Genomic DNA, 144,179 nt, shown 5'->3' on the forward strand with positions numbered 1-144,179 from the left:
AAGGAGCTTTGAAGATGAGATGAGACTTTCTCGAAAGGTTTCTGGGTTTTCACTGCCAAGAAGGGAGAGATAAATGTTCAAAGAATTCCTGTGCAGAGAGGCTCTTCATGGGCTGGGCAGGGCAGAAGGGCTGTTTGGAGGTTGGCTACAGCCGTGCCATGTCCTGTGGGATCTCAGTGCTAGCAGCGGGAGTAATTCTCCTCTGCTTCCTCATAAATCCAGGCAAGAAGGACATTTTGAGCTATAGGATTGAACCATAACTACGTTATCTGACAGGAGCTGAGCATGAGCACCATGAAGAGCTCATGTCACCACCCTGGGGACCTGTGAAGACAAGGAGGGGCAGAGAAAGCAAAATGAAGCAGAGAGGCACTGTTGTTAAAGTAACAACTTTCATTGGCATCAAAATTTGTCTACATCAAATCCTAAATGGGTCTGTAACTCATCTAACCTGGGCCTTTTTCCAGGTCTCTCTGTTCTTCCGCCTGCTCCTTTGGCCTTGTTGTTCCACAGATCTTGCTATTCCATAGTCTAGAATCCTTGGACCATGTGCACAGCCTTGTGCAGTGTCTCATTTCTGATCTCCTGGGCCATGTCCAGCAGATCTGTGGCATCGGCTGTTGGCTCCTGCTTCTGCCTCTCTCCTGTGGTGCAGTTTGAGGGCATGGTTCAGCCAACCCTCATGAGGTGGGGTGTTGATGACAGTAGAGGCAAAAAGTCTGTAGGCACATCCTGCAGGTCTTGCAATCACTTCATCTGGGCTTTGTTTCCAGTCCTGCTGCTCCTTCACCTCTTGGAAAGGTCTCTGGACCAAATGATGGGCCTTCTTTACAATTTCAGCTCTGAAGTACTTGGCCATGTCCAACACTCGTGGGTTATTGACTGTGGGACTGTGTGGGGCATGTGCTGGACTCTCTGCCTCCTCTGTTCTGGCTGTTGCTGTCATCACCTTATTCCTGCTTCCTTCCCTCTCCCACTTTTCTTCTGGCTGCTGGACAGGTTCCTGGATCATAAGCCAGGCCCTCTTAACAATGTCAGTCCTGATGTAGTCAGCCATGTCCAGCAGAGGGGTATCGACTGTGGGGCTGTGTGGGGTATGTGCTAGGCTCTCTGGCCCCTCTGTTTTGGCTGTTGCTGTTGTTGCCTCATCCATGCTTCCTTTCTGCTCCCACTCTTCTTCTAGCTCCTGGACAGGTTCCTGGATCATAAGCCAGGCCCTCTTAACAATCTCAGTTCTGGTGTAATCAGCTGAGTCCAGCAGTAGCGGAGCATCGGTTGTGGGGCTCTGCAGGCCAGCTTCCAGATTCTCTGCCCCTTCTGCTGTGGCTTTGTGTCCTGTCACCTTGTTCTCGCTTTGTTCCTGGCCCCACATTTCTCTTTGTGGCTCGTCAAGTTCTTGGACTACAAGGACGCTCTTGTCCAGGCCCTCAGCCTCCATGGACTCGGCTTTGTCCAGCTGAGCGGGGCCATCAGCTGTGGGCCCATGTGGAGCAGGTGCCTCATTCTCTGTCCCTGCTGCTCTTGCAGCCTCCATGGGGGCAGAAGAAGCTGGTGGCTCTGCCTTCTCATGTTTGAGAGGTGTACAGTGTCCCACGGAAGCTACAAGTGGGGCAAAATCAGCCAGCTGCACATCTGCTGGATGCACTGGGGCAGGAGACGCTCTCAGCAGTTTGTCAGCTGCTTCTCCTGCAGCCTCTCTATCCACACTGATAGAGAAGCTGGGACCCTCCCTGGGATCAGTGTTGTCCTCCAGACCCAAGGAACTGACCCAGTGTTGGACAGGAGGTGACCCAACAGCATCTGTTCCTTGGGACAGCTCTGTGTCTGTTGCATCTTGCCATTCCTCCTCCTCTGACATCTCAATGTCAACGGCATTTTCCCATTCCTCTTCCTCTGAGAGCTCTGTGTCCATGGCATCTGCCCATTCCTCTTCCTCAGACAGCTCTGCATCAGTGGCAGTTTCACGCTCCTGTTCCCTGATCAAGGCCACTGCCCTGATGATTGGAGCTTGGGCTCCCAGCTGCTCCTGCATCACCTGCTTATTCAAGATACCCTCATGAACTCCCCTGTCACCTGTGGTGAGGGGCAGCCAGCCACCCAGGAGAGGCTTTGCCCCTGTCCTGTCCTGTCTCAGGCCATCCCATTCTGTCCTTGGCACTCACCTGCCCAGGTGTGTCATCCAGTCCCCCCGAGCATCTCAGAGACAAACCCTGTCCTTGGCTTTCTGGCTGTTGTACCTCCCTGTCCTCCAGGCCATCCTGCTGCTGTGGCTGGGTGGCTTTCCAGAGGGAGGCCTGTCTGCTTGTGCTTCTGGCTGGGCAGCTCCCGTCCACGTCCTCGGGAGGGCTCCTCTTAAAGGACACGATGACCTCCCTCACAAAAGGCCCCTGCTTCTTGTGCCCCCACAGCCATGTAGTGCTTTGGTAGCACTCAATGTACACCGACAGCCCTGGTGGCTCCTGCTGTGCTGCTTGTTGCTGGTGGTCTCTCCCTGCATCCCTGCTCAGGGAAGCTGACACAGCGAAGCCACATGCCTGTGCCGGCCATGCTCCCAGCTGCTCCTCCTTCTCCATGGTTGTCTTTGGCATCCTCTGCTGCAGAATTGTCAGTGTTCCCCTGGGCAGCTGCTACTTCCTGAGGGAGGTGCTCTTCTAGGGCACTGCATCACAAACAGCCACTGTCACACCAGACCACTGTCACAAAGGGCCATGACCCAGCACCACCTTTGAGGGCAGGGCAGATCACTGTGATGCTGGCTGAGTCTTGTGTGAACTGGCAGAGAGAACGGCCACTGCTTGGGCCATGGCACAAGGGACAGCAAAAGCAGGAAGCCAGGTGGTTGCTTTCCCTGCCTGAGAGCCCAAGCTGGCTTGTATCCCCCAGAGAGCCGGGGAAGATCAAGCTCCAGATCTTTGCCATTGGGCACTGTTGGCAGGTCTGGGCAGGGCAGGGCATCTGAGATGGAAAAGTTAGTTCAGAGATCATAGCTTTTAGTATTTAAAATCTTGTATGATGATTAGAGAAAGAGATGAAGTTGAGAACTGAGCCTTTGAGGAGTCCTAGCATGACCTGGTTGGGCTGGATATTGCATTGGGCTGAACCAGCCAGTCTGCAATGCTGACCAGAGAAGTGCAGTATCCTAAAAAGCAGGTTTTTTGTAGGCCTCCCTGGCTCTGGCTGGCTGCAAGTTTTCCATTCCTTTTGAAATGGTTCAATTTACCAATATTTACATGAGTTCACGGAGATTTTATCTCCTGCCATCATAAACATAGCCAGTCTTACATTTCTTATAGACACAAAGTTCTGTGCTGTCATGGAACAGGAAATACAGGTGGAAGTTTCTCCTTGTTAGCAAATCTCTAACCAGAGGCAGTGCAGGTGATTGCATGAGATCACACAAAGCAACAATCTTGATGACAACCAGAGTACCAAGTGTAGTGACTGCCTCATACAGGATGACTTGATTGGATGCTCCTAAAATGCCACATGCAGTTGGTGAGATTTGCAAGCCAAAAGTGTCTGCTGTGGAAAAAATACAGAGATGTGCACAACTGCATGGCTTCCTGAGAATGTGTTTTGCCCATCTCCTACTTTCTCCTTGTCATGGCTTGAGGACTACAAACACTCTCAGATGCTGCCTTTTCATCCTGAGGAATCCTGGTTACATACTACAGTCATCTGATGCAGCCTTTTGGAGTTGTGCCTTGCATGCCAAAATGCTGGATGGCTTCATTTCACTCCAGGTTCACAGAACCAAAACGTGTCTTCAGGCCATCCTTGCCAGTTCTGTTATCACTTGCATTTTTCATGGAGGCTCCTCCTGCCATTTGGACAGTCCAGGAGACAGAAGTGGCAGCTGTGGTACCATTCCTCTTATATTCCCTTCAATCATTGCATATTGGCAGTAAGACTTACAACTTTAAATCAGGAAGGTTCAGAAAATACTCAGATGCATCATAAAAATCCCAGGATCTATGAAGTATGTTTTTAAAGCTTTTCTTTACTTTGTGGCACTCCCAAATCTCTATTTACAAAACTCTGGCCCAACTTTCACTACACACTCCTGTGTGTGTTAATGTAATCACACAAGTGCCTAAGAAGTCAGAAGTTGACCCTTCAAGTTTTCTGATCCTAATCTCAGCCTGAAGCAGAAATGGCAATGCAATTTTAACCACTGAGTTCTCATTTTTAAAGGCTTCTTTCTACTTTTCAGAGTAGGAAGATGATGGTCACCTCACCAAGAGGGACATAGACCAGGCAGGTGTGTTTATTGCAGTCTTTCCATCTTACCCATGGATAATGGCCTGAGATGGTCTCAGCACCCTGAGCTGCAGGACCATGACTGCGAGAATGATCAATTCCCCTTTGACTCTGAACACGTGAGGGATCTGCTGCTCCATCTGGATCTCTACAAATCTGTTGAGGGATTCATCAGAGAATGCCCAGAGAGCTGGCTGGTGTCATAACAAAGCCTCTCTGGATGACTTTTTGAGCGGTCTTGGGAATCTGCAGTGTCCTGATTTTCAAGATGGGTGAGAAAGAGGATCCTGGAAATCACAAGCTTGTCAAACTCACTTCTAGTGCTTGGTAAAATCAGAGAAAAGATTCTTCTGGGAGGTACTGAAAAACACCTGGAGGACAATGCAATCATTGATCATAGCCAGCATGGCTTCATGGGGGAAAGTCCTGTTTGTCAAACCTAATTTCCTTTCATGACAAGGTAGCCCACACAGTTGATCATCCGAAGCCACTGCATGTTATTTTTCCCTTTTTGCATTTCAGCAAAGCTTTTGATACTGTCTCTCACAGACAGATACTGTCTTTCTGGACAAAATGTGCAGTTCACAGCTGGATAAACATAGCCTGTGATGGCTGAGCACCTGGCTCATAGGTGAGGCACAAAGGGTTACAGTGAATGGTGACCTGTCACCAGCAGGGTTCCACAAGGCTCCATCCTTGGCCCTGTGTTCCTCAACATCTTCATAAATCACTTGTACTTAGGACTGGAAAGAATGCTAAGTAAATTCACAAACAGTACAAAACTGGGAGGAGCTGGTGAATCCCTCATAGGAGAGAGGTACTGGAAAGACACCTTGACAATTAGAGAGATGGGAAATTATCAACTGTATGAAATTCAACAAAGATAGGTGCTGGCTTCTGCACCTAGGATGGGGCAACCCTTGTTGTGTGTATAGACTGGGAAAGGAGATGCTGGAGACCAGTGCCACGGAAATGGCCCTGGGGTTCCTGGCTGATGGCAAGCTGAACGTGAGTCAGCAGTGCCCTGGCAAACAGGAGGGCCAACCCTGTCCTGGGGGCATCAGGCACAGCATCAACAGCCGGTGTGGTTGTTTAGCCTGGAGAAGGGGGGACCTTGATACTCTCTACAACTCCCTGACAGGAGGGTCAGGTGGGGGTCGGTCTCTTTTCCCAGGCAACCAGCAACACAATGACTGAACATTAAGCTGTGCCTGGGGAGGTTCAGGTTGGACATTAGGAAGAATTTCTTCACTGAAAAGGTGATTAGGCATTGGAATGGGTTGCCCAAGGAAGAGTTGCTGTCCCTGGAAATACAGAAAGGCTGGATGTGTTACTCAGTGCCATGGTTTGGTTGACATGATGGTGTTCTGTAACAGGTTGGACTCAATGATCTCAGAGGTCATTTCCAATCTGATTGATTCTGTGATTCTGTGATTTTTTTTTGTGGTGACCAGTGACAGAACCCAACGGAAGTACCTGAAGTTGTGTTAGGTTGGATTTTAGGAAAGGGTTCTTCAGCCAGAGGGTGGCTGGGCACTGGAACAGCTCCCCAAGAAAGCGGTCACAGCACCAGCCTGACAGAGTTCCAGAAGTGTTTGGACAATGCTCTCAGGGACATGGTGTGATTCTTAGGGTGGTCCTGTGCACAGCCAGGAGTTACACTTGAGGGTCCTTGTGAGTTCCTTCCAACTCAGCAAATTCAATGATTGTGTGACTTCTCTCTTCTTGGATGGATTTTGTTTACTTACTCGTGTAAAAAAATGTCTGCTGTTCTCAAATGAGTCCCAGTAAAAAATCCGCTGATAAAAGTTGTGAGTGCTCCAATGAATGAAAGCCAGAATGTTTTCAAAATCTTGATCAGATTCTCTAGAATTTTGAAAAGGCTGAAATTCCACATATGCTACAGTTTGCCTCTTGTAATAGCAGCCAGCAGAACTTTGATGAAGCATTTTTGTCCAGTAGAGTGTCCTGTTAATATAATTATGGAAAGAAAATTTTTTTTAGCAAAAGGACTGAAGTAATGAGATTTTGAGGAAAATGAAAAAAAAAACTAATAAAAAAAAATTTTTTTTCCAGTAGCATTATAGAAATATCTTGATTAGAAATATTTAAAATCATCATCAGTGAAAGTAAAAAGTTAAACTTTATAAATCACTTAGACATAAAGTTTGGACCAGCCTGCAATCCAGTCTTGTCTTTCCGCTACCAACCCCAAATTGTTAATTTTGTTTTGAAGCAATCAATCTGAAATGTTTGCATGATTCATTGTGAAACTGATCTTGTGTTAAAATTTCAAATTAAATTTTAAAATGTTCTCTGTTTGTTTTTCTAGTCAGCCTTCAGATGGTGGTAGTCCAAGCTAAATGTTTGTAAATTTTTTACATATTTACCTCTTATTTTACCTTCCTTTTTTATAGCTTACAGTAGTCTTCCATTGCAACTAAATCAGCAACTACAGAGCTAAGAGGGAGGTGAGTGTTGTGCCAGCCCCAGGCAGTATCAATTGCCCACATATGCTAGTCTGATCTAGACCCCCTAGAGCTCTTGCTCTAAGGCAGAGCATTGCAAGGTTTCTCAGAGCTGTGAGCTGATGATAGATTTTTTTGCATAAAGCCATAGCCAGCTTTTCCTGTGCTGAAATTTAAGGAGAATAGGTTCTGCATTTACATTTCATGTATTTGAGGGCAAATGCCATGTTTTGGCTGGTCTTCCTTTCCTCTGGATAAGCAACATTTTCCCCTTCTTTGCGTGCTCAGTTACCCTTATCTATTGAAATTCCTTAGGGCCATCCCTCTTCCCAGCCAGCAGCTATTTAATAATAGTAACATTTCATATCCTGCTGACTAAATCATTCATGGAAATACCAAATTGGTCCCCATTTAGGGCAAATTGACCAGGATTCCTGTTTGATTTTCCCTTGCAGTGAAAAACTGAAATGTACCTTGTCTGGTATCTACTTGTTTAGCATCCATTTAATTGTCGATCCATCTAGAAAATGTTTCTTTGATTAACTTCTGAGAAAGTCTAGTAAGGGTTTGTGTAAATCAATATAAATGACATTTCCAGCTTCTCTTCACCCAATGACTGGTTTGATCACAAAGAATACTGGAGTGGTTTTATGTCATTTGTTTTCAACAAACCCATGTGTCATTTAATTTACTGCCTCCCTATCCTGGGGAGAGTTTCCTGTTTGACCTTACATTTTTTAGTAACTGGAATGAAGCTGACCAGGTTAATTTTTTTCCTTCTCCTTTTCCCATTTTCCTCTCTGCTAAAATACTGCATTTCTGCTCTTTGCAGCTTTTGGGAGTACCTTTCTGTCCATCAGACATTTTCTTCATGCCAGAACTGTTAGCGGCTCTGCAGCTGAACCACATCGCCACCTCATGTGAATTTCACTACACCAGTGCATTTAAAAATCCTGTATTTGATCCTTAACCTAACCAAAAACTTAACTCTAAATCCAATAATCTAATGCACTAATAAGAAGTTGGGTCAGTGGGTCACAGAGAACAGTGATGCTGTTCTGAGAGCTCTGCTTTGACCTCTGCCTGTAGGGTTGATGCCTTGCTGACTTGTATGGCACTCCATCCTTTCCCATTAGAAGGTTTACTGTCATCCTGTCTTTCTTAAAGACCTCTAGCTTTGATGGAAAGAGCATTGTAAGCGATGATTATTTCTGTGCATTATAAGCTCAAACAGACTGGGGATTTTTTTTCCCCAAATGCAATGAAGATCCAAAGAAAATTCCAGAAACACCGTATTTTCCGTTTAACTAATGCATATAAAGTACTTCAAAGTGTTGTAGCCATAGCTGTCATATGTACGTAAACACGGTCAAAATTAGAATTGGGTTGCATCTTCAGCAAAGCTCTAAGACTACCTGCTGCTTGAGTTGTGTCTGGTGAAATTCTTGGTGCTGAAATGAAGTTCTGACTGATGTGAAGTATATCCTCAAGCTCTTGCTCTAAGGCAGAGCATTGCAAGCCTTCTCAGAGTTCTGAGCTGATGATAGATTTTTTTTGCATAAATATTATTTTTCTAGGCCATTTCTGCAGGGTCTCTGCAGCATTTGCTGGCTGGAATGATGAAAGGCTATGCTGAGAGAAAGAAAGATAAACAAACTTAGCAAGTGCAGGGAGAGGAAGCTGTACTTCCTCCAAACCATTCTCAGCACTGTTTCTAAGCTGTTTACTTCCTATTTTGATACCTAGAGCAACAAGAGACAAGGTTTCCAAGCAGAATTCAATTGGCCTTAGGCACTGTTTAGCCTCACTTCCTTTCAGGAAGCAATTGTGATAAGGTCTGAGGCTTTGTTCTGGGAGGTTTTTTCATCTATAATGTTGGGAACACACAACCCTTGTTGCGGTTTGATTTAGTTCTTTATTTGTTTAATTCATTATTGTACTATGTTGGAAAATGGTTTGTTCCATGTACCCCATCTCAGTTCTCAGAATGGTTTTTCCTAAGTTGTGTACACCCCTCTCTCCGTCAATCTCCTTTGCACATACCCCTATTTCTAGACCTTTCACTGCCAATCCTCTAAACCCTGCCCCTGCAGCATATCTATCACTGTTTGCCACTCTCTCCTATCCAGAAACTTCTGTGTGAGTTATGATATCCCACCTCTCCCATTGGTTTATTATGTATGCACTCCTCCCTTCTCCTCCATTATTGGTTGTCTTGTAATGTTAGTCCCTCCTCATGCTCCTCCCTTGAGAGTTAGCCCATTGGTTGTTAGGCTGTCTCCTCCCCAGTGCCAGCCCCCCTTTATAAGTTGCTGCAGAGTCATTGGGGCTCTTTCATGCATGATTCCTCTAGGCTGCTTGATTTATTTCTTCTCCCCTCAGAGAAGGAATAAACAGCTTAGAAGTCACAGCCAGAGAGCCCTTCTCTTTCTCATTCTCTGCCACATCGTGATGTGAAACCTCTCTGAGTGTCTGCTCAGCCCAGGCCAGCTAAAGGAGTGGGCCAAACTGCTACTCTTGTCCCTGAGTTGTGGCTAAAGCTGGGGAGCAGCCCCTCAGTGGTGTCATGCTGAGGTCCAGGAGTGGGGGGTGAGCCAGCCCCAGTGCCCTTCCTGGCACCCATGATCGGCAACTGGTGGCGTTAGCTTGGTGCCCAGCGTGAGGCATCTGGGCATTTTCTAGTGGAAATTTCATTCCTGGACATTGCTTCAGCAAGATTTCACGGAAAGACTGCTGCGGAATGTGTGGGCACTTTTGTCTGCTCAGTCTCGGCACATCAAGCGCCCCCAATGAGCCTGTGTGCATTCTAGCTGTGCGGCTCCTGGGGGATTGGAAGGCCAACCCACTTTGTCAGTCCTTGTCTGAAACGTGAGGAACAACCTTCCTTGTTGGAGCAGACCCTTGGGGAGTTTTTTTTTTTTTTTTTTTTGAGTCTGTTGGTCCTGTGAGTATTCCCAGGGAGTGAACCTGATTGGGAGGGAGTTAAGGTGCTGCCACAGGTAGTACCCTGGAGTGTAACTCCCGTTAAGGAGGGGAGGTGCGGGGCCTTGTGTAGAAACACTCTGACCACCAGTGGGCTTGGGAACCTTGTTGCTTAATTTTGCATTTCCTTCCACAAATGGGTTGAGCACTGGGTTGTTAGCCTCTTGAATGTATTTATGGGTGTGAAGCTTTCAAATCAGGAAAGAGAGGCTGTGGTGGGAGGGGGGATGAAATGTAAAAAAAAGTTTAGTTAAGAGGTTTGTGAAGTGGATTTTTTTCAATTTCCCAAACAGCACCTTGGAGGATGTAAAGTCTGTACAGTTCTGGATGGCAGTGGGCACTAAGCTCACCAAACATTGAAAGGTGAAAAACCAGGTGACGAGTTTTTCCATCTGTTCATTAAGATGAGATCATTAGTGGCAAGTTCAGATGAAAAGAGGAAAGTTGAAGAAAATCCTCCACAATCTCCCCAGGTTTCCCTGAAACCCGCACATCCTGATCCCTCTGTACCTGATTCCCTGTGTCCCAAACCGAGTGAATCTGGGAGAGCAGACCATCCTGAGATGGTGCAGGGCAGCCCTAACTTAGCTAGATGTCTCCCTGGCTCCCCACAATCCCCTCAGTACCCTGTTTGTCCTGGTGGGACTGGTGACTCTGTCAAGACTTCTTTCCTAGACCTTAATACCTTTATCCCAAGTCCTGTAGTTAAACCTTTAGGTGAGTTTCAAGATACTTGCTCTTTTTCCGCTCAAGGTTCACTAGATGGCGAAGGACATGTGGCGTGGCCCTCATGTTATGGACCTCCTCCACCTTCTACTTCCCAAAATCCTTTTCTTTTTGCACCCCTTCCCCCACTCCAGCCCCTTCTTGGATTCTGGCTTCTTGTCTTCCTTTTCCCCACCTAATTTGGATCTGCCTTTTACTCCCCTTCCGGTCGTCCCTGCAAATGTCATCATTGTGTTCCCTCTCCTTCAAGTATTCTCTCCACTTCTGGCTCCACCCCTCAGCATTCGGGACAGCTCCTCCCACCTCCAGTTTCCCACACACCTCCTTCCCACAGTACCGAGGGAATGGAAAGTGACAGGGTGGAAGAACGGAAGTCAGATGAGGAAGGCCCGCTCGTATTTTCTGCTCCTGTTTCCTATGACGGTAGGAGGAAGCATCCCAAGTGGATACTTTTCCCTTATCAAAACATCAAAGTGTTGTACAAGAGTCAGAAAGATACCAGCAAGTCCAGTGAATATTTTAAAGGCTTTCTGAGGACCACCCTTTTGGCCAATGTCTTAGTCCACGGAGACCTCAAAGAGATATTCTCCAGTCTATGTAGTCCATCTGGGGGTGGCCACTCTTGTGCCATGGGAAGTGTGCTAGCCAGCGACTTTCTACCCTGCGGCCACAGTGCAAATCACAGTTGGTGCACCAATGTCGGACATCTTCTGGTGCTTTTACCATTTCCACCACCACAAGAGATGCTGCCTTCACCACACGTCACCGCAGTGAGAGAAGCCTGACAAACTGACTGGTTTTGTGGTTAATCGGCCCTTGGATTTACAGTCTGTGCCAATGTCCCTGCATGAGCATGCTGAGTTTTATTTGGTGGTGCTCCTGCAGGACAAAGATGCAGCCTTCCCTCTGATGCCTGGGAAGGTGTTTTCAGAACCGAGGAACCCCTTTCCAGCCTTGTTTCCAGGAGTCGATGGTTGGGTGAGTTCCCTGGTGGCTGTGGTGGACCCAGCCAGGGACTCAGGTGTTGGGTGGCTGTGTCTTGAGGGAGGGGATGTGCTATGTGTGGTGCTAGCAGTCTGACCCAGTTGGTTTCCTGGGCCCTACTTTTCCTGCAGAGAGTGGGTGGAAATCGGGCCGAGTACGCAGGATGGGCGTTAGGCTGTCTACTCCGCAAAGGGAGATGTATCTCCAAGTCGTGGGAGCCCTGAGGGAGGGGGTGCCAGTTATTCTAAGGGAATGTTAAAGAAATCTATTCAGCATTTTTTTTAGTTTTCCCAGTATCACCCCACAAGATAGTCAGAGAGAGGATTTTGGAAGAAAGTAGGTGTTGTGTTAACGAATGCCACCAAGAGGAATAACCCTTCAGTTAAGGATGGATTTATTAAATTGTTTTTGCTGGTTTGGGATGTCATCAAAGAGAAGGAAAAAGAATCTTAAAAAACCCCCACAAGTTTGTCCCCAGTTCTCTGAAGAGGCCCTTGTTCCCCCTTTTCTTCTCCAGTTCCCACTTCCCCTACACTGGGTGGACAAGGGGCAACAGCCCATCAAGAAAAGACACAGGGATGCCACCATCTCCCTCGCTCCCCCTGGTTCCCTTGGTACCATCACCCTGACAGTGATGGCCACACTCAGGGATCCTGCCCTAGTCCCTCATTCCAACCCCTTTGTCCCTGTTGAAAATCCCAGTGGTGTGTCCCAAGGTAGTTTTATTCCAAGGTAGTTTTTATTTATACCAAGATGGTTTCCTCTTCTATCCCAGAGAAGCACCACAAAATGGCCGATGCCTTGTGGCGGGTGTTTCTCCTTCCCATAATCCTTTCCTTCCCCTTCCTGCACAAGCCCTGGGCTTCTCCCTTCCTTCCCCTAATGTGGTGGCCTACAGCTGGCCTGTAGGCCTCAAAGTAGAAATAATTATAATATTGTAATGAAAATGTGTGATCAGGTACATAATTACCTTACTTACATAATTCAACCAGTAAGAGCAGGCCCAGGCCATTGGAGACTAGGCTTCTCTTGGCTGGCTGAGCAGGAAGTAACAGGCTCAGCCAATGAGGATTAACGTCATGGGCTCCTAAGTTATATAAGGGAGCAAGATCTGAATAAAGTGAACTGTTGCTGCATGACCTCAGTGTGTCTTGTCACTGGTCTGTCTCCGAAACTGTGACAATTGGTGACCCCGACGTGATCGCAACAGCTGCTGCCAGCAGAATGGGGAGACAGACAGGGCAACCAGGAAGAGCTGCCCGCAGCCTTCGAGCTCTGAAGAACCGCATACAGAGCTGTGATGGGTCTGGACCCCCTTTTATTTTTTCTTTCAATTTTTCTTTTTTGTAAGTGGAGGACACCACCAGCATGGGAGCATGGACTTCAACACCAGAAGATCCTCTTCTGAAGGTGTAAAGTCCCATTTTAAAGAAAAGATTTCAGAAATATGGGAACAGGCTTTATTAGCCCTCATAATGTGGTGTGAGAGCCATGAACTGGATGTATCAGAAGGGGCCGCCCTAGATTTAAAAACTTGGGAATGGGCCAGCCAACATATCCTAACAGCTGCCTCCACAGGAGATGATTCTGCCATTTATGTTATCAAACCATGAACGTGATAAAAATGTTGCAGAGCGAGCGGGTGGTGAGAACGACAGAGGAATTACAACTGGCACTGCTGGCTGAGGTGAATGGTGAAAGCAGGGCACCAAGGTGGTAGGGCAGGCAGATGCTGTGCCAGGTGGGAGAAGGAAAAGGATGGGTACAGAAAGTACAACACGCTGGGAGGTTTATGGGGTCTCCCCAGGTGAGGGTGACCTACCCGGGGAGTGCCCTGATACCCTCCAGGACCAGGATCTGTTGGTGGATTGCCCCATCCCTGGGGCTGTCAGCAAAACTGCCCCAAGCAGCCGTGCTGTGCTAAATGGTCACTCTGCAGCCCATCTGTTTCCTGCCGTGGCTGTTGAGGCCTCTGAAACAACTGGTCACTTTCCCGCTCTGCTGCCCCTTGTTCTGCCATGCTGGCAGAAACCTCCATAACCACCCAAGACCAGCGCGCGTTGCCAGCAGCGTGCGCTGCCGCTGCTGCAGAGGGCGGAGAAACCCTGAGCACCCCAGAACTGCTTCCTCCCGAGGCCAACTGGAGCAGCTCCAAGACCACACCCTCAAGCCCCCTTCCGTGGGGTGTGCCTGAGTTTTCTATCCAGCCTCCAGGGGGTGAGGATGTACCTGCCCACCCCCATGACATGAGAGTGGGTCTGAGAAATGCGTCACCAGGAGTTCCCAGAGACCTCATACACAGAAGTGGTGCTGCTGTCCCAGTTGCTCCAATGCTGCTGGACCGAGAGTTTTCCCTAGATTACACACCAGCTAAGAACACAATATACGCCAGAGAGGACACTGTTGCTGAGCCACGACAGCAGAGAACTTTCCCTTTCAACCCTGGTGGGTCTTCCCCAGCCTAAAATTGTGTTTCTCAGTTATCCAGAATTGTGCAGACATATTATTTAAGAATAAAAGTTGCTAGACAAATTTATAACTAACCAGCCAAAGGTACAAATAAAGTTCTAAAGCTTATAGGATTATTAAGAAAACACCAAAAGTTAAGCCACTCAATATGCTTGTAAAAGAAAGCCTTGCATTCTTTAAAGTACACTTTTGAAACAGAAAAGGGGGAGTGCCTAGTGCTGCGTATACCCTAAAAACAAGTGAGACAATTAAAAGGATTTTATATACTCAAAGAAATGAAGAATAAGGATTTTATTTATTTAAGATTATAGATAACAGGCCTGAACTAATATTGTTTTTCTTGTTGTTTTCCCCACAGCTCTGAGAATTTAAATTTAGTTTTTAGATTAAGCTGTTTATTTTAGAGCTAAGTTGTAAATTTCTAATTGTTGAGCTGTTTCCTGTTGTTAAGAGTTAAGTTGTAAGTTCATAACTGTTAAGATATAAGCCTGCACTATGCCATATTGATAAGCTGTATCGCTAGTGGTCCCACCTGACAGCTCCCTAGAGTGAATATTACAAATTAAAGAATATATAGGATACATCACCAACTAAAAAGAGAACTGAGCCTCTTAAATTGAGTTGAAGGCCTCATTCCAAACCTAGGTCAAAGTTTTTACACAAAGCCGTGTCTGTCATCCTGCCTGCAAGGGCCCTGCAGGGGATGACAGGCACTGCTTTTGTATTCAAAAACAAGAAGGAGGAGCTGTGGTGGCCTACAGCTGGCCTGTAGGCCTCAAAGTAGAAATAAGTGTAAAATTATAATGAAAATACGTGATCAGTTACATAATTACCTTACTTATATAATTCAACCAGTAAGAGCAGGAGACTCAGGCTTTTCTTGGCTGACTGACCAGGAAGTAACAGGCTCAGCTAATGAGGATTAACATCATGGGCTCCTGAGGCATATAAGGGAGCAAGATCTGAATAAAGTGAGCTGTTGCTGCATGAGCTCAATGTGTCTTGTCACTGGTCTGTCTCCAAAACTGTGGCAATACCTCCCTGTTTTGCTTTGCCTTCTCTGTTCCTCCTTGTCTTCACAGCTCCCCAGGGTGCTGACATGAGGTCTTAATGCTGTTTTTGTTTAGCTTTTGGCTGATTAAGTTCATGAAGGGCACCATGAATTAGCAGCTGATACTGGAGCAGGTGGGAGCCCAAGGCCCAACCAGTTAGCCAGTGCCATAGACCAAGGAGGAGCAGGAGTATGGAGATGCCATTGACAGAGAGCTATCTGAGGAAAAGGAATGAGAAGACACCCTTGGTGCTAAACTGTCAGAGAAAGAGGAATGGGAACACAGAACAAACACAGAGCTGTCTCAAGGGACAGATGCCATTGGATCACCTCCTGTCCAACACTGGGTCAGTTCTTTGGACCTGGAGAACAACAAAGGCTCTCACAATGGTCCCAGGGAGCATTCCAGCTGCCCCAGCAGTGTGGGCAGAGAGGCTGCAGGAGAGGAAGCTGACAAACTGCTGAGAGCATCTCGTGCTGTAGTGCATCCAGCAGATGCACAACTGGCTGATTTTGTCCTGCTTGTAGCTCCCAAGGAAGAGGAGCACCATACACCTCTCAAACATGAGAAGGCAGAACCACCAGCTTCTTCTGCCCCCGTGGAGGCTGCAAGAGCAGCAGGGGCAGAGAACCAGGCACCTGCTCCACATGGCCCCACAGCCGATGGCCCAGCTCAGGCTGACACTTCTGAATACCTGAAGTGTGAGGTTGTGGGTAAGGCTGTAACAAGTGATCCAGGCATCGAAGAAGCAGGCAGAAGGGGTGGGGAACAAGACTCAGGTTAGGTGACAAGAGCAACAGACTTATCCAGGATTTGATACAGATCAGTTTGTGGATTACAGAAGTCTATTTTCCAACAGCAGCAGTTCCTCTCAGCTTCATTTTGCTTTCTCTTTTTGCAGTTAAGCTCCTTTGACCCTGGGGCCAGACCAGCCAGGAGTGGTGTGGTAAATAAAATGGATGGGCATGATTGGGTTACCTAAAAAGTAAAACAGCTTTAATGGCAGAACAACAAACAGCAGTAAGTAAACAAACAGTATAGGGTCTATAATGAAATCCCAGAATGGGTAGGTTCAACAGTGGTACATCTGGGGGTTGATCTGAGGGCAGGGATCCATTCACAAACCAGGATTAGGAATATGCAAAACAATGCAGCAAATGACAACCAATCAGGGGAGAGACTTGGGAACATCCTAGAAGCACAACTTTATATGGGTAAGCCTGCTACCATATTCACTCCCATGGGTCCTCGCTTTTCTAACTTAGCTCACCCTAACTTCAACATCAGTCTCTCTGTCTACTGGCCCAGTTCCATGGCCCCAAGTTGATGTTTTCTGTGTATGAAGTGGGACTGTCGCACTGTCCACCTTGGTCAGTTCCATTCCCACATTCTCTGCCTCTTGTTTTAACAGGTGCTTAGCGTGCTGACAGGAGTCTTTAATTCTGCTTGTGTTCAGCTCCTGTCAGGTGAAGTGGTTGTATTTCAATCCTCATACTGACAGCTAACAGCAGCTACACTGATGGTGCTTAGAGGATGCTTCCAGAGATGGAGATTATTGAGGGACAGCTTTTGAGGTGTTTTAAGAGCATGGAACCATCATCTCTCTAAGGACATAGTCGTTTGTTGGAGCAGAAGAGAGCCAGCTGTTACTGGTGTCAAAGACCGGCCTGGAACCTCAGGAACTGTCTGCAACACCAGAGAGAGAGAAGAGATAGAGGACTGAATTCTGCTGCTGCTGAGCCCAGCAGAACTTGTGGGCAAGTAAACTGTGTTTCCCTGCCTCTGCAGAGCCTCAGGGTCCTCTGGAACACATTTCCCCCAACAACACTGTGGAGTCTTCTGTTTGTTATCTTCCCTCTCGCTCTCCCCGTGGTGAGCACACACTTTTCCATCCCTTGCAGCACCCCACGGCTTTCACAAAGGCACCTTCACTGCGCTGCCCCGCTCCTCGGCCCGTGTCCCTGCCCAGACAATGGCTGAGAGTGGCTCTGCTGAGATGGGAGCGCTGCCATCTCTGCCCCCAGCCAAGGCCTCAGGGGACTGTCCCCACTGTGCTTTGGGTGGGAGCTGTGTCCCTGTCCCCCGTTTTCAATCAGCGAGGGGGATTTGGCTGAGATGGGATCTTTCTCCCTCTCCCTCACCGATCACTGCCACCCCTCCCTTGCTCCATTGGCCCCTTGTGCCTCTTTATGTTCCCCCAACTTTTCTGTACTGGTTCATACTCAAAACAAAGGCTCCATCTCCCTGCATAGCATTTGTGGAATGCTTAATGGTGATCATCAGTGTTGTCCTGCAATGGACGTGTGGACACTGGACACAGGGCTTTGTGCCATGGAGAGCCTCCCACTGCTTGGACACCACTGTGTGCTGCCTTGTTAGATTTGCTTTTTAACAGTACATCATGGTGCCTTTGAAACAACTAAGTGGAGACAAAGCCTTTAAAGCAAATTTTTTTTTTTTTTTTCTTTTTTTTTTTTGTAACGAACCAGCTGGGTCAGATATCCATCTCCCACAAAAGGCGAACACACAGAACACTTTAACAAAATGGCAACTTTCTCTTCCCTTTCCTCCAGCTGGGATGATCCCTGTCTCCTTTTCCATTGGCTGCGTACTCAGGAACTTGCAGTCTCTCCTGATTGTCACCCAGAAAACCAACCAGAACATATCCAAACCACAAACAACACACAAAATAAACAATTTTCATTCTTTAACTTAATAACCTTTTGGCTTCAGCAAAATATCACCTCATCTCTCACAGCTGGGTACTCAGAAATACACACTCTCCAGACTGCCTGCTCTTCTGTCCCCTCATAGGGTCTGTGGATCACTGTTACCTCACACCTGATGTGTTCTGCTATGTCCAGGACAGACTGGTCATCAGCTGTGGGTGTGTGTAGGGCACACTGCCGGGCTCTGTGACCCTGCTGCTCTGCTGTTGCTGCTGTCACCTCATTCATGCTGCCTTTTCATGCTGGGGAAGCTGGATGTGTATTGCAGCCATCTGATGCAGCTTTTTAAAGACATGCCTTGCATGCCAAAATGTTGGCTGGCTTAATTTAAACTCATTTGGTTTATAGAACCAAAATGTGTCATCAGGCCATTCTTGCCAGTTCTGTTGTTGCCTGCGTTTTTCATGGAGACTGCTCCTGACATTTGGATAGTCCAGGAGAAAGAAGTGGCAGCTGTGGTGCCATTGCTCTTACAGTCCCTTCAGTCATTGCCTTGTAAATCTAAGCCACTGGCCTGTACTTTGTACCAAGCAGCTGTCCTGGTTGCAGCCAGGGGAGCATTAATTTTTGCAGTAGCCAGGAGGAGCTTGGCTAACCAGAGGTTAGTCTGTACCACCCAAGTGATTGCGTGGGAGAAGGGGAAGTTACCTTTTCCAAGGGTGAGGGGTTCCTTCCCATTGTGTAAGCATGGTCAGGGGACTGATGGGCTCGACCTGGTTGTGAGCTGGAGGGAGTGGTTGTGTTTCTGCCTGTTTTGAGCTGGAGGGGGCAGCTGGGTATTGTGTCTTGTCAGGGATTTTCAAGGTGAGCAGTAATGTTCCTTTTCTTGTACCCTCTGTCTTTAGTATTGTTACTGGTAGTTTTCATCTTTCACTGCTGTTTCCAGTAAATTTTTCTTACCTCAACCCTTGATCCTCACCTTTTGTGTCTCAGTTTTCCTCTCCACCCCACTGGTGGGGGGAGGGAGAAGGGAACTGGGATGAGCAGGCAAGTGGCAGCATGATTTGGGGTTTCTGTGGGAGCACTAAACTGGGGAGTACCATTCCTAAACCATGGCAGCAGCTCTCATGATAAGAGTAAAATGTTTGCCTTTTCCTGATGGATTTATCTCATTATCCCATCAATATCACAAACTGTTCAAAAGAAACACATGAATAGATATTTACTTATTTGTCATTATGAATGCAAAAAGGAGCATTTTTAGTTCAGACTTCAAATGTGAATGTTTGACTTCTTTACTTGCTTGAAATAGTGTTCTGGAGATGGAAGTCAAGAAGAGCTTTATAAAATTCTGTGTTGTAATTTATGAGTTTGACAAAAAAAAAGATACTGAGTTTGCAACATCTATAGAATTTCTATTTCTTCTGTTGATTCAGAACATTTTGCTACTATGTCCTTACTAGAGACCAATGCATGATGTGTGAGCGAACACATTTTTTGGTCAGAAAGGCAAGTGAGCTGGAGTTTGACAAGCTTACCTTTCTTTGAGGACCTCTTTTTGCTCCCATGCCTTTCAAAAGAGAAAAACTCCCACATATTTAAGTTATGTAGGACCAACTGTTGAGGTAGGAGAGCAGTAAAGTCTTTTGCAAAACAATGGAAGTATGATGAAGAGAAGTATCAGGACACTCAGCCAGTCTCCTAGCAAATGAAGCAAGAACAACAAATGAAATCTTGATCTTTCAGGAAAAAGTCTGTTTGGAAAAGGCTGCATTCGGCCAAAGATATCACACTTACCGGGAGAAAGCTGTGCACTTAGGGAAGAAAAACTGTCTGCTGAGAATTAGCAGGACACCAATATCCAGGAAGCTGAACTTTGGCAATGAGTGTACAATTCTCTGAGCACTTCCTAAGAGATACGGCGCAGTGGACAGGGGTCTGAATGCATGCATCCTTCAGCAGGGAGTCCTCTGTGGCTTTGGGAGTATCTCAGGCAGTGCCTTGGGAAAAAAAAAAACAGTAAGAAACTTAAGGAATACACTGAATTTTTTTTCTTTCATAACCTGTAAGAGAAAGGTTTGAGGTTTTCTTGCTCTGGTTGTTTTGAAGGTCTGTTGAGGCGTGTTTGTTTTCAAAGAATTTCCTTTGTCTTGCATCTTAATCTAAAACAAAGACTTCTTACTGTTTTCAGGAACCTCCAGTGCAAAGTGATGCCTTTTCTACGTCTACCTGGAAGAGAGGCCAGACAGAGTAAAAAGTTGGGTATATTTATTGAAGGGCCTGCAGGTACATTTCTGACAGACAAACCACCCCAAAATAGACAATGGGTCATGAGTTCTCTCACTTTTATAAGTTTGGTCCATTTGCATATTGGGTATTAATCTTCCAATACAGACATGCAATGAAGTCATTTTACCCCAAGTTTTCTCCCCCTTCAACTCACTTTTGTTTCCAGTTGGGGCCTGGGACAATAAGGTGCCCTTGATTCCCAGGCCTAGAGAGGAACTAGGATCAAAATGTGAAGACAATAGCTAGCACTGTGTATAGAGTTTAGAGTTATGCACTAAAGAATTACAGGATTACAAATATATGAAAAACACACAAACTAAAATCCTAAGGCATCAAAAGGAGTTGTGGGAGTCCAGTTTCTGCAGACTTCCTAAGTAGTTTAAAACAACTCAAAACATCATGATTCTGGATATGCCTTGCCTTCTACATTTTAGAAGGGGGGAAGGTGTTATTACTGCAGAAAATTTAAAATCATAACAAAATATGGGCTCCACTTTAATGTGAGAACGGAAAGCGAATGGTATTATAAAGCTTAATGTTTATAGGAAGGAATGTTTTTCCTTTATAGCCTTTTCCTAAGTTTGAAATGCGTAGAGGAAGTCCAAACAGCATGTACACACTAGTTCCTACTTGGTTACTTTCCCTGTGTGAGGTCAGTAGATTTCAGTGGGTTAATTTGGGGTCCTGAACAGCTGAAAAATTTTGAAGTCACCTTCCTGGGGTTTTGAAGTATGCTATAATAGTTCGTAAAGAAAAAGATCAGATGGAGCAGGCCTCCTGCTTTCCCTGTTTCCTAGAAAGTGAGAGTAGAGTGGTTAGAAATGGGAGATGGGGGCGATCAAAATAATTTACAGCATCTTCTGGAACTCATCCATTATAGAAGTGATTTAAAACTTGGTGGGCTTTTTAATAATCAGCAGTCTTGAGACACTACCTCCTTGCACACTGCTGATTATAGCTGACACCTTTTGGGAGAGGATGATTTATTGTGTCAGGGGTATTTTCAATATATCTTTAAAAAAAAACCCCATTTTAGGGGAGCCTTAATTTCTTTTGCAAAGAAAATCAGACGGAAATATATACTTTTAAAATCCCACAGCTGGACTGACAGTGTTATTTAAAACTGTTTTGTAAATAAAAATGTAAGTTTTTCAGTTCTACACAATATTTGCTTTCAAAAGCAGCAGTCATTGATCACAAAGCAACTTCCTCACAAAGACTGGATCAGGTTATGAGATTGGAAAAAATCATCATTTGCATTCAAATGTGGATTTCTCACCTTCAGAAGTGAAATTTAAGTAAGGGGTCCTGAAAGATGAGTGGTTGGCAGTGAAACAGCAGTTTGTTGCAGAAATACACTTTATACACATGGTTATCATATTCTCAAGGGAAACTTTGAGTTACTACATGAAATTCTTAATTTCAAAATAATTCAGCTGAAAGTTTTTGAAGATGCTGAGACTGGCAGTAGTTCTGTCAATCAGGCTTATCCTGCTGTTGCAATTTTTTCTGAAGTCACCTGCAGAGGAAAAGATGGGCTTTGAAAGGTGCAATTTGGGTTCAAACTAGCTTTGAGTGCTGAGCAGTGTTTGGTTCTGCTCCAGGAAAAACGGGTCCTGAGTAGTCTCAGTTATGAGTAGTTGTTTAGGGGCTCTGTGTTTTTTACATTGCTTTCTTTTAAGGCCTGCAAATCCCAGTCTCTTTTGGAGTTTTCTCCTGCATGTTATTCTGTTTCTTCTGAGTAATTTTTTGAGATACCTGACAGCAATTGTACTGGCATACAGCGCTATATACTGAGTCTTTGTGGAAAGAAATTTATGTTGAAATTAATAAAACTATGATTTTATAATTATTATCTGTTAATACACAGACAAAGGAAATAAAATATTAAAATTCTTGTTAACCTTCCGTTTCAACCCTGCAACTCTCCTAAAGATATACCTAATTCAAGACCAGTGAGTTTACCCAAGACCTTTAAACTTGTAGTTGAGCACATTTCTGGTGTACTTCATTCAGCAGGGAAAATCACATCTTATTCCTTGACTACATTGTATAAAATGCAAATTTCTGCCTTTTTTAAATTTAAATTAAATTAATTAAAAAAAAATAATTGTGGAGAGAAATTACAGTAATTTTCAGGAGTTTATGTCTTTTGGAAAAGGCTTAGTTCTTACTAAAATCTTTCAACCTGTTATGTTGAATACTAAAGTTCAACCTAATGGGATTTTCCTATAGTTTTTGAAATGAAGTAAGTTTGTGTAGAATCCAATTTTGGAAAGAGTGAAGTTTAGGGAAAATATACGCTGTTTTCCTCAAAGGGAAACTATACACTATTTTATACACTTTTTCTGCAAAAAACTCACTGCAGGTAACGATATTTTGTTTTCTTTTGGATTTTGAAAGTGCATTAAAGTATTAGCTGCTTGTACTTGCAGTGTCATTTTATTATTTCCAATCTTTGCACAACTTGTAAATCTTGAGAAGCACTTTTGTAGTAGTTGTTTATTATTATATTGTTATTTATATTTTTATTTCTATTGACTATTGCTATATTGTGGTTGTTTATATTCTTATTTATATTTTTATTGTTTTAGCTCCTGCATAGCAATTTCTAATTGCTCTATCTATGTGTGATTTATTACATAGCAGGCCATAATGTATAGGGTTTTTCTGCAATTACTTATCACAGCAGCTTGTTTTGTTCTTTGGACACAGTGTTTGCAGTTCTTTCTTTATGAATTTTTCTCAGTTTCTGCAGGTTTTTTTGCAACTTTTTCTCACAGCTCTTGCTCTGCAGTCTTTATTCAAGCATACTGTTCATGTCATTTAACTCATTCTGCTCTGCAACAGTTTTAGTTTATTTAGACGTTGTACACAACCACTCACTTAAAACATTTGAATCCAATTGACATGATCTATTCTTTCCACAGACAGACCACTTGCATCTGAAAATTCATAACCTCTTCACACTGGAGATAAATATTCTATATTGTTTCTTCATAAGGTTTATTTTTTCAAATATTTAGCTACTGCCTACAGTAATAACATAACCATCAATCACTTATGACTAATATTAATGAAAAATCTGATTCTGTACTAAGCTGTATTTTGTCAGTGACTTGGTAGATGTTAAATTTTGTTTTCTTAACTGTAGCCAGGAAAATGAATGTCCATTGAAAAATTAATCCGGAAATGTTTTACCTTTTAAATTATTTTTTTCCCCTCGGATTTCAGACAATGCAGTTAGTTACTGATCCACCACTGCTGTGATATTTGTATAGGCATTTAATATTTAATAAAAGCTAGAAAAGTACAATTTATTTTAATTGCAGAGTAGCTTGACGTTTCCCTGAACCTGAGACGACAGTCCTCTAATGTACAGGCAGTCTCCCAGTAGTGGTCTTAATAGTCATTTGTTTTGGTTCTTCATATTGTCAAGGGTGGATATGAACTAGGTGCAACATACGCTCCAGGACGTGTGTCCAGCTAATAATTTTACAGCTTTTGAGAAGACCTTAGGAAGTTTTCCTCTTATATGAAATTCCTATGCACAAAGTGAGGCTCCCAAAGTCAGTGGAAAATTTCCTTGTACAGAACTAGGGACTGATACCTGCTTTTTTTATGCTTGACTGGAAATAGAAAATTAACAAAATTTGGGAGCTGTATAATGGAAGTGTTAAAATTTGGGAAAAGTGACATTTATTAATTAGAAACAGATTCAGAAGCTTACATGTATGCCACTGTCCTCTGGAGCCCTGGCTAGCTCCGTGATGCTCCAGGGGCAATGGTGAGAGTGGGGAACTGGCTAGATGGGGGTTTTGCCTGAGCCAGAACCTCTAAGCCAGTCACCCAGCAGTAGAGAAAAAGCAATGAGGACTGAGTGAAGGAGGCAGAGGAAGCTCTTCTGTGGTGTAAGTGTAAAGCAATTTTATTAGGAGAGGCAGGGAGAGGGTACATAGAAGACAGTTGCTGAAAGGGAGCACAAGCAAAAAGAGCCCCTGCCCCACTCATGCCGGGGTTTTTAAAATCTCTCAAAACGGGGTGGAGACCATATAGTAACCAATAAGGGACTCTCAGGTTGTGGTTTTGAGGCTACAGAAAGTCAGGACAAGGGGAGGAGAGAGGGTCAGGATAGGGATTGGATCTTAGGGTGAGGGACAGGGAACTTTTTGGAATAAAGGGTAGGGTTTGGGCTCATGGACAGGGCAAAGGGGATGGGTTGTCTTGACAGACAGGGAAAAATCTGGTAGGGAGGGAAGGAATTCCTTGAGGGACAGTTGGGAGGGCATAACACAGGGGAGAAACTACGTCTAATAACTCAGGGAATGCTTGAATACAACACAAGATAACAGAACATTTGATTCAATAAACTAACACACCACAACACTTATATTATTTTCTATTATTGCTAGACTTAATGGAGTGACCTCTGTCCTTAAAAATCTAAAATGCACAAAGCTCTTAACTTTCTGTTAACAGTTCTCCATACAGGTAATTTTGTTTCAGGTGATTAATTATTATGGACAGGAACTTACAGAATCTTAGACTCATAGAATGGTGAGGGGTTGAAATGGGCCATAGAGATCATGTATTTGGAACCTCCCCTGCCATGGACAGGGGCACCTCTTACTCGACCAGGTTGTTTAAGGCCTTATCCAGAGGGTTGATCATCCATAACCTCCCTGGAGCACCCATTCCAGTGTCTCACCACCCTCACAGGGAAGAATTTCTTCCTAACATCCAGCTTAAGTTTCCCCTCCTTAAATTTGCACTCATTGCTCCCTGTCCTGTCACTACAGTTCCTGAAATAATGTCTCTTTCCAGCTTCCTTGTGGCTGCCTTTCAGATACTGGGAGGTTCCTATGAGGTCTCCACACAACCTTCTTTTCACCAGGTTGAACAGCCCCAACTTTCTCAGCCCACCTTTGTCAGGGAGCTGCTCCAGTCCTCTTACCAACCTTGTGGCCTTCTCTGGACTTGCTCCAAAAATTCCATATCCTTTTTATGCTGGGGACGGCAGCACTGGACTCCAGGTGGGGTCTCACTAGAGCAGATTAGAGGGTGAGAATAACCTCCCTCCACCTGCTGACCTCGCTTCTTTGGCTATAGCCCAGGGTACATTTGGCTTTCTGGCCTGTGAGCACTCATTTCTGGCTCATGGTGAGGTTTTCATCAACCATGACCCCCCAAGGCCTTCTCCCCAGGGCTGCTTTCAGTCGTTTCTCCTCCCAGCCTGTATTTGTGCCTGGGATTGCCATGATCCAGGTGCAGTACCTTGCACTTGGCCTTACTGCACTTCATGAGGTTTGCATAGACTCATCTCTTAAGCCTGTCTAGGTTACTCTGAATGGCATCCTTTCCCTTCAGTATATTGACCACACCACAGAGCTTGGTAGCATCAGTGGGTTTGTGAAGGTTGCCCTTGATCCCGCTGTCCATGTCACCAGCAAAGATGCTAAACTAACCTTATCCCTAATTTCCCTGTATTCCTCACAGGCTATGTGCCTTCATTTCCAACCCCTGAAAGCCGCTTCTTTTCATTTGAGTTTGCTCAGCAGTTCATTATGCATCCATGGAGGCCTCCTGGCATTCTTGCCCAATTTGGTCCTTGCGTTTCTTCCAAGCTTGGAGGAAGCGTTTCTTGAAATTCAGCCAGCATTCTTGGGCCCCTGTGCCCTCTATGGCTCTATGACATGGGACTCTACTGCAAAGATCCTTGGGGAGGCCAAAATCTGGCACTCCTCTTGTTGAGGGCAGTGAGTTGTCAGTGTGCTGTTCTCACTGCCCTGAGGAACTTCAACTCCAGTGTCTCAGTGTCACTGTGGCCAAGGCTGCCTTGGAGCGCTGCATCCCCCACTGCTCCTCACTGTTGGTGAGCACAGGGTCCAGCATGGCACCTCTCCTTGTTGGCACCTCTCCTTGTTGGCTCCTCAGTAACTTGTGCAAGAAAGTTGTGGTTGGCACATTCAGGGAATGCATTGCCATGTTATATCTCCAACAGGTATCAGGGTGGTTGAAGTTCCCCATGAGGATCAGGGCTTATGAGTGAGAAGACACTCTTACTGTCTGCAGAGCACTTCATCCGCACCATCCTCCCTCCCAACTGAGTGGCTTGTAGCAGATCCCCACTCTAACAACTCCTGTCCCTCCCCTCAGACTTCACTCACAAGCTCTGGGCTTGTGCCTGCTCCCCAGGCATAGCTCCAGCAGATCATTTACACAAAGGACTACACACCATCCTCATCTCTCTAGTCTGTCTTTCCTAAAAAGCCTGAAATCTCGCATTCCAATGCTTCAGAGTTAGGAACCATCCCATCATATCTCTGTGGTGCCATTGATATCATCCATGCACATCTCTGGTTCCTCCTGTTTGCTCTCCACACTCTGTGCATTTGTGGATAGGCATCTGGGCCAGGCCCTGGATAAAGCTGGCTCACTGACTGGAGTATCTGGAGTGCCTTCACACTGTTCTGGGCATCCATTACAGGTATTGGCAGGATTGGGATGGATAGGTGCCCTCCCCCAGCAAACATTGATCTGCATTACATCTATTTGCTGCTGTGCAACCAACGTGCCATAGTTTAATAGATCTGTCTTAATTAACAAAATCAAACACACGAGTTCCCTTAAAGTCAGTGAAAATACTGTCTTCTTGTAAACTTGGAGACATGCTTCATTACTTCTTAAAATAATCACTTTTCTAAATTAATTACTTTAAAAGTTCAGTGTATCAGGCATACAAAGAACACTGACAGTACTCTTTACATGGATCATGTAGCACCACTATGTGGAAAAGACAGGGGAAACAGCCAGGCTGAAAATGCAGCCAAAGACAAAACATTCCTCTGGTGATGTGTGGTGCTAGCTGAAGGTATTCAGCCCCTCACTAGATCAGACCTTGTATGATTAAATTGCTGTACAAACCCATGGTAATGGATCCTTAAATAATAAAGTGAAAGGGCAGATAGGAAAGTTGGGTGGGAATAAAACTATCTCAGTGCATTAGAAAGGTTATTGTTTGAGTTCCAGTATTTAACAGTTGGGTTTGCAGTGCGGCGACTGAACCCAGCAGCAGTGTTGTTCTGGCCAGTGATTCAGTGGGAATGTCAACCTGAGCAGCAACACTGTGGTATGTACAACTCAGGTCAGACACGTCTCTGATTTCTGACCACTTTTTTCTCTTGGGTGGTGTTTATTTTCTTCCCAGAAAATATGGTAATGTTTGGATTTATTCAATCTTGTGGTAGTCATGTACTGCATATTCTAATGCTCTTGGTTGAATATGACTCACACCCTACCCCTTCATGTAAATAACTCACTTAGACCTAAGCCCTAAACCCTCTGCTTAAGGCTGAGTGAGCTGGACTGAAGGAACTTTGTATGTTCTGACATCAAGTGGAGCACAGAACAAATGTTCTGTGATTTGGAAGCAGTGCTTGCGATAGTGCATAGCATTGTCTCAGTTTGGAGGGTGCACACACAACTTGTCTCCTGTTTCATCCTTTCTGGGCTTCCACGAGAGGAGCAGAGGGTCCTTGGGGTGTGTGTGGAATGGGGTCTTCTCTCCTGTTCTGTGACACCATGTCTTACATCTCAGCAGTGGTACCATTCACCTGTTTGCAGTGTGTTTCTAATGTGTGGGCTCGTGAGATGGCAGAGAGTGTTTGTGACTCTTCATTTAATCCCTTTAGATTGCTGCTCACCTCTCTGTCTGATAGGTCTGGGGGTTAAAACTGTTAGCATAGTCCTTACCCATGGACAGCCATGGGCAAACTCCATCTGGGAGTTCAGTGAAAAATTAGGACAAGGGATTTGGTTGAAACGATCTGCAGGAAATTTATTTGTCTCCTGTCAGAAGCACAAGAGGGGATGGATGGTGGGTCCTGCAGTTTGGGTTCTTAAAGTGAGGGATAATTTTTTTTCCCCACAGAAATGTAGGAGCAACCTTCCTCACAGGTGAGATTTTTTAATAGTAGATAAAGAAAAAATGCATTATAACAATTTTGCAAGTAAACTTTAACCCCTGTTATAAACTATAACTCTTATTAGGCCATAAGTATTTTGCTGACAGAGAACTGAAGGCAGTGATATTATTCGTATTTCTATGGTGATGCCTGGAATTGCCAGACATAATTTCAGGTCTTTTGGTCTGGGCACAATGAATGTACACAACAGAAAGATGATTTCTCTCTCTAAATAATTACTTCTCACCAACTTTATAGCGATAGCATTCCATCAGAAGGCAAACAGATTTGTATGCTTGTTGTGCCTCTGCATGTTAAATGGTGGTGACTTGCTGAAAAACCATGATGAATGCAATTCAGCTAACACAAAGTTATTACATTCATGCTATTCAGATATTTTAGGAATCAGTATTATTAATTCTCAGTTTATTGTGAGTCATCTATTTCTTGTGGGTTTTACCCTAAAACTGAAATTATTCTTCCAATTCTTTATGAAAAGCTGATAAATGCATAACTTTATAGTTCATAGTGATCCTTTTGAAAGCATGCTTAAACAGTTTTAAATAATAAAACAATCTGAATGATTTAATAAGAAAGAATGAGGTAAGTAAAAATGTCTGTTGTTATATTAGATGCCAAAAGGCAGCTTAGCCTAAAGATTTTGGGCAAATAGCATGAGAATTGGTAGTATTGACAAGAAATGTAAACATTAAAATGTATGCTTATGCAAATTGTGGTCAGATTTTAGCAAGATCTGATACATGAATGTCTTTTACTATTGGCAGTAAATAAGAGATAGGGAAAGTCAGACATGAAACAGGTGCCACCATTTTGGTTTTTGTACTCAGAACTAAGATTACAGACTCTGGTGTAACCTGTCATTTGCCTACTGACTTCAGATGACAACTCATAACGAATGGCAGTGGCCTTGTTGGTTGGCTTTAATGTTGACTATAGGTGAATGAGCTTCTGAATATTACCTGTTTCATAAGAAAACCAATTTGGTATGACTAATCTCAGCCATTCATTCAATGGCCAGTCATATTTTCAATTTCCTGTAATAGATATAAAGGTACACCTTGAATATATTAGTCCATATGCTTGGAACCAGGTCTCTGGTGGAAAAAACCCTAAATATAAAAACCCCACATAAATAAATTTTGTGTACTGTATTAGATTTCTTAAAGATTTAAACCACATTGGTGTGGCAGCAGTGTTCTCTCTGAGTCCCTTTTCTCATAACAATTTTCTAATTCAGTTTGACAAAATAATGTATGCTATAATGGTGTATTTGTAGTCACACAGCTCTTTAAAAAAAGTGAAAACTTCAATTAACAAGTCAGGTTCTTTATACTTGCAACCTGAATTTGGACATGCTATTTGGAAGCACTGGAATTTGCCTCCTGTATAAACAGATGAAAAGCCTGATTCCTGACATTTACTGTTTCATGCTTCTAAACATTTAAAACACATGGTCAGATGGCAAATTGAGGGGCGTGGGAGGGAAACTAAGAAATTTTTTGCTATTTTTTCCTATTATTTTCTGTTTAAATGACTTTGTTCCTTAAGGGAATGGCATCTGGTTTCACTTGCAAAGGAAAGGTAAGTCACAACTAAATGTGCCAAGGTCACAATTGCTGAGTGGATTTGCAAAGACAGCAGCAGTGCTTGGATTTTACAATCTCAACCCATCTTGCAGCTTCCAATAATCTTTGGTTTTCATTCCTTCTCTAAGTTTTCTCATTTCTGTCATGGTGGGCCAGCCCCTACTTTCCCTGTGGTGAAACAGCCTGCTGCCTCACTGCCTGCATTCAGGGGGAAACCTGCATCCTCTGCAGAGTTCAGCACAGGACCTGCCTCTGAAAGAATCATGCCTGGCTCATTTTCTCACTAGCTGCAGGTGCTGATTTACCTCCCCCTGAGACAAGATTCCAGGGGTGAAGTGCCCAGAAGTGCCAGCACTTCTATAAAAGGCGCCAAGCCTGGAGCTCGTGGGGTAACCCTGAGCTGTCTAAACTGATGTGAGAAGAATCCCTGTACAACCCATGAAACCAGGACCTTCATCCTCATTTTGAAATTAAATATGGATCTGCTTCAGTAATTTGACCCAAAAATGAAAAATCAGCTTCAAGTTTAAGATATGGAAAAATAGTTGGTTAAAACCTGTTTTCCCCAAACTTTAGCAGTGTTTTTTTTTACAGCTGTCCAATGGATGGAGAAGAAAACACCTCCTAGTTGCACTGATGTACCTTTATAAAAGGCAATAAATGATGACAGGGATAGAAGGGGAAGAGTCTGGAACTATTAAGAGGGTCTTGGCTGTCTTCTTTCTACCTGTGTAAATTAGATTTTGCCAAGCACAGAGTACTGTCCTGCTGAGCCCAGTATGATTTGGATGCATGAATCAGTTATTTAAAGCTGGCTGGAGTATTTCTACACTGTGCTGGAGCCTGGAGTACCACCCTGAACATGCAGCTGGGCAGGGTGGAAAGGAGTCACACTACGGTGTATGGTTAAGTCTCTGTTATTTTTGCAGGCTTAATTTATGCATGAAATGTTAAAAGCCCTTAGTGACACCAGCCTGAACCCCTGAGGCTACAGCTTGATTAGCTAACTTGCAGGTTTTCTTTACAGACAAATGTATTTTCCATTTTCATAACTGTGGGTTTAGAAGTTGTTTTAAAGTTAACTTGCACAGATGCATCTTTTAATATGTTTTCTTTTCCAGCATGACAGTTCAGTGGAGGTGGAGAGTTATAAGACATGACAAATGCCTACTATTTGCAAATTCCAGAAAGAGCAAAAGGCACTTTTTGACTTGAAGAGACTTGGCAAGTACCTGGTAGTAAATATCAGGAATGTGCTCACAAGTATATATGTTGAACATTTAAAGAAAAAAAAAATTGTTTTGTTGGCTTTTTTTCTTTTCAATTTTTTTTTTTCCCCAAACGAAAGGTGTGTTTTAACTTTAGAGAAAGAAAGATCACAGTGTAGTTTGCAGAAGGGGCGTTCTGGGTAGGGCAAGTGAAACAGAGCAAAGTCTATGAAGTTTATCAGCTAGCACAACTGTTTAAAAACAATTTCCTGAAAGATTTTGTTTAAACAGTTTATGCCATTTGACAAACCCAGCATTACATTTTTTTCCCGTTTTATCTAAAGTCTGTTAAAACTGAAGAAAGAAAGATCTTCAGGACAGAATTACTGCACAGGGTTCTGAAAAAAAGCATCTTAAACAAGTAATTTTTCGAAATCTCAAAATAGAGATTTTTTTTTAGCTCTGGTGTGGTGTTCATTGAAAGAATTTGTGCTTCTCTATCTCTATCTCTATCTATGCAATTTCTCAAGAAGAAAAAAATTAGGAGCATATACAAAAGTTATTTATTTCCGAAGGAACAGTTCTACCTTGAAATTGCATATCTTTTTTGAGAAAATTTGTTACTTTGAAGCAATGAAAAGGATAATTTTCTCAGAAATAATAGGAATCTAAATATCTTTAAAAAGTACTTAATTAGATTTGGTAGAAAAGTATTTATGTCATTCAGAGTAAGATAGAAAAAAATCTACACCTTTTGTATGCTCAGTTCAACTAGACCAGAAGCAAGAGAAAAGGATACATCCCACTGAGCTTCAGCTTTCTGGGTTGGTGTTCCATGTTGTGACAGGCTTATTTAGTTTTAGGGGGCATCTCTCTAGGATCTCTTTATGATGTCCCACCTCAGAATTTTTGAAGTGTTCCTGATTATGTAAAAGAACACGGGGGTTTTTTTAGCACATGAACACAACTTATTTTCCAATCTTTTTTTAAAATGCAGCTGAATGCTGATGTTTTCTTAGATACCAGGTTATTAATCCCTGCAAAGAAGGTGTTTTGTGTGAGCTCTAATGAATACATTTTCAAAAGCACTGGGAATGGTTATTTAGTTGTTTGGGTCTTGGAGGCTGGGGAACTCTTGATAAAAGTTAGAAAGAGGTTTAGCCATAACATTCATTGTCTCTTTGGACGTCCACCTATATTAAATTGCCATACTTCTTTTAATTGCTAAAATAATGGTAAACAGGAGAAGGATGGAGGACTCTTCTAAAAAAAAGAAATATAGGATAAATACAATGGTAGCAATCTGTTGTCATATTAAGTTGCTTCTCTGTTTCTTCTCCATTTCACTAAAAATTAATTTAAAGGGAATGGCTCCAAACTATATGGCTAAGTTTTAAGAACTTTCCATGTCGCTTACCTCATGCAAAAAATAATTCTACCTGTTTGTTCTGTCTGGTTGTTTTATGAGTGCTCTGCTCTCTGAACTTTCTTGGTTTTTAATAGCTTCTGAGAGTTATTTAGTGACTGATTTTTTTGTGTTCCTGACTCACACAAAATTGTAGAAACAACAAACTAGTTTTAACAGAGACTGTAAGAATTTTGCTAATATGAAGAAGAAGGACTATTCTGTTAAGTTGATTGCGAAACCCATTGGAGGAGTTCTTCTTCTGTTTTAGTTGGCCTGAGAAAATAGCAAGCTATACACTACCAATCGTCTAAAGATTGTGATTAATCTCTATTTACCTGATTGGAAAACACATTTGTTTCTCTTTACATCTTGTGTATTGTAAAAAAAAGTATCCTTCCTTTGCAATAGCTGTCCTCACAAAGGACATTGCTCTGTTTCCCAGCAATAGATGGTATTGGACCAAGGCCTAGATCTACAAAAGGCCTTAGATGCTGGTGTGGGATTTGGGTGACTAAACCCAACAGTTAGATTCTCAAAATCTTTATTGTTGTTGCCTAACCCTGAAGGTGCCTAAATCTGTAGGAGCCAGAGGTATTAATGCTAAAAGTACCAGTAGTCACATTTCAGTTTACTTGGAATTGCACCAGAAGGTGTCTATCTCTTTCTTGGTCACTTAACTGTTCTCAGAGCATTTCAACTCCACAAATTGCAACAGCTTCTTTCTGCTGAAGTGGTAAAGTTCTCTTTAGGCAGTAATTCAAAGGTTACATTCTGGGGAGGACAGTGGTAGAGGACTAGGTTCAGTTCATCTTCTCCTTGATATGTTTCAGCTTCATATCCCCTTCTCCCAAGACTTACAAAATTTAGATCTGAAGTCTTAGCTATTACTTTCTTCATGGATTCGCAAAGGTACTTTTCATCATTGGCATTTGATAAATGGCCGTTGTCTAATTGTGAAACCAAAAAAGTTGGGTGGGAGAAAAAGCAGGAAATAGACACAATTGAATTAGAAACTCTTTCATTGTTTCACAGCAGATTCTGAATGGAGGAATTACGCTATTGCACAATATTGTTCTGCTCACCAGTAAAAATGTCTGTGAATGTGAAATGCAGTCAAGCTGAAAAACTGATTAAACTTGGGTTGTCTTAAAAACTAGAACTTCATAAGAGGAAAATTGAAGTTCCCTCTTTATTCTCTTGCCATTATGCTCATTTCCAGTCACATAGCTGGTTTACACAGATATTTCCAGTAAAATACATCAGTAAAGTTGTGAAGTCAGACACTGGGATTAGAAAAGTCTATGAAACCTGAGGGTGGTACTCTTGAGATAATTGTGTGGCATTCTCTACATATGTGATCAGGTACCATTTTTTTTTTTCATTTGGAGTTTTTCCTCCCCTCTTCTTGACTCCACCTCATCTAGTGTATAGAGGTCAATCTAAGCAGCAACTAATTTATTAATTACCTTGCTTTATCCTCCTTTTGTGTCTTCTGTAACACTATTCCCTGAAGGTGTAACTGCTGGTTTCCTCACATGTTGTTCTTCCAGTCAGGCACAGTGGGAGGCATCACCAGGAGCATCTGTAAGAGATTTAAAAAATAAAGTCCTGTTGACTTCCTCCTCCTGATCAGATGGCTGATACTGAACACCCACAGCAGTGTCGTCCGTTTTAGCCTGACCCTCAATCCTTATCCATAAGTTCTCAACTCATTTGTCTGTCCCTGGGTAGAGCTTGAGGCATTCTAGTTATGCTCTCACATAAAGAACAGAGAGCCTCGCCTCTCTGACCTGTCCATTCTAAAAAGTTCACAGCCATCCATGACAATATTCTGGTCATGTGAGTGATTCCACTGTCCCAGTAATTCCGATGAGATCATTGCTCCGTGACCACACAGAATTGCTAGTCCTTTTATATTCCCCGTGCTGTGTTTGTATGCAGACACCTCAGAGAGGCAATAAAGCATCCAGATTCCCTAGAGGGATGTAAGAGGAATCACCATAACCATGGATTCAGCAGGGGGCAATCATGCTTGACCAATCTGGGTCAAGCGTGGCAGAATGGGTTGATGAGCAGGGAGCAGTGGATGTTGTCTATCTCAACGTAACCTCCTCACAGGTAAGCTCAGGAAATGTGGGTTGGATGAATGGACCCTGAGGTGCATCAAGAGCTGGCTGAATGGCAGAGCTCAGAGGATTGTCATCAGTGAAGAAGAATCCACTTAGAGGCCTGTAGTCCATGGTGTTCCCTAGGGATTAATACTGAGTCCAGCCTTATTAAACCTGTTTATCAACAGCCTGGATGAAGGGATAGAATGCACTATCAGAAAGTTTGCTGCTGCTATGGAACTGTGGGGAGTGGCTGATCCACCTGAAGGTTGTGCTGCCATTCAGTGGGACATTGATAGGGGGGAGAGTTAGTCAGGGAGAAACTTAATGGGGTTCAAAAAGAGCATGTGTAGGGTCCTGCTGGGGAGGAATAACCCCAAGCTCAGTTTGGGGTCTGACCTACTGGACAGCAGCTCTGCTGAGAAGGACCTGGGAGTTTTGGTGGGTGTCAGGTTGCCCATGACTCAGGAATGCTCTCTGGCAGCCAGGAGGGCCAGTGGGCTCCTGGCGTCCATCGGAAGGAGTTTGGCCAGCAAGGTCAAGGGAGGTTTCATTTAAACATGGGGAAGAACTTTGCCTTGAGGGTGGCAAAGCACTGAGCAGCTGCCCAGGGAGGTGGTGGTCTCCCTCTCTGGAGACATTCAAACCCCACTGAGATGCATTCCTGTGTCACCTTCTCCAGTTGACTGTGCCTTGGCCAGGAGCTGGGACTGAATGATCTCCTTCCAACCCTAACAATTCTGTTATTCTTGGGCTAACATTATTAGCATATTTATTTTCAGATTGCTGTAGGTTAGGATGGTTCTTGTACTCTGCAGATGGGATGTTCCAGAGCTGTCCTACACAGAAATATATTCACAGCCACTTTCAGAACATATTCACTGTTCTGAAAGTGGCTGTTCACTGTTCATCCATAGCTGTTGTATAAATGCCACCTGGTTTAACCCTCAAAGAGTAGTGATTTGTATTGACAAAACACCAGGCTCCTCTGTCCCACTCCTTACAGTGTACATGTGCTGGGTGAAGTCCCTGGCAAGGCCTTTATAAAAGTATAGCATTTCAGGAAGGTGAAAGGCAAGGTCTAATTGTGCTTTTGGGAATACTGATGCTAATGGTAAGCCAATGTGCTGAGGCTGTCAGCTGTTCAGGACTGTTCTTGTCTTACAGCAGAATGGAATTCTGGTATTAGCAGCTACTTACATCATGCATGCAATGCAATTGGTAAGATTGTAGTGGTATGAAAACAGGATCAGATTAACGTTTCAGGTAAGAAACATTAAAATTCCACCAGCATACAGAAGGAATTCCTACAGAATGTAGGAAGACTCTCCTCTAGGTCTGTTAGAAATTTTGCTTGTGTTTGCAGGCTTTCTGTGTGCATGTGTATGTTTTGGTTTTATGTCAATACATTTGTCCCTCTGGCTTCTTTGTGAAAGGTAATGTGAAGTTCTTAAGACATGAATAGACTGTTAAATTTATTTCACTGAGCATTTTCAAACTTTGAGTCCAGAGTGAAAAAATTGCAAAATATGATACCTGAAAATGCTGAAAGCTCTGAAAAGCACTCATACCTACCTTAATGGTGGGCATTGATTAGGAAATGCTGTTACTCTGACGAAGAGAATTAAGGTGCTCTTTAGCACTTTGCTTTAGGCTGTTTTAGCCTAAACCTCACCTACTCACCTTTCTGGGGTTAATTCAAGGAATTTGGTATAAAACAAAATATTGGTAAGCACCAGACTTCCTTTTAATTGGATATGAAACCAGAGAACCTGGTTTCTGCTACCAAAACAACGTGTGTGCTTTGGGGGAAAAACCACTTGCTTACCAGTCCTATTGAGGTAACCGGTAAATAAATCTCTGTGTTTGGTTTGGTGTTAGGATTGTTTTGAACACTTCATTTTGATTATCCAAGTTTTTTATTAGATTCTGTGAACTCTTGGCCTGAGACATTTGCAGTGCTAATAAAGCTCACTGTAAAGCAAGTTCATGCATAAATTGCAGTTTTTAAACTGCAAAATACCATTGGTGACAGAAATGTGATGAGGTTATTTTTCTACTATTGTTTGGCTTTTATGCCCCATGCTGTCTTGAGCTGTGATTTGGAGAAACAGTCCTGATAGCCTGGAAAATTATCTTATTAAGCGTCTTGTTTCTGGCAGGTAGTCCCAGTCAAGGTGAAAGAATACAATTAACCATAATGTCTTTAGAGAAGTTACCTCCTACTTAATTGTCAGTGTCTGTCTAACCCAGATGTAGACAAAGTTCAGATTTTAGCTTCTAACCTGTGCCTATTTTTTAATTGAGATGAAATATTATAATGGATACATGACTTTGTTTAATCTCTATGTGAAGGTGCCTTTAAGTGACAATGTGTTTGTGATGTGGTATTTGTTAGTCTAGGTGTTGAATGCTATTTTAGTTATGTATTTTTCCCTTTTTAGTAGCATTAAGTATTTCCATTGCATTATTTAAACTGTTGTATTTTTTCTATCTATTTTTGCCAAGTTACTTTGTTCCTTTTAAAAGATTTCTCCTTCAATGTAAACTGTGAGTTAAACTCTTTTAATTATAATTATTTGCAACTAAATATAGTTTATTTTTAACTCTTTCAATTATGAATTAAGGTATCTCTTTAGTACCCTCTTTTCCCCTCTCTCATCTCTGCTGTCAGCCATCTCCTGGCCTTCCAGAAAACACTTCTAAAGTGCAACCAAAATGCTCATGCCAGTTTAGAAAATATTAGGGGAATCTAACCAGTTTACAACCTCCAATGACTATAATTAGGTTTGGTTTCCACTTCTATGAAATAAAACAAAAGTCTTGACATGGCAAAATGAAGTACTGAAGTTGTTGGTGTGTAGGTGTGGTGTAGCAGACTGCTCTGTCCTTACCCTGTGAGATAACACCAGAGGACATTGGTTCCTCCTGTATTATGAGCACTTCAGCCAAAGCACTGAAAAATAAGCTGTGATGTCTTTTATATGCCTTTAGGGTGTTGTAGTCATGGATTCTTTTCCTTTTAAAAGTATCAGCTAGCTATATTAAATCAGATCTCTCCTGTTTTCCATAAAAGGCTCTTTGGAAGTCCCGTAGGTGTTTTATGAGTTTCTCAGTCCTCCACTGAAATGCAAAGGGATCAGATATTTCTTCCAGGTGTTTCTCAGTGTTTGAGCTAAGTAGGTGTTAATAAAAATAACTCAAAGCATTAAACAGTCCAAAAAATAAACCACTTCCCCTCTCTATTACTTTGGTTTTACTTATATACTACTGGGGTGATAATCCCACCTGTTCTTCAGCTATTCATAGTCTTCCAGGAAAAATTCAGTAGATTTCCTCATGTAAATAATAGACAGAAATCCCTCTTCCTTTTTTTACCCCTCTTAAATAGCATTTGTTTTTATGAATTTTCTACTTTATTGGTTGTCTGTAGAGCTGATCTTGAATGCTGATTCCAGAGGTAACTATACCAATATGTCTAATTTTTTGTTATAACGTGGGCGACTTAACCTTCCCTTTCTTTGCCATCAGTGAAATGCCAGTGGGTGATTTTTCACACAGCCCTGGCCTAATAATGGCTAGTACCACTTCCTTGTCACAGAGTGTTTTGAGCCCTCTTTGGTGTGTGGTGAATTCTGTTCTGCAAGCCGTGCCTCACACCCTGTGAAAGCAAAAGGTATTTTGTGCTAAGTTTCCAAGAAGCTGGAGGCACAGAGTTTTTTCATAGAAAACTCTTTTCCCCGCAGTTTGTTTTATCCAGAATAACATCAAAGCCAAGACTGTTTTTATTTGGAACATTTTGTAGAGTATCTTCATCCCGTCATCTCCTGTGGGTTCATAATCACGGGAATTGAATCTACTGGCCATCACTATAACCCATCTTTGTCCTTTGAATCACTGGTGCCAGCACAGAATATTCCTTCATTGTTCAGGTTTCCCAAGTGAAGCCCTGTAATGCTCTATGATATTGCAGTTTGTAGAATTTACTGTAAAACAATAGCACGGACACCAAGGCAAAGCATAACATTCACTTGTTATTGAAAAGCATCTTTTTAATGCAGAAATAATAAAACTGAATTTTGTAGCATTGCCATTATTTAAAATTAAATAAATCTTCCAGTTTTGTCCTCCCTCTTGTGATTACAAAATCACCCAAAAGGTCAGTTTGTATCATATAGCTGACTATGCTGTAAAGGTCTGTTTTACTTGGTATGTGAATGTATTGTTCCGATGAGTTTGTTAAATTGGCTTGTATATCCATATTTCACAGGATCACTTCAACTACTCACTCTGCTTTAGGGTCTACACTTGGAAGTTTTTCTCATTTAGTAGACTGCACATCTTTGTTCAGTAGTGACTGAGTTACCTATCTTCCCTCACACTTCAGAGTTAATGATTTTGCATCATGTATTTTCTCTGAGTATGATACTCAGGGCAACGAAAGCACATAGCCTCACTAACGTGAGTAGCATTTCCTTTGCTTGGTTAAACCAGGCAAAAGCAGTGACAAGTCTCCTTATTTTGTGCAGTTTGGGGAAAGCTGTGGAAGAAGTTGAGCTTTATGACTTTGTCAGTGCAAGTCTTTTCTCGTACACTTCTTGGTCGTGCCATAGTGCATTGTCTGATGGGGTATGAATAGAACCTGTATGATCAATGGCAAGGTGCCAAACCACCTGGAGTTCTCCTGTACTGCCCAGTATTGCAAAAGAAAGGCTATTAGTTTCTTCTTACCTCTGTGTAAGGTGAATTCATGAGACAGTGACTTAACTCTGTCCATTTTTCTAGGTTGAGGTGCCTGTTGTTTTAACAGAGCAACAGTGCTGGTGGGAGCTGCAGAAAATAAGGCATCAGGGAATTCATAGCACCTTCTCCAGAGTTACCTATCCTAGACATGACTTCCCTGTCACTAATTGGTGTAGAAATTTTCCAAGTACTTTGAAATCCTTCACGCTACCTTGAGAGCTGGGGTTTGAAGGAATGGTGTTGATGAGGCGTGTTGGTGTTTCTGCATTTCCTGCATGCTTTGATTGGATCTCTAGGGGAAGTGTCTGGAGAGGAAGAATTTTTCCCTCTCCTCAAAGCTGAGAACCAGTAGTGGATTTACTGGTAGCTAAGTTAATTTTTCTTATGTGCAAAAGCATCAGGTTGCAAATGTTCCCATTGGGAACTCTTCCTTCTCCTGGACTGATGCCCGCTTTTGAATCCTGTTTCTGCAAATTAATTCTACTTGGCTTGTCAGCCCCAACATAAGTGCCCTCAATTTTGTAAAATAAAGCCTACATTTGTGCTTCAGGGAACTAACAGATTCCACAGAGGTCAGAGCTTTTTCTTTTAACTACTACTACTACTACAAAAAAATTATATATAATTATCTAAGCAACATAAGGAAGGCTTTCAGGGAAAGGGGATAAGATTAATTTTTGTAATTGATTTTTACAGCTAAAGTCTATTTAATGTGGTTTACAGATCTGTGATATTCCAGAATGCTGTGAAAAAAATAATGTCATGCAGGACTATCTATTGAGACACTTGTGTGTATGTTTGAGTGTCCTTTCCAGTTAACTTCCCAGGAGTTGTGAAGCTCTGGTTCCTCATTGCTCTGCTGGACTGGTCATTCACCTTATGCCATGCAGAAACCATGCTAATTTATCTTATTTTGTCTCCTCCAACACCTAGGTTTTCTCAGAAATAGACTAAGATTCTGAGATACTGTAATGTATCAAGTTTCTCAACAAAGCTGTGTGCAGGAAAGTTCAAGCTGGTTTTAGACATAAATACAAGGAAGCAATAAAATCTGTGCAGGTAAAAAAACCTCAGAAACCCTGTCTTCTTGTCCATCTCTTCCTAAATGAAGTGTAGTCTGTAACTGATTTATTCTAATTTACTTACAGTCTTTATTAGCAAAACAGAACAAAAATCCAGGTGGTGCTATGTGAAAGAATGGAGTTACTAAGCTCTACAGCTCTTTGCAGACAGCACAACTCACAAAGGAATTTCAGAAGCAAAACAAATCTCCACAAAATAAACAGTAGTATGGGCATATGCGGAGATTTGGTCTCATTTGCTGTGTGAGGGCAACTAACTGTGATACTCTGAATTCCTGACCCTTAAAAAGAAGGTAGGAGTTCTTCCTGGAACAAATGCTCTGGCTTAATCACAAATTGAGGTCTTAGGCTATGAATTAGTAAGTGAAGTTTGTCTTGCACTACAGTATCTAATAATAATATTTTTCCTAAAGTTTAAAATATGCCACTAGAACACTGATCTAAATGATCAAGAGACATAATGTTGAAAACTTGATCTAAAGAAGGAGCACAAAAGCTGAACTAATTCTCAGGGTTTCATTTTTACCTTGATTCTGCTGTTGAAATTCAAGTCACAGTGGGACACATGCTCTGCATTACACAGCTCCAGCAGCAGGTGATTTGTGTTGTACCTGTGTCTATCAGTCATGGGTGAAATAGTAATTGACAAAATATATTCTCTGGGAAGAACTTTGTTATACAAGCATTGTACTACCAGGTACTGGCAGAATAGTGTTTCTGAAAATAAATCACAGAGAGGCAGGTACACCTTTCTGCTCAGATCAGTATTTTCACTGGTAGTTGGATATGAAACATTTGTCTTGAAAAGAAGACATGGGATTTAAATGGATCTTTTGGCTCGCCATTTTAATGGAGAGACTAGTGTGTAACTGAGATCAAGTTTGGTTGAAGAGTTTTGCATGAACTTACAGAATTGTGGTGTCTACTTTGGCATGTAAATAGCCTTTAGAGAAAATTTGTCATATGGCTGGCCTTCTTTGAAGAGTCTCCTAATCTCATCCTGTACTTTTTATTTGCCTTTGTATTTAGAGAGTCCTGCATGTAATTTCCTCCATATAGTTAACATATATGAAGAGGTGAGAATGCTCATTTTAGATTAATAAAATGAATATCTTTTGATGCTTCAAATACCAGAAATATTTGGTGAATTAAAATATGCAAAGAAATCTTTCCCAAGTTCCAACTTGTAACATCAAATCAATAACCTATCTGAAATTGTTAAATCTATTCTAAGGTTTTAAATGGGTGAATCATGGCTGTGTTGTGTAGGAGGACACTTTAGGAAGTGTAGCTCCCTTGCTGTGGTAGGGAAAGGCAGACAAAAGCAGATTAAAACCTGTCTGGAAATGAACTGCATTTTTTTTATATTATTAATCTGAAAGCCTTCTCCAAAAGCTCTTTTAAAGAGGAATGTTTAGATTAATCATTCACTACTGGTTCTTACCAACTAGTTCTTTTGATGTGTCATGGCATAAATATCAGAAAGGTTGTCTTTTAGTTTAAATATCTTTTCTCCACCACTGATGTATATCTGAGAGTTTGAAGAGAGCAATACTCTCTCCTTTCAGATGTAGCAAAACAAAACTTTTATTTCCCACCTCTCCTTTTGGAAGCTCTTCTGGCTTCAGTTCATCGATCAGACATGGGAGATGTGAATGGCACACAGTATTTCAGGTGAATTTTCTATTGTGTCTTGACATGAAACATATCTAACTGTGCTTCGAAGGCTCTCATATGAAATTGTCTGGGTTGCTGCCCTGTATCAAGGACGTATGTTGTTTGTTCTTTTTTCTTCCAGTCATTGCCACTCTCTGGGTGATGATAAAAAATTTCCTAATAATATGTAAGGTGTTATAAAGGCTGCTTCTATACTAAAAGATGTTTAAAACTAGGTGACACCAAAGGTGAAGATGGACGTTAAACTCAGCTCACAGCTCATTTTAACAAGGAGATGTAGAACCTAAGTTTGCTAGGATCACAGCAATTTCCACTTTATCACGCTCAGAATAATTTAAATTAATTTAGCTCAATAGAGGCATGGCACAGGACAGAACAGACCTACCATTTTTGAAGAACAAGAAAAAGAGAAAATAAGCCTAACAGTCAGCTATCAGTAAAACTGGATACATAGGATACTTGAAGCTGCCTCCTGTAATAATGCATATGAAGCTCAAAGCTTCTCTTCCTCCTCTAGTAATACATACAAATAAGTGTATATCAAGCTGTGCATTTTTTCAGTCTTCACAGCACAGGTAGATTCTGCAGACAAGTATTTCTCTCAGGGGCATTCCAGGCAACATGGAAAAAAGCACAGGGAGAGGTCAGTGGGTAAATTGCTGCCAAATTAGAAAGTGGCACTTACATAAGCTTATTATGAAACCCCCCCCACCCACTAGGATTCCTGCAGTATTTTTTTAAACTTCAGAATTTGAAACATTTTGTGCGCATTTAAGTAAAATATGATCCAGTGATAAAATACAATAGTGAATTCCTGTGTTTTTCAGCCTTCTTTTCATGTTTTCTTTACCTTTGCACATTACTGGCTACTGAGATTTAGAACCACACATTACCACCCACCTTCTAGGCTGGTATTGACTAAAATTTAAGAAAAGGATTATTGAATGAGCGACCAAATTATTTTCTTTACTGGCTTTTTCCCAGTGCCTGCAAAGCATTCCAATTAATTTTTAGGCATAGAGTCCATGTTTTGATATATATGTGACAATCTCTTTTTCCTGAGGATGGCATGAATACACATTATTGGATGAAAGGAACATTTTTCATGGTCATTCAGAATGCCACTGACTATCAGAAATATAATCTTTCAGGCATCTGAATAAAGTTCAATGTCTTTGTATATATCAAGCTTCAGTGAAAAAATAGATATTTTGTCTCATTTTTCTGGCTTATTCCTGAAATGCTAGTGAACTCAGTTCTGAATCTTGCCATCCCACTGACATCAAGAATCTCAGTAAATTCAATAAGAAATTGGACATTATGCATTTTTGTCTCTATTTGTTCTGGAATGTTTGATTGTTGCCAACTCTCACAGCTGGATTGTGGACTTGATATTTCACTTCTTTCAATGGCCAGCTGCAAAAGAAAATGGGTAATAATCTGTTCAGAGATTTATCAATCATTCCAAAGAGTTTTTGGGTTTTTCTGTCATTTTGTGGACTAAATGTACCAAATAATCTCCCTGGTAGTAAAGCAGGCTGAGGATGGAACTGGTTCTAAAGCAAGCAGCCTCCCCTCCCTTTCTCTTTATTCTGGTTGGCCCGCAACTGGAACGCTGCCACATGAGGATGAGAATCCTAATTCCCAACCTGACTGCCAATAAGGTGCAGAGGTGAGGTTCAAGGTCCATTTCTCTTTCCATCCATCATTGACTAATTGCCGAATGCAGTACCTGAAGGAGCAAGCATTTCTGTCAAGCCTCCTCCCAAACACCACTTCTGCTGTAGCTCAAGAGCAGTAAAAATAAAGAACACCCCCTGTACCAGAACAAGCGTGAGTTGGATGCAAATCACTGTGAGGATATGGCTGTTCAGCACTGTTCCACAGAGGGTCTTTTCAGTTTGGGCTGAGCACTGCCAATCCTGGAAATGCTGGTCTTGAAACATCACACAGAAACTACAGCTTCCTTGTAAAACTTTCTCTCTAAAATTGCCCAGAGCCCCGTGGGCAGCAGGGCAGGGAGGGGATTCTGCCCCTCTGCTCTGCTCTGCTGAGACCCACCTGGAGCACTGCATCCAGAGCCAGGCTCCAGCACAGCAGGGACAGGGACCTGCTGGAGCAGGTCTGTAGGAGTATCAAAAGGGTGATCAGGGGCTGGAGAACATATCTTGTGAGGAAAGGCTGAGAGAGTTGGAATTGTTCAGCTGGGAGAAGGAAAAACTCCAGGGAGAATTTATTGTAGCCTTTCAGTACTTAGAGGCAGTTTAGGAGAAAGATGGGGACAGACTTTTTAGCAGGGCCAGTAGCAACAGGACAGAGGATAATGATTTTAAACTAGAAGAGTGTAGATTGAGACTAGCAATACGGAAGAATTTTTTTTATTATGAGATAATGAAACACTGGCACATGCTACTCAGACAAGTTGTGGAAGTCACAACTGTGGAAGTGTTGAAGGCCAGGTTGCATAGGACTCTGAGCAATCTGATCAAATTGAAGAAGTCCCATCTGATTGCAGAGGGGTTGGACTTAATGACCTTTAAAAGTCCCATTCCAACCCAAACCATTTTAAGATTCTATGAAAACCTTGAAGACTTTGTGGACTTTTGGCTGCATGTCAGTCTCTACAGAAAGCAGCATGACTTACCAGGTAGTCATCAGAGTCAGCTGTTTCCTGCAATAAATACTGGGGTTTTTTGAGGAACGGTACTTCTGGCTAGCTCCTGTGAAACATTCTACCTTCTCATGTCTGTGTTGGATGGATGACCACAAGGGATCTTCCAGAAGTGACTATTAGTGCTTTTAGTGAATTTTCTTTGTTACGAGCTCTGAGGAACTCTGATGCTTTTGAGAGGCCCCTTCCAGCCTCAACAATTCTGTGATTGAGTGAAATACTTTTTTTGTAATACAATGAATCAGTCATTGCCCTCTGTCTTCTCAGTTTTTACTGTTCTTCTGGACAGCTTTATCTGTTAATGCAAGTTGGGTTCTTCCATTTGAGAACAAGCAGGCTACCTGGAAGTCTGAGTAGAGGAGTTGTTGGATACAGTGTTTTAGAAACTAAGTCTGAACAGTTTTTAGTCTTAGAACTTATGGAAAAGCTCATGACAGCAATACAATTATCCTTTTTCTTTTCCACTGTGACCTACCTCAGAGAGTTTGGAGAAAAAAGACCAGGAGTATTCTCTGTAAAAGCTAAATAAATTAATAAGGAAATCTTTATTTCAAGGCATTCCCATTTAAGCATGCTTTAGGCAGTTCTTTAAGGCAGCTGAATGGCACCCATATATTTTCTTTGTGTGTTTTCTCCCCATTTGAACAATCCTAAGACATTTGCTGGTATATATGCCCCTAGGACCTTCATCTCCAGCATGACTGTAGTAATAATACTGGTTTTAGAATTTACTTCTCCCTTCCTGGGTGATTCTTGGGTGGGTGATTTGATTTGGTTTTCTTGGTGGGGTGCAGTTAGTTTGTTTGTTTTAATTTAGTTGGGGCGGTGTCTTCTTTTTTTTAAAGTTTTTTTGGGTTTTGGTGGTAGTGGTGTTTTTTTTTAGTTTTGTTTATTGTTATGAGGGGTATGTGTAGAATAAAGTCCACAGTGAAGGCATGGGGAGATACAGAGGCTTCAGTGTTTTGGATTTGTGACAAACACAAATGCATAGTGATAGACTATGCCTGAGAACAAGTTCTGTCAGCTGTAAAGACAAGTTCATGGAATGGAATGCTGGAAATTACAACTGTGCAACAGGAAACTGATGATGCCATGGTAAAGCCTTGATTTCCTTGGGGATTCTGGTCTCCTAATGCATCCATGCTCAACCCATCCGTTCAGTGAGCATATTTGGTATTATTGTTTCTACTTGACTCTTGCTGTTTCATCCATAATTACTGAGAAAGACTGAGTCATTGACAGAGGTAGCTTTTACACCTGACTAGTTCACTTGTCACCAGAATTTTGTATTCTACTACTGAAAAGAAAATACAAACTTATGACAAATACAACCAAGGAATTTTCTCACAACTTTGCTTCTCAGTGAACAATTTCCTATCCACAACTGCAATGAAAATACTACTTAGGCTGATAGAGAACTAATTTGCAATTAATTTAAAATGTCTTTCAGCATTTTTCAGCATGTTCTCTGCTTTTATGAAGCTGGGGATGAAAAAAATAGGGACATACTGTGTTTTCCACACACAGAGTCTTGCTGAAGGCTGTGAATGTGTTTGCCTAAGTGACAGAGCATAACTCCTGGTTCCATTAGGAAAATGGTTGCCACAGTGATAAGATAGCCCAGTTTTGTCAACAATGGTAAGTATGAAAATAATCTTAACACACCCACTCTTATTTTTGCCTTCTGACTACCACAGGATTAGTGAATTAGTGTGCTGGGGTTAGGTAGCAGGACTGAGCTTGGTGAAGTACAGTAGGTCTTTCAGGAGTTGTTCAAACATATTATCAGTCTCAGAACTCCATAGGTTTTGAATAGTCTGAATGAACTTCAACTGCACATCTGCACATGCTGTACAATTCATACTGCCTTCCTTGCCTGTCCTGTGATAGGTGAACAGCAGTTATCTTTCATTATCTTTCCACATTTTTGCTCCTTCCTGGGTCCTTTATTTTGCAATGTAGATGTAATCCAGAGCCCAGCTAACACACATGCAAATATGCAAGAATTTGTGGTATTAAAAAACTTTTGTTAAACAAAACAAATTGCTTCTTGGTTCATTTAAAAATAATCATGGTGCTTGATTTACATCTACTTTGGAACATTCTCCAAATAGCTGTTCCAAATCTATAATTTCAGCTACTGCATCTGGCACAGTCAGATTTAATTGGGTTAAAAAATGTAATCCAAGAAGTATAAATTCTAAATCTTTGCACATTCCTAGGATTCCAAAAACATGCATAATTTTATAACTTAGCCTTTGCAGGATCAGTACCTTCCTTGCCTACTAATTGTGAAGAGTTGAGTGCCCTCACCATATTAACTGAACAGAGGAATTCAGAGGCACCCTGGAGAATCATTACAAGTTAATTCATTCATTTGCTTCACCTCTGGGAATAATAATTTTTTATTTTGGTTAGAGTTCTGTGACTTCCAACCACCATTTCACAATCATAGAATTACATGGAATGGCCACCTCTTAGTTCTATTGTGGTTAAGTTTGTAGAGAAAAGGGGGATGTAGTTACAAGTATTCTAAAACAGATATTTTAGTGTAAAACCAGGATGTAAGTTGCCCCCTGACCTGGCTGTACCCATGAAGCAGAAGGTTTAAAGAGCTGATTGTGCCCTACAATGCTCCCTGAACACTGTATTCCACAGTGCCCATTCAGTTTTGCCAAATTTCAGGGTATTCAATGCTAATGTCACTGGAGAAAGACAATTGAAGGATATATGAAGTTTAAGAATTTCAGTAAAATACCCAAACTAGTATTTGTGGTGCATTTTAAATTTTTCCTCTAAGTCAAAGTTTAAAAATGTTGCATGTCCTGCTTTATTTATAGACCATTCACTAATGGTGTATATGTGCAATGAACACATTGGGAATTTGATGAAATGTATCAAAGAGAACTAAGTCATGGCTTCTGGTGTGTTATTAATGCTGGCAAATAAGTACAGATACTGGAAAATAAAGCAGTTTCACTGAAAATGGTGTGGTGAAATACCACAAGAGGCTTCCTAGAGAGATGGTTTATATTCCCACTCTGTCAGTGTTCAGAGGCATTTAGACAATGCCTTGAATTGCAAGCTTTAACTTTTATCAGCCTGGTCAGGCAGTTGGACTGCAGATGGTCTCTGTAGGTCCCTTCTGACTGAGTCTCTGAGATTTTCAACTTGATATATAAATATAACTTCTGTATACACCTTTTGCACTTCTGTCTGACCCTTTCTTACCTGCTTACATGACTTTTTGTGGTTGTATTTGTTCTGGCTGTGTGAAATTGTTGCCTAACTCCTCAAAGTTTGCTGTCTGCAATGCCATTGATGCCATCACCTTTATACAGATCATTTGTAAAGCTGCCCCCAAGTCCAGGTCTTACCTGAAGTGCATCATCAAACTGATAAGAAGCTGAACACACAAAAAGTGGCATAGCAGGAGCTGTTCTAGAACAAATGAACAGCTACTTTTCTCAGATGAACAGTGGCCTGTCTTACCTTAATGTGATGCCTGACAGCATTGTCTCTTCTTGAAAAGTCATTATCTTAATAATAATGCTTAATGAGGCTGACATGGAAAGAATTCAGTTCACTATTATTTCTTTAACGGTTTGAGGGAAGTGCTTTTCCCTGTTACTGTTGGAAGGATCTGAATTAAGTGAATGAAATAGGAAATTTTGTTCTCATCGGTCCTTCTTTACACATTATGAAATATCAAAGATTCATGCCTAACTCAGTAAGATTAAAATAAATTTTTTTATGAAATTCAGATGTATCTGATGTTGATGCAGTTTTAATTGAAGCATGTTAGAAAAAGAGACAGATTTGAGAGTTAAATCAACAGAAAAGTGATGGGAAAACTAATTTCCATAATAATATCAAATTATTTAAATCTTTGAAAGTTAATATGAACATTGAAATTGGCCTGTGATAATGCAGCAGCTTCTGCTACTGAATCTTCATCCTTTGTCTTTTAGGCTTTTCCATTTCTTTTCCAGCTGGGACTGGAAAGGTGAGTGGCCCTTACTGTCTGTCCCTAGAGTGGCTGGATTACAGCATTAAAACATCTCAAAAGGCCTTGCTTTTCACTAACTCAAAAGACAAAAAAGAAGGAGGTTTTGTGTATGAATTCAATATTTTGTATGAAAATGTAGGCACTTTCTCTATTTTAACCGCAATATAAATCAGCACAGAAAACAATGTAGGTTTTGGCATCTCTGCCATGTTAGTTTTGAACGAAGAATACATACCAGGTTTGGGAATTACAAAAGCTGCTTGTGTGGTATGCTACAGTTTTTCCAGTGTACCTACAAGCACTTTATCTTTTCATGTCTTAAATTCTCTTGTGTCTGCCTTGGCATAGCCTACTGGGATTTCCCACTAGGAACAACGAGTCTTCCCTTGAGATTCGTCTGCCTAGGTGTGTACCACAAAGTGATTAAAGTGCAGGGCTACAGGGAACAGTGAGACATCATTTTATTTGAAAGATGGTAGATTTAGACGAGATATTAGGAAGAAGTTTTTTACTCAGATCATGGGGAGGCCCTGGCACAGGTTGCCCAGAGAAGCTGTGGGTGCCCCATCCCTGGCACTGTCCAGGATCAGGCTGGATGGGGCTGGGAGCAGCCTGGCCTGGTGGAAGTTGTCCCTGCCTGTGGCAGGGGTTTGGAACACAGGGAACTCTAAGGTCCCTGCTAATCCAAAACATTTTATGATTCTGTGATACTGTGAATCTGTTTACAGTCTTCCATATATTGGAGGGCTATAGTCACGTACTTCTTGGTCTTCTTTCTTCTAAAAAAAGTTAAGTCCTCAATCTTCTTTTTTTTTTTTAAATATTTTTTATTCTATTATCCCAGGTAATCCATGTCTTTCAAAAGTGTTGTTGTTTTATGTTATTTTTTTTATTGGATGTAAAATACCATCTCAGGCCTCTAAATCCCCTTAAAGAAGGTGGATAGGTGGATTAGCCTCATTCAGCTCTGTTTTATTTTGAATGTACTGCTTCTTTTTCTTAATTTAGTTTATCTCATATTTTCTTGGATGTTTTGACTTATTCTAAACTAACACTGAGTAAATTCTAAAATTTTGTCTTATTTTGAGTTAAATTTACTCACCAGTTTTGTCTGGTGAGCTGAATTTAAGAGCTTCTCTTGCGTAGAAATACTTCTTAAAGAACAAATTAATCACACAAATGATATAGTCTATTAGATAATTTCTAATACAGTTAGGAATGATATAGAAAAGCAAGTGAAAATTTTCTCTTTTCATTTTTTTAACACTTCACATAAATTTTAGTATTTACTTCAATAGGACTTTTTCTCCTTTGGATTAAATTCAGGGATCTTTGGAAGGCTGCCATGACATTTTTAACAGTCTTTACAGGTGTCAAATGGAGTTCATAGTTGATAAGAAGCTGAATAATTTGTTAAGGATTTTTGGAACGAGCATCTTAGAACACACAAAAAATTCACATAATCCTGTATCTTACCTCTAGTGATATCCATGAGCAGCATCTTGAGCATCTACAAGAAAATCATTAATAAAAAATTATGGTAGAAGATGCCCAAAGGGCAGCTTCCTAATTGCATTTCTTGGTGGTTGCTCATTCACTGAGGAATGAAGACCCAAAATTTAATTATGTTTTGTTCAACAGAAGATATTTGTACAATTCACATAATGCTTAACTTTTATAAGAGTCCTATAATGGCTTTCTCAACTTTCTCATACAGTTTCTCCTGTAACAGGAGAATTAGTAATACTTAAGGTATTATTATGAAAAAAAAAAATCTTATTTTTATGTATTTCTTACCTTCAACAGCTCTAAACGACTTGCCTTTCAATTTTTCAGATGTGCCTTTGATCCTGTATTACAGAATTGAGCAAACAAAAAAATCAACCTTCCCTGACCTGTTCAGACGACCTCTAATTTGCACAAAAATCATATCCAGACATGACCTGTTACTCATTTGTTGCCCCTTTCTCTTTCTGTGGTTTCTGCTTACATTTGGAGGTATATCAAGTTACCTAAGAGTAACTTGATGTCAGTGCTGTTACACACATGGTACAGAATGGTAGTTGCACATTGCGGTGTGAAGTGAGGGACAGGATATCTTCCTAGTCCAAACTGGTGGGAACCCCTCATACTCACAGGTGCTTAAAGTCCTTGTGAGCATATATGTGATGGATTCTCAGTCTGAAGAGGAAGAGTGGAACATCCCTCAAGCCCCAGTAATACAGCTCACAATTGTTGCACCATCCCTTGACTTCTACTGAACACTAACCTAAACAATCACATAACAGGGTCATTACAGTCTGAAAATTTTGATTCAGGATTTTTGCATCAAAAGTTTTGTTTTGCTCCTGTTTTTCCTGTCTGCACCCTGTGATATTATCTCTCTCCTTTACAGGATGCAAAGCTCAAACCCAGATGCTTAGAGTCCAAAGATACCAAAACGTCGATTTGGCTCAGGGTGGCAGTGACCACATAAAAGCTGTAAGTTTTTCTTCATTTCATGTGGCTTTTTAATAGTTTGAACCATAAAAATAGTAGACTGAGGATGTATAGTTTATCTGAACTTACCTAAAAAGAGTGGATGATAGAGAAAAACTGAGTACAAAGAAGTGTTCAGATGAGCATATTTTATAATCTTCTAAGCATAAACAGGGGTAAACAGGACTCCAAAAGTATATATACAGTCAACAAAACAGGCAATTATTGTTGCCAGTTTTATGGGTATAGTTTCAGGAAGAGCTTCAGTCTCAATAATTAGCTGAGATGAAGCTTTATTGGTAGGTGGTGCTAATTGGCGAGAGTTTTAAATTTAGTTTAGATCACCGCTTTTCAAATGTGTTAATTCCTAGATGGTAAATTTGTGAATCAAAAACTGGTAATGGGGCTAGTAGATGCATGAGAATCTGTGGTCTGAGCAGGATTACTCAGTCAGACCAACTCCTATGCACTCTCTTCAGCAGTGGCCAAAAGCAGATGTGTAGGAGAAGGTGTACGCAGGGTAATATGTGAGTGTGTCACAATGTGTGTCTTCCTGAAGGTGTGTGGTGTCTATGTAACCTACAGGGATTCCTGTGCCTTGAACTTCTTCGGTCTCTGATTGGGCTCATGGAAACTTAAAAGCATCCAACATGCTGTGGTAGAAATTCTGTAACCTGCTGTGTTCTTCTTTTTGGCTGGTCTATTTGCTCTTGAATAATTCCTAAGAGTAAGATGATTTAAGTTTTTATAGTGTGTTCAGTTTTTCACCTCCTTCAGAGGCTTTTCAAGTTAACAGAGAGACTTTTTCCAAAGCTACAGTATACTCATAATGGACAGTTGGAAGTATGGAAAAGTGTTTCCAGGGACTCAGCTAGGTTTACACAGAATAAGTCTAATAGTCTAATTAGTTTACCAAGCATCCCCTACTATCAGAACAACAGAAGCTACTAGAGGGTGATAAATCGAGTTTATTTTAGGCATCCATTTTTGACTGGATTGACTTGCTTTTTGGGGAGCTTTGCTCCTCCCTGGAGGAGGAATATGGATGGCCAGCTTGGACAACCTGCTGCACTTCTAAAACTAAAAATAGGTGCCATGAATCCCAGTCTAAGAACTCATAAACACTACCTACTTTGAACTTTTGGAATTTGGAAAGACATTGTAAACTGAAAGCAAAGGACTAAGAAGCTGATGGAGTAGCAATGCAATATTATCATCCTCTTCCAAGGTGCTCCCAAGGGCTGCATGAATGAGGCAGCCTGGCAGCATAAGCACAGGCCTACAGTGCAGAAAATGTCTTGTTGGATGGATCCTGATGGATTCAGGTCTGACTCAACTATTCCTCCAGATAATTGTTCAGATCAGATATGCTGCTGAGAGGATTAACATTGCAGTAGCCACTAAACTGGGCAGATGGCAGATAAAACTTTATGTTCCTACCACACAGAACCTGTAGCTTGAAGGCCTGAAAAGCACAGTTTGCTACAGCTTTCCTGTGTGGGCTGTATGACTTGGGCAAATCCTGAACAAACACTGGGTTCCATGATTTCTACTGATAAACTTAGGGAGGATGCTCCCAGGGTTTAGCAGTGCACACCTGTGTTCTCATCTCACACAAATAATTTATTTGTCAGTGAATGGGCTAAATCATCATGCACTTAATTGTGTTGTAATGATGCAAAACTGTTGGCACAAGTTTTCCAGAGGGACTGAGCAGGGATTGCACTCAGTGCCAGCAGTGGCACACACGTGCTCACTTTTCACACACAGAGCTATCATGCAGCTGCATTGCTCTGGATTCCCTACTTGGACTGGTTGTTTACACACATCATGAGAGGTTCCCATGCTGTTGTTCATGAATGAACCACCATTGGCCTATTTGCTTGTGGTGCACATAGAAAAACTTTGGCTCTCCTTTTTTCCAGCTGGTTATATAGGTATATGGCTGCCTACAAAAAAAGCCTGGAGTCCTGCAGAAGCACTACTGCTCTGGACTCACTAACAACAGCAGCTAGGAAGGTGATTGAACCTTGTGACAAATTCCTGACAATCGTATAAGTTTGTAGTCTCTGTTACTCATCCCTGGTCACCAGTCATTAATACCTTTCCAGGGAAGAGCTTTCTTGATGTCTTCCCAGCCTACATCCCCCAAGTCAGTCAAATTAATCTCCTGTTTCTTGCTAACTTTGATAATGTCATATCTTTTTCTAGTTGGTGTTTTTTTAAATCTGAATACAGCTGACACATAATATCCTTGAAATGAACAGAAGCTCAGTCAGTCAGGAGTTAGTGGCTTCACTTCCACTAACTTAGATGAGCTTGGTTGAGTGAAGGGGTTGGTTAAATATTTCTTTAACACTGAGTATAAAAAATTTATCCATCCATATGTGGGCAGAGAACACCCAGTTTGAAATTCTCAGGCAAAACTTTTTATTTATTTATTTTTAAATACCATACTTTTCAACAATCCAGACATGATCAATGTTTCAAAGTGATGACTCATAGTGCAAAATGTGAGCCATAAAAGACCTCATTTCTCAAAGGGTAGTGGAAAACCGATCAGAAAAAAAATATTTCTAAAAATTAGTATTTTCAAAGAACTGGCTAGTACTTGCACCTGAAGGTTTTAGCCCAAATGTTGTGACAAGTTTTCTTGTCTGTGTCTGTGCATGTCTTTTATCTTCATCCAACAACTGTTTTGATGCTATTAGGAATCTAAAAGAAGTGAAGCTGTTCAGTCACTAAACCATACGTCCTCTCTACAGAAACATGAATTCTTATGACTTAAGATCTGAAAATTTACCTAGCCATGTTAATATCTAAATCAGTGTTGGACATCTCTTCCTTTTCCCAACCAGCTCTTCCTCAAACCCAAAGAAAGTTTTGTGTTCACTTAGGTAGGCACTGGATCAAGCAATTTCATGATTCCTCTTGTATGATAGTGCTGTTGGCCAGGGTTGAGCACTGTTGATATTGGATCTGAATCAATTCCCTAATTTCTAGTGGTTTAAAACCAAGTGGTAAATTTTTTATATAGCAGGAATGTGACCCTGTATGTAAGAACTTGGGATGGGATTTTAGAAACTTTTATTACAAGGAGAGCTTTCTGAAACATTCCTCACGGCCCTACAAATCTCTTTGTTTTTGTTGTATTAGGGCAGGGTGCAGAAATGGGGTTTACAGAGGGCCACCAATAGTTGATTTTAAGTGGAATGAATGTACTTCTAGTGACTATAGCTACTAGATGGGTCAAGTAAATGTATTATGACTGTTCCATGCATGCAATTGTAACCATAAATTAGTGTTATGTGCCAGCATGTCTTGCTTCTAGACAACAATATAATTGAGCTGATGACACATGTATTTCCAAATTCCACTCTTTGGCTTTTGCCTCTTTCTTAAAATAATGGCAAGTCAGACATTCTGAATAGGGCAGAAATCTTCAAAACAGAACTCAGAAAAACTAAGCTTTATTTCAAAGTTCATATCCTGGTGAGACTTCAGGGAAGGCTTGACAGGGTTTGTGCATCCAGCTCAGCCAACTCATGCTTCCAAATGGAAATTTTGTGAGATGTTTTTTGATTTTGTTTGATGACCTCAGACAGGTCAGAAGTAGATAGTTTATCCATGTTTCACACTGTGTTCCGGTTTTGCTCAAGCATGAGGCTGTCAAACGCAGCAGATCTAGGTAAAAAGAAAACAGAAGTACAGATAACTACCAACTGGGCCAGCTTTATTGTGAAAATTCATGAATAAAGCATGAAGAAATTAGCCCAAAATGTGCTAAAGACTGAACAGCCACGGCTCCATTTATTGCTCATCTTTCTACTGTACTTATGACTACTGCAGCTGGGCATTATTAAGTACAAACCAGCTGAATGCATCTGTGCCAGTGTAATATTGGGAGTCCGATCACTTGTTCTGAGAAATTTGTAACTTTATGGAGAACATTTCCCCAGGAAGGTCACAGGATTTCAAACACAAATCTCAATATGTATTCCATGTCCTGGAGTGGATCATCCAGCTGTGGTGTGTTTTCAACTAAGGAAATTAGGCCTTGGTGAAAAAGCAGGCTCCAGCTGCCATCATTCACACTCTTATCCTTTAGACCTTTTCTTCTGCTTCCAGTTCCTCCTTTATTAGAATGCTTTCTCTCTCAGTGACAACTTAATAGGGTTTTTTGCTTAATTGATGAACAGTATCTCACTATTCATCTGAGACTTTGGGAGGAGGATGACATTTGACAAATTCTGAAATTAATACCAATTCTGGCTCATGCATGTGTCCCATAGAGGACAATGACATTATCAGCAGCTACGGAACTAGAAAGAGACTTACTGGGGAAAATTTCTTGCTTTAGCCCAGAGTATAGGGTGAAGGCCCAAACTGGTGAATATCACTGCAATGCATCATAGAATCCTACAATGGTTTGGAAGAGATCATCTCATTCCAGCCCCCCTGCCATGGCAGGGACAGCTTCCACTAGACCAGGTTGCTCAGAGTTCCCTCCAACCTGGCCTTGAACATTGCCAGGGATGGAGCATCCACAACTTCTCTGGGCAACCTGTCCCAGTTCCTCGCCACCTTCACAGGGAAGAGTTTCTTCCAATATCTAATTTAAACCTGCCTTCTTTCAGTTCAAAGCCATTGCCTGGTGATTATCAAGGAGTGAGAAGTCCATCTCCAGCTGTCTTGCAACCTCCTTCAGTCAGTGGAAGGCTTTCCTAAGGTCCCCCTGAAGCCTTCTCTTTTCCTTGCTGAACAACCCTAACTCTGTCATATATTTTGTTTTGATGGAAAAAAATTCTGTAAATTCTCCTTAGAAAATAATAAGAGAATTACTAATATACACTGGATTTTTTGACCACAAAAAAAATCCAGCACACAAAATGTTTAAATGAAACAATAAAGTCCTATAAATCCATATGAAAGGGCAATGATGGCATGTTTGGACCAGTGCAAAAAAACTAGATCATGTGTAAAGAACCAGTGTTCAAACTGAAGAGGTAGTAGCTAAGATATGAGAATGTTTCTGTTTGTCTAAGCCTTGTTCCACTGACAATCCTGCAGTGGGACTCCCCTCATTGTTGCAAGAAGCTCCTGTCTTTTTCACAGATATAGTGTCTTCTGCCATGTGAGCAAACTGCCTATTATACTTTTATACTTTTTTTTTTTAAATCAGTAATTCTTTTTCCTTCTGCAAGGGCTGGGATAACCATGAGCATGTCTTGCCTGTTTACCTATCCTTATTTCCTTTCACCTTTACACAAGAGTAAACTTCAAGGCTAATAGAAGTTTTTTGTGCCATCTCTCTTCCTGAATAAGCAGTGAGGCCTTTCTAAAAATGTCCCACCACTTCTCTCTTTCTCAAACGGAGTCTCTCTCAGTGTTTGTTCTTCTGTATCCCTTTCCTACAAACTCTGTTCTGCCTTTGTTGGTCCAGGCACTGGGGTTGCACAGTGTCAGATCCCTTATTTTCCCCCTTGTATTGGTTATTGGACTGGTGTATGGCAAATTTAGTTTATTTGCTCTATGATTTCCAGTGTCTGAGGGCAAAAGACACTGAATATGGAAATGTACAGCATAACAATGATGCAGAAAGGCTCTGACAACAGCTTGTTGTAATCACCAGAGGGTAGTGCTTAGAAGATACCTTTTACAATGTGTCTTCAAAATGAACCAATTTCAATCATCTCCTTGGAAAGCAACTGAACCAGGTATTAAAGGAGTTTCATATTGAGAAAGAGATGAATATATGGACCTAAAGCAACAGATTTACCTGATGATCAGACTAATTCAGATTATCTTTAGGCATAGAAAGAGGTTATTTTTTGATTTGTAATTCTTCCTCAGGTAACGCTTTTACTGAAGACAGTGATATATTCCTTGAATGTCTAAAAAGAACATTCTTAGGCTGCAGATAGTTCTCCTGCTTACTATGATGTTTAAGCATAACTCCTTTCTACTTCTGTACCAGGGGAATAGTTGCTTTGTAGCCTCAGAGCAATGTTAACTGAACCTGAAGCAGAATTGCCAGTCTGTAAGCAACTCTTTGGGTCCAGCTTGCTCTTAACACTGTTATTTACTTACCTAGCAGGAAAACATCCCTTTGATTTTGCTTCAACCCTATTTTTAGTAGGTATGAGTGTGGAACGAGAAGTATTACCTATCTTTGAATTGGAGAGAAAAAAAGATAGGACACTTATGCCAGGTCTTCAACATTTTAGTTAAGTTGTGGTTGGTTTCTCTCTTTCTTTAAATTGTGTGCATTTGTCTGACTCCAGCAAGTGGTGTGACGTGCTTTCACCATACAACTTCTTAAGCTAACAGTTGTCTTTGGCAAATAGCGTAACTGCTCAGGCTCTTTTATATGTCTGGGGTTCTTACTGTGGTCAGCACTTCGAGTATAGCCCAGCCTAAATGATCTGATGAGAAAATATGGAAGTGAAATTATTTTTTCCTGTTGTGAACAAATGGCTTTAGAAATTATTAACGTTTTACAAGTGTTTAAGGCTTTTGTTGGAGCTTTGAAGCAGACCTGCAATTGTTAACATTGTTGATGTCTCCCTTGTAAAAAAAATAGCCTTGAGAGTTTACTATTTGGCTCCTTGTAACAATATTCAAATCCAAATTCATTTCACATTTCATGTCTCTCATAAAATTGTTCTATATATATTTTTATAGTGGCATTTGGGAATGATCTCAGAGGCTTTTGTTCCTACAGAAGTTAGACTCCATTCATTTCAATTTTTGAAGTACTAGTCTTTAAGGTCTTTTAAAAATAGTTTTCTTTTCTTTTGTAAATGATTAGTCTATTTATAACCAAAACACAGTAAGGCTTTTTATCCTGGCATTTTGGACAGTGTCACATTAACTCCTTTTGGACTTCCTGCTATCATAAAGCCTAAAAGACAACCTCAGCCCCCGTGTATGAACTGGATTTGTGAGTTCTGAGGGTACTTAAAAACTTCCTGCAGGCCATAAGCACACATTAAACACTCCTGAACAACTACTGGACTTCCTTTACACACCAAAGCACACTACCACGAGCACTAGCGCCTTTGTCATGTAGCAGGAGTACACAGGCGTGGTCTAACAGGTTTCTTCCTAGTTATAAAGTACAATTTCTCTTCCTTTGAGCCTTGCAGTGATCAGTGCTGACACTGGCAGCTTTTTTACTTATTTTTCAAAACATCCATGAGACTTCTGGGAGAATTGGAAAGAAAAACACCATAGTCATAGCTGCCAACAGCAGAATGATAACACCCTGCTCTTTGTCTTGTCCTTTGCTGTTGTAATTATGTCTAATGCATCAGCAAAGAGCAGGAAATGCCCCTTCAGATGACTGGCTCAAGCAAGATGAAAGCAATGCCTGGGAAGGTAAAAACAACTGGTACTGTTTCCACATGTGCCTTGGGGCACTTGGCCAGCTACAGCCCTTCCTGACAAGTGCAGTGTTGTTTGAGCTCACAAAATATCTTAAAATCTTCATGTGTGTAAAGTCTTTGATACAGATATATACCTTGCTTTTGGTTTTTTTTGGGTTTTTTAGATGATGATTAAAGTAAGTGCTTAAATGGAAACAGAAAATGTTTTATTAAAGTCATGTTGCTGATAAAGAAGTTAGAAAAGCTTATGGGTGGATCATCTTTCCTCCAGGCTCATTACTGAATGGTTTTATTTCTCTTTCTCTTGCATTATCTACTCATCATAAATTATCTTCTCATTGTGTTCCACCACATTTCTTGTTCCAAAAAATGTGCCTTATTTTCATACCTGCCAACCTGACCTGCCTCAATTTACCTGCATTCCCAGTAGAACTGTTGCTATTGCTACTCTTTTTTTTTTTTTTTTTTTGTGCTGGCATTTTTACCAGCTGGTTTAATAATTTTTTAGTTGTTTTATATCTTATTAGTTTTCGAATAGTTTTTTTTTCCTTAATAGTTTTCTCTCAAGGCATCACTTTAATGGGTATTGTTTTGAAAACAATAACTTGCATAATTGGTGAGATTTTAACCAGTAACACTTATATTTCTTTCTTGGTTTTGAAGGAAAAATCTAATAAAAAAAGATTGTTATTTGGGACTACGCTAATTGAGATTTTTCATCTTCCAGATGTTTAGAAATGGATCTGAATTGAAACACAGTATCAAAACACTCAGAAAAATTGGTCAGTGCAGCAGTTCCAATTTGTATTATAATGAATCCCCAGTTCTGGCCTGTGACTAGACTGTGGAGAGATTTAGAAAAAGTTGTATGAGAAGAAAATCTCTGGCTACTTTAGAAACAAATGCCTGTATTTTTATTCTCTTCTACGGAGAAAAAGATGAGAAAATATTTAGCAAGACATAGGCTGAGGGGGCCTTAACCTCTCAGAATCCCTGCAGAGCCCTTTGGAAAATAATATAGTTTCCTGAGTGATTTATTTGGAGATCAAATTCTCCATTTAGTTATTTGCTCAGGTGAATGCTAGGCCATGAATTTAAGGCCAGAACTGTCTTGCAGAAACATTATTGTTTTTGATGAGTCACAAAAAAGAAGTTAACTTGATCTTTGGATCAGATTGCACATGAAGGGGTAATACTTGGAGAAGCCATCTTTTTGCTAAGACTGTTATGTGATTCTGAGCCAAACTGAGCATAAATGTACAAAACTGTGTTAAAGATCAAGAGGCAATCACACTAAAGAGGTTTGGGGTATTTTTTTGACAGATATGCTAAGATGAAACAGTGACTACTGTAAGATTAATGAATTTCTTGAAATTTTGTAAAAATCATTGCCCTGTCTGTACCATATTAATCTTTAACTCACTGCCTTCACATAAAGGCCCCAAGCCTGGCTTAATTCATTCTAAATCATGCCACTCTGAAGCAGAAAAATGAAGACATAACATGATTCAGTTTAATAACACTTCTGTCTTCCCAAATGTACTCATTTCTGTAGTCAAATGTGTAATAAGAGACCTGGCTGAGCTCCCAGGCTTGCTGAGCGCCACAAGAACATGATACAAATCAGTCAATGCCATAACAAAGAAATGTATAATGATGCAGTGAATATCCTACAAACCTCCCACAAAGAACTTTTGCCTTGAGTTAACTGAATTCCCAAACAAATTAAATACAGGGCTTCAGAGGAAAAGCAGAGCCAAGTATCTCTGTGCAGTGTCTCCATCTAATCAGCATAATGTCTCTGAGACAATTTCATTTTAAGTGCCTTTTAATATTTGGATTACTTTATTTAAATCAACAGGAAAAACTTTCATTATAAAGTTAAAGACCACAGACTGGTTCATGTTGCCCTTCTCAGAGCATAAAATCCCAGTGAAGATGGATCAGAAGTCAAACTTTTCCCCTCTGCCGTATTACTGAGCAGCTATGCCAGGTAAGCTTATATAATGGATTTAGAAATGTGTGTGAACCTAAGATTCTTATTTCTTCATATCAGACATGAGAGGTGAGATAACATTTCTAAAAAGAAAAAAAATTGCTGTCAGTATGAGGGGAAAGGGGTTGCTTTCAGACAACTGAAAGATAAGTCTGAAAAAGCATTTCGGGATCTAGTGTGTGTCATAGGTATCTAAACTGAATGAGCAACCTACAGATCCTAGTTCCCTAATTAAACACAAGGACCACTTATTTACCATCAGTGAATTTAATAATCTAGAATATTGCTCCTTGACTTACCCTAAAATGTTTTTGCTTAGTAGTGCCTAAATGACAGTAGTGCACACCTGAATTTCTCAAAGAGGGTTATCCCTTGAGAAAGTTTTGTGGGTGATCTGGCATCAGGATTAAGCTATTATCGTGGCCCCTGCTTATCCACTGCTCACCCATGACAACTCCACCCACCTTGGCTGAAAACATAAAGCTGGTGAAGCTGGTTCCACCAATCTTTGTGCACTAAAACTTCAGCTCACAACACTCAATCAGGAATGACACCCTATGGTCCAGCAATGCTCTGGATTTTCTGCATATTTCCCATGAAAATCAGAATTTGTGGAGCCACTGTTTGCCAAAATGCAAATTAAATTTCTCCTAAGTGCAATAACAGTTCTAGGGAATGTAGCCAGTTGCAGGAAGTTATTTATAGACATTTTCAGAATACACAGCATAGCACTGAGACTAGGACTCAGACTCCTGCACATATTCACTCACCACTAGGCCATTACCAAAAATGTGGCACTACCAAGACCTCTCCCCATCTTTTAAAAGAATAGAATAACCAGGGTCCTGCTCTAAATGGAAAACTTAAGTTAGATATGGGTTTGAGACTGTTAGCCACATTTTTATTCCAGTGTCTGGTGTGGTGCTGCAGACAGTGCCCAAGTCTAGTAGGAAAGTGGCTCTTTGGACCCCTTTGTCCATCACTGCTCCTGTTGGCCAGCGTGGGTGGTTTTGTTCCTCTTTGTGGCTCCTGTGAACGCTGCTGTCGAGGGTGTAACTCACAGAGGTTTTGCTGTACTCTGCAATTAAATATTTCAAAGTCTGATTGCACATAATTAAGTCACTTCATGGAGTAACTGTTAAGTGAACAAAGTAAAGGTCCAGTGGTCATCACAAACTTCTGGCTTTTGGTAGTGAAAGATTTCTTTAGTCACCATTTCCAGGGAAATGTGCTACTCTGGGTTGCTGGGATCCATCATTTGTTTCGAGGTGGGTCTACAGAAACACACAGAAACTTATCTAAATGCCCTGAACATCTGACCTTAAATACAGATCTGAAAGTCTCTGGAGCACTAGAGAAGTCCAGCTAATGGTGCTTTTTTTGTCTAACAGGAAATACTGAAAAAATGGACTTTCTGTAACAGTTATTATTTATAATTCAGCTGCAAACAAGAAGATAATGTCAGGAAAAATAAAAGTTGAAAGCAAACAGTAAAGTTTTTTAATAAAGAAAGTATGGGTATTGGTTATACTTTCAGCAGTCCAAGGCAAATGTGGATTACTTATTTACACATCAAAGAATATATAAAATTTATCTACAGACATTTAATGCTCCATTTAAAAGGACACCTCATAATATATTCTTTTTCAGGTGTAACACTTGAGAGCCTAAACATTCCTTTCTGTGGGACTACTTTGCTTAATTCTTTAAACATGTTTTAGACCAGCTATGATGCTGCTGCAAATGTGAACACAGCTGTGGGTGGTAAATGGTAGAGGTTTTTTCAGTTTATTGAAATATTTGACACTTTTTGTTAGCCTTGGGCTTCAAGCCCCCAAAAGTGAGTGAAATGAATGATCTGAGGGTTACTGACTCATATTTTCTATCCTCATGATAATGAAACATAGCAAGAACAAATATGGAGAAATTAAGAAATAACTTGGGACCAATTATAAGCTGGGGTGCCTTCAAGAAAAACAATGATGTTAAAAAATAACTAGTTCTGTTTCATTTTAGAGTCTGGCTGCAGGGTGATTTTGAAAAATCTTTCTCCTTAAGCTTAGCAGCCAATCAGAAGGTAGCAGCTGGAGTATTTTTGAATGAATACTGTTAAAGGAATACAGACTCTTTCATCCTTGGGAAAAATTGTGCCTGCATGAGTGGGAAAAACACAGGAAATTGGATTGTTATGGGGATTATGAAGCCTGGTTTCCTTACAGAAAGACAGAGCACAATTCAAACCATAAGACCCCACTCATTGCAGGCATTTGCTCAACACCTCAGAAGGGAGCGAAGCACAGACAGATCTGTGTTAAAGTGCTTTTCCACTGCTTTTCCACTTTTGCTGCCATAAATAGTCATCTTCCAGAGAGGACTGTACATCAAAGTTAATAAAGTGATGTGCCTGATTTTCTGTGTTAAGAACCTTCCAGGATGGACATTCCAGCTTTTCTTTGAGTAACCCACTGCAGTACTGTCATGCTGTCCCTTGGAGCATTTTTTCTAATCTCCAGTCTGAACCTCTTAAACTGTGGCTGGCACCTTTGTTCTGTAACCTTCCACTACACAAGAGAGTTCAGCTGTAACTTCTCAAAGTCGTGGGCAGAAAGCATTTTGAAAATCAGAATGAACACATGATTTATTCTCTCTGGAACAACAAATTTAAAATGTCCCTTGCAGGTCCTTGTGCCTCTTCTCTAAGAGGGTCAACTTCATCTGTGTTATGAACCTAGTAGCAAGAAAAGATGAAGTGAAATATTCTGCTGTGTGATCCCAGGAACAAGATTTAAAAATGAAAAGTTATGATGGATTTTTACTTCCTGCCTTATGTATCCAAAATATATTTTCAGAGTAAGGACTGCTCTCAGTGATGCAACCAAATCTGTCTCTACAGACCTCACAGAAGCACAAAGATACTATGACATATTAGGATATCAGCAGTGCACAGCGATACAGTATTTGAATCAGAGAACAATTTTGTTTCTCGTGTACTTTTTGTTATTCCCACTCAGCAGTTATCATGGTTTAACCCCCGTCAGCAAATCTGCCCCACACAACCACTCTCTTATTTGTGTGGTGGGATATGGGAGGGATTTGGGAAGGGGAAATTGAGAAAACTCATGGGTTGAGATAAAAACTGTTTAGTAGGTAAAGCAACATCCAGGCATGCAGCACTGTCCATGGGCAGGCAGTTGTTCAACCGTTCCTGGGACAGCAGAGCTCCATCACACATGAAACAGTGATTTGGAAAGACAAATGCCATCACTCCAAGCACGCCCCTTTCCTCCATCTTCCACCAGCTTTGTGTGCTGACTGAGGTGCTCTTTAGTATGGAATGACCCTTTGGTCAGCTGGGGTCAGCTGTCCTGGCTGTGTCCTTTCCCAACTTCTTGTGAAATCCCCAATTCCCTCACTGGTGGGTGGGGTGAGGAGCAGAAAAGGCCTTGGCTCTGTCTAAGCTCTGCTTAACAGTAACTAAAACATCCTTGTATTATCAACACTGTTTTCAGCATAAATCCAAAGCACAGCTCTATACCTTCTACTATGAAGAAAATTAACTCTATTCAGCCAAAACCAGCACAGGAATGGAACAAAATAATATCAGTTTCCATCCCACCAAGCATAAATACATTGACTCCAACTGCAAGAGTATGTAATTCTTCCTAACACTTTTTGGAAAGGGTTGCTGTTACACTGAGTGATGAGAGAATCCCTGCTTGAGGTGAAAGGTTCTGTGTTTTGGGCATTGCTCCAGCTGTATATATGTTGTCTATGTGTGCACATTTTCAAGAGAATAATCTTTGAGAAGGCATATTAAGGGCTGTAAGACATTATTGCAGTAGGGCCCATATACTGAATAGCAGCACTGTGTACTCCAGGGAGCTGTCATCTCCTCCTTACAAACCCATTACAGTCCATCTGCAAACACTGGCTCCTCTAAGATGTAAGGGAACAATTGACTCACTAAAAGGTCTATCCAACAGACCCCTAGCTGCACGCACTGCATACAACAGACATCCCTCTGGGGCTAGCCATAAACTCTGTATCATGTGGGCTGTGATATTCATGTTTCTTCTGCTGCTCCCTCAGCCAATCTCTCATGTGCTCTTCACCAAACAATGCCCGATATCCCTCTTCCCCCCTGTAGGACGATCCTGCAGAGAAAGAAAAACATAATGAGAATTCATTCACATCAGGCTTTCTATGATAATGAAGGCATGGGACAAAAAGCCTTTTCCTACTTCAGCTATAAAACATTTTTCCAGTTTTAGTGGGAGAGAATTCAGCAACCATCAAGAGAAGCAGACCGAATCCTTAGTGCCAAAGTGAAGTGTCTGTGTTCTCAAGATCTTAACACTGCTGAAGAGAGATGTAGAATAAGTCTTCTGGAGATGTCAGCAAGACCACAAATAGCTTGAGAAGAATTAAGTAAAATTTAAAAATAATAGACTACAGGTGGCCTGTGGGAAGACCCCCAGTACACTAGGAATATGTATTTGGCTTATACCAAGAAGCCTTGCAGCTGTGTTTTCAATATAAGCTGAAGTCTGGGATGTAACAAGATTTAGTTAGATGCCATGTAAAATGGAATGATAGAGGTTACAGCATATAATTATATGATTAATTCAGCAAACTGAGCTGCATTAGAAACTTTTTCCCCACTGCACTGTTAATTCTCTGCAAGTAATGTAAGTCTGAACTTACAACGTAATATCTATATTATGGGAAAAGGGTAATCTGAAATAGAGGCAGGACCAAATACCAAAACAGAGAAAAATGACAGATAATTTCAATAATTTGAAACAGTATTACAAGGGCTGAATATAATCAGCATATTTTGTACAAGCTGTCATATTTGATTCCTGTCTTCAGGAACAACTAACACAAGCAAGGATTTCAAGTTTGGCAACTGTGTGCCCTGTATTCATCCCCACAGGCCCCAGAAGGATAATTCTTAAACCTACAAACTGTCTTGTGCAGCCTTTTTTTTTTTCCTTTTTTTTTTTTTTTGTTTTCCCCATGTAAGACTATCCAGTTACTTAGTGCTGTGCTGGGAGTACCTGAGGAAATAGTAAAAGGAAATACAACTGAGAGCCACTGTGGTTTGACTCCTCTCCAGATACTTTGAAAATATTTTGGCAAAAACAAGATTTTAAGTAAAACTGTTTCCTTTGGTAACAAACCGAGGTCTGCAGGTTTTACATTTTTGTGCTCAGTGTGGAGGGCCAAAAAAAAAACCCAACCCCTTGTGTGAGAAGGTTGTACACGTGGTAGTAATATTGGTGGGGAAGAAAGAGAGAACAAAGCAGAGGTGAAGAAGGTGGGGAATTTGAACAAGATGCAGAAAGAAGACAAGGAGACAACATAATACAAATATGTGTTTTCTACTGACAATACAAACTGCACAGTGCTGCAAGAAGGAAGATATCTTTGGGTACTTTAGACTTCTAATGAGTGGCAATGTGATGGTTTGTTATCAAGAGATGACTGTGATCAAAGAGATGAAAACCATTATTTCTTTTAGCTTGTTTGGTCATCCAGTGGGGTTAATGAGGGAACTCCTGAACAAGTGTAAGTTGTGTTTCCTTTTCTAAAAGGAGATTCCCTGGAGTACTTATTCCTTTTTTGCCCTGAAGTTTTTATTAATAATCAAAATTTATTGCCATGAAAAACTTTCTAAATGCACTGTCTATATTGAATTCTCTAAAGCCAAGTCCATTCCTGGCTGCATCCAGAGCCCTGTGGGCAGCAGGGCAGGGAGGGGATTCTGCCCCTCTGCTCTGCTCTGCTGACACCCACCTGGAGCACTGCACCCAGAGCTGGGCTCCAGCACAGGAGGGACAGGGACCTGCTGCAGTGAGCCCAGAGGAGGTCACTGGTGTGATGGAGCACACTTCCTATAAAGAAAGGCTGGGAGAGCTGGGATTGTTCAGCCTGGAGAAGAGAAGGCTTAGGTGTGACCAAGTTGTGGCCTTCCAGTGCTTGAGGGAGCCTGCAAGAATGAAGGTGAGGGGTTATTTACATGAGTATGGAGTGACAGGACAAGGGGGAATGGTTTCAAATTGAAAGAGAGTGGGTTGGGTTAAAAGAAATTCTTTACTGCGAGGGTGGTGAGGCCCTGGCACATATTGCATAGAGAACCTGTAGCTTCACCCTCCCTGGCAGAGTTCAAGGCCAGGCTGGATGGGGCTTTGAGCAACCTGGTCTAGTGAAATGTGTCCCTACCCATGAATGAGATTTCCAAACAATAATTATGAGGTCTGTGAATATTTAAATCAACTAAACAAAACAATAATACCTTTGCCCTTCAGGACTGGTTTCTTTCTTTAGAAGACCTTTGTGTTTGTTTGGCTGCCACTGATCACAACATGCCCAAATCCCAAGTCTTGTTTCTGTGTTGTCCTGCTCCGTACACGTCACTCACAAGTGGCATAACAATTGGCATTCAAGAGAACAGTGTTAAGTCATTCTTATTATTCATAAGCCAATTAGGCAGATAAGCATAATGTAAAAACTTCTCTTCAGTTGTTCATTTCCAAGTACAAAAATTATAACTCCTTATCATGGCCTTCAGGCATATATATAGTTATGTGTTTCTTTCCATTTTTGTTGAACTTATGAGAGGGATTTTTTTAAGGCTTAATTGCTAGTTTTTTCTTGTAAAAATGTTCATCTTGTCACAATGGGTCAAATTCTTTCTACCAGTGGGTTAATGCCTTTTCACATCACAGCTTTTCCTCCAAAGAAAACTTTTTTTTTTTTTGTCCTGAAGCCACTTGTGACTGAGAAGGACTCAAGGAAGGCATTCTTTAAAAATACCTGTAGGATGGAAGTCAACTTCCATCCTAACTGGGATTACACAGGTGCTGACTTACACTTTTGCCAACTGTAGTGATGTGGAAGTATTGTATTGTAAATTCCCAAGCATATGAGGTGCTATGAGCTTGGAAATTGTCAGAAGATAAGGCTGCAAATCAAAAAGAAAAAACAAAGAAGGTGTAGGTAATGAGTGCACTGAGATGGTGAGATTCAACATAATTATTTTGGGAAGAAGGTCTCTGGAAAAGTGCTAAACAAGGGGCAGAAGGTTTACTGATACACTGGTACAAGGCTTTAAAGAACTGTAAAGGAGCTGAGTTTTTGTACTTGAAAAGAAAGGCAAAAGGACTTATTAATTTATCGAATGCATTTGAAATCAGAGATGTGATTTCCATTTGAACAAAGAGTTTGGATTGATTTTTATTTAGCTCAACCAGTCAAGACTAATATTAAATTAAATCTGAGATGCTTTTCAGGGGGAGAAAAATAAAACAATGCATAATGTCCAGTAACTGGCAACTTGCCTTTTTCCTGTACCATGCTAAATAATTTTTCTCAGATGCTTCATTATTCTTTGTACCTTGTTGAATTCCTAAGTTATTAGGAATAACTAATATCTGATATCTAGTATGTTTAACCATGTCTATGTAGGATACTTCTAACAGTTCCTTAATATGCCCTGTTTATAAACAAGTCTTTCTACTATTTTACCCTCTTCAGCTCAAGTGCCTTTTTGTTTGGTTTGGTTTCATTTAGTTTTGGGGGTTTTTTGTTTGGTTTGTTTTGATTTGTTCTGGTTTTTGTTTTGGTTTTGTTTTGTTTTTGTTTGTTTTTTGTTTTGGTTTGGTTTTTATTTCTTTTTTGTTTGGTTGGTTTTGGGTTTGTTTTTTTGTTTTGTTTTGGTTTGGTTTTGGGTTTTGGTTTTGTTTTTGTTTATAGTTTGTTCACATGGGAAATCTGAACATGCTGTAAGGGACAAATTGTGTCCCTAACACAGGGGATATTAACCTCACAGGGGATATTACACGAGGGGATATTAACCTCACGTAAGTGACAGTACAGTAACATCTACTGGAGCCATGCCCTGGAGTGCAGTCCAGACTTTTCCTTTGCTAATCAATGGAAGGTAGAAGGTTCTTGACATAACTATTCTTTGAAGGCTACCTTGAGTGAAACTGGATGGACATCTTTGTTAGGTGCTTAGAATTGAAATCCCTCTTCAGAAAGCTGTCTTTCAGGACAAGGTTACAAAATAGTCTCAAACTTTGAGCTGCCATTCTGTTTTCTGTTTCTGAGACACTTGGACATGAACTAATACAAGTTGATTTTGTTAACAAGTACCTGAAGGGAAAAATATACCTATTTTGTAGAGCAGTTCGGGGAATAGCACTAATTCAAACAGAGAAGAGTTAATGTGTGAGAAGACACTGTGTTTTCAAAAATCCAGTACATGTGGGTCAGTTGTTCCATAAACGATGAGTCTGTTCCATTAAAGTGTTATGCCAGGAAGTTTTAATTTCTACACCTAATTCTTTCATGATCTGAAGCCAATTTTTAAAATGTTCATGTAGTTTCTTCAAAAACAAAACTTTGATGAAGAAATTCCCTAGATTGTTTCTGTAGTGATCTGTTCTAGCAGTTTGCAGCATGCTGTGGAGAACTGAGGGAATTCTTCCTGGAATTCCTTGAAGATGTGGGAGGTTTTTGTCATTTGTGGAACTAATCTGAAATTAAATGAGATTTCTGTCTCTTGTTGTTGTAGTTCAGATTACATATCTCTTTGGGACTGTCCTAGAAGTACTTACAGTTATAATTTAGAGCAATAGTCTGTGTGTCCATTGAGGCTTCAGGCTCCTTCTCCACAGTGGCACTAAACTTTGGCAGTGAGGTTCTTGTCCTCACCGATGTTGGATCAGTGTAGTCACAGCACACAGTAAGCTATCCTCAGCTCAGTACCACACAGGGCATTCACTAGAACTGTATTCTCCAAGTTAGTTTATTTCCTTCCATGGCTGCCTTTTTCTTTCTATCATTATCTATCATTACTATATCTACCTTTTTTTCTTCCTGTCCTCTTTGGTTTTGTCCCTTACCCTTTTTATCAAAAAGATAAGTTGTTTGGCCCATAATTCACCTCTTTATGCAAACTTACATCTATGAAGCTTTAGGTTTACCTTCAACATTCTGGCAAATACCCTCAGCTGATGGAAACTTTTCAACCATGGGCAATTTCAACATCTTGTCTGTGGAATCTCTTCAGCATCAGGCAGTATCTCAAGATCAGTGACCTTCAACTCCTGCAGGCTGGCAGGTGTCCTCCTTGAGGAAAGAGCTGAACTCACATTCACTCTTTCTCACATTCACCCTCAGACATCTTTCTAGCCCCTGGAATGAGGAAACTGAGCACTGTATTTAATCCTGTACTATGCCCTCTTTCTACTTATTTTTCTGCTTATCTTCTAACTGCTCTTTTGGTTGTGTTCATCTTCTCTAGAGTTCCCTGCCCTCTGAGCTCTCCCAGTCACTGTCACATGAGGAATGACAGAAATGAAACAACCCAGAGAAGGTCATGATCCTTTTGCAGCCTCCCCATGGGGCACCTGCACTTCTGACAGTGATGGGGCACTGTCAGTCACACCTTTCCAATCCTAAAGGATTCCATGACTGTAGTTCCAGCTGCGGGGTCCTTAGCACAAGAAGGATGTTAACCTGTTGGAGTTGGGTCCAGAGCACGGATGATGCAAGGGCTGGAACCACTCTTGTAATGAAGACAGGCTGGGAGAGTTGGAAGTCAGGAAGGCTCCAGGGAAACCTCATATCCTCATCCAGTATTTCAGGAGGCTTAACAAAGGTGGAAAGTGCCTTTTTGCATAAGCAGATAATGACTGGATAAAGGGGTACAGTTTTAAACTAAAAGATGAATTGTTTAGATTAGATGTTATAAAAAAGAAATAGGTATTTCTGCTCTTGGTTAGTAGCAGTTTTTAATTCAGGCAATTTTGTTAAGGATAATTAGCACTAGAACGAAAGGTATTTGCATTCTGGTCATGATACTGATATTATTTTTTTCTTTGAATTAGATAGTGCAGTGAGATTATGTGAAATTCAGAACCATTGTTATTGCAGGTTTTTTATTCATTTGTGTCAACTCTGTTTTTCCTATTGTCAATAGCTGGGATTTACTTCTGATTAATTAGTACTTAATCTGGTACATTAATTCACAAATACCATGTGGACATTCAAGATGAAGATGCAGTAACTAATGTTGAATTAATTACTGTGGCTTGACTGTTTAAAAGAAGAAAAAATCTTGTTTTACATTTTAGAATAATCTAGACAAACCAGATTCTTTGCATTTCTTTAAAAAACACTTGGATGTAGACATAGATTAGCAGGTGGCAGTGAAAAATGCCAGGCATCATTTCACAGCACAGTGTTCAAATGGGGATTTTTGATCAGAGAAAGGACAGAGGGAGAAGCTGACAGAGAGACATCTGCCGGTAACTCAGGAGAGCAGTACTAAGAATTTGGGTTTCTGAGCTGAGCCTTTCTATCCTGATTAATGTATTTGGTTTGACTTGATGGTGCTCTTACCTCCCCATTTGAGAAGCATTAAAAAATCAGTAAAAATTCATATGAAAATTAAAAAATTCTTCACTCCAACGCTGGATAATTCTTGTTTCCCTTTCAAAATAACAAAAGAAAACCAGATTTTATTACATGTGTTTAATGTAGGAATATGTGAGTAATTTCAAAACAAAAGTGAGAGCAGTAAAGTTAAGGAATTCTTTTCATGGTCATGGATATCAATCTAGTTTTAATTATACCAAGAAACAAGCTGGAATCTCTTGCAGTCTTCATAGCACAGACACAAAGCACCTTCTTGATACATAACCCTTCACTACTAATAAGAGTTTTATGAAAAAATATGCCATTTATGAAAAAAATGTTATTTTTTGTGAATGTTAATGAGTAGCAGAAAATGGAGGCTAGTAATTGAGTTAATGGGCTGTGTGGCTATGAAACAGTAATGCTGTCATGCATGGCTTGAAATTTATTTGCTCTGACTCAAGCTGAAAAGGAAGTTCTTCAGACTAGGTACAGATTTATTTTAAGGGGTGGCACCTTGGTTAATCTGAGTCATGTTCAGTCAGTGGCTGGATAGAGTCCCTCTTGTTATGAAAAAAACCTGATTCTTTTCTTGATGAAAAAATATTAATTTGGATTTCCCATTTTTACAGCAGAGGAAAACAAAAATTGAACTGACAAGTGGGACACTCTGTTCATGACCCAAAATGTGCTTTGAGTGTCAGCAGCATTTGCTGGAAGACACTTCTGCTCCCACCACCACTCTCTCTCCTATTTTATTTGCTTTTCACCTTATCTATTAAAGTCCAATGGGGGATACCATATTAACTCTATGATGTGCACAGGAATTAGGACACACACTGACATGTCCCAGAGTGTAAATCCCTTTATTGATTTACTCCGTTATTTTCATTCTCTACCTACTTTGAATCATGATAATCTCAAGACAAGTCAAGACAAAATACTAATCATAGCATCACACGTGGTAGACAACATAGCCAGCATACATAAAAGTACTTTTAAGGACACAGCTGAAGAAATGGAAGAAAATCTATAGCTGACCTGCAAAGAAAGGCCTCTCCTTCTAGCATCTATCTGGCTGGTACCCTTCCATGTAGGTGGTATTTAGAGTTTCAGGCTGTGTCCATGCATTCCTTCGTATTTTGGAATATGCTCAGGGTTTCAGCTGCTCTTGCCTTTGCAATTTACTGCCTCTACAAATGTTTAATCTTCCTTAAATCCATCCTTCTCCCTCAGTAACTAAGAGATAGTGTGTCCAATATCCTAAAGGTGTTTTTCACTGTAACAAATACTTTCTATTTGTGTGTGAGAAATGTGCATCGTGCAGTCCTTTAAAAAGGACAATTGTGAACTGTACCAATGTTGTGTTAATTCATACCAACTCCCAAATCATAGACCTGTTAGCCAAAATCACAACACCCAAGCACCTCACCTCCAAAGTAAATTCAGTTTTATGCCCATGTACTATCACCTACAGTCCACACCTCCACTTCCTTTAGAAAGGAGAACTCTTGATCACTGTAAAATCCCAGAAGAACCTAAAAGCATGAAATGCTTTTTAAACATATGTGTACAGAGGATGATGTGGGTACTTGCAGGATTCAAAGAAAATTAATGTCTCTGAAGAAACATTTTTAAAAGCATAGTGATTATTCTGCCATATGAGCACTACAGAAAAATCTATACTTACACCTTTATTTTTGGACGAGTTATTTTAAATCTCAAAAAATAAATTCTATTGCCACAATTTGGAAGAAAATTATTTTAACTCTTTTTATTTTCCAATCTCAGTATAAAAATGCTGCATTTTTTCTCTCTGACATTATCAATTTAAACTATAATTTACTTATTAGATTTAGATTAATTTTTATATATTTATCATTTTTCAAGGAACACTAACTCAGAGCATTTTCTTGATAAGCCATTTCCTATTTCAGTTGAGATGGCTTGTAAATAGGGATAAACTATGTAAGAATTGCCATGCTATCATGTCTGGGACAGAAAGCAGCAGTGAATTAGGAGGAATATCTTCACAGAAAGGGTGATTAAGCACTGGAATGGGCTACCTGGAGGTATTTAAGGAAAGACTGGACGTGCCATGGTCTCATTGAGATGGTGGTGGTCAGTCACAGGTTGGACTCGATGAGCTCAGAAGCCTTTTCCAACCTCACTGATTTTGTGATTCTGCAAAAGCTTGTGATGAGAGTGTAAGAATAGTCTGCATAGACTGATCTGCCCTAAAGATAACTCTGTGCCCTTGAATTGTGGCTAAGGATTTCCTGAGTTAAATACTGTATCAATTAAGTTACCTGCTATTATTTTATCTGATATATTTTTTTTTCATACCTGAGTTGGCACAGTTTCTGACCTTCATAGGAAGGTTCTTGTTTCCTCCCCTTAGCAGGGACTAGTTGAGGCTGAGTATCCTGTAGTTCTCCAGATTCTCCTTATTGCCCTTCTTGAACAGAGGAGTGGTATTTTTTTTTTCCCTTGTATATCTCAAGAATGTTGCCAGGTCAAGAACAACTTCAAAAACTGTTGAGAGTGGCCTTACAATCACATTGACCTACTGAGAAACTCTGTGAAGTTTGGAGAGGACTTCACCTGCCTGTGGTCTGAGGATGAGTAGGTGATGAATGTGTTCTGGCAGCAGAATTTTGGAAGGTTGGAAAGTTTGTGTAATTCTGGATACAATTCAAAAGTATGGCTAATACCAGACCATTGGAAATCCCCCCTGGAAACATAGAAACTACTATAAATACTGCCTCTGTCTCCCTCCTTTTAGCTTACCTCATTTTTTGCAACAAATGACAGAGAAACTATGTGGGTCAAATGGAAAGCTTTTCAGTGAGGAAAGGTGCAACTGGAAATCAGGATGCTCAGGCATTATCAGCAATCCATTTAATTCCTTCTCGAAGACTTTCCAGAAGTGATGAGGCTTTTTAGCTCATATACAATATCCAGCCATGTGAGCATTTATAACAGAAGTTAATCTGGGTTACTTGGTAATGGTGAGGGCAAGGAGTGTTTACAGTGTTTTGTCTAAACATGGGAGTTATGGGAGGATGGTATCTCAGGGCAGGGTTGATCTTCCACAACTGAGCCATGTGTCTAACCGTCTCCTGAGCCCTCATTCTCATTCTCTCAGAATGTAATAGAAAAAATGCTGTTTCACATTTGCACAGTATTGTTAAATATAGAGTGACTGGAAATATTGTGCTGCCTTTGCCATCACCAAGTAAGAAAAACACCAGAAGAAGGAGGGAGAAGCTATAGAAATCAGAGCCTGAGACTTTTTCTATGGAGGTGGAAAACTTCTCCTACTTGACAGCATTATTCCACTGAGTGGTTTTGTTGCACTGTCACAAATTACAGCTGCACTGTGGGGATCTTCCCTGAAGGAATCTGTGATCTCTGAGCAAAATTTGCCCTTTCCATGCTGATTTGTGACTCACTGTAAACTACAGTCTTACTGTGCAGTCACATGATCTTAATCCTTTCACCTTTTATCTTTTTTCCTTCCTTCAACAGCTGCTGGCTGGTTTTTGTTTTCATACTAATTGTAACACTTCTGATGTGAGGCTCCAGGCTTGCTCAGAGGTGTACCAAGAAAACAAGCTCATTTTAATGCTATATCTGTACTTACATAGACATGTTCTGGAGCAAGATTTTATAACAGATTTTTTAAAGCTATTGGAGGCTGGTCTACTTTCTTTTTTATGGTTTCAAGCTTAATTTGAAAAATAGAATTAATGAGTCTTAACACATGAATTTAACAAAACCCAAATTCAGATGAAAGGAAAGGACCTTTCAAGAGGCAAACCAACCCAATTCAGTCTGAGACTGTGTACTGAAATGGATACACTATGGCCTTATTTTCTTCCTAATAGTTTCCCTCTCACTCTTCTTGTCTTTCTTCTCCTCCATATAGGAGGAAGACAAAAATTAGGAGTTTGTTGCATGGCAGCAGGGCAATCTAAGACTGGCCATCCAGCTTTTTGTGACCTGGAGTTTCTCCATGGCCATCAGATGATGCTGGGCATGCTTTTGGTTACTTACTAGGGAAGCAGTTGTGGAAAACCTTGCATCCCTGAACAGAAGCTCAGACACTAGATCTGGTTTCCCACTTTCTCTGTTCTCTTTCTGTGTTTTATCAGCAAGTCTGTGCAGTTGATTTCTATTTATGCAGCCCTGGTTCCAATAGTGTTATCACTTCAATTGTCAGTTAATTTTTCTGTGTACATATACTATATGGGACAAGATTGATTTATTCATGTTAACCTAAGAGTAAACCATGACCCTTTTTATTTGCTGCGTGGTTAACTGTGGTATTCATGGCAGCTCCTCTGAATATTTTTGATGAGGTCTTTAAGTATGTGTAGTGCCTAAAACACATTCCCATTCAGTAGGTCTCATGTAAGACGTTAAGCCCAACAGGGCAAACAGCTCCTAGAAAAATTCCATGAACATTAAGCATATTTATGTCATAGCATTAAGTTTGGTCAATTTGAACCTTACTGTATTGTGGTATAAGAGGCATCTTGTTTGCTTTTATTTACCTTCTCACTAGTAAATGTATTTCGGTTAACCACAATGGCAAGGCTAGGCAAGACATTTGTGTCAACAGATCCTTCTTCTCAACAAAGTAACATTCTTAGTTTCTAGGGCAGCAGACTGGATTCTGAGTAATAAGGTCTTTATAAGTCTTGTTGTAAATCTGAAACCATAAACATGTCTACTTTTCTATTAAACCTGCTGCTGTGTTTGAGGCACAATAAGTTCTCTTTTAAATCTGATGGTAGCAAGCATGTTGGTTTTCCAATTTTGATTGCTGTTGATTTAACATTTGCCAGCACCCCCTGCCAAGCTGTTGACCCAAGTCATGGTCCCTGGTGATGTCATTAACAGAGAATTTAATAGTTGATGGTATCTGCTGGTAAGAAGAACAATGTTTTATACATCCCCTGTTTTGTTTTTTGGGAGCAGTAGCAAGGAACTGTTTCTTTTTGCAGCTGACCTCTAACTGGTTGTTTTTTTGATAATAGATTCAACAATGATTTGTGCCTGGTGAAGTTTTGATTGGGACATTTATTTGTTTTTTTATAATACAGGGTTTTAAATACAGCTTGAACACCACTAACAATGAAAATTATTTCTGAAATATCTCTTGCATTCTTCAGCTGCTGCAGGGTACTTCCCTCCTACTGAGGACAACAGAGTTGCTCCCATGAGCAAAGTCAATTCCATTGGCAAAATCAACAGGCCCAGTGTCCTTGCTGTACTCTTTTCCTTTGAGATGTATTAGGAGTTGTATGGTGAATTCTATTTTCTAAATGTATAAAATAGCTGTGCCTCATTTATTGTGATGGAGAATGACACAAGATCACACCCTTGACTGTTGGTTTCACAGGGCTCTGGAGGCTGCAGGAAGCTGCTCAGGAGGAAGCAGTGTTTAGGATCCAGGTCTCATTTTAAAATGAAAATCATATATGCACTTTCATATTCAAAGTGTACTGTAACAGTTAAATTAGAAACAGGAAGGAAGCATAATATTGCCTATATTCTTCTATTATTTCTATCCTTACCTCAATGCCAACACTTAGGACACAAATTAGTGTATTTATTTAAAGGCTCCATTACCTGACACTGCAAACAGAATTTTGCTATTCCAACATGTGTAAATGAAGGCTGGAAAAGATCCAAGTTCCTTAATCTCTGTGGACAGCTGCAACTGCAAAACCAAAAATTAGTGTGTCCTGGGGAGGCCTCACATTTTCTTGAGTATTTTTATAAAACTAAATCAAGGGGTAACACATTCCATATAAACCATGGTTAAGTGCCTCCATGGTGCTTGGAAAATATGCCTACACTCCCAAACTCCTGGATATTTTTCCACTTTCTGTATAATCAGTTTGCATACTATTTCTCATGCATCAGGTTTCAGAGTTTCCCTAAACAGTCTGATATGGTTATATGACAATTTTAAGGTCTCACTTTCTACACAAGACATCTTCTTAAAAACATTTGCTGAAAACAGTAGAACGCAAAGTGAGAGAAATTATCCTTGGAAACTAGCAGGACAAAACATTGAGAGAAGAATCCTGACTAAATGTACTATCTTCTTAAATTTTAAACTACACTCTATTAATAAATATGAATACTCATAAGGTTTAATGAATGTATATTATGTGTTCATATGCATACATAAATGTGTATGCATATGCATAGATAGATATTATATGTATATCTCACCTCCTGTTCTTTGAAATGTTCCTGAATCTTAATGTAAACTTGAACTCTTTGTGGAGATCTGTTCCAAATGGTTACTTCAGTTTGGCAGGTTTCACAAGGGAAACTTCCCAGCAAAGGACAGGAAAGGAACATATTCTTGGTGAAACTCATCTGCTTCTGACCATTTTGCAGGAATTGCAGGAACTGCAGCTTTTGGGGGCAGCTTGGAAAGGTCCCTTGTTTGAAGGACACATGAATTTCCAGCCTTTGACATGAAGTTTAAAACAGGATTTAGAAATAAAGCTTTGTTCTGTCACACCTGTCTCACAACCTTTTCTTCTAGATAAGGAATGCGGATGCTTTTACTAAACTGAAATCCTTTGGGACCAGATGGAGTTTTTATGCCAAAATCTAATTCAAACCTGATCCAAAATACAACATTTGTGTGTCAAGGTTCTGTATCAGCCACATCTGAGCTAATCCTGCAGAACCAAGGTTAGGAAACTTATGTGGATGGTCCTTCCTGCTTATTTATAAGTGAAGGACAGAGTGCTCATCTGCCCCAGCACTGGCAGATTGGACTGCAAGATCTTCTCTGCTTTCAGATTTAGGGAGGCAGCAGTTCAAAGATAGGATGGAAAAACCACATATACTAAAATACACTAATAAAGAATCATTAAAATCACATACAAACAGAACAAAGGAAGTTTTGCAATTGAAACTAATGCCTTTTCTCTCCCTTTAGCTATCCTTGTACTTTTCTTCTCCACTGCAGGTCTTAAAAGTATCAAGGTGCTCTTTTAAGGGTATTTCCCCCTCAAGGGTATGTGCATTCACGAGCCTTAAGACCCTTTAGGTGGCAAAATGTGACAGCTGGGATGGCTTGGACCATTACATATGTACAGTAGAACAGTACATGGGAAGGAAAAGAAAGGAAGAGAGGGTGAATGGCAAAAATTATTTTAATATCCTTAGTAAACAAGTGTAACATGAACAAAGGGACATGCTGAAGCATGAAGCTGATTGAAGGCAATGGGATAAGAGCAGAAAGCACAGCAAGATCAAAAAGACAAATTATCTCACCAAATTCTGCCTGAATAAAAAGCCCTCTTAAATTGACTTGTCAAACATGATAAAAAATTGAATGGGTATTTGGGCTGGTATTTCACCTAGGGCAGCAAATTGCCAGAAGCAATTCTGACTCATGTGTTTGTGAGTCAATTCTTCATCAGATAGCTGCTAGAACAAGAACAATTTAATGTGAAAATATATTTTTGTGCTGATCTAAACAAATTGAAAACATTTTCATTTGTTTTTCATAAGCAACACAGATGTTGTTTGGCAACTTCCATACAAAACACCACAGATAAAAACCGTAACAGCACAGCGGAAATGGATGAAGTCTATTTTTTTAGCAGAACCAAAGCTTTCCAAAGTTTTTATGTGCTTTTTTCCAGGGAATGAAGGAGATTAAATGAGTTTGGGGTCTCTGTGTTTGTGTAGTTTCATGCATCTCACATGGAAACAAAAGAAAAACCGCTGGAGGTTTCCCTCTCATGCTGGAAAATCCAGTAGGCAGGACATTACATTCTTTTAAATTCACTGAGCAGTTTAAATTTATTTAGTTGCACTTCATATGTACTTTCTGCAGATGTAAAACAGTAACAGACAAGCTAATATTGGAGTTTGCAATGAATGTGTAACCTGCACAGAAACTTCCAATTTTTGATAGCTGGATGCTGTAGTCCTTATACCAAACACTTTGTTTCTACAATGATTTAGAGAGTTTACATTTATAAATCATGCTGTTTGTCCACCCAGAGTGTAAATTCCATGTAATTAGCCACAAATTAATTTTTGAGTGAAATTGCCTCTAATGCCTGACTTTCTGCTCCCTGGCCTACATACATGCACTCTCAATAAACCTGCAGCAGATAATGTGGCAGTAAGACCAAAGACTATTGCTGCATTATGTGGCTGAGGCCCTTTCTCAAGCACTATCACTGAAGACTATTTCATTAGCCATAAATACATCCTCTTAATATCTCACTAAATAATTCATATGATTTTTCAGCCTCTTTGGCATTTAAGTTTTTGAATTCTGTACTAACAGACAATGAATGTCTCCCTTTAGATATCTCATAGCCAAGTTATGTATATATTTAGTTGCTTTATCTTTCCTCATAAATCCAGTCATTTAATAATTGTTTTGTTGTTATCTGAGTCTATTCCAGTTTGGCACAATCACCCTTATAGTAAGTTGCTCAAAACCAAAAGTATTTTTAGCAATGGTCTCACCATAACCCTAGAGACAGGGTTGTACAACCTCTCTTCCCCATGATCTAATGCCCTGTAGCTTGTAAATTAGTTTTTCTTGCTACCATATTGCACTGGAAGTCGTATTAAATATCTTATGGTAACTCTCTTTATTTCTTCCTACATGTTTCTCCTTTTGTCCTCATTTGGCAGTAATTCCCCAGAATTGCTTGCACTGTATGTTTCTGATTTTAACAGCAAAATGAGGGCTTATGATACTAGTAAAAGATTGGAGAATTCTGTGTTTGCTTTCCAGCTCTGTGAAAAATGAGGCAATATAACTCTTTGTGACTAAATGGTGCTGTGAGTCTAAGTGCATTTCACCTCTGCAAAACACCTAATGTGCTGATATTGAGGCTGTTTAAATGTTATTAAAAAGTCTTGCTTTGCTGTTATGTTTTCAATTTCAGTAAATATTTGAATAGTATTTTCTGTCCTTTGCAGTATTTACTGCTTCCTATTTATCTGGGATTTCACAAAATCTACTTGCATGTACTGGCCAAACAGCTGCCTAAGTTTAGCCAGACTCTAGATAGGTTGACACACAAAACAAAAGGTGTGTTCACAAAGAGACTAAATCCCCAAATGTCTATATAGTGTCTGAATGTCTGAGCAATTGCTTCACCAAATAAATGCTTCTGAGAAGCACAGACTCACCAGCAACTGGTGCTAGTCTTGGTGCAAAGCAGTGAAATTACTCACACTGTTCTGCAGCTTGCTTGTACTTAGAGCTAGACCTCTTAGGCTTAAAAATGGCACGGTGGGTGAGCTGGCTGTTCCCACCAACAATTGCCAAAGAATTTGTGCTGGCTTCTATCAAACTGGAAAACATTCCTGCTATTTATTAAGGTACACTCCTGTCCACATCAATGAGCTGATATGTGCAGTGTGTGTGCAGATCTGGCAGAGGAAGCTTGGTTACCCAGGATATGGAGAAGGCTGAGGTACTCAACAACCCTTTTACCTCCAGCAAAAGCTCCAGCCAGATTGCCTGAGAAGGCAAAGGCAGGGATTGGGAGAATGAAGAACCATCTGCTGTAGGAGAAGATCAGGTACAAGAACATTCAAGGAACCTGAAGTCCATGGAGCCTGATGAGATGCATCCATGGGTCCTGAGGGAACTGATGGATTAAGTGGCTAGCCTTTGTATTTCAGAAGCCATGGTGCATCCCTCTGACTGGGAAAGAAATGATAACCCCCGTTTCTGAAAAGGAAAATAAGGAAAACTTGGGGAACTGCAAGCAGGTTAGTCTCACCTCAATGATTGGATCACAGAGCTGATCCTTCTGGAGACTCTGTTAAGGCCCATGGAAAACAGAGAATTGACTGGTGACATCCATCAAGGCTTTACTAAGTGCAAATTGTGATCTTCTACAACAGGGATAAAGCACAGTGGATAAGGGAAGAGTAACTGACATCCTTTTCCTGGACTTGTGGAAAGCATTTGATGCTGTTCCCTACAATGTCCTTGTCTCAGAACATGGATTTGGTGGATGGACCATTCAGTGGATAAGGAACTGGCAGGATCAACTGCTCAATATCCAAATGAAGACCAGTGACAAGTGGTGTCCCTCAGGGGCCAGTGTTGGGACCAGCATTGTTCAACATCTTGGTTGGTGACAGGGACAGGGGGATCGAGGGCACCCTCAGCAAGTTCACTGATGACACCGAGCTGTGTGGTGTGGTCCCCTCTGGAGGGAAGGGAGCCATCCAGAGGGACTGGATAGGCTGGAAAGGTGGGACTGCGCAAACCTCATGAAGTTCAACAAGGCTGAGTGCCAGGTCCTGCACCTGGATCAGGGCAATCCCAAGCACAAACACAGGCTGGGCATGAACAGCCCCAGAGCAGCCCTGCCCAGAAGGGCTTGGGGGTGCTGTGGCTGAGAGGCTGCACATGCCCCGGCCGTGGCACTGCCAGCCCAGAGAGCCAAACGTGTCCTGGGCTGCATCCAGAGCCCCGTGGGCAGCAGGGCAGGGAGGGGATTCTGCCCCTCTGCTCTGCTCTGCTGACACCCACCTGGAGCACTGCATCCAGAGCTGGGCTCCAGCACAGGAGGGACAGGGACCTGCTGCAGTGAGCCCAGGGGAGGCAACATAAAGATGGTCATAGAACTGAGGCATCTCTCCTATGAAGACAGGCTGAGAGAACTGGGGTTGTTCAGCCTGGAGAAGGGAAGGCTCCCAGGTGACCTTACAGCATCTCTGTAGTCCTTTTAGGAAAGGATTACAGGAGAGCTGGAGAGAGACTTTACATATGGGCATGTAGTGATAGAACAAAGGGAAATGGCTTCAAAATGAAAGAGGGCAGGTTCAGATTAGATATTAGGAAGAAATTCTTTACTGTGAGGTTGGTAAGGAAATGGAACAGGCTGCCCAGAGAAGCTGTGGATGCTCCGTCTCTGGAAGTGTCCAAGGCCAGGCTGAGTGGCAATGTGATGTAGGGGAACAAGGTTTGAATGAGACGACCCTTCCAACAAAAAGCATTCTATGGTTCTGTGACCTTATAAGAAAAAATTAAATTATGCCTAAATTATACTAAAATCATGAGGAGAAAGAATCTTGATCTCTAGTCTAAAGTCTTTTCTTTTCCAGTATTAAATGCTAGGCCTTTCCAAGGTGAATTTTGCTACTACATGAAATGAAACCTGCAGATGCTCATAGATATTCTCAGGAAAAACACAGCAGTTCTCTGCCCTGAGGAAGCAGGCTCTGGGGAACTGTAGGTAATTGTGAGTAAATGTGAGTAAAAATTTACCTTAAGCCTAGGAGCAAAAGGCATGGGCACATGGACAGCTAAGTGTATTTGTGGCCCTAATCTAGTGAACCACTGCATTACTATTTTAACCCCCAAAATGGATCCTGTTGCATGACTTTCATGGACAATGTTCAAAAATGCTTGACTTAATATACACCTCACGTCCAAAAAAGCCATAAAAGAAGCTTCACTAAACTCTTTGGGATGTTGTGATGTTATATAACTTCTGCTCATGCATGTGTTAAAGGAACCTCCTGAGGTCTCAAATTACAAGATTAGTAATAATCTGCCTTTTTGTTGAAAATCAGAGGGAAAATCTCTATTGTATTTTTAGGAAATTTTTCGTTCAATATCTGTGAGCTTGCATGGAGAATGTCTCTGTAAGATCTTCTGTCAAACCAAGGCTCACTGGCACAATGGCACAAGGTCTTAATTTGCTCAGAAGTTAAGCTGGCAACTGTCAAAGGAAGAGGCTCTTACCTGTCTGAACCAATCCCTGTTTTTGACATATGGCATGGGCTGTTGATTCATTTGGAAATATCACAAATGCTGTGTTTTGTAACTGACAGCCTAATTACTGTCTAGTGATTAGTGTTTGGCATAATAGACTGTCTCTTGGATCACTTTAGCTGGTAATGCTTTGCATGACCATTTCATTTCATAACTTGAGAAAAAAAGGGAAAGCTAAATTAATTCACAGGCATGAATGGACCTGAAAGGTTTTACCTTGGCCACATTTTTCCAGCTAGTTATCCATTCCCAGTAATTCTTTCTTGCTAGAGCACGTGCACATACTTTGGAAAACAAAAGTATCACCATCGCCACTAAAACTTAAATGTCTGCACCTACAGTGCGTGAGAAGTTTTAGGCAGGCGAAAACCTCCTCCCTGCCACTTAGCCTTAAAAATGCTTTTTGTTTCAAATTGTGTAACTCCTTCAGCAGCCACTGAGGTGCCAAGAGCCCGGCTTTGGCTGGGGTGGGTTTTCTTTGTGTCGGGGGCAGGAGCCCTGCCAGTGTCTGAGCCCCGGGGGCAGCGGCTCCTCCTGCCCTGGCTGCGCTCTGGGCATCGGATGGACTGCCCTGGTGCTTCCAGCTGCTCCCACACCTCAGCACCGCTGGCTCCTGCAGGAGCAGATGCTGGCTGAGGAAGGGAGCAGGCAGTGAGGGATGGAGTGGTGGCTGTAGAAGAGCCAGATGTCTCAGTGCGGCCATGCATGCTGGCAGAGACCTTGGAGAGTTCAGAGCTGAAAGGAAAAACAAGGGGAGACCAGTAAAGAGAAGAGGACCACTCATCCTCTGCAATCATCAAGGTTAGATAATAAGTTCTGTGCTGTTTTTTCATGGGATTACTGGTTTTGTCACCAAGAGCAATGATTTGTTGTCAGCTCTTCAGGATATTGGTGTTCTGGAGAAAGCTGTGTCAAAAATCACTGTGAAGCTGATGTTCTCTACCTCAACACTTGTCCACAAAATATTTTATTTCTAGGCTGTCCCAGCAAACTCAACAAGCTACATTTTCTTCAGTTATCAGCCTAGAAGCACAAGATTGCAGAACAGAAGGGACAGAATGACTGCTCATAGCTGCTCATGAAGAAAAACCTCGTGAGCTAATGTCTACAGTGACTGCTGTTCTGCATTTCAGAAGTGAAGGCATGGAATGTGTCAGAAACATTTTCTGCTGTCTTCAGAATGTTGTGATGATTAAAGTCTCCAGAAGCTGGAGCACTAGTCTAATGACTGTCCCCTAGTAACACCACTATAATAGCAAACTAAAAAAGAAACCATTGGCCCAGGAGATAATTCTGATTACCTTTCAGAATTAATTAATATCACAATATTAATTAGACACACCTGTAGGTGGACGCACCTATTTCATGGATGTGAAGAGCTCTTTGCAGCTGTGCAACCATTATCCACCCCAACCATGCAGTTTGGACAGTATTTACCTATTTAGGCACCCCAGTTCCAGGGTAGCCTGATCAGAACAGCTGACTCCACCAAATGGACAACAACAGGCCTGGAGCTGAGCCATCAGCTTTGTATGAGTCTGATGTGTGAGCAAAATAATTTCTTTTTCAAATTTGATTTACTGAACTTTCAGAAAAAAAAAAATGGGCCACTTCTAACCTAAGGCTTCTGTTCCCTGTGAATGTTTTGTCATAAGAACTCCAATTAAAGGAAACTATCCTGAATTCCTGCAAAATCATGAAGGAATCCTTGAGCGTTTTTGCTGCAGGAATTGGTCACCTTTTCACACAGGTCCAAGGACCTGCCAGCCTGAACATCCAAAGCAGGCCGGAAAACTGAACAAGTAAACAGATTTCTACTGCTCTGTTGTGATTTTGCCTTTCTCAAATATTGCAAAATAGAAGCACCAGCAAACAACTATGAGAACCTGAACCTTTACCCTAGTTTTTCGTAGGTTGGACCATTCTGAGATCTGTCTCTAGGGAGTGTTTATTTGTGGTGTAAAAGTGTCCCAGGCTGCCAACACATCAAAAAGCAAATGGAGCAATGAAATTTGGGCTATTTTTGTTTGTTTTGTTCACCCGGCTCCATACAGAGGGAACTAGCTGGTTAATGAAATTATATAAACCTATTATGTGAATTCCTACATAAATATAAAATCCAGGTTTAGTTTGTAGATTGACTTGTAGGGAATTACAACATTATTGGATCATGATCACGATTATTTGGACAACTTTCCTCTCTTTTAGAGAGTGCAAATAAATCATAGAAGAGTTGTGGATATTAGCACAAATGATTAATGATAGCAGAAATCGTATCTTTTGTCTTCCCAGGTTTTCTTACTAGACTGGGAACAAAAATACACTGTGCAAAATACTCCTGTCCTGTTTTTCTTGTAATCTACAACTGGGCCACCCAAGGCTGCCTGGGTTCCACAGCACTGAATTGGGATTCACTGGGATTCAAAACTGGAGTGGGTTTGTGTAAGTAGAGAAGTTTTTAGATGCTGACTGGACCAGGAACACATCATTCACCTATCAGAGGTAGGGAAAGAGTCATAAGTATCCTGAGGTCTGGCCACAGTAGTGAAACCATGCACTGCTCCCCTTTCCAGGCTAAATTTCCTTCCTGTTTCCCAACACAAGATTCAGACAACCAAACAGAAAACTAAAAAGAGATCTCTAGACAATACTCTAGAAATTGTTTAGCAGAGCCCTTGTTAATCCTTTGAAAAATAATGGGTTCATTTAAAAGGAATGAGAATCTGTTTCTGATGGGTCACACAGACTGGTACCTTGGCAATTTTGGTACACAAGCACAGTGCAACTGATGGTAACTAACACAGAACACAGTCACACCTCTCTACTACAACAACCCCAATGTCTGAAATCCCACTTTAACATGTTCCTAGGACATAGAAAAGATGTGCTAGTGGTTTTCAAACAAACCAGCTGATGCAAACATTAAATAAGAGTCTTGTGCCCTATGGGAGACTACTTAATCTAAGCACTTGAGAGTTTCTGGGAAGTACCCTCTGCCTCTTTCCTAAAAAGCTGGATATTCATCACTCCCTCTCTATGTCTAGACACCATGAAGGTGGGAAAATCATTTATAGCCTGGATCCAGCAGGCAAATAAGGTCATTGAGGGCATTGGGGCAGGCAAATAAGGCCATTAAGGGCAGTAATCGTCTTCATCCCTCAGGATTAAGGTATGGAAAGGGAAAAGCTCTGAACTTCAAGCTGCTGGTCTAGCATGCATTAGGCAAAGAGCACTGCACACAGCCATGCAGGGGACTGTGAAGAACTAATCAGCCTCTTCTAGAGCCCAAAACCAAACTCTGCTGTAGCACAGAGATTGCTAGTAGCACTAAATATCAGGTTTACTGGCAACTTGTTAAAACATCAAGAATTAAAGAAATGATCTGTGCTGGGTTCTGAACTTCGTAACACCAATATTAATTACATCTGAATATCTGTACATTTGAAATAAATACCATTTATATTGGTTTCTTACCATTACAGCTTTTGATCACAAGAATGACTCAGCCACACTGATTTGAGGAAACTTCTACTCTCTCCGTAGGTGTTATGTAGGTAAATATTGTGGTTCAAGTGCTAAAATGCACACAGTTGAAAAATAATTATCCATAATGTTGGCCAAGAAAAACTTGGCAAGCACTCTAATGCCATAGATCTGGAAACAGAGCTGCCATAAAGTACCTTTATTTTCTTAAATAAGTAGGATTAGGTAAAATATGTCAGTAAAAGAGACCTTTTCAAAAAGAATTAGGTAAAATTATCTTTTTTTTTTTTGTTCCTAAAAGAATGAACATTTTGTTAAAATTGTGAACTGAATTAAACAATTATATATTTCTTTTGTTTCTTTGGACTTTTCTCTCAAGGAATCATATTTTAAGGAGTAATATCTAAGGACACCTAGAGAAAATAAGAAAAAATAAGGAAAATTCATTCCTGGATATGCTGAATCAAGAATTGGACCATAACTATTATTTACTAGTTCCATTTAAATATAAGCAAACCCAGATGTAAAGTGTTTATAAATATTTATTATGATTATTTAAAAATAAGATAGGCATTTGATCACTTGGATACTAGTATTAAATATGTACTATACTGCCCTTATTGAAAAATTCCCCTGGGTTCAAAAACTTTTTGAATTAGAATAGTTTCACAATTTTGGAATGATTTTCAATGGAGGCATTCCTGGAAATAGGAATCTATGAACAACAAACTATGAAACAGAAAATAAAATAATAAAATTCAGCTAGCGATTTGATCACTGCAATTCTCTCTCTTTCATTCTAATAACTAAAATTCAAACATTTTACTCTTAAGTATTAAATGACCACTAGTTTTAAAATGACTCAGCAATTTATTAAGATGTAAAGAAGGACCTTTCACATGAAAAACATTCAGCATTTGCCTTTCTGTTTTGATAGCAGTGTTGGAAGTGGTTCAGAGATTTCCCAATGTCACACATAAAAAATTTTACATCGAATTTTATTAACTGTGCCTTTATTAAATGTACCTTACCTTTTGTTCCTTGTACACTGTAAGACAAATAAGATTAATTCCTAGGCAAACTTAGCTAAATAAATATGTTTTTGTACTTTATGGGAGAAAGGGTTACTTTATCTCTATCAAAAGCAAAGTGTCTCCAGTTTGTTATCAGTGCACAGTAAATGTTTGCCTTAAGATGAACTTAATATCAGGAACCTTACAAATAAGGAAATAAAAACCAGACACCGATAAAAATGTGCTGAAAGTGTTCCTTTTGTCAAACACAATGAAGGTGCACTGTGCCTCGTGCTCTGCTTCACTCTGGGGCTGGACAGGATTACTCCTTTGACATTTTGTTCTATTTTAACTTCCTGGGACCCACTCGAGGACTGGGAGGACTCAAGAATTCTGGTGACAGATGCTGGAGGCTTGTTATCTTTAAATGAAGAGTTTTTGGGGCATTCCAACATGAATTTCTGTCTTTTGGTTAAGCTCAGAGGAGATCCATCTGGTGTTCTGGCAGCACAAATCTGCTATTATTGCCTCCTCCATGTGCTGCAACCCTGGCTTAGATAGTGCACCTGTAGGATTGAGAGAGAATTTCCCCCATTCCACTCCACCCCACTCATTTGCTTTCAAGATTGACCTATCTTGTTCTGTTGGGATTGCCAATAAAAGGCTGAAGTCATGGTAGTGGTATTTTTTATCTTTGTGCAACTGAGAATAAAAATGAAGCTACTAATTAGTTCTATATGCAGCCTGGAACAGTCACTGAATTTTGACAGGCTTTGTCCCTTCCAGTTCAGCTCAGTGATCTAAAGCCAAACTGTTATGTTTCTCAATACTAATTCCATCATCCCAGGAAAAGTAGTTTCCTCCGGCTGTTTTACTGAGAAATTATAAAACAGAGTGGAAAAGCAAGAAAATACAGGGATTTTTCCCTTTCAATTTAAAATTAGTCCTTGAAAGTGTTAAACCAAAATCTGACATTAGAATTTTTTAACCAGCTTTTCAGTTCTGTATGCTTGCTGGAAATTTCATGTATTTCTATTGACCAGCAGCTGCCTAGGCTAAATGGATCATAGATGCATAAATGGATCCTGAGCTCCTGTGCTTGGTGCTTTTGCAGGTTACACACTCAGACTGTTCCCCTCACACTCTCTCTACATCCCAATGCTCTCCTCTATTTTAATACAGTTGGAACGTCATCTCCTGGACATTCTTCTAAGAAGTTCCAATAAGTAAAAAAAAAAAAAAACAACCCACAACCCAAAGTCTTTCTCATGAGAAAATTATGTTGCCCTAATTTTGATAGCATTAAGCAAAACGGGTAAATAAATAGAAGTTACCTGTCACTGACCCATGTGACCAGAGACAGAATCAGCTCTGTCCCCACAGATCCTGAAGAGAAGCAGACCCAGGAAAGGCTAAGGCCAGGGAAAAGCCCTCCTGAGATGCAAGTTGCTGGCAGATGTCAGCAGGATATGCAGGGATGTGCAGGGATGATGCTTCTGACTTCTGACTGCCATCTCTCCAAAGTCTGTCCTGTCCCATATGGACTGACCACACTGATGTGGTTCTGTCTCACGAGCAATGGGGCTCTTTGGGGGTCTTCTCACTAACTTGGTTTCACATTCACTGGACATCCTGAAGTTCCAGGAACCTTTTAAAAATCATAATCAGAATACCAGGAAATACAGACTATTTTTAAATAGTTAACTTCTGTGAATCCTATTTCATGGTGGAGAAATGTCACTCCCTTGCTCTGGTGCCTATCAGATGACATGACCCTGCACCAACATCTGTCATTTGATGCAGCCAGGAAGAACAAGGTCATTCAGAGGGTTGCTTTCCTGGGGCAGAGCCTCCAGCTTTGAAAATAAACATCTCAGCTTTTTCTCAACATTTTGTTTTGATAGTGACTTGAGTGCACTTTGGCATTTGTCTAGTAACAGGAGATAATTGTACCAGGATGGGATGGTCTCAGAGGGCCCTGCTATTACACTTCTGGAGTTCCTGTTGGGATCAGTTGCTGCCTCTTGATCTTCTCAGTTATCTGCCATTCTGTGAAGTATCAGGCAGCACAACAGATGCAAACAATCTACCTTCACCAAAGAACTCAGCTGGAAAAATATTTTCTTTTTGAAATTTGTTCTATCCATAAATCTTTTCTACAGAATCTTTAAAAAAGAAAAAGTGCAACCAAGTAAAGCCAATATATTAAATCTCAAATATCTTAAAGCCAATCTAAATCGCATTTTATTTTATTTCATTTTAAATTTTACATCCTACGGCTACAATACAAAAGTATGCAAACTTACAAAACCACACCAAGTTAAGTCTATAGTTTCTGTATACACTCTTACATTTCTCTGCATTATCAAATATGGCGTAGAGACTTTGAACAAAACTCTCCCATCTGTATTTATCATGTTGTTTGTCAGAACAGCTGCCTTATTTTAACTTTTTTAAAGGGTATGTTGCTGGCCTATCACTCCACTCCTATCCTGTAATCAGCTTTTTTTGTCTAGATTTAGGTCTTTAATCTCTCAAACTATATCGATTTCCAGGAATTTAAACACTCACCAGTCTAAGTCTTACTGGATTTCAGAACTTTCCTGCCGTTCCAATACACTAAGGAAATGTCTCTAGGGAAAATGCTGTGTTTGTGTTGCACTGTACTACCTCTTGAAGACTTCCCTATCCTGTCTTGCTATGATTATGTGGTTGTGACCAGACCATCACCTAACCTCCACTTTGTTCTTCATTTCCTCTGTTTGGAAATTCACTCCATATGAGAGTGAGAAGAGAGAAAAGGTCTGAATTCAATTCAGTGTCTGGCTATTCCTGGGTCAGGTTAAAAAAGCACATGTGCTATGTTTAGTTCTTTTCCTTTTCCTTCCATGGGATCCTAGCAAGACTCCTTGATGCCAACACTGCAAGGAAATCTTGGCTCCCTCCTGATTTTGCTGATATGCTTTAAAAATATGAAAAGGAACAAAAGAATGTACACTCTTAAGTAGGTGTCTATAATGCTCTACTGACAGTGTGATCTTTATTAACAACTTGCTGCCTGGTTTAACATGACAAGTGTGCAATGAGAGGTAGAGGTGTTCACAACTTCGGTAGGTGAGTTGGCACTGCTCTTTTGGACCCTGCAGGGGTGTAATGAGGTGACATATCCAGAGGCTTTATACTTAGGCTGGGTTTCCATATGGATTTAAAACGTATTCAAACATCTTGAATAAATTGAGAGAGCAGCCTTCCTTAAGACATTTGGCACTTTAGATGCAATTAGAAACCAAAAGTGGAGAAGACTTATTGAAATAGTTTTAAACTACAAAAATTAGTGCACTTTGGAGGTAGCTGTAAGAATGGGGAAGGTTCAAAGATTATAGCAAATATAAAAACATTTCTGCATTTGCCATCCAGTTCAAACCTCTGAAGACCAAACCCTTTCACCACTTTAGCCATCTTTGTTATCCTACTTCATGCAGAACACTCAGAAGAGTTGGAAAACCAAATTTTATTAATCTTGTCCTTTTTAATGTCAACATTAGGTTTAGATTAATCAAAAGGTATTTATCTGCCAAGAACTGAGTCCAGAGTTCTGGATTTCTTCTCCAACAGCAGATAATTTTGCTCCCACTTCAAGCATATTTTCTATTTTAAATATTAGTTTTTCATACAGTAGAAATTCAGAGGCGTTGTTAGGTTCTGACAATATAAGCAAGGGTGTTGATTTGCAGACAATTGATTTAAAAATCCAAGTATTCTGAACTTGCTCCTGTGTTTCTCACTGTCAAACCCCAGATGAATGTACTCGACACCCTGTCTTTAGGGAAGTGAGGATGTGGATTCAAACTGTGTGTCTCAAGCCTGTTCCTGGAGTTAAATGGAATGTGCAACTCTATCCATATTGGACTGAATCTGATCTCACACTGGGGCAGGTCAGACGTAGCTGTACTGCAGTCAGTGGGACAGACCCCAACCTCATAACTTCTGTACCATTGAATTTCACTCACTTCAACAAAGTTGATTTTGATTTGCACTGATTGAATGAGCCTCATATTAAAAACCTCTTGTTAAAGTAATTGTTTTTCTTTTGACTTCAGTAAAAATCCCAATACATCAATACAGCAATAAGATGAGATTATTTTTTTCTCCTTGGAGTGCAGGGTATTTTGAAATTTCTTTAAAGTAAGCATATGAAAAGTTTTGTATTGTCTTTATAAAGAAATTCATGCTGATAGTTGCGAGAGAGAAGAAATATTTTGCAGCATTAAATAATTTTTTGCAGTTCAATCTTCTGGAGGATTTCCACATGTCATATTTACACTCACTTCCTATTTAATACAATACAGATTTTTTACATGCATCAGCCTTGAAAGAAAATAACATATGGAGTAGCCCATGTAGTTATTTTTCTAATGAAATTCCATGCTTTTGTTTTAGAAAAGAATTTTAATGGGGAGAGTGCAAGACCCTGAAACATGACTGTGTTTCATTAAATCTACTTTTTTTGCATTTCCACTGCCCAGCTCAAGCTGTGACATGGGCCGAGAAAATGTAAAGGTATCATGTGTTCCATCCAAATAAAAGATTTATCAATTCAGTAATCACAATGAATGACCATGAAGTTACAGAATCATAGAAAGGTTAGCAAAGACCTTTTGGTTCACTGAGTCCAGCCACTAACCCAGCACTGCCAAGCCCATCACTAAACCATGCCTGTGATTGCCACATGCACGTGTCTTTTAAAAACCTCCAGGGATGGTGACTCCACCACTTCCATGGGCAGCCTGTTCCAATGTCTGACCACCCTTTTAGTGAAGAAATTTTTCCAAATATCCAACCTAAACCTCTCCTACCACAGTATGAGGCTGTTTCTCTTGTCCTCTCACTTTTTACTTGAGAGAAGAGACCCACCCCCACCTGGCTACACCCTCCTGTCATTGTAGAGTGATAAGGTCCCCCCTGAGCTCCTTTTCTCCAGATTAGACACCCCCAGCTCCCTCATCAGACCTGTGCTCCAGACTCTTCCCCAGCCCCACTGCCCTTCTCTGGACATGCTCCAGCACCTCAATGCCTTTCTCATAGTGAGGGACTCAAAACTGGACAGGATGCAGCCTTACCAGAGCTAAGTAGAGGGGTGTTTGAAAACTTGATAGTCAAGCTCAAATGTCCTGAAATGCTCTTTAATGGGCTCTGTGCTGGCCTTAAAAATGCAATTTTGACCTAAATTCCAGTCAAAAATTCTTCCTGATTGGTAATTGCTACTTCTGTAACCTAGAATCTATAAATGCTGGGTTTCTGAGCACGGTCCAGTCACCCTGATGGTTAAAATGTGCAGCAGAGTATTTCTCTATTGAGGAAAAAAGGTTTATTTTTGGGATTGTAGGAAGTGACAAGATAATGAATGTCTTAGCCTCCAACTTTGAAGCCATATTCCACCCTAGTTAGACTATAAAATTCTACTGGATTGTATAAATCAAGATTAGCCTACAGACTTCTGACTACTTTATATTTAGGCACCTTGAGCTGATGGAACTCATGATTAGAAATTTGAACCTGCAAGGGATGAAATATAGCTGTGTTTGTAAAAAGGAATGTTACAAACAAATCAGCTTTGTAAGTCTACTACCACATTCAGATCTGCTGGAAATAAGTGCAGCTCCAGTGGAAACACATGAGTGACATTCAGCATGGCTCACAGGAAGCAAGCAGGGCAGAAAAAGAGAGAGAGAGTCCTATCTTACTGCTGGTCTAAGAAAAGCCTTCATTTCTAGTCTTGGATCCATAGGATATAAGGGGTCTGTCTGGAGATACAGCAGTAGCCTTTCAGGATGGTTCACTACCAAGAAGCTTGACAGAATAACAGTCAAATTTATGTGGTTTTCTGGTGGGTTGGAGTGTGGAGGAAAGGTGAGGTTTTTTGTTCAACACTCTGTCTCTGTTCACATTAATCACTGCATAGTCAAAAAGTGGTCCTTTATTTGCTGCTGACTATTCAGGCAAGAAGACTGATTTTCACAAATGATAGAGTTATGAAAGATCCCCACCAGTGCCCTGTTTCTATGCTGTAACATAACTTATCTGCAAGCAAAATATGCTGAAATGCTTAAATGTGAGAATTACTAATCATGAAAGGAGACTGTGATTCCATCAGATTTTGGGGAATGGTATCTCCCAGTATTTGCTGTTGGATTTGCCATCCTGGACAAGGGCCAGACTAGAGGGAACACAGAAATAAGCTTCAAACACATTGCTGTACTTCATGTAGCAAAGCAAACACATTTGCACTCCACTTACTCTCCCTTGATAAAGAAAATGTTTTTGTGTTCTGTTTGATTACTATTGAATAAAAGACCAATGCTGAGTAAAAGTAAAAGACCTGTTGCTGGATCACCACTGCTTCTGGCACATGTAACTCATGGCTCAGAGGGAATCTTTGTGCCTCTGGCCCCCCACAGCCCCTGGGGCCACGACAGACAACTGCACTGATCCAGGGAAGGACAGCTGGCATCTGAAAGCAGGCAAACCATGTGGCCTGGGCACCACACCTGCTTCACACCTTGCAAGGATTGACAAGAACCAAGCTGATTGACATGTCTGGATTTGCACTGTGTTAAGCTGCACTGAGTGGGTTTTTTGTCTCACGTTCCAAATACACAATAATTTCCTAAGCCTCCTTTTCGTTGTGTGGTGTCAGTGCAGTCTAGGTAGAATGCTAGTCTTGCATGTGTGCTGTATTCAGCAGAATGCATTTCTCCTCCAAGAGGGCTTTTCACATCCTTAATTTTTAGGTTTTTTTTTTCGAGGAAAAATCTTCAAGCTCATTGACTTGATTGTGGTTTTGCATCAAAATGCTGTTTTGAGCTAAGTCAGGAACTCACTGTAAACCAGTCCAAGCTGACTTTAAATTTTTGTAAGTACAGTTCCTGACTTGAGTAAACCTGACCTCATTAAAAGTTTGCAATGAAGTCCAGGGTAATTTGCTACCAAATGTTTTGTGTGAGGCTTAAGATTCCATATCCTCTTCCTTAACAACCAACTAATCACTATTTATTTTTTACGTGGTTGTACCAGTGAAGACGTACTAAAGCACGAAAACAAACTTTATTTATCTGGACACTGCTATCTGCTACCTATGTCAGTAACACTGCAGATTATGAGCACTCACTTGGCACTGCCTGCTACTGTTGATAGGATATGGTCTTTGCTCCAGTCCCCATATTTTGCATGCAAGGAGCTAATCAGTCTGACCATTTGCTGAGTGACTTGACAACTGCAAGAACCAGATGTTAAGTTCTAGAATTTATTTTTCCAGTAGGGTCATTTAGGTCTCTTGATTTTTTTCCTAGCTAGCTCTTCTTAAGTCTTTTATCTGCCTTCTTGGCTGATTTCCAGCAAAACAATAAAGCATTTATAAGTCTCAGTTTCCACATAATCATCATCTCCAACTGCAATTCCAAGAAGTCCCCTGTGTAATGATGTGAAGGTTTTATTTTCCTTGTGAAAGCTGTGAATGAGGTACAGATTTTGTTATGTCAGATACAATACTCGTATCTTGTTTATAACCATTCAAAAGAACATATTGTGAAGCTTCATTCACAGAATTGACATTTCAAATTTATCAGAACAGGATTTATACTCTGATGTTGGTACAACTACAAAAGTTATCTCTAATGGGTGGAGAAACAAGTTTGTTTTGGGTGGAGTGAATCCATCCAAGTCTCCATAGGGAGCAAAGAAAGGACAAGAAAACCTGGGATAGCCTTTGCAATCATACTGATAACAAACAGTCACCCTGAAAACACTAGGGAAAAATAAATTAAACACTACGCATTTTCCTGGTATGCATTCTGATCCCTTGCTTACTTGCATTCAGAGATTAATATTAAATCAAACAAATGTGCAATATATATATATATGTACATATATACACATATATACACACACGCGCACACACACACGCTATATATATATATATATATATATATGTATACACATATTTTTAAGAGAGTGCGGTTTTCAAACTCCATATATTTTGGTTTTGCATGAAGAAAAACATGAAAAAAAGAAAATAGTGCCTGATATGTCAACACTCACTAATCAATACCTAACAGAATTGTACTTGCACCTGTAAATTACTGCTTCCTCATTAGCAGATGTGCTTCTCTCAAGATTTGGATTACAGTTCTCTGTCTCTTTTGCAGTTCTGCTATGAAGGAGTACTTGGTTCTAACAATCATCGAAATTACTTTAATTACTTTTCAACTCTTTGTATTTACATGGTGATACTATCCTACAAGCAGTACCCAAAAATTTATGACTAGTTCTTCCAGCCAATCAGACACTGGATGAATTCACTGGTCCAAATGCAAATTCTGTCTCAAAAAGTCCATCTGCAGAATGCCAGCAGACAGGGTGTACTATAGAAGAGCCTTGTTAACACCTCACCTCCTTCAAAACTCTTCCCCTTGTTTTCCTGTTACTGGTTACTGTCAGAGAAGAACTACTGGATAGAGGGTGTTCTGATCTGAATCACTCCACTGGTACTCATGTCAAACTTTTATGCTTTGGAATGCTACTCTGTTAATGTTATTGACCTCCATTTGCAGTGCTGGGTTGACAAACCTGGATTTGGCTACAGTATACAAACCCAAATCATCCTCTCACAACAATATCCAAAAATAATAGTTGTGCCATCCTGAAGCAGTCAAAGGTGTAGTTGTGGTTGTATGAAGCTCAGAAGACACTGTAGTTGCTACCTCAAAGAAATGAAATTCAAGGAGTTGAATGCTTCTCTTTTTTGTCAGGATAAGTGGAATTTCTTCTCCACTCTAACTGAGGACTTGGGTGCCACTTCCCTTGAGTAATCACAGGACCACAGAATCACAGACTGGGGTTTATACAGTGGTGCTGGTAGTGACATGCAGTACCATTTTCTCTAAAATACTCTTTCAGAGGCCAGGGTGCATCTCTTCCATGAACAGCATAAGTTAACTCCTTTTGTTGGCACAAGTGCATAAGCATAATAACTTTTCAAGCCTTGTTAGAGGTTGTTATTTTTCCACATTCATGGGTTCTGTAAATGTGCTGTTTGAGCAGTGTTGTTGGCACACCTAATTAATATCCTTGAAGAGGTTGTCCTTTCTCTATGGATGAAAAGATTGAAGGAATTTGAAGGGGAGAAAGCAAATAACAGTGATGAAGTATTTGAGTAGTGAATAAAAAATTCAAAATTACAATTTTAGCCAGCGGAATGAAATATATCACAATAATTTATTAATGGCATCTCATCATGAGAGGAGGTGCTGTGAAAGCAAACACAAACTCTGAATGTTTCTGGCACAGTTCTGGTAATGTTCAGTCACTTCTCTAGTATTTAAGAGAATTCACAAACTACTGTTTGTCTCACTCTTTCCAGCTGTGACTGTCAAAGGGGCCCCCAATGCCATCAGCCAGATGATGAGGTTTTCAAAACTCAGTTTGAATTCTCCCCAGCAGATTAATTCTCTCTGTTGTGTTTGGGCAGGATGGCTTCCAGGGTTCCTTAAGCTTCAGACAATTTTCATCTCTTTGTTTCCCTCTGTTTATTCCCTCTAGATAAAGAATCAGTTGTGACATCTAAAACACTTGGGTTTAAGATCCCACCATGTCATGTGACAGATGGATCATGTGTATAAAACTTGCATGACTTTTCTTACTGTGTATATCTTGAACATTTATTCCTTTAGTGATGCCAGTATCTTTCTATCCTTAGTACTACAACAGAAAGAAAGGCTTTGCCTGCATCCTCTTCTGACATGCAAGTATTAAGGCAGCTGCATGATCCTCCATGCAGTAGTTTGATAGTGCACAAGGTGTGTTGGTGGCCAGCACAAAAAGGCAGTGCTCCCCTGATGCCTATCCTTTCCAAACATGCTGTGTCTTTCCCTTATGGGGAAGGGAACGTGGACATGTCTTTGTAAGGAAATTTTCACCAGTGAGTGAAAATAAACATCTATCCTCCATTCTGAGCATCTGACAGACCATTCAGACAGATCCCTTCATTTCCTAGGGGCTGGCCGTGAAGCTCTGGTGACAGTGAGCTGACTGAAGGGTCTTTCAGTCTTAAATTAACACCTCATGTGAAACAGAAAATGCCTAGCTCAGCCTTCTAGATTTCATTTCAGTAGCATGCATGTGTGCCTCTATTGTGTCTAGGTTTCCTCCAGGCCTGGAGAAGGTCCTGTAGCAGAAGTGTGGACTGTACTGAGAGGTTTCCGTCATGACAGATTTACTGGTTCCAGTACAGGAGACACTGTACTGGAAACTGCTAAAATTTGATTGTGTGGCTCTGGATGCATCTCTTGTTGGGTCTTTGTTGGCATATTTTTCTGTTTCCAGTTGATAAGGCATTCCAAACTGAGGCATTCAGACATCAGGTTGAATTTTCCCCAACAGACAGTTTAACTTTGCAGGCAACTCAATACACCAGCAAAGCTTCGAAGTTTAGATGATACATTAACTTTACAGTAGGTTGGGTTTTTTTTTTTTAATGTACAGCAGAAATATAATACCATCAATTATTCTTCAAAAACTGTTCCTTTTTTTAAATCATCCACAAGGTCAAATCCAATGCAACTGTCACTCAAACTTAAGAAGCCATCAGGAACCTTACATCTTTGATTTTGTTGTTTTAAAAATCATCCCTTAAAGACTAAACAGCTTTCCATATGCTTGTAGTAGCTAGTAGTAAAATACTATGGAAAAATTAATAGTATTATCAGATAACTTGATGTTGATAGATATGTCATATACTCACTTTTGGTTAATAAAACAACCTATTTAGCAATTAAATAATTTGACAAAAGTTTTAAGGCAAATCCAGGCCCATACAAAATCATTACTTCAGGGGCAAAGGTCTTGACTTCACTGAGAATGAGATCAACATCTTAGCTCAATAAGCTTTCAGAAAAAATATTCTTGTAAATGTTTTATTTTAAAAAGTATTTTATAAATAGTATTTTACTGTATCAACAAATTGATAAATCTTAGTGTTACCTTTGCATTGTCTTGCTTTATCTAGAATCTTATTTTGTGTGTTTGTAAAACTTGACAAAAAGGAACCATGACTGAATTTATATTGTTCGGCCTTGGTGACAAGGCAAAAAGTATTTCCTAAGTCCTGCAGAGTAAGAAAAGAGACAGAGAGAGCATCTAGTATGGCTTTTATTTCAGAGCAGCAGTTCCTGGTATAGTTCTGAAGATCTGAAGATCTGAAGATTCTGAAAGTGCTTCTTTATTGATTTTAAATGGGTTGCTCAATCTTTTCCACCCATTTCTGCCTCTTAGCCATCAAGCTGTAAGCGTGAGCAGGCCTGTGACTGATGCTCCTCTTAATCAGCAGGCCTTCACAGAGGAAAGGGAAAAGATTTCCCATCTCTGTTCATCTTTCTTCACAAAGAGGGTTCAATATGAATGTATCAACTTAAATATGGTAGATACGCATTACATGGAAAGACTAGGGCAGATTTATTTTTTAATATGTAAGTGGCCTGTTTGCATTTTGAGGTATAGTCGTCTTCCATAAGAACTGTTTCTGTCTGTTCCTGAACTGGATTATGCAAATATCTGTCTTCTCTTTTTCCAAAGTGGCCTATATGCAAATGCCAATGGTTAGCCAGTGTAAAAGTCCCACTTTAAATTACAAAAATTACCAGTTGTCTTAGAGATTTTCTTCTGCTAACATGTGCTCTATTCTACTCCCTGATTTCAGTGGCAGTGCGTGAGGAGGGACAGATTCTGCATTACAAATGTGGCCAGCCCAGTATTCTGTGACTGAGTTCAGCTTTGGAGGTCAGTTCAAAGAATGGCAGTCAAGTTCAGCTCTGGAGCTGATAAAAAATTTCATGTGCTTTTCCAAGGTATGTTAAAGAAGAACCTACCATAAACCTATGACAGCCCCAAATCTTGTAAGAAAGCTTTTTTTAATCTTAAGATATCCAATAATTGTTCCTAGATGGTTATATTTGTGCATAACGAACTGCCATATGCTTTCAATTAACATTATTTTGATTTTAGATTAAAACAACAAAATAGGGAATAAAGCAAAGTTTCCATGAAAAACCACAAAATCTGTATTTCTTTATCTTTAGTGAACTCTACAAGAAAGTGGGTGTCTCAGCCTTTTCCTTGTTTAAATTAGAAAAATAATAGAAACAATCCAAAAGCTTAAATATTTGTTTTTGCAAGTTAAATAAGAAGAAATTTCAGGCTACAGCTATCCACCTTCCTGAACTCATTCATTCTACCTCACTAACACTCTATAGTGTAAGTCTTGAAAACAGGAAAAGAAATTAGGTTTTTGGAAATTGTGACAGTTATTTCTTTCAGCTAGGTAAAGGAGTCATGTTAGATATATAAATAGTAATGCTTTTACCTTTATCTGAATGCTAGCAAGAATTTATATCCTTAATTCTGCCTAAATGGGAATGATTACAATTAGAATGTTTTCACTTTCTGTCTTTGCCAGATGTGGATGTCATAGGAAGAAAATTACATGAGACAGGTATTATTTTATGCCCTGAGTATGTCACTTTACATGACAGATTTTTAAAACTGTTTACAAAAAGCAAAACTATACTTGTCAGAGAGAAAAAACAGGTACAGGAGCCAATTAAATGATCAAACCGCTTTCTTAAAATATACCAGGCACTTCACAAAGTGCACCAAATCATGATTTTCAGAAGTACATGAAGAGTTGTTACTTGAAATGCCAAATTAACAAAAAAAAAAAAAAAAAAAAAGATTCTCATTCTGTTATAACATTCTTCCAAACTGAAGTTCATTATGCACTGGGGTATAATTTTCATTAGTTATGAACTGCAAGATGTGATTAATAGCCACAGTGGTATGCATTTAGGTAGAAAGCTGCTTTGTTTGAATGAATAGGAACCACAAAATAAATACATGTTTTTTTCAAGATTTTCTATATAATTTTACAGTTATTGCAGATATTGTTCTTCTTCCCTACATTGCATTTTACAAAGAATTGCAGTGCTCTCACCTAAAGAACAAAATAATAGCTTTGAATTTTAACAGCTGATTTTGACAGTGCAAATAACATACAGCCTTTACTAATCAGAGCATCTCGCAATATCCCAGAATAACTATCTGATCTTGGAAGAAGTTCTGCTTGGTTTTTTTAATCTTTCTTTATCCTCTATGCTGTGGTGGGTGACAGACCTCAGCCATGCTTTTAGATGAAGACAGCATATTTTTTAAGAGCAACTTCTATGAGTAGAAGAAACATGCAATGCCTTGGCCATGCAGTTGACTTTTGACTGAGTACAAGAGTTGCTATGTCCATTAAGGATTTGGTCCAAAGTCCAGTGAAGTTGAAGGACACTGTTTTAAGCCAAATTAATGATTGAGAACTGGATCAAGCTTGAAGTGATCTAAATTAAACCTAGTATTTTTGAAAAAAAATATTGTATTTTCTTGCTAGATCTCATCCCAGGAGATGAGATTTGTAATCTGTTTTACCATCTCAGATAATTTAATATTTTTTCTATTTATCACTGAGCTTTTAAACTTCCAGAAAACATAGTAATTTTAGCCAGAAACAGTGTAAGTTGTTTGCTTTCTTTGGTTATTTTCATGTGACTCTCCTAACTCTAAGCTCTTTCATAGTTTAAAATTCATAGCTAAAGTTACAAAGCTTCTTTTATCCACTTACTCAATGACCTTGATATTGGAGTGCCTATTAAAAGCAATAAAACTAGTACTGCAGACCTTGAGTCTCCACCTTCACTATGCTCTTGTCTGTATTTTCACTAGTTATGAGCCTGTACTTCTCCCAAAAACCCTTTAAAAATTATAGCTTATCATATTCAGTTGCACACACTAAACTTGATAGGACTGAGCTGTCAGTAAAATAAGCAGAAGGAGTTTGCACTATAACTTTTTACACACCCCTAAAAAACTTCTAATCTACCTCAAACTTAATGACTGATCCATGTGCTTAAGACTAGCTGTAGTATAAGATTACATTAATGGATAAACCAGAATGGATTTTTGCCATGTTTGTTGTAAAGGTCTTCTTGTCCATACATAATTCTGAATTATGCAAGGTGAAGTTATGTCTGCTTTATTTCTTTTTTTTTCTGTGTCTGTGAAAAATAGGCATAAATGGAGAGCTTATTCCTACACATACATAAAAAAAAGACCATGCCACTTAAGTCATGGCAGACAAGTGACTGACAAAGCATTTTTGAGATGTGGGCTCATTTGTTCTTTCTTCTACTTTGTGAGTTTGAGAAAGCTATTGTATCCCTCTGTACTTCAAGTCTCCTTCCAAAAACTAGGAACTTAGGAAATAGGCATTTTTATAGTAATAAGAGCTTAGATACCCATCTTGTACATAAATGCCTGTGTTTAGACATCTAAATACCCACAGGTTATTGTAAAGAATTCTTTCTATACTCAAATCCAATCCTATGTAGGAAAAGCAATTTCTGTAGATGTATTCCAAGAAGAAAAGGCAGTGGGACTGTTATTATGGGAGACACAAGCACTGTGCAAGTGATCATAAGAAACTGTCTGAGCTAACAGAGCTTCATTAAAGTTTAAGACAGTTTAAGGTAGGTAGGAATATAGAGAGTTAGTTTATATTGTTATGAAGACAGTATCAGAATGTGATTTAAAGCAAGTTTTCTACTGAGAATTAGGTGTTACTATGGCCTCCAACCTCCTCAGATAAAAAATGAAACCTAAAAAAATGCATTTTCCTGCATGGCAAGGAATAACTATAGTACTGTTAGTCGTGCTGTGCTGTTTATTCTCCCATGAAAGTGGCAAATTGCTGGCCCACCTTCTGTTCTGTGTCTGCTGCTTGACATAGTTCAGGCTTGCATATTTAAGTTCTACTGGCATCCATTGAAAATAAAATGACAATACAATGACCCTTTACAACATGAGCTGAATAATTCTGCTGTCATACCTCAGACAGAACATAGCTACAGCTAAAGAGAAAATAATATTAAGACACTGACAGAAAATGTGCATCAAAAGTACAAGGAGCTTTGAAAATTGTGGCAAAAACTGACTTGACTGTGAAATATTTTGTCAGGAAGGCCTTTGGATTACTGAGTACCTTCAAGGTGCTCAGTCACATTGAAGAATGTTATGCTTATACAGAGTTACTCGCTCTTCAGCTGTATATGAATTAATATATGAGGTTTCTTTGTTCTTCAATAGATTTGAATCACAAATTAATTAATTAAGAATAAAAATATTTAAAAAAAGAAAAAGAGAAGGAAAGAGAGAAAAAGAAAAAGAAAAAGAAAAAGAAAAAGAAAAAGAAAAAGAAAAAGAATTAAGCAATATGATCCCTGGGACAGCTAGGAAATCAGTAAATTTTATTTCCTATAAACAGAAGGGTAGAGTTGATCTATCTGTTTATTAGGGTAAATACTCTGAGCAAACAATACTTACAAGCAGGAAGGACAATATTATTCTGATTTAGACAAATCTAATCCTTCAGAGTACGGCTGAGCTCATTCCATTAGGACTATTATGTGCTGACTAGCAAGTTGGAGTTCTCACATAGCACAGATTTACTGACTCCCAACAATTTTAAAGCATGAGGAATACTGATTTTGATTTTCATGACACATTATCAGTACAATGCATACTTCCTGAAAGATTGATATGTGTAACAGCATAGCCTGATTTTTCAGTTTCTGTTCCAGATTGCTGTGAATTTGAAGGAATTTCAAGATGGAGCATTTCACCTCCTAAGACTGAGACACTTCCAGAGTCGTGAAATTAGAATTGAAGTCAAGCCTGTTCAGCAAGCATTTAAAAAAATACATTTGATGAAGGACGGTGGATATTATGAAAGCTGGCAGAAAGGCAGAGGCAGACTTAGGAACAGCAGTATCTATGCAGAATTTTTGGCAATGAGCCCACACCCAGAGCCAGGCACTGGGGATGCTCCAGAGAGGATGATTACATGGAAGAGCTGAGAAACCATGCAAAGGAAATCACGGCATGGGTATCCATGAAAAAGACCAGAGCATCCTGTCCTGATATCTCAGATAGGATATCTGTCCAAACATAACCTTCTACTGAGCAAGGTACACATCAGCCAGCTATCCAGGTTTCCTTGGGAGATGATGGAGAGAAAAGGGCAGTTTACTGGTGTCCATGTAAGCTGGACAACCAGTTCTCCTGAGTGCCAGTTTCTGTGTGTTGAATAAGAGGGGAACACAGACAGCCAGCTCAGATCACAGAGCTTTCACTGGGGACTCCTAAAACTGGATGTGGTGAAATTTTACTTTGCATCTGATAAAGCTGGGTTGGTGTTTCAAAGGGGCTGCAAATGTTCGGGGTATGTTGTAGTCATAGCGTGGGAAGCAGGGGCAGTGTCTGTCCCTGTATGCCAGGAAACAAATACAGAACATTCCAGACTTGGAATGAGAGAAATTAAATTGCTTTTCTGAAGGAATAATTGCATTTCATTCTTCTCAAATGTCTAGAAATATCTTACATTTTCTAGAAAGAGAAAATAAAATACACTGTCACTAACAAATTTGTGAGCACTCTGTGTTTCTGTCTCCCCTGGCATGCTGGGCAGTCTATGGCCTGGTAATGCAGCCCCCTGGGTTTAGAAAGCTGCACACTTTTCCCCCATACTATTCACCTTTTCTATTAGTTGCTGAAGGTTGAAAGGGATGAATGATGCAATCACTGTTCCTGTGGTAATTATCTTAACACTCATGTGCATAGCGCATTAGGATATTTTCTTCTTCTTTAGCCTTCTAATTCAGGAGACAGTGCCTGTTGCTGCTAGTGGGATGCTATACAAATGCAGCATGAATGACTGTAAACTTCTTTAACATTCAATACAAGAGCCTTCTGCTCTGCCTCACAGCTTACTAATTTCTGAAACCCACTGGCAGCCTGGATTTTTTGGTCTATGACTACACTGCCTAAGGAGTTTGCATCCTTCTACCTGGATATTTGTGCTCTACCTAGATACACAGTGATCCTACAGAATAAGTACAGCATTTTATTTTATCTGTGCTCTCTCTGCCATGAGAAACATTCACATATTTTTAAAAGATTAAACTCAGGCCACTAAACATTTCACACAGTTCGCATTGCCCTTCCAGTGGGAAGATCTGTCACATCCACACTCTGCAGCTGCTGATAACAGTAACTGTCACATTGAACTAGAAAAAGTAGTATATATTTGAATTTGTTTGTTTTGGCCATCTCACTGCTGAAATCTCTCTCTAATCCTCACAGAGTTATCCCTGACCACAGAAACTCATTGCTTCTGATACACTGAACAATGTACATCAACTCCCACTGCTCAGTGCAGAGTTACATTTGGAAACTATTATTGCTTCAACAGTATTCATGTCAGATGTAGATACACTAGAATTTTTCTATAGGGAGCATTGATAAATAGGCTGGAAATTTTGTTTATAAATGTATTTAGACTACACATTCATAAGGTGTTTAACCTAGCGTTTCTCTTTCTTTTGATCACAAGTCATTCCCAAATAAATCAAATCTCTACAAATGTATTAGATATGCACAGAATGTCCACAAAAGGAAGGATGAAGAGCTTGTCTGTTCTTGTAACACAGTATAGATTGTTCTTTATAATTCACAAATTAATGATAAGTTAGAGATGGCAAAATGCAGGTTCAATATTAGAGTGTCCTCTAAAAAGGCCTACAATACCAGAATAGTGTTTTTGAAAAGCTTGAGGGAAAAAAAATGTATTTTTAAATATAGAAAACAATAACCACTTCTTTCACTGATGTGTGATATCACAGCTGTACTTCTACAGACTACAGAGATTCCCAAATTGCATTAAAATTAAGCAATCCACACTGTCTATATTTCACAGTGTAAAATTCCAAAGACTTGGCTCTTTAGAGCTGACAGTTCTCATGAGACAATTAAAAGAATCCTCACAAGGATTAAATTCTTCTAACACTGTCACACTGCAGCAATTTGATCCCACTGAACACATACTGACTGCTGGAGAAAGATTTTAGGAACCATAATCCTTCTTCTTGGGCTCCTGCTGCAGTGTTGATACCTCTCCAGCTGCACTCAGCATCACAGCTTCCCATACACCTTTTTGTATGGGATGGCAAACATTTTGTCAATTTCTTTAACTCAAAAAATGTAATGGGGAGGTGTCCTTTGATATATGGGAAAAAACTTGTTTTCAAAATCTTAATGGACATTTATCTAAATACTGTTATTTGTACATGTCTAGGAAGAAAAAGATTGTCTTGGACAAAGAAAAAGAGATGATTTACAAATTAATGTAGTATCTCTCATTAGACTACCTAGGGTTGGTAGAAAAAAGTAGCCAAGCTCATGGGCACAGCAGTCATTCTTAAGGTTCTGAGGAGAAAGATGACACACTGTACTTGTAATTATTTTAACACTTATTTCTACGACTCAGGATTTTACCTTCCATTTGCTTTGTATCTAGTCTGCACATCTTGCATTTATGAAGACATAAGCACCATGAAACAGTTTGACACTCTCAGTTTCCTTCATCTGAAGCAGCGGCATTATCTAAAATAAACGGGCTGCCTGGCCAAGAAAGGAGACAAAATGAGTGCTTTTGCCTGCATTTCTGCCAGGGACTCCAAGGCAAGAGAAGAGGGGAAGTGAGGCAGGGCCTGCCGTGGGTGCTGCTGGAACAGCCAGTGTCCAGAGAGATTTGACAAACATAAGGGAGAGACAAAGGGGTGAGGGCAAAAGGGTGGGTTTGTGCCAGTAGAGATTAAAAAAACCAACTTCTTGGCTCAGCTTGTGTTGAGACTGCGGGTTATAGCTTGTGTGCTGAAGAAGCATGTGTATTCTCACATGCTTTTTGTACTCTTTTGAGATACAGGGTGAGTACACTTAGAAATAAGTACACAATGTACCTGAACGTTGTCCTTTCCACAAGACAAATGTTTATGTTCCCCTCTGAGGACCCAATTTTAGTCCATAGTCACAGATTCTTCCATAACATGAAACTTCTGATTAATATGTTTACTAGGAGATTTTCATTAAATCTGAATTTGGAAATTCAGTCATCCTCTAGCATATCTTTCATTATTACCAAAATTCTGGTTTTAGAGTCTCCAAATAGTGCATTACTATGACAACTTATCTACCAGTACTCTTGGGAGAAAAAGCAGCAGTAATGACCCACTATGGAAAAAGGGAAACTGAGGCACAGAGTACTGGTTAGACTGCCCAGCATTGTGTCTTTTCACTTCATCTTCACGCAGCTCTTCCCTTCTTGTTATTAAAATGCCCTACACCCTAGTAAAGGCAAAACTCTTGCTGGCTTTTCTATAACAGAGTCCTCCTTAAAGCTTGCTCTGTCTTCCAGCTGGCTGCAGAAACAGGTTCTGGAGCTCCTACACTTCAGTCAGCCTGGAAAACTGAAATGGACAGGTTGCTCTCTATACTTAGGCTCACAGAACCACACAGTTCTTATATTTTCCTTTTGTTTTCTTCTCTACTCATTCCTACACAAGCATAAAAGTTAGTATATTTCTGGCTTTTCTTTGCTAACTTTATTAATGTCCTTATTAATAAAAGAAATTTTCACTGATTTTCTTCACACAAAGTAAGTTCAGGAACCTCACTTACAACCCTGACATACAAAGCCAACCTTAACAACAGAAAGCACATTATATAAACCATTTTCCTGGATTTCTTGCAGAAACATAGTTCAGGTCAGTGCTTTTCAGCAGTTGCTACTGCATCAAAAACAAAAACAGCCAGCAGGCAAATTAAAAGTAGTCTTACCTCAGTATGGCACATTGGGAACCTGTTTCCTTGTCCTTCTTGGCCCCGTTATTCTCCTCAGGCAGCACTGACTCACTGGACCAGTAAATTTCTGCTGGCTTTTCTAGAGCAAAAACATAAATTAAAAATATTTGTCAAACCTGTGTACAGTGATTCCAAATTCTTCTGCTGTATTCTAAAAATGAATGTCAAGTGATCCAAGTGAAAGAGATATCTAATTTGCTTCTCCTCCCATGCTTCTGTCTATGTGTAAAGCTGGGGCTAAACCACAGAGACAGATATTTAGGTCCTTCCATGCACATCATTATCTTGTAAGAGAGAATGCTCTTTGGTGCTAAATGTTTTGTTTTCCTCCCTTGCTTTTAACTTCTTTTAGCAGACTGATTTTCAAGTGTGCAAAGAGCAGACTTTTGGGACAAGCAAAATGGACACAGTAAATATTTTAATAATCATCTGTGCCCTTTTTAGTATTTGGGCTCCATCAGCTAATATATTTGAGTTCTTTAGCTGAGCTGTTTATACTCACTGATGATAATATTATGGGTTTAAGAAAAGAAAATTTCAAAGTGAAAGCGCTGAGATTAGCCATCATCCATCAAAGAGCTAGCTAAATATTTACTGAATATGAATATCTGAAATGCAAAACAAAATTAATACAGCATGGGGGTGCAGTGTAATAACCATACAAGAATACTAAAGTCAGAATTTATGAAAAAGAACAATTACAACCTGCACAAGAACACAGGAAAATAAAAAGGGCAAGCACAGTAAATAGTCTAGAAACTACAGCTCTCCTGTATCTTCTTTAGGTGTTTCTGTCCTGTCCTACTCCACAAGTGAATCCATGCTTGGATTTCTTCCACACAGTGCTTTCGAGTTTGCATTGATTCAGGATAGTCCCTTACAAACTACCACAGAAAATGTATAAGAGTATTACATTCATTCTTAAATCCTCCTCCTCCCTCCCCTGTAGCATTAAGAACAGCAGAAATCAACAGAATGCTGGTAACCGAGTAAACACTGATAAAACAAACCACTACTGCTTCAAGTGGATGTTAGGAGAATCAGAAATACCTCGCTGAGCAGCTCATCACTGAGTGTATGTGTAGGTTTGACTGCAGTTCCTCCCCACTCCTATTATTTGTTACAGACATTTCACATCATATTTTAATAAACTCCACAAGTTCTCTTATGGGGTAGGGAACATACCTTCCCCTGTGCTGGTAATGGCATGTTGGTTCTGTGCCCTGTTTCATCCTTCCCTCTCTAATGGGAACTGAAGGCGTGACGATATTTCCTGTACCCAACTCTGTGCCAGTGCTAGCTTGACTTTGATTTGGTCATAGTTATTGGCAAACAAATATCAAAACTAAAGGCTAACCTCAAGCAAGTGAAGCATCTGCATTCCACTGGCACATGTGCACACCTTGGTTCTGGAATACTGCAAATCAGATCTGCCTCAGGTTACTGGAGGACGAGGTGCATTGATCTCTAGATAAATTAGCTCTGCTGAGCTCCCTGCAGCTATAGTGCTGCTGCTATCTCTGCCCTACACTGCAAACAAGTAGAAACTTACTTAAAAGCCAGAAAACGTTATCCAGTCAGATCTCCCAGAAAGCAGAAAACATAGAATTAAAGAGTAATTTCAGTTCTAAGGCTGGAAGAAACCTCAGGATGTCATCTTGTGCAACTCCCTACTCAAAGAGGGACCAGTTTAGATTAAGATGCACAGGCCCTCAAGAATTAATTCCCATGTCAGTGGAAATTAACTGACTTTAAAAATTTCTGGGAATTGAGAATTCACTATGAATCTACAACTCTTTCTGTAACCAGTTGCCACCAAATATGTTTTCGTTGTTGGATTTAGTTTGATTTGGCTTTTTCCCCAAAGACTCATTTTTAGCCTTTATTTGTCTAGCTTGATCATCCTCTCTGTTAACTCTGATTTCTTGTTTTGATACTGCCTGGCAGAGGCTGTCATCACGTAACCCTTTGAATCAGACTGAGCTTTGTGAATTTGTTAATGTATTATGTTTTTAATGTTCCAATTGCTTTTGCAACCCTGCTCTGAGTTTTCTCTAATTTATCAACTCACGGATTACAAGAGGAACTGTCCAGATAACAAGATCAACTGTCCAGTCTTGGGCAAGAGAGCTGGACAGAATTTTCATAGTTGCAGCACCAAATACAGAGCTAACGTATGCCTTTTCTATCTACCGTAAATGTTCCCTATTTATCCAAGGGTTTCAATAGCAGTTTTGGAAATGGCATCATGATGGTAGTTCATATCCAAGTTAGCTTGCCGTGAAGCCCAATTTGCTCTTCCCCAGGAAGGCCATCCATATGCTACAAGAACATTTCTAGGTATAAGAATGCCCATTTACATATATTGATCCAATGATTCCATTGATTTTTTGTGACTTCCTTGTGAAATTATTCATTTATACTAAACAGTTCATTAATTACATTACTTATCTATTTTTTGTGGCATCTGCATAACTGTTCAGCAGAGATTTCATGTTTTTCTCAGACCATCTGTAAAATTTGATAATTATCTCAGCATCAGAAAAGGGCTTTTGGAGTATCACTAAAGAGCAGACCATTCACGATTCTCAATTTGCATCTATATTTCAAGAAATAATATTTGATGTCATTTTATTAGTATGTGCAATATTGGTATTTTAATTTTTATCTTACCTTAATCAAAATGTTAGCAGGTACTAGATGAAATGTTTTAAAAACCCTGAACTGTATTGCACTCATACTAATTTGGTGGCCACATGTAAATGTCAGAGTTGGGGCTACATATGTGACAGAACTGTCTCTCCACAAACTACTAGTGTCAACTTTCATTTGAAAACCTGATTAGAAGAGAGTTTTGTCCCTGAGAACTTCTCAGTTGCTCAGTATAGAAACATTTACAATGACATGTACTATTATTCTCCGGTCATGACTTTCCACACGGACAGCTTTCTTGCACAAATATTAAAAGCTGCACATGTTAGAAATGCACTGAGGTATTTCACTGTTCACTGCTTCTAAAGAGGGAGATTTTTTTTTTTTTTTTTTTTTTTGTGTTTGCTTGATGTTTTCCTTAAAAGTTTATCTTAAATGAAGGAAGGGAAATATTTACAATTGCAATGGAACAATGGCCTGGAACTAAGGAAGGGAAAGTTTAGGTTAGGCTGTAGTAAGAAGTTCTTAACTCAAATAGCCTTAGACTCCAAAAGAAGTTTTTTGAGACAGCATCAGGGAAGATTTTCATTAACTGTGCAGTTGAGACACTCTGGAGTAATACTTTATAAAGAACATAATCTAATGAAAATTGAATACTAAACAATCATCACCTTGTAATATAATCTTTCTTTTTTATAATTCTTTATCTATAATTTTATTAGTGACACAAAGGAGATTTAAATTTTAAGCAAATTTTAAAACCTGACATACTTAAGAGGAGTATCCACCATAGCACAGATCCTACCTAGAATGACAGCTCAATGAAAAAAAAACAGATCTAGTTTTTTATTCATTATGTTTGCAATTAAAGAGGAACATTCAGGTGCTGGAGTATTGAAAATCTGCAGTACAGCCCCCCAGAGTGCCCTAAGGATACAAAGACCTTTAGAACTGCCAGCATAGCAAAGATTAAACAAAAGTGTAGGGGGAGATTAAGGTGAGACTTTCTGCGATTTTTTGAAAAAGACAAGAGGCAGTACCAGACAAGTCAGGAGTTCTCACTTTACTCTTTCTAATTCTCTGCACAAAACATCTAAATGAAAAGAAGTTTAATTCACTTTGGTGCTTAATTCTATTCACCTATTCAAAGAAGTAAGGGAAGTTTATTTAACAAAATAATCAAAAATGTAAACCAGAATTTAAATATGCTTTGTTGCATGAAACTCAGTTTTCTTAGTTGTGCCATATACAATAAGCTGGGGGCTGGATAGCATCTGTTCTGAAGCAAGTGCATTTTATGTAGTGAAACTGCTGCAGATTTATGCTAACAGAAAAGTGTTCATTCTGTTCTGCTTAATGATATCTGAAATTATCAATTTCAGTACTATGAGCATTCATTTCTTCTTTCGTGTGACATTCATATTTAAATTGTTAAATTTAAACAATTTCTCTGGCAGTTCTTTGCCAGAGAAACATCTGTCTGAGCTGAAGGGAAAAAAAATGATATGTCAGATAACTTTGAGGTATTAAATTACTTTCTGTTTTAGAAGACAAAGAGTAATGATATTTGGCCTGCTACATGCAGGATCCACTACAAACAGTGCCAAAAATACTTATTCCTTGAAGCTTCACTGTCTGGCTGTGACACACATCCAGTATTGGAGAAAGAGTAAAACTTGTCCCCCTAGTGTACTGTTGCTGTAAAATATTTAGCTCTCTAACCTGCTGGAGTTTGTCTAAGGGTTCATTGTGACCTCTTCTATATCTTCAGTGAGTTTTTACTGCACTGAGCACAACTCCTGGTGAAGGACATGTCTTCTGAACAATTTTCTTATGACTCTAGGCTTCTGGGATGGAACAGATTCCATCTAGCAATACAGTTCCTATAGAATGTAAGATAAGAACTAGATAATATTTTGCTTCATTTTATCAAAGCTTATAAGAAGCTATCTTGGCACTTATTCATGCTATTAGCATCTGTATTTTTGTTATAAAATGTAATTTTAAATCTGTGTATATATAAAAATTTTCATTATGTATTTCTGAATAACAATTGAATAACTGAATTTCCATTGCTTTGGAATACTCAGTTAAAAAAAGGGTCAGATGAGATAGGCAATAATTATTGAAATGATTCATTAATCAATATTTTCTTCTGGGAGATGGCTCTAAAATAACTTATAGACAATATTAATCTGGTATTATTATAGTTTTGGAGATATATTGTCTAAATTATATTTATAGTAAATTATTATGTTGTTCCCAGAGTATGAAAGACAATTTAGTTGTTTTATGCAAATGCATTGAACAGACTGCATTAAAATAATGAAAAATATTCTTGACTGCTCACTGAAGAGCCTCACTAAACCTTGAAGGGAGGCTGTGAGGAGCATGTAAATGAGTGAGTACCAAATCAGAGGCAAATTTGGAAATTCACAATAGGATATTTAGCAAAAGAAGTTTGACTAGAATGGCCACATGCAGCATTAGTATTGCAAAAAATATTTAGCATTTATTTGGAATGCTGTCTGTGAGGCTCTGTCTGGGAGCTGTTTGTGTAGGGGACTGTGGAAGAACCTACACTGAGAAACAGATCCTTGTGAATCTAAAGGGAAGGTGGAAGGGTTTTGTTTCCTTTCTGTCTGAGGTTGTTTGGCCTAGGAAGGGAGTGATAAGGGGAGATTGGAGTGTGTGCACAGTGTAATGCAGCATCGTGGTGTGACAGCCAGCTGCTCACCCCTTCCTGGCAGCCACCTCAGACCACCCTGCTGCACCCACGGCTGCTACTCTGCACCTCAGCCACAGGAGTCTTCTCCTGCAAAGTATGAAGGAAAAGGTTTAAGCCTAGGCCATCAGATTAAGGGTTGCCAACACATCTCTCATATCCCCAAGCAATCCATCCACTAAGCTTAGGTATAATTGGGTTGGGGAAACATCACCTTCATGTATATTTTGAAAACATTTAGCTTTTTTGGATAGATTTTAGATGAGATCAGTCTTGACAGGCTCACCCTTGGAACACCCACAGACTGGTTCTCCAGCAAGGAGGTTGAAGAACACCTCGCTAGTAAATCTCAGCAGATTGAAATCATAAGTTAAACAGTTTTCACAATTGCCATGCACAAGAGGACAAAGATACTTCCAGAAATTTCTTCTGCAAGTCCGAATTTCCTACAGACTTTGCAATCTTCCACGTGCTGTAGTAAACTGGAATTTTGTGGTTTGCCATTTAGACATCTAATCCTGACAAAGTCCTGATTAAACCAACTTAATCTTACTATAAATTTAACACAATACTTAAGTAAGTACCCCAGGCATGCTGTTGCAGTGAAGAATCTCCACTGCTTTTCATGCACTGTTACAATCAGTGTATATCCTTGTTTGTATCAGGATCAGGTGATGGAATTTAAAAACAGTATAAAATAAAGAATATGATGGACTGGAGATGTGTGCCTTGCCTAGAAAGGACATCTGAGGGGACAACTTTGAAAACAGGTAATTTGCAGCCCTTCATTTATTATCTGTTAATTGGAGTTTCATGGTCATATTTATTCAAGCATATCTTTGGAAAAATATTAAAATTATCTAAATAAACTGGCCACTTTCAGGATGCTCTCTGTGTTTTCAGAGCATTGGCATGGGCAAAAATCTATACATGTAACACTTGATATTATGGCATATAAAAGATATTTTCTCTGAGTCAGAGTTATAGAATGCTTATTAAATAAATAGCTAGAAAAATCCTAATGCCATTTATGTTTGTTTTCTCAAGATTAATTTGTTCAGATTAAAGGGCAGTTTATTACCAGTAATTTATTTGTAGATATAGGATATTAGTTCAGTTATTTACAGCATGGTACTAATAATACTAAAGTTGTGTGTTTAATTTCTATATGGGCCATTCACTTAGGATATGGGTCATTCACTTTGTATATGGGCTATTCACTTTGGGTCCCTTCCAGCTCAGAATATCCCGTGAAATCCTGTGAAAATCCTGTGAAAATGTCATGTCCTCCCTGGAAGATGGAGAAGACTTGGATTTAGATCTCACAGCAACTCATTCTATCTGCTTGTCTCTGTTAGATTATAAATGGGAATTCTAACCACCTCAAATTGTTCTTAGAAGAATATTTTTCCTCAAAACCCTTTCAAATATGCTTGCACCATGTACCATTTCTACAAGCAGCATTTTTCCTTAAGCCACCTGAAATTCCTGTCTTCACCCACAGAAAATGGCACATGAAGGATTTGGCACAGTCACCTTCAGGACAGAATGTGCTCGCTCATTTTGTCCTCTAAGCTCACCCTAGGTAGCACAGCTTAGCTTACTGCGTGTGTGTATGGACGCTGAGCTCCATCTTGGATGTGTTTCAGATGAACTCCCATGGAATCCCAAGCAATCTTTCTGGCAGAAGATTTTCCAGTGAAGAATCAAATCCATCATATAAGGGGAGGACATTTTCAAAGTTGAGGGTACATTTCAACAAACAAGGCTGTCAGCCTTGCCGTCAAGGTCAAGCCTTAATTTTTCAGCCTAGTGATAGGAATTGTTTGATTTAGAAAAACTCTGCATGCTGACTCCTTAGAGAAGAATAACTGAAATTTCTTTGCTTCATATGTTTCCTAAAAATCCTTTGCATCAAATGGTGCTACACTGTGTGATACTGTACCAAATCCTCGGCTATTATAAATCATTCTTATCAAATTAATTTATTTTTGCCATCTGAGGTTCTGACTCTTCTGACTTATGCTGTCCTCCTATTTAAGGTTAAGAAAATATCTCTCCAAGCTGTACAGCCCAAATTTATGTCTTTTGAAAACAAAGCTGATAAACTCCCCATTAGACCAACAATAAATAAATACAAGCATTTAAAAAGAATTATTAAACACATCCCAGGGTAGCTGGTTTACAGGCTTTTCTCTTAACATGTTCCATGAGTATCTGAATAAAAACTTGTTTACACTTCTTAGAGGCAAGAGGGACATATCTAAAGAAACGTTCAACCTGAGCATGGTACAGATCATACCAGGAGAGAGTGAGCAACAAATTCCTTAGAGAATTTGCCTTCTCAGCTGGTGTTTGTGGCTAAACTGAAATGAATGTGATGCAGAAGTGTAATACAAAGAGTAACTGTGTGAAAATAGAGAAGCATGTGTGACAGATTGCACATAACCCTGTAAAAAAGACACAGATTGAATTTGATTTTTAATCGCTTCCCTGTGAACCTGCTGAACCCACTAGGGTTGCCTGGGGATAAGTGAAATACAAACCTGATCCATTTGGTTTGCTACAGCCTCTGGCAGACTAAATGTAATTTCAACCAAATCAGAGCAGCAGCAGTTTATCCTTAGCCGGCACAGATGCAAGAGATGACTCAAGAAGAAATGAACCAGTAACACATTTTGGAGCAAGAGGATATCTCTGACTGTTTAAGAATTCCAAAACAAAAAGGAATGTAATTTGCTCCCCATTTTGTAGCAGCTGAGGGCTATTTAACATGTGAAAACAGTGGCTGTAAAAGGGACATCTTGCTACATTGTGCGTTTCCTTTCTTTGCTACAGCAATCATTCATGTGGCTCTTAAAATTGGAAATTCAAGTTCCAGTTTCTTGAGATCTTCTACTCTTCTGTTGGAGCCGAAGAGCAGCCTTGATGCCTATTCACTGGTCATGGAATTCCTTTTACTGGGAAACAGGTTCTGCTCTGAAAGAGCAACTGGGACAAACACTGGATTGTACCCTTGCACACACTAGGCCTCTGCTCCCCGTGGCCCCAAGGCAGAAACACAAAGGAAGAAGCAAAAAGGGCCTGGACAGGGCCTGAGGAATTCTTTCAGCTACATCTACCAGCTCCCACACTTCATTTGCTTCTAATCAGCAAATACACTTTCACATGCTGATGATAGCACATTGGCAATTAAGCAACCTGGAATCAATGCTGGCTTTAGACCAAAATGGTTGCTGTGGATATATCAAGAAAAATTGCTGAACTACTGCCAGCTCACATGCTGTATGCTGAATTTACCTGGCTGGCAGACACGTGCAGGGAAACAAACTTGTTATTGCTTATCAAGAAGGTGAGAGCGCTGCTGCTGCAGGAATGAAGGAGAAAGGAAAGGAATGTGGAAAGATTTGAAATGCAGCTGCTGAGCTTTAAGAACAGAAATGGTTGCCTGAAAGTAGCTCAATGAATGAGTTGATGTATTGTTTAAAGTGACAGAAAGTACTGTTCAGACAGGATTCAGAAATATTTCTTCCTGTTTTCTAGGTGAGGCACAATAATTGCTTTAGTTCTCAGTTTGGAAGAAATTGCTAATTCTTTGGAAGAAGCACATGATAAATGTAATATCTGATTTTTAGTTCATCCAGTGGAAATAAATCAATTCCAAAATGTGAGTATTGGATCTCCTTCCACATATTTTATTAAAATAGAGATTCCTTGAAAGATTTCATTTTTTGAGAAAAATAATTTAATGTTAATGGAAACATCTGAGTTTTACCAGAACTTGAAATACCTTTTAAAAAGAGCATAGAAATATACTTTTGACATTTTTCTCTCACTTGTCTCTTTCCCAGACCTTTTTTTAATTAGCAATATCTGACTAGAAATCAAAGTAGAGGAGCAGTGCCTTATATGACTCCCACTTGTGTCATCACAGACTGTAATGTAAACTTGCATATTAGAGATGAATAAAGGTTTGAGGCTTAAAAAGAGAAGCTGAACGATTTTTAAAAGGTGGTAATCAACTGAATTGGTGCTTTCTATTTTCTTTTGAATCCAGGAAACAGAAAAGCAAATTTCTTCTCCAGGTTTGCTATGACATCCATGTAAGTTGGGTTAACAAATCTGATTCTGGAGTATCCATAAGGTGCCTAAATTACCAGCTCATTTTCTCCAGATTCTGTCTACATTTAATAGACAGGTAGATGACTGGAAATTTTCAAAGATGATTTTGACTTAAAGGTGGCTGACTAATTTACAGTGCCTTTCCCTCCATTGATCAGAAAAAAGACTGAGGAAAAAGGTGTATTTAGTAGTGGGTCACTCAAACAAGCACTTACAGTTAAATGGAATCAATCCAGGCCTACGGGGTTTTGTTTTACCACTGAACCTATCTCCCTCGCACTTCTTTTCTGTATACAGCTCCTGTTTGAAACTAAATTTAGTTTTTAGTTTAAACATGTCTTAGGACTGCCAGCCTTAAATTTCATTGCTAATTTATTCAAGCATAGCTTTTGGTTTTCTTAGTGCTGCTCCAGGCAGTGACACTTAAACTGAAAATGCACATTTTCAGTGGGATGCTCAAAATTTGTACACACATTTTGTAAACAAAACTTATACATGTAAATCATATTTCCACATGTAATTACATTTCAATAATCTATTGAAACTTAGATCTGTCCAAGGTACATATGTAAATCTGAGGTCCCCTTATAAATCATATTACTTGTTCCAACAAATATTTATTATTAAAAAAAAAAGCTGTAAAAGAAATTTTGAAGTAGAGTATGTGTCCACTTGTTAGCCCTAGAGCAATTTTTTTCTGAATGCATGCTTAATTAATGTAACAGGTTCAAAAATTCTTCCTGTTTGTCCAGGATGATAAAGCATGTGTTAATGGATGGAACATAAAAAGTAAATCATGATTCTTCCATTCTGCTCCCTGGTGTCTCATAAAATTTCTGTCATTTGAAGCAAATTACTTTAAAATGTGTTAGACTTGTAAAGGTGAAGTCTATAAATTAAGCTTTTACAACTCAATTTTCATAAAAAGGGGCCAAGAAGGGATGTCATTGCACATTGGTCAGTGGAGATCTTGAGCTTTACTATATTCCTTCAAACAAACCACTCCATTCTGGTGTTCTGAGGACCTAAGCTGTTCTCTCCCCACATATTTCCACAACTCTAGCTTAATATTTCAGCTGATTTTAAGGTAAAATGTGTCCTTTACTTCTTCTTGGGCTATGCCCTTTGCACTGCGCACTAACTACTTGTGGTTCTGCAAATCTATTCTGCAGCTCTGGGTGCCTTTGAACAGGACTATACAGTCACCAAGCAGCTCTCTAAACAGAAAGGGATTCTTCTCTACACAGAAATCTGAAATATGATACCAAGCAAAGTTCTGTTTTACCCTAGAATTTTTCTAACCCTTGGAGGGGAGTAGGGCCTGCCTAGTTTAGAAGAGATTTGTAGGGTGACCTGACCCATGCCTCATCATTTGGCGTCCCACATATTCTGAATTTGAGATAGGGAGGAAGACAAAGGAAGAAGTACACATTTAAGTGCTTACCAGGTTTGAATGAAGGCAAATTTTGATGCAACCACAGTCTTTCACCTTGGCTTAATAGACGGAAACTCTTTCCACCGTTGGGTTCTCCACTACATAAATATTAAAAATATTTAATTTTCCAGGAGTCCTTTAATCAAAATTTACAGATCTTGACTTTTCTTAATTGAAAAAAGGGGGACATCTGGATGCAAAATCATAAAAAGTTAATAGTTTTAGTATCATTCCCACTCCTAAATATTAGCTGATATTTGACTCTCTCCTCTTTGTCCACGTCAGTCCCACACACCTGAGTAACTGACACATTCCACAATGCCAGGAAAATACAGCAACTTGATATCCATCATAACCCCAGATTCCTGTTTATCATTACTCTACACTAGGTCCTTAACAAATAAAAAGGAAAACATCCTGTCTCGAGGAGTTTTGCAACATAAAAACATCAGGAAGAGTCCAAGAGCAGATGGCAGAGGATGCAAAGTACAAAGAAGGAAATCAGAATTCTAGTGCATGCTACAGATGGAAACCTCCAGGGTCAGACTGGAGAGAGTTCTCAGTAATCTGATCCAGCTAAAGATGTTGCTGCTTGTTGCAGGGGGGCTGGACCAGATGACCCTGTAGGTCCCTTCCAACACAATCTGTTCTGTGATTCTGTGCCCTTGGGAACCTGTTTGCACCAGCACAGACTGGGGCACTACAGCAACACTAGGAAAGGGAAGCGGAGTAAAAAGGTGAAAGCAAACAGCCTTGCCCTGAGCTCAGCTGAGCAAAGCACATTCCTGGGGATTGCACAGCAGGACTTGCGAAAGGCTTTCTAAAGTTCCATGCATTTTTCAGCTGGGTTTTTTCCTAGCGGTGTGACGCACTTTGAAAAGCACCTGTCGTCAATAGGAGCAATTTTTTTTCTTATTGCAAGTATACGAAACAGAAGATTTCTTTGTTAAAGAGGGGCTCTGCTGAGAAGAGAAAACAAATCAGAGTCAAGGGATGCAGTCCAAACCAAAGGTTCTCATCCCTTTGCTCACCATCTGTGTAGTCAAAGATAGCAAAGGCTTCCTTGCCATTGAATAATGCAAACTTGGGGACTTCCTTGACGTCATTGTGAAGGGTGGGTGGTCTGTGTGAGACAACCAGCAGAATGCCAGAGATCAAACATGTTAGAAAATCTTCAGTGGTAAAGCATAAAAGGTAATTCATGAAGAAACTGTATACAAGTCTTTAGGCAAACCTGTATGGTCCTTACTTTTTAAAAGAATATTTGACTCAGATTTACTATTTTTCTAATAAATTGGCTCCCACATGCCAATCTGTAAAGCTGTGCAGAAAATGTTTTAAACACCACACAGACATCCAGAGAATAAGATCTAGAATATCATATAGATAGGTATAAGATAGAATATCATAAAAAAGATCTGTTTCTGAGATTCTTTGAGCAATCAAAGCTGCTAAAACAATGATGGAAATGCTGGAAGAATTGCAGCTGTCTTCCTGTTCCAATTCCAGGCACAAATTCTGTGAGGAAGAATGATATTTTATAAATCATTTCCTGCCCCTTTGCAGAAACAATGCAAGTACTTGGAAGTTCAATATTTCCTAAAGCCTGAAGTGACCTCTGAGAATGAGTTTAGAAAAAAAAACTTTTTTTTTTTTTTAAGTTAGTGAGCACCAAGATGACATTAAATGCAAAGTCAAGAGTTACTAACTGAGACATCTTTGCAGGGTTATCAAGGTTTTATCTGGCATCTGATTCAGCATTTCTAGAAGTCAGGGTAAAGATTTTCCATAATGTGGGAGTTAAAAGAGATTCTTCCATTATGTTCACCTGCTGACAGAGTCTCCTTTTTTTACTTTAGTACTAGACAGTCCTAATCAATCCTCACTTACACCACAGTTTCAATAAACATATTTAGCCTTTCTCTTCCTTCAATTGCTTTTAGATTTCACCTGGTAAAAACCAGGGAGATTAGATAAAAATGGGCACAGAGCAAAAGCAGAAATGGTAGGGAGGAAAAGAGAATAAGATTCCTGTGGTCCAGCCCATTCCTTCAATAAGGAACCACCAATTAACAAAATATTACCTGCAGGGATCCATCATGTTTGGTGTTAACTTGGCCAAGGAATCACCCTAGATCTACAGCTTTTCCCAGGGAGGAAGATCAAGACTGTAGGCCAGCTTATTCTTGCAGGTGAAAGCTGGCAGGTCTGTTCTCCACAGCTTGATGATGTGTTCAGAAAAACTATGAGGCACCAGCTGTTCCCTGAAGAAGTTTGTGAAATGGCTCAGAGGCTTTATTGGTAGTGGCTAAAGAATTCAATAATAAAGGAGAATCAATTTTTACCTCACCATAGAAAATGCAGATGTCTATTTACAGGGTTTATAAACATACATATATAGGTATGTTCTAAATCTAAAAAATTAGGCAGAATGCCTATAAATAAGGCTATCATGTGGTGATCTCAAGTACATGCTAAGTTTGGTTTCCAAAACCAGTTCAAGTTACTTCCAGCAGCTGGTATCAGCACTGATAACCTCTGTGCATTTGCAGCACTCTTTAGTATCAGCTTGTAAGTTCATCTTTGAACACTTGTAAGCAGTGATGTCCTTGTTATCCTTTTTCACTGCTCACCTGAAGATGATCTGAATGTGAATGTCATGGCAAATACAGGACACTTGCTGCTCTCACAACCATTGCAAATCAGCCTTCAGATCAGGGCGGATCAAGGCAGACTTGAGCCATCCATGAGCACTTTGCTGTAATTTGTGACTGCACACAACCCGTTCCTCAATCCTCTCCAAGCCCAAATTTGAGATGCAGTAATCTCATCTTCACCTTCACTGCTCTTCAGATGATTTGCATCTTTAAAGGTTAGGTCTTGAGCAGAAGACATTACTGTCTTACACTGAGTTTTCTGGAATTATAGCAACTCTGGCTAAAATTGTGCAATGAAAAATGTCAGGCATAAGTGGATTTCAGAAGGAAGAAAATGTTAAGATGCACAAAGAAACAGAAAGGAGTCACATAATATTCCTTAAATACTAATGAATAACTCAGATATCGGCATCTTTACAGGAATGTGACATATTATAGTCCAAGTATCATTCTTGTGGTGTACAGAAATATGTTTAAAACACATCTCAGATGCATACAGTTCAAAGATGTAGAATGATATGTAAATACCTTACAGCCTCCTGTTTCAGACTGAAAATCCTATTCTTCATCTTCCAGTGACAATGAGTGTCACCTAAGAAGTCATAATTCACCATGCTCTAGGAAGTGCCCTCTGTTTTTGCCAGCCTTAATGGAAGAAAAAATGGAGAAAAAGGCATTTATGCTCTATCAGACCACAACCTACTTTCCAAGAACTCCTGTGAGACATACATCTCCCTTGACATCACTGCTGTATTTATCCTGACAATAAAACAAAATACCAATGCAGTAATATTTCATACCTCTGTGGTGCCATTTAGACATCAAGACCAAATGCTTCACAGTTAGACAGTACTTGCAAACAGTATCTTAAAATAACAAAAACCATGGATTTAATATTGGCAGTGCAAAGAGGTCATGTGTTGGGTGAAAATAGTGATTTATTTACACTTTGAAACAGCTGGAATGGCAGAACACTTAGTTTCACCAGAAGTTATCAGATGTTAAAGTGACTCACTGTGGGTAGAAGAGCAGAAGATGATCCTGAAAAAGCTAGCTACCATGTAAAAAATCCACAGATTTTACTGTGGATTCTGTGGAGGCAAAACCCCCAAACTTCAAGACCTCAAGCAGTGTTTAGAAAGTCACTTCATTTAGTGTGGGAGGTGTGAAATTATACATGCATGTAGTAGAACTGACAGAAAAAAAAAGTATTGTATAAATGTCATCAAATGCCATCAACAAAAAGAAGATGGGAGAAGGAAAATTACATTACCTCTACTTCACACTTAGAAGATTAGAGAGATTAGGGATCTTGCCCAACAAATTAAACCCTGAATTCCAGCCAACAGTCTTGAATGAACAACATTCTATTCCTTTGTCTCTGTTAATGTTCTTGTCTTTGATGTACCACAAGAAACTCAGAAAATGGTGGGGTTTTACTACATGGAAATAAATAGGTTTGTGGTATTGCATCTTCTGAGCTCCAAGACTGAAGGGTAGAGGTTAAAAAGTTTTCCTAGATCACATAGCAGACCAGTGAAACTGAAGCATACCAATTACTAATGTCCTGCACTAACTATGAGCCCTTAGGACATCATGCCTGGCTGCTACATCATGTCATGTCCAGAGCTGCTGCTGGGTCAGGATAGTGAACAGCACAGGTAACTCAGATGGTTACAGAGTGCAATTCGTCATCTCATAAAGAATACACAATATTAAAGGCAAATACTAAACCTAACAGGTTAGAAAAAATTAGTCTAAAACAATTAGAGTGAAAACCAGCAAATATTATGTACGTAAAAATAAACAGACAAAACTTTCAATTTCTTACTGTAAATGTTTTCTGAAAGTTTTAGAGAACTTAATCCTGTCAAAAGGATCTGCTTTGCACATGAAACTGAACACCATTTTGAATGTCAGTATTCCTTTAAATTTTGAGACTTTCTAGTAACCCTCACACTGCTTTCTGCTGTTCTTTATTGTCCTTCATGTACCAGAGTAAGCGACCATGTATTGAGCTAAACCTTGTAAAGATAATGACTGCAGTGCACAGGCCTCCTTCAGCAAATCTGTAAGGATGAACCATGCTTTTCTGTTGAATGAATACTACAAAAGTAAAAGACACCAGCAGAACACATAAACACAGCAAACACAAACAGAAACTCAATGGAATTGAGTACAAACCAACCCAAAAGACTCCCTCGAGAGCACAGCACCAAACATAACAAGAAGCTATGCAATCAGGTTTGGGGACTTAGAGGTGGCTGGCATGGGGCTCAGTAAAGAAATTATAATCTCATCTCTCATTCAGGAAAACAGTCTTTGCAAATGAAAACACTTGAATCAGTTGTCCAGTTTTCCTTGTAACTAGAAGAGCTTACAGGACTCTGCTGAATGTTTGGGGAAGAAAGCAGAAACAAAGCAGAAAGATAAAATTCCTTTACTGCAGCTGGGCTGAGGCAAGAGGGGAGGAGAGTGAGCCCATGGTTTTAACGTTCACTGTGTTGAGGAACTGCAGAGCAAGCACTTTTTCACTCGTGACCTGACCAGCAACTCCTCTTCCATGGCTGCTAAGCCTGGTGTTGCACAGAGTTGCCCACAGGGCCTAGCCTAGGTAAAATAGTAAAGCCCTCACATAAATACTCTAGAAATTCTTCGAGACATTCCTCTAGAGAAGCCACAACAAAAATTGGGAATAAGTGCATTTCGATTTCTTGTAAGCTGCCCTTTTTTTAAACCAGTTTGCACAATACAGCTAACCTTAGCAGAATCCTCAGTGGGTTAGAGTACATTAAGCACATTAACAATTCTAAATGCAATTACATATGCTTGGATTAATTCTTATAGGTGGCATAGGCTTTGAGAAGTCTATCAAAATTAGGTTATGTATCAAATTATATACAGCATTAAGGCATACTCAAGAGACATGGAATCCAGAAGGAAAATGCAAAATCACAGCAAAGTTATAAAGACTAAATAAAATTTTGATTTTTTCACTCTGCTAAATCTGAACTTTCTGATTACCCACAAGCCTAACATGTCCCGAATCAGGCTCAGCTTTATACTTGGAAATTCCCAGTGATTTTGTTTGTTTGTTTGTTTTTTGGTTTTTATGTAATTGAGGAATATTGATCACACAGAACTAAATATTATAAGCTCTCTAATATGCAAACACTGTTCCAGGTTTTTGGAAAGAGCTTAAGTCTCCAAACAATTTCTGATTTCTTGGTAATACATGGTCCATGGTTGCTCTATTTCTATCATGGAAAAATGAAGGGGAAGAGAGAAAAAACAGAAATCAGGCTAATTCTTTTAAGATGAAACAACCACTTACTTTTTCTATTGTTATTTTCCTGTGCCTTTCTCAGAAAGGAAGAATGCCAGATCATGGGATGAATGTCATTGATTTTGGCAAAGTTAATTCTGCATATACCAAGACTGATCTCATAAATCACATGCTGACTAAAGAAAGGGACTCCATTAACAAAAACAGTGGTTTCCATCCCCTGTAAGTGCGGCAGGCAGAGCCTGAGTGTCACTATCCTTTCCCTGACAAATGACCAGACCTGAACAAGAACAGATCCCTGCGTAGAAGACCCAACATATCTTACCATGTGTGTGCCACACAATGCATGCACATAGGCAAACCTCCTGAGGGGGCTGCAAAAAATCAGATTATTACACCTGGGGCATGGGGCTTAGGCCAGACGATTCTCTCTATTTGGCTGAATTCAGAATGGGGGGGGGCTATTGGCTCAGCATCCATTCATAGATTATGCACTGCATTAGGGAATAAATATCTTTGGGGACAGGATGATTTATGAAGTTCCTGAAGTCAAAAATATATGGTGTACTTGTAAAATGTTTGCCATACTGCTACTCTTCTCTGTTCACTGTTATGATGACAGGAGGTTTGGGTAGGCCTTGGGCATGTTGTCAGATCTGTACTTTTGGGCAGCTGAAAATGAAAGACCACTCTGAGTTAAGCTACAGTACATGAGCTCTAAACAAATATTAGCCTATATGGGTAACTTTGAACAAAATTTCAATTTGCTAGCCTTATAAATTTTGGGTTATTCTGTAAACTTAAACTTATGCTTAAAAATAACTATAACTATAAATATATAAACTATAACTTAAATATAAGTACTGCAATTTGAGAAAAATAAAATGTTTGGGTGTATGCAAAATCCTGATCTCAACCAATTACTCTTGAAGCAAAGCCAGAATCTTACAAGAAGTACTAGCCACTTCTCTGTGAGTTCTTCCTTGACAAAGGCTGGGCGGAAAACTCAGTTCCATTGAAAAAAATAGGAGTTCTGCATTTCATTTTCTTGAGCCAGGATCTGGCTTCCACCCCGGTTCATAATTTGTAATCTTTAAGAGTTGGTGTTTAAAACATCTCACAATGAAGTGTGGGATGCAGCTTAAAACATGTTTAAACAGAAAAATGTGCTAAATGCTCATTTTTCACAATATATGTTCATTCTTGAGTAGATGTCATGAGGAAACATGAACACCTATACTTTTTAGAATAAACTAGTAAAAGTGCTTAGATAATGAGCCTGAGCTTAAGCTTAGGTAACACTCCCTCAAAAATACAGCTTCAATTGGCTGATCTTTCATGGCATTTTTGTATCATATAATAATAATTTCATTGGGAATATGATCACCATTTTTGAAAGAGGTTAGATTTCTCTTTTATATGCTTAAATTAACTTGTCCAATATAATGTGCAGCCACTGTAAAAGGGGTGTTATAGTAGAAGACTAAAGCATTTGGGTATTGAAAACAAAGTTATTTAGCAGATGAAGCTCTAAAATCCCAGTTTGGCTCTTTTTAAAGGATTAACTCTGTTCGTGTATGCTACGCAGAAAGCTTAACTGAGATACAGGTAACAGATATGAACTCCTGAAACAATTAATAGTTGTTTATGTCCTGCTGTGGGTAGAATGGCAGAGACAGCACTCAGGATTCCCAGGCCAACTGATAACACAACCTTCCCATGGCAGTTCTAAGGCTGAAGATACGTCAGCGTCGAATCGCTGAGGTCACTTCTCTCCTTTGTTATTCCCCTATTTGGCTCTCTCCTAAATTCAAAATTGTTTTAAAGCTAACAGGATTTACAATCATGTAAATAAAGGACATTATATTAGCTTGCATATCAGATATGCTTGTTTATTCTGTCCAAGGAAGAGCTAGCAATAGCATTTTCATGACATCAGAGGCGAAGCAAAGGAAGCCATTTCAACTAATTAATCTCAGTAGTGTTTATAAAGAAATATAGGCGACTGATCTGTGTAATTGTTCTAAGGAGTCACAGTTTGCACACTGTATTTAAACAATGTATGACTATTAAGGGCAGCTTTGAGGATGGATTTTTAATTCATCAGTACAAGGTACTTTTCAGAGTTTTTCAGAGGTGTGAGGTCCACAATGGTGGAGATACAGAAAATTTTCAGACTTGTCTGTAATTAAAGCCCACATGAGTTTGTAGAAGGAATTACAAACCTTGTCTAACATCACTAATTTGTAAACTACATAGCAGATAGTTAACAGCAGGCACCAGGATTAAAATTATTAATAAACTAGATTTCCATTAACATTACAAAATTTTGTGAGACAGTAGAGACAGTAAAACCTAAATAATTATTTTGAAATATGGTTCTAATTTTCTGCTACCCAATTTTCACCTGAATTATTTGCAACTTCCTAAGGGATTGATTGAAACTGCAATACACTGTACGTATACACTGAAAGCATCACTGTGGTTAAAATGTGAGTTACATATGGGAATTAAATGAAGTAACACTGTTTTATGAACACTTAGTGTTCAAAATTCACCCTTTTTCTCTGTAAGATTAAATTTTATAGTGATTTCGGAGCAGATTATTTAAGTTCAAATTAATTTTACCAACTTTCTAAGAAATTGCATGTGAAAGTTTTGGTTTATTTAACAAATATGTTTAGTAGTCATTCATACTTCACTTTAAACTTCATTGAGAATTTTAGAGGAAACTGAGCTATAAACAGAGCAAATTGATACCACCCAACAACATTACCATTGCAAATTCTTCCCCTCCTATATTTAATCAAATAATCACTGCATCTTTTCACTAGCTTGCTTTCTGTCAATACATGTAGATCAGTGATATTTACACGTGCACTGGATAGTTAGTAATATCTAGGTCAATTTGAGTTTAACTGTAGTGCTCATGATGCTGCTGAACACAGAACTGAAGTCTAAATACCCTGGAGAATTATGGTGTGGGAAGGACAACTGGTTGTTCTCTACTGCCTTGCATGCTGTTTTGCAAGCAGAAATCCTTTCAATCTAATAATTTAAAAGAAAAGATGTGTGTTTCACCCTCTGTACTGTATAAACTTTTCCCTCCATGTCCCATTGCACTCCCCCTCAGCCTTAGCTACTTGGAAGTGGTCCCTTTTCTCCTCAGTGCCTGCAGGTCAGGAGCTGAGCTCCCCTCTCCTTAATGCCCCTTGGGTTTTGTGGGAACACTACTACCACTTCCAGCTTCCCATGGCTCCCTCCAGTCGTTCTCAAATCATGTTCCACCTCCCTTTACCTGACTTCCCCGCAGCAGCTCCCTGCATCCTCAGCCTTCCAAATTCCTTCACCAAAACAGCTGTCACTGCCCTGTGAGAAGAGAGGGAATACATCTGAGACAGGTGATTTCTTCCACCAGAAAGCAGGACAGAACATGCCTCTTTTCAATGCCAAAGGCGCAATTGAATTTTTTTTCATAATGTTTGAAATACACCAAAAGTAATTCAGAAGAGTCACACTTTGCTAGTCAGCAGCTGCCAGCATTTAAAATGGCATCACCTCAGCCAGGCCCCAAACAAACAGAAGCCACACATCAAAAATCAGTGTTGATACACTAAATTAATCTACTTTTAGGGCTCTTCAGTTGAACTGAAGGGGTCTGGTACTGGCTTCTAAGGTTAATATTTGTCCTTGAATAGCCACCCACAGAGCTCCTGAAGAGGTGGCCTTCTCCCACACATTGCCAGCCCAGCCTCAGTGCCCCACTCCCATCCAAAACCTCTTCCAGCTCTCACTCTGCTGTCTCTTTCCTTGTTCTCTTTTGCTTCATTCCACTTGTTCTTCTCACACACTGTAGGGTGACAGGGCAGTCATTTTCTTGTCTCCCAAATCACTAGCAGTAGGGGGAGGTGGCAGACATTTTGTAAGTAAGACGATTCAGGTGTTGAAAGCTTTCCTCTAGGTCTCTATGAAAATTTTTAAAAATCACTAGATCCACAGAGGAATAGTAAATTCTGCTAAAACTGGCTCTGTTGTGACTTTTCAGATAATTTCTTTCAGCTGCTAGCTGAGCAAGGTCAGAAACCTGCTCTCAGTGACCTGTGGCCAGCACAGGGCCACCGGACCTGTCACCCAGCCAGTCTGTCCTTGCAAAACCTGCTGAGGATAAGGAGCAGGGATGACAGTGGAATTCCTGTGTTTACATAGGATCTATTTAATCGAAATAAAGTTTTGCTGTCATACCTTCCTGTTTTTAGAAGTTAACCAGCTGTGAGCTTCCTAATCAAAAGAGATGTGGCAGCATGCCATGGAACAGCCTCCCTTCCAGCATGTAACCCAAAGTATTTCCAAACCCCAGACCGTGCCTAGAAACACATGCCTTGAGTGAAAATTTGACTTTTATGCTATGTGAATCAGAACATACATTCATTTAAAAGAAAACAGATAAACAGCAGACACCAAGATCCACAGGCCACTTCGGAGAAAACCCCAATGAGGAGTGAAGCCAACACAAAATTCAAGGGTTCACTTGTTTTTCGACAGATAGGTATCTGTCCATGAGGGATATATCTTACCAAATTGCACAGTTCAATCTTCATGTATTTAAATTAATGTCTGAATTTGCTTTCAGCACACTATAAATTCCAAAGCCTCATACATATAGCATTATAAATCTTTGCTATATGCAGTAAAAATGAGGTAGCAGGTCCTCTGGGTCCTTTGGTTGGTGGCATGAGCTATCCTAGTCCTTTCATGCTTCATCTGAGGGCAACATGAAACAAATTCCAAGTACACTGGAAATTTGACTGCCTGGAATTACGTCCAAAAGGGATTTTTTTTCCTATAGATTTTAGTTTTAGATTACTAGTAAATAACAATAATACAGGGTCCAGGGGTTCTGTCAGCAATCTAAAGGGATACTTTATTTATTTCAAGGATCCAAGAGAAATATTCCTGACTTGGGGCTAAGCGGAGGTCTCATAGCAGCATAGCATTGTTTTTTTCTGCATAGTGGGTGAGTGACACGTTCCTGACTTGGATTGAGCTTCTCCCATTGTGGAAGAAGGAAGAAGACAGAAGGTTTGAGGTTCTTGACCTGAAGAGGAGAGAGTACAGAGCAGCTGTCATTGTTTAGAGGTGCAGTGGTTCCCCCAGCCACAGCTGCCGTCCCACAAACTCTGGCACTCACCTCTGACAGCAGGGATGCTTATGATGATGCTAGGGCTGTCCCTAGCCCATATTCAGCAAACTATATTAGAAAATCAAGCTTTCTTCATCAATGAGCATATTCTCCATGAAAATTTTGCAATAAAACACAATAAATTTTTATTGTAGTTGCTAAAATCATGTCAGCTCACTGAACTCAGTGGTAGATTTGTTTTAATGCTCCTATAAATCCTGTGATCACAACCTCACTATCCTATGTTACCCAGATGTAAGGGTTAAGGCTTGAAGGAATCCTTTCCTTGACATCTCTGAATCTACAATTCAGCTCATAGTTTGTTATATATAAATGCCATGCAAGTGTGGATTTGACTTAATCTCAGGTAAAATCTCTAGATACAACAGTTTTGATGTGTATGTGAGATCCATTCCCAGACATACCCCAGAAACTTCAGCTGAGCCGAGTCATGGGCACAGCGCTGGGACTGGAAAGCACTTAATCCCTCCTGCCTTGCATTCAGCATGAGCCTTGGATTCTCGTGGTGCACCTCCCAAAAGTCTGCTCCACATGATTCTTAAGGAAACTTCATGCTGTAGAATTCCCACCCATGTCAACTACCTACAAGCCTCAATTCAAAACCCTTCTGTGAAACTCTTCTGCTTTATTTTGCATAGAGGCCAACTGAAAATGGAAGAAATGGTCATGTGAAATCTTTTACCTAATCACCAAGATTTATCTACTCTGAAGTCAAGCAAGATCCTTTTCTCAAAAGCCAGCATGGCCTTGATATTGAGACCATATCTGGAAATTGTTGCCACCTAATGAATGAAAATGTTTTCCTCATGGCTAAAGATGTATAGTGCATGCTTTTTCACTTTCTTTTCTGATGTGCATCTGGACATTTACATTTGCCAGCCTGGGTAGTGCTGTTTTACTAAAAGTATAAGCATGATTTTTGGGCCTTGTCACACTTTCATTGTGTTGTCCACAAATCCCCATAACAGAATTTGTGGGTTATTATTGCAAGAGACATCAGTGATGTGGAATCTGTCTATGAGATCATTTATCATTTTTTCTCTGTAGTTGGTTTTGCCCATGAAGAAAATGATGTGGGTATATATAACCTAAACATGAATGAACTGTTTCTTGACAATTTTTCTTAAAAAATGGACATCATCTGGACATACCAAAGCTAAGACTACCCACATTTGCTGTCTTTCACATCTCCCCACAGATAACTCACATTAAACATCAACACTGCAGTTTTCAAAAATTAAAAACATATTTGTAAATCTAAAAATAGAGAGAAACAGAATCTTAGATGACTAACTAAACCTTACTTCCTACTCTAACTGCATCAAGATATAGTCTGGATAATTTATAGAAGTCTTTGAAGTACAAACACTAAGAAATATTTCTTCTTTCCATGTTAATGAGGAGTCTGTATCTCCTCTGGGAACTCAAGTGAAATCAAAGAGAAAGCCTGGCCTAGCCAACTGAAAAATCAATTACTTACACAGGGCTATATGCAAATATCTAGAATTGAATTTTTCACACCTGATTGGAGAGCATAATTGCATGCATTTTCAAAAGCTTATGAACCTGAGCTCCATTTTGTGCAGTGTTTACACACAAGAATTAGACAAGTAACTTCTTATTGAATGCTAAGAGAAATCTTTGCCTGGTTCGTGGTTTGGCAATGGGAAATTTCCATCAGTATCCATGGGCATGCCTGCATCAGACTATTTGCCATGTTTACTCTTTCTGCTGTTTTTCTTTGAGAATTTACTTGCCAGTTGGTGTGACTTTTTCTGATGACACTGAGAAAGGTTCCAGTTTCTTGTGTTTTGCTGACTATTATTTGCTGACTAATCTTTGCATGTGTGTAGCTGTCTTCCAGAGCTTTTCCATTCTCTGCTGTCTTCCTGGTTGGTACTCTGTGCATCCCAATGATTCTTCTACTTTTCTATGTGTGGCTGTTCCATCATCCAGGATTGTGGAGGACAATGATAAAGAGACTAACAAGGTATGGCCTAGTTATTAATGATAAGCAGCTCCTCTTGAAAGCCAGGACTTCTTGTTGACACAGTGACTGCCCCAAATGTTTAGGACATCTGTGTAGAAACCTGAGCAGAATGAGTGTATCTTTAGCCTTCTGAAGAGCCCAAGGGACGCTGTCTTTCAGTGCACAAGACAGACAGCATGGCAGAACAGTACAGCAAGAACACATAAACAAGCATCTCCTTTCCAACTCAGTTTTGGAGGAGTTTACTTGGTTCATCATTCTTGCACATTTCTTCAATCTTCCTTGTATTGTGAAGAGTCTCTTGTACTAACATTAAATCCCAATATTAATACCCAAAACTGTAAGGGCTGCCTGCAGACATGCAGATGTAATTGCAAACCTGTACCCCCCCAATCCACTCTTCCCTTGCCTCACAGTCAAGTCTGCTTCATGGTTTGAAAGCTAAATGTGTCCCAGTCCACACTGTAAAGCCAGATGCTGTTGCCCTTTCGTCCAGACCATTACTTCACACAGGCAGTAAAAGTATGTGATTCATGGTAGGAAGATTCATAATTTGGCCTGGAGAAAATTCAGCCTAAGAAAGGAAATGTTGACACCCAGAGACAGGGCCTGTCCTTCTTTTAACCATTATCTATAACCAATACAACTAAAGTGTCAAGACACCCAAGGTGAGCTCAGTTATGATCTGCTAACTACTGGCTAAATGAGATGGAAAAAAGAAAATAGGCTAGAAATCTATTAAAATCACAGCAGAAAGTGAAAACAGAAGAGGTCTTATTCAGTAGGAAAGAAAGAAAATTAAGAACCTATGTGATGTCTTTGGGCAGCAGAACTCTTATATGAGAGAGTATTTGCCTGTACTATAATAGTGCCCACAGAGGCTACCAGAGGAAGCTATTGAAGCTGATGGAAAGGCAAATGATTTTGCACAAGTGCATTTATTACAGCTGGTTTCTTAGAGACCACAGCAATCTCAGGCAATGAAATGACCCAGCCAGAAACATGAGTTGTTGAGAATACTGCCTGCTCAGAGGGGAGATTTTCTATGGGGCACCACCCTCTGTGTATCTCCAGCTCCCTTAATGGCAGAGCATCTGGGGATGGTACATGAAGTTAAGTTCATAGTATGCTGCTGAACTCATAAAGAAACTTGTAGAAAGTTGGACCCTCTCCAGATCTTTACTCTTTTTTCAGTGGTTATGTCCACTGATGCAATGTTTGATTGATAAGAACGTTTTTAACATCTGATTTGATTCTTGTAAGGCAAAGCAGGTGAGGCTGAATGCACAGTGAGTGGCTGATAAAACCATTGATCTTCACACACATCAGCAAAGTAAAGTATTGTGAATTACAGTGGTCTCCACTGCCAAAGCAATATATTTAATATATTATGCTGTTCTGTAAAAAGTCATTCTATTTTCTATAAAAGCACAATTCCCACGCATATGATGCATCTGATTAATAAAGCCACTTTATTTTGCTGTTCCATGTAGGAACCCAAATGCTGTCTGAATTTGTTGTCATTGCCAGTTGCCATCTGAGAACACCTCTTGTTCTTTGACTCCATGAAATACAGTCTTCTTTTTTCTCATCAATCTGGAGCAAGAAAGCAGGCACTCACAAGGCAGGTAGTGCTCACAATCAGTCACTTAAGCACTCTTTTCCTGCTCCAACTCTTAAATACACTGTCTCCACTGTTAATCTGTAGTTTCCCAGGAAAAACTAATACATCTTTCTGTGCAGGACTCTTGCTTAAGGACAAGGGGAATTGTAAGTCTTTTTTTCCAAAGCAGTAGCAACAATTTAAACACCATGAGTATCCCCTGTGGATTTTGGAGCAATGTCTCTTTTCTGTTCAATGGATACATGGGTTTGTGACTGTGGTGTTGGAGAAGCCAATGTACTGAGCAAGTAGTCATCAGAACCTATAGAGAAATTTCAGTTTAACCACATTTCTTAGAGTGTTTCATCTTGGTGCAGCAGGCGAAGTACAGGAACATAGGTGCTATTAAGACATTAAAATCCCATGAAAAAAGGAGTAATACCACCAGGACTCTCCCATGCCTTTTATGTTTCATGGTCCATGCTGCTGTGCTGTTGCCATTTCTGTAGTATTGTCATGGCAGAGATTCAAAGAACAGAAACCATCACAGTTCTTGTATTGTTATTTTCTCCACAGTTCCCTAGCATGTTACCTGTGCTCAGAAAATTAATTTATTTCAGAAACTGCTTATTTCTGCTTAGTATTCCCATCTTCCTCCTGGTGCACTCACCTTATCTGAGCTGCTAAATGACCTGTCAGAATCCTATGGACTTTCCACACACAAATTCATTGAGTATGGAGATCTCAGCTCTTTTGTTTGAGAGGCTCCTAGGGCCATGGCAGAATGAAGAGTTCCCTGATGGCAGCTTGAAAGTGCTTTGATTCACCAAAAGAAAATGAATCAGTGCAAATGTGTAGCCTGACCACAAGTCCTGCAGTTCTGCCTGATTCCAGCTGGCTCTGCAGTGCAGTCACAACACGTTGCAAGAGAGGATCAGAACACAAGCAGCTAGCTCACCATCTGGAAAAAACAGCACAGGATTCCTGCCCAGAATAGGCCCCTGCTGTCTTTATGCCATTGTTATAGAAATTAAGTAGGAAACAGCTGGCCATGTGGACACAGTTATTGCAGAATATCACTTCTGCAATAGGGTAGCAAGAAAGGTCACTGAAAATGTCCGTGTGAAATGAGATTTTCATATGCACATGACTTGGTCAGCTTGCAACATCTATTTTAGGGGTGGGGCTTGACTTCTTTTGCTGCTATCCTTTGCCTTCCTTCTAGGTTAAACCTCAGCAGTAATGCCAAGAAAGAATTTTGCACTCCTTACAGGGATAAGAATAGAAGATAATGATAATATATTGAAGTTTTTGATGACTGTGCATCCAAACAGCATTGCAGAGAACTGTTGCTCAGGACAAAGTACTTCTTCATGTCTGAGAGCCTCAAGACGGAGAAATTAAACAAAATTAGTTATCTTGTCATGGTAAAGTAATTCTTTAAAAAACCCTCTTTTCACTAGGAGACACTTCAGAAAAGTTGAGGGAAGAGCTTGTTTCAAGTCTGTGCTTTGAAGGAAAAGTCAAAGTACAGTAGGAAGAAAAAAATGCTGAACTCCTTAGAAGAGTAACTTAGCCCAAAAGAATGCTTAAGCATGAGGAAACTGAAACAGGGAAATGTATACAGACAGCTTATTGTGTGTCTGGGTTTGTAGATCACTTGTGCTACCAGAAGTAAAGATTAATAGATTTGGATCCTTTTCAAGGCCTGTGTCTGTCTGCTTCCACCACTGTGCATCCGTGAATACATGAAGGCTAAGTGAGATTGCCCATGAACTGGAACTCAGTGAAAGGTTATGCTCAGGCACAGGGGAGCCCGTGGCTGCTGTACTAATCACAGTGTCTAAACTTAGGCACCACAGCCTTCCAGCTCTCAGAAATGGGTTATTAAGCACCAAAATCAGAGGGAAGAACAGAATAAGCATTTTACTATTCTCAGCAACCTCAAGAATGTGCAAAATTGGTGGCTTGATCATTTTTTTGAGCACAGACACTTTGCAGAACTCCCCTTTTGACACAGCATAAACCCCTTCAATTTTTCTCTTCAGATCTTTTAATGAAAAAGGATGCTTGCAAATATGCAGATGTGTTGTCAGGTTTGCATTACCTGAGACACATAGTTTTTGGTTCACAATAGAGTAATAGTTTTTGATCAGTACTCTGTAAATCCCTGCATGAGAAGGAGGGAGGATTTTTTTTTTTTATAATTTGGTTTAGGGTTGATTTAGATCAGCATGCCTACAGACAGGCAAGTCTGCTTAATTGCTCTAGATTGCACTTTAAGAATTCATGGATGAATACACATCAGGTCTGATAAACAGCTATGTGTTGAAGTCTGAACCATAACTGGTGCCTGGATGATTTTTGTATAATTCCACCAAATATGTACTCCATGCATATGACATATACTTGGGTATTTATATGTGGAGTTAAACTAGCATTAAACTCAGCATAAGCAGAAATCAGAGAAGATGAAAAAGAGAGGAAAATAGATGAGGTGAGATTTGAATTGATGGCAAAATGCTTTAAGGTAAATATGAGAGAGCAAAGAGTGATTTTTTGAAAGGGTCAGGGAGTCAGGGTTATTAAAATGGTAGCATAGCATAATGCACAGGGCAACTAGCATGTGTTAGTTTTTCCATTTATGAAGCTTTTTTTTTTTTTTTTAAGCTGAAAGCCACACAGACATGTTTGTATTAACTTCTGTATTTTCTGCTATCTGATAGCAAATGTTCTGTGTTGCATTTATACAAAGCTAGCCTTCTAGACAACATAAGGTTTTTCAATTAAAGCAATATACCAGCTCTCTATTAGTGCTGTGGGAATACATCCAGCAGACAGGAAATAATTTCTATGAGAAATGATTTGCACTTCAGCTTGATTAAGGGCAGACCATCAGGGTCAGCTTTCTATTGCACGGCTTGCTGTCCTGACTATCATTTTCCTTCTATTTGCACGAAAGTGAGAAATATTTAAAAACTTTAAAATTATGTGAGAAACAATCACCTCCAAAATTCCTCCTGGAATGGCTAGACGGGTTTTTTTTTTTACAACACAAGGCACTGGGAAAAATCAACATGCATTCCCTTGTGTCCATGTACTCTTGTGAAAGCTCCAAATCTGGCTGAAGACCTGCCCTGGTACAGAGTTACTGTTGTGGCTTCTTGCTGTGGTTGTTGTAGCATTCAAGTGCCTCTCTCAGGAAAGCTGTAAAAGGTTTGCACAGCCTCCAACTTTCCTTTAGTTACTCTTCATGATAGATATTCACTGTACCATGCAACTTTCACCTAGACCCACTCTGGTGTTTTAGCATAGAAAAAATGTCCAGAGAGCCCATTTTTTAATTGTGCTACATCCCATTTTCACAGATTCACTAAAAAATGGGGTTTAATTTGCTTTTTAAAAATGCCCAAGGTGCAGGAGTACCTGACAGAAATATTCTGGAAACCCATCACAGAAACTGCTGTCTTTTCACAGACAGATAACTGCATGAATTCAAATAGGAATTGTAGCTTATGTTTATGTATGAATCCTTCGCTTCAGGACAAAAAATAATGACTAATTTACACAGACTGGGAAAAATTCCTCCTCTGGGAAAGCTTTATGTGATGAGATTTTTCTCAGCTTTCTTTAAATCATCTAACCACTGCAGAACATAGGGTAAATCCAATGAAATTAAAGATCCCTTGGAAAATCTGAGTTCTTTCTCATTATTATTATTCTCCTGAGTAATGCATATATTTCTCACTATTGAAAAAAGTAATAATGTCCCTCATCAGGAAGAATCAGCCTCCCTGGTTTCTTTTTCCAGCTACAGCAATAGAACTTTTATATTAATCCAATATCCACATCCAAGCATTAAAATGAAGGCTTGTTTCAAGTCAGTTGAGATTCTACAGTATTTTAAAAGGCAATAAGTGAAACCCCAAACAGATCTGTGTTCCTTAGTTTTTTAAGTCATGCTGACTATGAGTGGTCAGAAGATTGGCTGGCATGTTTTCTTTACCTTTAAAAATGCTCAGTATCACCCTCTTTAAAAGTTTTCCTCCTGCCTCCACCTCAAGATTTCTTCAAACTAGCTGCCAGAGTGAATTCTCTTACATTGTAAAGAAGAAAACAACTAAACAAGGGTTTTTCTGTCCAATGGTCAGTAATTATTCAACAGAGAAATCCCATAAGAGACCAGGTTCAGCAACTGTCCAGGACAGCTGCAGAAAACTGAGGAAGAAACTGAATTTTGCAGGCCACGTTGTGTTTTCCCCACCAGAAAATAAATCCTAAAAATTGTTTCAACTAGTAATACCTAGAGGTTTCAAAAGCTCTTTCCCTTCTAGAAGTACTGAGTTATTTTCTCCTGTGACTGCAGTAGTACTATTTCTAAAACTAAAGACTGGTGATCATAATCTCTCAAATCTGCAGGTTCCTAGATGTGCCTTGATAAGTAAATCAGATTAAAGTGATGATTCCTCTCACATGCCATGTTACTCCCTCTCAGTTCAATCAATGTCATGGAGAGAATATGGTAAAAATAGTGCCCAGCACTGTGCAAAAATCAGTTTATAATATGTGTAAGGGTTTCCCGCCTAATTAAATAAGTTAATTTAGTTAATTTATTTAATTTAGTTAACAATATCCCAAGCATTTTGACCATTAAATTACTTATTTCAATTCAATTTCAAAAATGTCTATTAGAAACATCAGCTAGTATTTCTCAAGAGAAGGCTTGAGAAATAATAATAATAATAATAGTAGTAGTAGTAATAAACCACAATTTAACTCGGCTAGGTATTACTAACTTCCCTCGTGCTTATGCACCCCAGAGTGTAGTCCTATGAGAAAATTCCCTGTTGGGTACTTTTCAAATCCTCTCTTGCATCCCAGCTACCATGTATCAGCCCAGCTACAATGAAAATGAAGGATTTTATTTGTGAGTTCCACAGAGGTGCTTCTTTCCTTCTCCTTTACTTTAACATAGGTTTTAAAACTTTTCAGACCAGAAAAGAAGATCAGAAAATACCTCTTGTAAACAAGAAGTGGTGAAGTATTTTGCTTGGAGACAGAGTTCCTTCATCTTTGGGAACAATGTTCCTTGAAACATTTCTTATCATTTCCTCTTTTAAACAGTTAAATAAAGAGACCTTAAACCAAGGGTTCACAGTGATACTAGCAAAAGGTTAAGATAATATTTGTAGATTATTTTTTCATCAATTATTTCGAAGGGGAAAAGGAGCATAATTTAATTTTAATTGCTGCTCCCATTTCCACAGAATGTTGCGCATTGATAAAATAGATGTAATCACACCGTCTGTGAACACTCTTACTCACGGTGGATGTGGACATGGTAAATTAACCAGAACTGAATAGGAGGAAGTATGGGCTACATGAAAACACTTTAAACTAGTATGTAAATACTTTATCAGAAATATGCTTTGTACAATGCTGTTTGAATCATTTGGCAGCCAGTCCTCCAGAGGCTGATTCCGCAGTTGCTCGTGGTCCCAGTGAGACAGAGCTCCAGGTGTGCTGGAGCTCTGCAGAGCAGCAGAAGGATCAGCTGCATCAGTAAATCCCCATCTCCTCTCACCTTGGGCAGGCATGGAGGTGCACTGCAGGGTTTTGCCTTCTTGTTGCCATGGCCCAAGGGACTGTTAGAGTACAGCAAACTTGTACACTAACCATGTCTCTAAACTTTTCCAAAGTGTCCTCTTTGTGCCATGAAATACACCTTACAGTGAATGCAAGCCCAATTTCTGTGCTGAAGGAACCTGCTGGAATGGTGGGGGAAACAATTTGCAATTTACTCCTGGTATTCAGGAATCAATCGAGACTTGATGAGTCTCTCAGAAAAACAAGTTGTATCTGTGGCTTTAATAGTACAAAGAAAAGGTCCCACAGGATGGAGAGAAAAAACATGAAAGAGTAAGGGAGGAAGATTGGAAGCCACTGATGTGAAGAACAGATAAAAGATCCAGCCAAGCAACACAAGCATACAAAGAAGTTCTAATCCTGAGGAAAAGTGTAAAGTAATTTACGAGCTAAGTTTTCATACAGCTTGGGCTCCATGCACATTCTCTAGTCAAAAAAAAAGCAGAGTCTTTTTCCTCTGAGGAATCTGGAATATTTTAACCTTTAATGAAAGTAGGATTAAATGATCTTGTAATATACAACCCAGTTAATGTATTTTCTTCATTAGTGATTAATTAAGTGATCTGAAAATATCTGAAGACAGAGAAACAGATTCAGATCAAAATTAAATCAAACCAAGTTGTTTTCCCAGCCAAGAGCAAATAAAATCACCAAAATATTTCAGGTTACCTGAAGTCTACTGCTAAACATAAAATAAAGGTTTTTTTCCGATGATTACTTGGTTCTGTTCTTTTGCCCTGTACAGCTAGAAATGTTTTGTCCAGCTGCACAGCTGATACAGGCATTTGACCTAGAGGGCAAGAAGTGCATTTAGAAATAAAGCCAAGTAAAAAGTCGAGAACCAATGCTGCAATATTTTTTGTCCTATCTGTTTTTCTGCATCTCAGATAACAACCGCAAACTTTAAGGAATTCCACCTTGATATTCAGATCTTGTTCAGAAATCTAATCTGACATCTTTTTCCATGTTTCAAACTACAAGAATGACAAAGAAAAAACAATTATTTGAAAATCCCTATTAAAAATCTTATAATGAAACTGTTCTCATAAGTGAATGAAGTAGGTTTAGAACTGGCCTGAAAAATTCCTTATGGGTTTACAAGTTGCAGCAAGTCTCCAGGGAGCTAGATTCTGAGCTATAAACCTGCCAAAGTACACAGATCCATGCAGTGTAGACAACGTTTGGGAGCTGATAACTTTCCACATGTCTCCTGTGTTAAATCACACTTTGCACAGACTTAAACGTAAGGTAAAAATGATAAAGCTAGTAAGGAAAATTCCAGATAGTAGTAGAAAAACAAAAATAAGAGTAGTTGTTCCTAATCTAACGAACTTAGGAGGGTTTCTTCCTCATTTCCTTTGATTTGCAAACTCCTGCAGAAATGATTTAATGTTCATTAGTGTTTTAGATGTGTTTTGCAAAAATGTTTATCCTTCCCTTTCCTTGTCTTTTTCCTCTGTTTATTTCAATGCCAAATGAAAAATAATTACTCCAACTTATGCTACCATTCAAAACTGTTATTGTGAAATGAGCCTGGGATGGCTGCTTGACCAGCTCATTGCTTGGATTTGGCCTGACTAGCAGCAGGACAACAGAGATAATAAATGCTGAACCCAGCTTTGATTTCTTCCATTAATAGAGACATTTAGCTGCTTCTCTGCCTCTCACTCTTATCACCTCCTTGTACTCAGCATTTGCATGAAATCTCTGAACCCTAAGTATATTTAAGACTTATCCACCCCTCTATCAAACACAGCTGAAATTAAAGAACTGTTTCAAAACTTCCCACTGATGGACAAACTACTGGAGGGCACAACCCCATTCCTAGTAAACCATGTAGGCACAGGGGAAAGCATAATGATGCCCATAAACTACAGAAAAGCTTTGCTACAAAACTCTCGCTTCAACCTCTGATTCTTTTTCAGCAAATAATGTTGAAGGTAATGTTTATCTTACCTTTTATTAACTCCTATGTGTTCCATGCTTGAAAACAGCTGTTTAAAGGAAAACATAAAAGGACTATTTCTCTTGCAGAAAATACTGGGGTTTTTTTCAATGGGCTGACAGAGGGGTTTTTTTTCTTTTTTTTTTTGTTCAAGAAGTAACAGCTTTCCAAGATTTTGAAGGAAAGATTATTAAGAGCGGGGCTCAGTAGTGTTTCCTTTTTTCACTGTGTGTATTCACATTTTTCAGGCAAGCTCACATATAAAGCTTTTTAGATATGATCACAAAATCATTAGTAAGAATGACAATAAATAGAAAATAAAACAAGAAATTTCATAAGCTGAAATAGGCATTGAAAAACTTTTTATCATTGAATATATTTCTCTTTGATAGAATTACATACAAGTATTTGTGAGAATCTTGCACGCATGTCTTAAGGATGGGACAGTGGAAAAAATTCAGTCAGAATTTATGTATTTTGGTAGATCATGAACAACTTCTAAAGCTTGCTTTTATTTTAAAAAGCTGTGTTTTCCTTTCTGAACACTTCAAACTCTGAAGAGAGTTTTGCAAAGAAGGATGTTCCAGGAAGAGAAAAGTGCCCTCATTTCCATTCAAAACTGTTCTTTCTCAATTAGTTTCGTCCCCAGCTATTGGAGAGAAATCTATGTATATATGGAGGAGGAGTGATTTTTATGGCACATGAAGCATTTAGGCTTGATATTTTGAAAACACCACATAGCCACACAACCTGGCTCTGTTTCCATACGTACTTAATGCGTGCTTGTAGTGTTTCCAATGTTTATGTGGCCCAGTCAGACAGAAGACAATGCGTTGTGCATTATTGTGCAAATGCATCGATATAATTTGCCTACATTTAATAAGCTGCAATTAAAAACATTAGTTTTTGACTAACAGTGTAGTATAACATGACCACCTTGATTTTTAAACTGGAACTACAATAGGGAACAATTTTTTTTACAACAATTTTTTTTGCTCAGCTTCCTGCCTCCCACCTAGGATACTAACCTTCTTAAAAATCATGAAGTAATCCAGTTACCCTTGCAGCCACAAGGGAGCCTAAGCAACACACGAAACACAGAGCACTGGAGCAGTGTAAATGCAACCTAAATAAGTGGGCATTTAAAGCAACCAGAGCTGCAGACCTGAAAGATGATGGTTTTGGTCAAAAGCCCTGCTTCAGATTGCATTTCTAATGCAGGTTTTAGTCAAACAATGACTCATGGTTTGTTACATCCACAGGGCTGGTGGTTCCTCTTTATTTTCCAATGTTTTGAATTTTCCTATACACTTTTCTTGCTATTTCAGTGTTTTCTCCCATATGTGCATTTGGGAAACTACTACTGAGAAGAAACACATTACCATGTTACCAGGCCATAATAATTTTTTATGTAGTAACTAAGGATTTGGGGGGTTAAGAAGATGTGAGAACTGACTTTTTTTTAAATACTCCTGTTTTCCAAGTGATTAGGTGCTTTTGGATGCATTGTTTATACATGTGCCTACTTGAGTCATCTAAAGTAGATGTGATTTTCTCAGGCTTTGACAAAGTCAAGTTACATCAAAGTATCTCAAAGGAGGCATCCTCTGCACGGAGAGGTTTAAAACCACCAGTTCTTTTTCAAAGCCTTGGCTGCCACATTTGGAAGCATTTTAACCCAACCACCTTATTCTGATGCAAGTAAATTGTGGCATTTGCCCCATAGTCAATTTCAATATTTAGCTAAATCAACAACAGAAATGCAGGGGCTGCATCTGATGCCTGATCTGTCATGGGGCAGACCAACCTATGCAGAGTTTCAGCTGAATAATTTATTCCACAAGTAAAACCACACTGGCATTCAGCCAGAAGATTAAAACATTCTTTGGGAGGCAGCACTGCTGATTGTCAAGGCTATGTGGTATGTGCTGGTTGATGTTTCCATAGGATTTTCCTAACCTTGTGAAGCCTTGGGTAAGGAATGTTACTACCAGGGTCTGAAAATCTTATCCTGCCATGCAGTTCTCCTTGCTGCTCAAACACAGGGCTGTAGCTCTACAGATAAACTCAGCTTCAAATTTTATAGGCCTTGAGGGATAGGAAGGATTGTGCTGGCACCATGGGCTGTGTAGGGGTGTGTCTTTGCCTCCTCCCTCTGTGATGGCACTATCCTGTTAACATTAGTCTGCCAAGTTAGGTACATCATGTTCTAGCAGGACACAGCCTCCTAATGATGCTTGTTTGACAAACAACAAACTTTATTTCCAACAGGTGGTCTGTATGGGATTAAAGGCTGCAATATTGCAATTGGATTTTGGTCACTCTTACAGTCTGAGAAATCAGAGCAAAGCCACTTATATCTAGTAAAAAGAAATTAAAAATCAAAATATTCTGTGGAATGTTGTGTGTTGTTTTTTATAGGAGAAAGAAAAAAATCATGACACTGTCTGATATCCATTAATGGATCCTGAAGGAATAGAGTTTTTTGTAGTTAGTTTTACTTCTGCTGTGGGCCAGAAATAAAATTAGAGTCCCATAGAAGTAGAGTCCCTCAGTATCAGCCCCTGCTGCAGTTAAGGGGGTAAAGCAAGAATCAGAGCAGGCCAGTGAGAAAGGAGCAGGGTGCAGCACCCCTAAGCACAGCCTGGGGGACACAGTGGAAAGACCCCTGATACTGAGATTTGTTGTGTCAGGCTTCCAGCTTGGCTGGCACTTTTCTTCCAGCAGTATACAATCTGAGGGGCTCTTAAAAGTAAGTCAACAAAAAAATTTTAAATGGCACTAAAGAAGAGAAAGAAAGCACTTAGGAAAACTGGCAGGCAGAAGGAAGGATATAGGTTAGGTGTGGAGTAGGGGGATTGGAGAGGATGCTGGAGGAAACAAAGGGAAAAAATAACACAGTGAAAACAAGTAATGAAAGGAGTGACTATAGAAACAACTGACAATGTAAAGGAGCGAAGTAAAATATAATCTCTTATGCAGACATTCACGATTAGGAAAGGTTATTTCTCTTTCATTTTTATTTCATTGGCAGAGAACAGGGAGCTGTAGGGAGGAGGAAATTAAGTGTTTGTTACTGGTGCTGATGGAAAATTTTGTTTCAGCTTCAGCACAGGCAGAGAAAGAATTTTTCCTGGTCAGACCCAGGTGAGGGGTTACAGAGCAGTGGTATCTGTGTCCAAGGCAGAAACCCTTAATATCTGTATTAATTTGTCAGGCCTTGACTAAGGAAAGCAATATTAACGAGACTTTAACATACTTGCCACTGGCATGTGACATGTGTCTATAAATATTTGAGGAATGATGGGATCACTTAACCACTCTTTCTTCATTTCAGCCTCAGTTCCCATCCCAAACTGAACTGGAAAATTTTTTATGCACTTTGGCTTCTCTCAGTTAAATTAACACCCCCACCCCTCTTTCTATACCTCCTTTCCTGTCTAGTTCTTCTGAATCACTCTCTCAAGCTATGTCCAGGCTGCTTTCAGCTCTGGTGTTGAACTGCAGCTTGTCACTAAAGGCACCTTGGCATGTACATAAAAGAGATTTGAAGGTGGAAATGACCACCCATTAAATCACCTCATCCCTCCAGTCAGGGTGGGATTGTTCCTGCAGCACACACCCCAGGGCCTCGGGTTTTAATGCTTTGAGCAACAGAAATTCTACCTCCACCCCCTTTGGGAGGAGTGCATGAGGGCTAATAGATCACACTCTTATGCAATTTTTCCTGATACACAGCCTGCATTTTCCTTTGTTTGATGTCTTCACTCCGTTATTCATCGTTATAACTGGTGCTGGGTGAATCCCAGGTGGTTCTAAGGTTTATTTCTGTTTAAGAAGGCATGCAAAAAGCCAGAGACTACTCCACATTCTTTAAACCTTTTGGTGCCTTCCTGACAGGGTCTGTTATTTCTTCCCTGAAACTTCCCAGGACCCAGTAGAAAGCCCCATTTCTGTCTATCCCAGAAGGGTAGAAGGTTGGATACTGGCCAGTCCCCTGCTCTGGTAAATCTATCCTTAGAACAGAGACTAAAGCCTTTGTCTCCTCAATCTACAATATGACTTTTTCTCATCATTACCCAGTAGCTTAAGTCCTCCA

At 39.8% G+C, this 144,179-nt stretch overlaps 1 protein-coding gene and 2 long non-coding RNA genes across 7 annotated transcripts; 2 read left to right on the forward strand and 1 right to left on the reverse strand.

Moving 5' to 3' along the window:
- Nucleotides 1–381: 381 nt before the first annotated feature.
- On the reverse strand, nucleotides 382–2,668 carry LOC135290572 (uncharacterized). Of its 2 annotated transcripts, none has more exons than XM_064404495.1 (2): nucleotides 2,163–2,668; nucleotides 382–2,035 (listed from the first exon to the last, which is right to left on the reverse strand). In XM_064404495.1, exons 1-2 carry the CDS (start codon nucleotides 2,586–2,588, stop codon nucleotides 572–574), a joined length of 1,890 nt encoding a protein of 629 aa, XP_064260565.1. In that variant the 5' UTR covers nucleotides 2,589–2,668; the 3' UTR covers nucleotides 382–571. The 2 variants fall into 2 exon arrangements, with proteins under 2 accessions (XP_064260565.1, XP_064260564.1); XM_064404494.1 differs by having other exon boundaries at nucleotides 382–2,038.
- On the forward strand, nucleotides 2,513–7,679 carry LOC135290573 (uncharacterized). 2 transcript variants are annotated; one of them, XR_010353337.1, is made up of 3 exons: nucleotides 2,513–2,968; nucleotides 6,678–6,731; nucleotides 7,561–7,679. It is a non-coding gene; the product is annotated as an uncharacterized LOC135290573 (long non-coding RNA). The 2 variants fall into 2 exon arrangements; XR_010353338.1 differs by having other exon boundaries at nucleotides 2,514–2,835.
- Nucleotides 7,680–27,513: 19,834 nt separating this feature from the next.
- On the forward strand, nucleotides 27,514–60,235 carry LOC135290716 (uncharacterized). Of its 3 annotated transcripts, XR_010353501.1 has the most exons (4): nucleotides 27,514–27,855; nucleotides 39,871–39,996; nucleotides 41,633–41,693; nucleotides 45,895–46,006. It is a non-coding gene; the product is annotated as an uncharacterized LOC135290716 (long non-coding RNA). The 3 variants fall into 3 exon arrangements; XR_010353499.1 differs by lacking the exons at nucleotides 39,871–39,996; nucleotides 41,633–41,693; nucleotides 45,895–46,006 and adding exons at nucleotides 50,772–50,857; nucleotides 60,104–60,235; XR_010353500.1 differs by lacking the exons at nucleotides 41,633–41,693; nucleotides 45,895–46,006 and adding an exon at nucleotides 40,086–40,154.
- The last annotated feature ends 83,944 nt before the right edge of the window (nucleotides 60,236–144,179 follow it).

The sequence above is a fragment of the Passer domesticus genome, chromosome Z (genome assembly GCF_036417665.1).
Source record: "Passer domesticus isolate bPasDom1 chromosome Z, bPasDom1.hap1, whole genome shotgun sequence".
NCBI lineage: Eukaryota > Metazoa > Chordata > Aves > Passeriformes > Passeridae > Passer > Passer domesticus.

Excerpts from the sequence above, each read along its gene's own strand:
- LOC135290572 (XM_064404494.1), bottom strand. The coding sequence starts at position 2,588 with ATGCCAAAGACAACCATGGAGAAGGAGGAGCAGCTGGGAGCATGGCCG. Across the intron at positions 2,039-2,162 it reads TGGATGACACACCTGGGCAG|CAGGTGATGCAGGAGCAGCT; the intron begins GTGAGTGCCAAG and ends ATCTTGAATAAG.